General features: G+C 36.1%; 8 protein-coding genes and 1 long non-coding RNA gene across 12 annotated transcripts; 6 read left to right on the top strand and 3 right to left on the bottom strand.

Annotated features, from left to right (window-relative positions):
• Window positions 1-4175: 4175 nt before the first annotated feature.
• LOC135696505 (transforming acidic coiled-coil-containing protein 3) lies at window positions 4176-32076 on the top strand. 2 transcript variants are annotated; one of them, XM_065215912.2, is made up of 15 exons: window positions 4176-4460; window positions 14081-14256; window positions 15395-15934; window positions 18022-18083; window positions 18683-18764; window positions 19180-19219; window positions 19832-19949; window positions 20552-20623; window positions 26796-26873; window positions 27828-27916; window positions 28598-28641; window positions 29126-29193; window positions 29630-29829; window positions 30759-30879; window positions 31771-32074. In XM_065215912.2, the coding sequence occupies exons 2-15, from the start codon at window positions 14106-14108 to the stop codon at window positions 31837-31839; spliced, it is 1734 nt and encodes a 577-aa protein (XP_065071984.2). In that variant the 5' UTR covers window positions 4176-4460; window positions 14081-14105; the 3' UTR covers window positions 31840-32074. The 2 variants fall into 2 exon arrangements, with proteins under 2 accessions (XP_065071984.2, XP_065071983.2); XM_065215911.2 differs by lacking the exon at window positions 4176-4460 and adding an exon at window positions 8782-9775 and having other exon boundaries at window positions 31771-32076.
• A 4492-nt stretch (window positions 32077-36568) lies between these two features.
• On the bottom strand, window positions 36569-46171 carry LOC135696504 (uncharacterized). Of its 2 annotated transcripts, none has more exons than XM_065215910.2 (9): window positions 46003-46171; window positions 44069-44312; window positions 41352-41868; window positions 40733-40966; window positions 40204-40259; window positions 39404-39598; window positions 38612-38998; window positions 38411-38471; window positions 36569-37997 (listed from the first exon to the last, which is right to left on the bottom strand). In XM_065215910.2, exons 1-9 carry the CDS (start codon window positions 46042-46044, stop codon window positions 37739-37741), a joined length of 1995 nt encoding a protein of 664 aa, XP_065071982.2. In that variant the 5' UTR covers window positions 46045-46171; the 3' UTR covers window positions 36569-37738. The 2 variants fall into 2 exon arrangements, with proteins under 2 accessions (XP_065071982.2, XP_065071981.2); XM_065215909.2 differs by having other exon boundaries at window positions 38411-38483; window positions 46003-46170.
• LOC148958523 (uncharacterized) lies at window positions 44686-46007 on the top strand (the record flags this gene model as incomplete). The annotated part of the gene is made up of 2 exons (XM_089112450.1): window positions 44686-44889; window positions 45077-46007. Coding segments are annotated over 2 exons (402 nt in total), but the record flags the coding sequence as incomplete, so codon positions are not given.
• An 881-nt stretch (window positions 46172-47052) lies between the features above and the next one.
• Window positions 47053-58347, bottom strand: LOC135696510 (alpha-centractin). The gene is made up of 16 exons (XM_065215917.2): window positions 58190-58347; window positions 57848-57912; window positions 56133-56208; window positions 55854-55892; window positions 55257-55301; window positions 54990-55031; window positions 54804-54866; window positions 54335-54396; window positions 54005-54127; window positions 53300-53393; window positions 53006-53098; window positions 51675-51755; window positions 49948-50041; window positions 49536-49597; window positions 49056-49096; window positions 47053-48285 (listed from the first exon to the last, which is right to left on the bottom strand). The coding sequence occupies exons 1-16, from the start codon at window positions 58235-58237 to the stop codon at window positions 48183-48185; spliced, it is 1131 nt and encodes a 376-aa protein (XP_065071989.1). The 5' UTR covers window positions 58238-58347; the 3' UTR covers window positions 47053-48182.
• A 4839-nt stretch (window positions 58348-63186) lies between these two features.
• LOC135696511 (gelsolin-like protein 1) lies at window positions 63187-73766 on the top strand. Of its 2 annotated transcripts, none has more exons than XM_065215919.2 (15): window positions 63187-63345; window positions 63463-63552; window positions 66270-66359; window positions 67033-67128; window positions 67400-67494; window positions 67821-67896; window positions 69224-69316; window positions 69434-69499; window positions 70839-70878; window positions 71273-71337; window positions 71700-71737; window positions 71891-71976; window positions 72398-72489; window positions 73015-73105; window positions 73617-73766. In XM_065215919.2, the coding sequence occupies exons 1-14, from the start codon at window positions 63274-63276 to the stop codon at window positions 73102-73104; spliced, it is 1089 nt and encodes a 362-aa protein (XP_065071991.2). In that variant the 5' UTR covers window positions 63187-63273; the 3' UTR covers window position 73105; window positions 73617-73766. The 2 variants fall into 2 exon arrangements, with proteins under 2 accessions (XP_065071991.2, XP_065071990.2); XM_065215918.2 differs by having other exon boundaries at window positions 73015-73118.
• Window positions 73767-77986: 4220 nt separating this feature from the next.
• On the top strand, window positions 77987-82673 carry LOC135696509 (uncharacterized). The gene is made up of 5 exons (XM_065215916.2): window positions 77987-78301; window positions 78715-78832; window positions 79561-79689; window positions 80262-80390; window positions 81212-82673. The coding sequence occupies exons 1-5, from the start codon at window positions 77987-77989 to the stop codon at window positions 81757-81759; spliced, it is 1239 nt and encodes a 412-aa protein (XP_065071988.2). The 3' UTR covers window positions 81760-82673.
• Window positions 82674-84435: 1762 nt separating this feature from the next.
• LOC135696507 (uncharacterized) lies at window positions 84436-98778 on the top strand. Its single transcript, XM_065215914.2, has 5 exons — window positions 84436-85333; window positions 85879-85996; window positions 86850-86978; window positions 90189-90317; window positions 97430-98778. The coding sequence occupies exons 1-5, from the start codon at window positions 84983-84985 to the stop codon at window positions 97978-97980; spliced, it is 1278 nt and encodes a 425-aa protein (XP_065071986.2). The 5' UTR covers window positions 84436-84982; the 3' UTR covers window positions 97981-98778.
• Window positions 98779-98785: 7 nt separating this feature from the next.
• LOC135696351 (prostasin) lies at window positions 98786-109200 on the bottom strand. Its single transcript, XM_089112403.1, has 8 exons — window positions 109049-109200; window positions 106535-106672; window positions 105082-105222; window positions 103968-104081; window positions 102674-103027; window positions 101462-101703; window positions 100490-100600; window positions 98786-99524 (listed from the first exon to the last, which is right to left on the bottom strand). The coding sequence occupies exons 1-8, from the start codon at window positions 109107-109109 to the stop codon at window positions 99360-99362; spliced, it is 1326 nt and encodes a 441-aa protein (XP_088968529.1). The 5' UTR covers window positions 109110-109200; the 3' UTR covers window positions 98786-99359.
• A 4667-nt stretch (window positions 109201-113867) lies between these two features.
• LOC135696515 (uncharacterized) lies at window positions 113868-126706 on the top strand. The gene is made up of 3 exons (XR_016144584.1): window positions 113868-114284; window positions 117181-117234; window positions 126655-126706. It is a non-coding gene; the product is annotated as an uncharacterized LOC135696515 (long non-coding RNA).
• Window positions 126707-141338: the final 14632 nt, after the last annotated feature.

The raw sequence follows: 141338 nt of genomic DNA, 5'->3' as shown, positions 1-141338 counted from the left end.
GCGTTCAGACAAAGTCCGAGAAAATTGTTAAAGCACATTAGGCCAATATAGTTATAATAATTCTTTGTTTGAAATAACACGTCACAGAAATGGCAAACAAAGTAGGGAAAGTTGAAAAGGACGCCAATCTCACGTGGACTGACGAAGAGACAGCACTTTTGATACAAGTAGTTATCGACTATAAGGCGACAAAGGTGGCAAAAGGTCTTGATTTGGAGACCGTGAAAACAAAATATAAAGAAATAGCAACTCGTTTTCAAGCAAGATATCCGAAAGCTGATTCTGGAGTTAATCGTGATGAATCTCCCAATTCTGAAAGTCATGATACAATAAACAAAGCAACACGATTCTGTTTACGAGAAATGAGATTTGGCGCCACCTTCTTTCTCTTTATTGAAAGAGCCTCGCTGTAAATCAAAATCAGCCTCGCAGCGGATGTGGATAAAATTTATCCGGATAAAACCGTTTACACTGTACCACATAGCTATCTGAACTAATTTAATCCACTTTCCTAAGTGAACTTGTAGTGATTTTAATATTGTAAAATAGGCCATATTTGCACTCATTCATCGATCATGCCAGCACCACGATATCCCCTTACGTCATTCACGGCATCACATACCAAAGGACATTCCCTTCACCATTGTACACACGTTCACACATCTAAGTCATGCTGATTTCTTCCCAAGTCTAGATCTTTCCTTCTCCATTGCATCATCATTACATCATCACAATACATCATTACTCAGCACATTTATTTTGTATATAAGTATGTTAATTTGTATGTAATTCAGTCAGTCAAGTTCAGTTCAGTTCACATCAGAGTTACACAGGCAACACACTGTCTCTCTCACTGGCTCCGTGTTCTCTGCACGTTAAATAAGATTCGTCGAAGTAACACAAACGATGAAAAGTCACAGGATATGATAGGAACCATTGCATTCACTCAACCTTTGTTTAGTGAAAAGTTTAGTGGAAAGTTTAGTCATTTTGCCACCCTGTTTAGTGTTCTTTAGTCGTGTTGAGTGTTGTTGAGCGAAGTTTGATTCTGGCCAAAAAAAGGTTAGCGTTGTTCAGTCGTTTAGTGTTGTTTAGCAAATGTTTAGTCGTTTTGCCATCAATCAAACATTTGTTGAGCTAGCGAAGGCGCCGTAGATGTGGGAATCTAAAGGTTTTCCAGGTGTTTTCTCTGTTTTCCTGTCTCTACGTGACCCAAAATCTCTAGAATGCCTTCGTGAGACATTTGCTTCATATCCTTGTACGCTACTGTGTCTTCTTCAACAGTCAACTTTGTTATCGATGTGCTAAAGGTCTTCTCTTTCCTTTTCTTTTATCAAATTCTTTTTTTTTACCCACTTCTTGCGCTTGAAGTCTTTTATGCTAACATACAACAAAACAAACAGACAGCAAATTCCTTTGCAAGATTCCCTACAACCCCATAGCGCCCTACACAGGACGCAGTTAAAAAATGTTGAGCAAAGTTTAGTGAAAAGTTTAGTCACGTTTTGCCACCCTCGCTAAACTTCACTCAACTTCAATAAACAGATCTTGAGTGAAAAGTTTATTAAAATGTTTAGTCGTTTTGCCAGGGTTTATGAGCTATCATGTCATTAGATATTGCTTGCATTGCAATGTCCATAACATTAAGTATGGAAATACCAGTTTGTTATTCAAAAGTTGTTTCTTGAATAAGTTGTTTCTTAGATAATGGCATTAAAAGCTTGCTATATTCTTAAAGTGCATTCTTGGGGCTATCAGAAAATGTTTAAGATTACAATTGCACTTGAAGTATTTTGAGTTAATTGCACCTTACAAAATGGGTATAATTTCGCAAGAATCGTGAGCAAAAACAAATTTTTATTTAAGGTAATATTTCATGAAATAAAAAGAGCTGCTATAAACATTGAATAAATCATGATTTCACATTCAGAGACAACAACGAGTAGTTAAAAATGACCCTTAGCCATGGGAAAGTTGAGATACTGCTTTCGCACAAAGATAAGAAGTCTGTCCTACTTCCTAGGAAGTAAGTTGATGCATGTGCAAACAATTCATGTAATGAAAGCAGAGATTCATAGTTTAACAAATGACTCTGTTGATGTTGATGTTAATAAGTTTTGGGACATTAAACCAGTAGGGTTGAAAGAAAAAGCGTCTGATTCAGAAGTATACCTACGACCAATTTCTCAAGGATGCCCGGTTGAAAAACGGTCGTTACGAAGTTTCTTTGCCGATGAAAATATGTAATCCAGTTATTCCGGACAATTTTTCCCTAGCAAAAAGCCGAATAAATTCTCTGTTTAAAAGGTTGAAATCAAAACTAGCTATTTTTAACGAATACAGTAGTGTCCTGCATATAGGAAACAACTTTTTTGATTTAAGGTCTGATGCGTTTTTATAAAATGAGATAAACACTTAAAATCATGGTAATTCTTTTTATACAAAAAACCATATTATACTATTGATCATCTACTCAGACACCATCTCAATAATTGTGACAAAAAAACCATAATATCTTGAGTTGTATTTGTAAATTTTCACTTGTAGGAAAAGCTACAATTATTCCAGAAAAGTGTTTCTTTTGCTTAGTTTGCATTCAAAATTCTTTTTCATTTGACCCGGCTCAGTTTGATTAAACTGGAAAGCTGAAAACAAACAGTTCTTATGGTCAATGATTGTAAACCCTCACTTATCCTTTTATCAAAATAACTGAGAAAATAGTAAGATTGCTGTCAAAATAGTGATTATTTTTTTGTTCTGTTTTTAAATTGATTCAGTTATATGAAAATTTTTGAATAAGAAACAACGTATTCGAACAAGAAACAACTTATTCAAGAAACAACTTATTCAAGAAACAACTTTTGAATATCAAACTGGTATTTCCATACTTAATTCTTGAGTTGTAGGGTTACTAGAGTTTTTTGGAGTTACAAATAGAATGGAACTACTGATTTGCTGTTGTTGTGCAAAGTTTAATTGTATAGAAAATCCTTGACTCAAATAGAGTACAGCACCCATCAATAAGGCTGCGTTCACACTGCAGCAAAAAAGCGAAGCGAAGCAAAGCGAAGCGAACAGAAGCGAACGGAACAACATGCAGCGAGCGAAATATCGCGAATCAGACAGTTGTGCAGGGTGAAGTTTGATACCGGAATGGCTTATTTAAAACGAAAAAGAATGCTTTTATCTGAAAGTTTATTTCTTAAATATTCATTACTTTCCAAACGAAGACTATTCTGGGTTCACGAAATAAAAAGAGGAACGAACTGATTTTTATTAAAAATAGATATTTGCTTTTATCTGGTGAATATCTTTATTTGGTGCCGCAGTTGTGGAATGACAAGGCTATTCCAGATTCAGAATGTATTCATCTATGTTTGACTCGTTCTTTCAGTGTCGTTGGAAATGAATTTATATTGGTGGGGGGATGTCTATTGTTTTGCTTCCCATATAAAGTACAGTTGGCAATTATTGGGGGCCACCCTTTCCCCCAAATATGAGGCCATGTACTTTAGTACTGGTCTGGTTGAAGACCAGTATCGTCAGAATATTCCCAGTAACTAATCGGTTGTATGGCAACGATATAATCAAAGTCCATTGCTGTTTTTCCTTTCCGTTCGCAGCGATCAAATACATGAGAAGTAATCTTGTCGCTCCGTGTCGCTATCACTCTGTCTTGATGTGAAAAGGCGTATTGTTTTCAGTACAAACTATCTGAACGCTAATTCGCTCATTCGCTTCGCTTCGCTATTTCGCTCTCAGTGTGTACGCAGCCTAATTGATTTGGGCTGAGCGAAAAGTAGGAAATTCCCGACTGACTTTAATCCAATTGCAATTTTGTGCTAAAATTGCACTAAGCATTTGCTTACAAAGCCTTGACACTAGCTGGTTCTATCATTTTCATTTTAGTTGAGAGATCTTTTTGCATTGAGAAGGCATTAGCGTTCCACATGTAATATTTTTCCATGACTGATATAAGCATTCGACTTAGGATCAATTTTCCAATTTTTCTCAAATTTTCCAACTAATACAAAGAATTTTGAAGAATGAGGGTGTGACATCCCCACAACCTCTCTGCACCCATCAAGTTAGAAATCCCCCAGCTTTTAAAACACAAGAGGTAGCCCCCGTTTTGCCCTGGAGGAGCAAGAGCGCCAAAATAAGTGAAGTGCTCCTTCGCAGTGAATAGTTAACAGACTGGAAAATTGCATTTCAAAATTCCAATTCTACTCTCTTCTAATGAAAAAATCAATTGCTACAGCAGTGTACAACTGTCGAGCCAAGTAAAGTGAAAGGATTCTAGATTATTTGCTAGAGTGGCACCTGGGAGACACGCCGAGAAGCCTCCTTGTACTTCCCTGCTTCGCAGATTTTGGACCAAGACACCGGAAGGCCTAAATAACTGGCCTAATTCTGTTGGCCACTTCACAGCCAACTGGAAACAGAATTATTCTCTTTTGGTGAGCTATTTTGCTAGTAAATAAACTGCATATTATTTTCAAGAATGAAGAAATTCTTAAGGAAGTTATTTTTGAAAATTATAAGAAGTTTTACTCGCAGCCAATGCTGATCCAAAATGTGACGCGCAAAGAGTTTGTTTCTTTCTATTTTTTATCCCACTATGAACAAATTTAGCTCAGAGTTACGATGTAATTTTAATATATCAAGTAGCCAAAAGAGACTCTCAAAGATAAACACGAATTTGCTCCTTTATTAGGGCAATGTTGTAGCTTTGTGAATGCCTAAAAAATGAAAAGTCGACAGCTTTAATCTTAGCTTTTTGCAACAAATGTTGATGATGATGGTGATTTTAGAAAATCTGGCATATAAACCTATTTTTTTCTCGACTCTTTGAATTCACCTCCTCATCACTCAAACACTAAAAAGGTCTAAAATTTTCTGAAATTTTCAACCACCTACCTTCCCATTCTACCTTTTATAGGTACTGCCATCAAAATTGAAAGCTGTGTCTAGGGACCCCAGGTTTTCTATGCAAACTCAGTGGCGGCTCTTTTTGTGTCGGGGCTGGTGACAAAATATTTGAAATTTAAAGCAATAATCAGGAAACACCAAGAATAATATAATGTTCCCTTTTTCAGAGATCTACTTTCAGCAAGGCTATTATCATTTTTAAACTTCTGAATGAAACAGAGGATGTAACCTTTCCATTTTGAGTTGCGTTTAAAGATCTGCAAAACAGGTTCTGATTTAGATTGAACTTAGTATGCTTTACTTCAATGTATCAAAGCTGAAAATTAGTGTCATCACCCTGGTGACTTCCACTGCAAGACCTACAGAGCCTCTCACAGCAAAATAAACTTTAGCTATGGTCGAATTGAATTGCCTGGAATTTCAGTTTTGACTAGCCCCAAAGGAAATCAGATTTGTGCAGATTTAGCCAATCAGAGGGTAGTTTTTATTTGAAAAGTTGAGCCATAAGTAGCACTTGATTGATGCATTCTCATCTAGCCTTGGGCTAGTCCCAAAAGGCCAGCAGTTAGTTTATGATACTTGTTTTTGTCTAGTTTTCAAAAGAAACACAGGCAGTTGGGCCTAAATGAACTAGAGAATGGGCTTATTAAGAAAATTGAAGCCACAAAATTAGTAAACATTGCTAAAATTATAATGGAAATTTGCTTTATTGTAGTAAATAAATCTTAAAACTTATTTTTGAAAATCTTTGGTGGGGCTGGAACCCCTCTAGCCCCAATGCACGAGCCTCCACTGTGCAAGCTATATAATATCAGAAGGGGCTCTATGTAGACGTATATAAGGTACAAGTAGAGAGGAGCTCCTCAATGAACTGGGGGTAGAAAATTCTTTACCATATAAGATTGTTTAGGCATCTATGCCGCTTCTTCACCTCACGTGAAAACCGTCAGCATTCATTTATGTTTGACAAATTCCCTGCTCTTTATGAAATTTCATTTTCTCTTAGCAATTCCTTTCAATATGATCTAGCTGTTTCCATAGCAACAAGTTTTCCAAGTTCCTATTTCCTGCTGTTTTTCAAATGAATTTCTTGAATCAAATTCTTTGGAGGAAGGTGTTCAGCAATAAAAATTGCTTGGCAAATTTATATACAAACTACTTGCAAAAATAAGATCAGATCATAAATAAACATTTTGCAGTCAGTGACTCACATGGTGTAAAATGCTTCACAGAACTCCAAGCTAGATTTAGTCCATTAAATTTACATAGGGCTCTTCACAGTTTTGAAGCTGTAGTTCCATCTACTCTTGCAATAAAGTCATCAAAGATAATCAACATTCTCTCATGTGTTGCCACTTCTTGAGCAGCTAACGTAATAGACACTTTCACCATCTTTCAGAAATTGTTGGACTAGAGCTTGATACTCTTAGCTCTAAGGCTACACATGAACTGGTCCTCTATGGTAATCCACAATGAAATGGCCACAATTTCATTCATTTTGGTAACTGAAAGGCTGTTAGGAATCTGAACAAATCTATCAGCAGCACTCTTATTGTTTTCCTTTGATTCGTTGGGTTAAACCTTTAACCTTGGAAGCCTATATCACATTGTTTGTGGTAGTTATATTGCGAATTGGAGTAATGATCTAGCAACCATTCTTTTTTGTCTATGTCTTTTGCATGTCAACTAATTGCGAGACAGTCTTCCATTCCAAAGTTTACTTCTGTTTGAAATGTTGAATTGTTTTTTATAACATAAATACCATATGTAGTTGGGACCCAGTGACTTCATGTTTTTCCTTACGTCGAAGAGTATGGATAAAATAATTTGCTGTTGTTTTACTCAAGATTTGATTTTATGTGATAATATTAAATTATATTACAGCTTCCTGGTAATCATTCTGCTGGATGCTTTGTTGAGAGAGCTGTAGTTGATGAGTTTTGTAGAACAACAACTTTAAGTAAATACTCTCAGTTTTAATACTTAATGTGATTATAAGGTGACAGGTTCATTAACCATTATTATTCTGAAGCAAAATTTTAGTATGCTCCTTTTTAATGTGTTCAAGCCTATTCATAGTCTGTAACCTTTGATCACTACTTATTTAGTCATATATTGGGCCACTGACTTAATCAAAAACTTCACAAATCTTCACAAAAAGCATGCTCATAATTGCCAAGTCTCCTGCAGTGAGCCGGAGTCTCCAGAATTTGGGAATGCAGGAAAAGCTGCAGGGCAAACCGACCCCAGTTTGATTGAAAAGAGGATAATGTTTTTGAAGTTGTCATGGCCCGAGTTTGAACATGTCAAGAGTGAAATGAAGCTTAACCTTATTGATGTTTTTGGATGCATTCATTTAACCTTAAATTTGAATAAGCAAAACGACACTTTTTTTAACCCCTACTTGATTTTGGCATAGTTGATCAGTTTGAAGACTGTAAATTGAGTAAGTTCTTGGAACTTCTTGATCATAAAGATTTTGAAGAATTTAGACAATCCATTGCACAATATATTGTACTAGAAATCTTTCAAGATAGCACAAAATAATGGCACATAGCAAGCTTAAGCACTTTTCCTCTGACACTACAGTGCTTCAGCCCCAATGACACTTCAAATTTTGTAGTATCAAAAACCTTTCTGAAAATCTTTCTGAAGATAATCTGCTACCTATGATATGTGTAAATAGTCAGAAATTATTGGAAATAGCAGAAGCAGATCTTCAAAAAAAAGTTTGGAAATACTTGAAAGGTCAGATAGATTTTGTGAGAATAATACATTATTGCTCTTATTTCTTTTGCTAAAAAGTTTTTACTTCATTCAATTACTTCATCCTTCGTATTAGTTGGGTAGGCCATTGTCACCCGCTTGCCTGTACAGTTAACTCCCACCAACTCCTGAATTTACAATTGCTATGAATACTCGTAAATATTAATTTGGTAGTTTTCTTGAGTTGAGTTTTCTAATTATTGTGCCAAACCATTTCCAAAAAGGGGCACCAAACTTGGTTCAACTCAGCAAGGGGGGCAACTGCGCCTAGTTGCCCCCCTTAAATCCAGAGAGTCCAAAAGTGACAAGGCAACCGTACTTGTCTAATGACTTAAACATTTTAATCACTTTATGTCTCGGCACTGTCTTGATTCACAAGAAATATTGACCTATTGTTCAATTAAATTTTTATTAAGGGCAGTTTGATTTTTAAACATGATGTAGCCCATTCCCCAGTCCACAAATGCTGCCACATTTATGGACTGTGCAAGATTCATAGATACCCTGTCTGTATCATTATGATTTTATTTGGTTTTGTATATTTATATCATTTAATAATGGCTGGATAGTTCAGCATAATTTTTTGTTGTTCTAAACGGATTTGACATCTAATTTCTTTTAGTGCTTCTGATTAATTCAGCACATCTTTTTCTGACCTTTTTGTACTTCTCTTAAAAAATCACATCTTTTGTACTTCTTCTTTTTGTACTGAAAACTGGAATGTTTTCATTCCCATAAAATAGTAATCCTCCAGCTCCAATTTTTCTGTCGCGTCTAAACGTCTTCCTAGACCCCTCGGTAGAAAACTGAGATGTCGGGAAAAAAGATTCGTCTATCATTGTTTCTGGGATTAGAAAAATATCTAATTTTCCTTTTATGTTTTCCATAATACTAGAAAGTTAATTAGGAAAAAAATTTTTGTTAATGTGTCACCTAATCAACTTTTTAGGATTTTTTAATCTTATTGAACTGAAATTAGTTCCTTCATTTGAAGCGCTATCTATTAATTAATTTAAAGCGCGACAGTAGTTGATAAAAATCGTTTCTTTTGTATTCTAATCATATTTATAATGTATTATTAATTGGCATTTCGCAAAATTGTCTATGTGAAACGATTTTTATTTTCAGATCATTATATTTTCTGATCAAAATTCTTCATATCATTATATTTTCAGAATACCGTTGTTTGAGTTGTAAAATTATCTGACCACATGCCTGCGAAGGCGCGGGGATGGACATGGTGGTAGATTGCCCCATACCCCCTTTGGCTAAGGTATAAAACACTCTTATCTTTCAAGAAGCTGAATTTGAATTGTACTTAACATTTCTTAGGAAGCCAAAACGACAGGTGGTATCAAAAACTAAAATGACGTCATCAGGTTTCCTCTCGTCGCTATCTGCCGCGATGAAGACGGCTAACAGTGCAGCGTTGGGCTCGTAAGACCATAACTAGTACGATTGTTTTAGGGGGCGGGGTTGTCGTTGAAAATTTGCTACAACTGCGTTTTCATGACCTTCGGCGGTGAAAGTCCATTCGTCTTTAGCAATCCCTAGATTGTAGATATCTGTTATTAAAGAAAGCTAAGAGGATGTATGATGTGAAGCAGTGATAAACTTTGAGATTTTCTTGAAAGTTCCATAGCTTTAGCCACTAACAACGGCGAGTAAAACCTATTTTCTTGTTTACTTATTCACAAGCTTCCTTTCAAATCCATTCATTTAATAGACTGTTGATTTCGGTTTGATTCCAGCTTTCTTAATAAATGGAATTCATCTTGAGTGGCCTGAAGAGTTATTCAAATTTCTTAATCGCCGTTAATAATTAATAGGCCTGTTAGGGAAAACCGCCGTCCTGCACATCTACGAACATGATGGAATCGTGTTCAAAGCTTAGTTTTAGTTTTGAATCAACATAGGCCCGTTATTGGTGTTTTTGTTGTTGTAAGAAATGGCACTTGGAAGTCGCGCAGTGATTTAGGCCTAGCGGCAGAGTAAACAATTTGTCATTATGGAAACATCGTATTCTGCTTGACATGGGCAATATCATCTGTTGCGTTACCTGTCGCAATTTTCTACGGTTGGTTGGTTTTTGATAACATATTTTACAGTAAGGAGTAGTTACAGTCTTAAACTGCTTTCTTTATCAATTATTGTTTATTGGTACAAAAACTTCGGAAACGTTTTCCAATTCAAATTGAATGAAGCTATGTTTATTTTTTGTATTTGCGGTTTTTTTATAAAATATTTTCAGCATGTAAACTGCCTTCATGTGTATTGTACACAATTCTCTGCTTTTGTGCAACTTTTGTACAATCACTTAGTCGATTTTCAGTTCTGGACTTAGCCTTTTTGTCATAACAACGGAAAGCAGAAGTATTAAGTCTCTTGTCCCCTGTGTTTGTTTTGTTCCCTACCTGTATTGGAATCATCGTTACTATGAGAGATAGGCTTCTGCTTATCATATCCCATGAGATGGGCTGTTATAATTTTTTGCATAATTCGTCTTTCTTTAGTCAGTATACTGAAGATTTCTATTGACCATTTCTATTGCAGAGTGTTTGATACCGTCTAAATAGAGCTGTACAGGTTTTTTTGCTTAGAACAGGACGGTCCAAAGTCGCCACTCATTAGCAATTGTTCTCTAGCCTTAGTGACTTAGAATCGTCTTGTACAGTTAATGCGACTTAGAACCGTCCTGTACATGCCACAGCATACTGCTATATTCAAGCCATTAACCTGCTACTCAATGTAGAAAAACAGCGACATTAAATTTTGTAAGGCTGTTTAGGCAATTTTGCTAAGCTAGGGGCTTCTGCATTTCACTCAAAGAGTTCCAACGTCGACGAGGTACACCATTGCGTCCAGTGTGACCAGATCTCAATTTTGGAATTATGCCAAATTTGTCATAAAATAATGCTAGATTTGCAAAAATTATGCTAAATTTCAAATCAAGGCACCCCTGCTTGTAAAAGAGGCCAGAGGATGCTCAGAATATCAAAAGTGACCAAAGTTTCCATTTGGCCTTTTTGACCCCCAATCTAAAACACAGTGTACTCAAAATTGCCATCTTTTCTACACAAAAAAGCAATTTAAATCAATGGTTTTGACATCCAAATTTCTCAACCCCTTGGCCGTCATAAATTGATTTGGCCGAAGAAGCAAAAGTTGGCAGAATTCTGGCAGCATTTTGCAAAAAATCACAAAAAATGCAAAGGAAAATAAATTTTTTACATAGATGATATTCAAGTTTGTTTTAGAATGATTTCAAAATTGCAAATAAAGAAACATGAAACAACATAAAAGATAACAGACAATGTAAGATAAAAGTAAATGAAAGCTTTGTAACCTACAAAGCAAATTTTGATTACACTATCACTCCCCGCAATTGTCAAAAATTTAGCTTTTTTGTGTACTGAATTTAGCTGGCTGAATTTGGCTGCCAACTATAAAATATTTGGCTGCCAACCGTTCCAAACAACTGGCTAAACATTGAAAGTGGAAAGTCACACATTCTTGTGTAAAGTGTTTCCATTTGGTGGTGATAGACAACAGATCAATGGAAACAGTGATTTTTTAAAAACTATCAAAATTATGCCAGAGTTATGCTAGATTCCAAATTATGCTAGATTTTATGCTAAATGACAATTTTTGGTCAATATTATGCTGAAAGCATTCTATTATGCTAGATCTGGTCACACTTATTGCGTCTTACATCTCGTCTTGCGTCTAGCCTCTCGTCTTGCGTCCTACATCATGTCTTACGTCACGTCATACGCAATACATGGACCACGTTTCACTTCAGCGTAAAAGCTCGAATGCTTTCGTCCCATTTGTGAAGATTTTCCATCTTCTGGTATTTTTTTCCAATTAAGATGTTTCCGTTGTTTTCTAAACTCAAAATGACAATTATTTGTTTTGCTTATGTTTCAACATTAATTTGTTTTGCTTACTCGTTTATTAAACGTTCATTGTCGTTAGAATTGTTTATCGAAGGCATGAGGATTTTTCGCACGAATCTCACAATCCAACCAAAGTGTTTCTATTAAGGAACTTCTTATCATATTCTGAATATTAAGCCAGTAGATCTAATGGCTGATAAATAATAAATGAGAAGCCAGGAGTAATTCGGGTTATAGTACTACAGCCTCTTAACAGTGGTTTGGTGGTACAACTTTCAATACTGTTTTTCTTTAGAAAGCGACGTTAGATGGTTTTACTGTTGGGGGATGTGATTGATGATGTTTGTTAACATAATATCTTTTGATGCAAAGGGTAAACGAAATCGTTGAGTTATGGTTTATCATGTTGCAACCCCGGAGTTGTTGCCTAAGTTATTTCCCTAGCATTTCATCAATCAGGATATAGTATTTTGCACAGTAAAAAGACGATTTTGTGTGAGCTGTAAAGAAAGCGTTTAGACAAGACCAGGGAGAGGGGTGCGCATAAGATCAGGGCTTCACCAACGTCTTCTTACAAAGGCACTTGATAACTACACTCAGAAACTTATGTTTTAGCTGCCATAATAGGAGAGATTTCGGCTGCATTGATTAAGTGACCCAGTAGAAAGCCAGATGTCTACTGAATTGGTAAAGGATTTCAGCAAGACGATATGTTTAGGAACCTGCTCAGTCACCACTGCGCTTAAAACTGCATTAAAGCTACCAGAAAACCCAAGAAGGCTTAAACTCAGTTTGTGTCAAAAAACGTGTGCTAAAACCCTTTTCATAGGTCTTTTGTTTTTGATTGAATGAATATTTATGTCGAAGTCGCCAAGCTTAAATTTTGTGTTACCAAATTAATGTTTGTGGTAACTGCCAAATCCGCACACAGCACTGAGTTGGTAGGTTTATTTTCTTATTTTTTATTTGTTATGTTTCTTATCTCACCAAATGGTAGCAGGATTGTTTATATTGTAAACCATCCCAATAATTCGCCCGAACGTCTTGTATATGTAGTATATGGAGGCTTGTCGCGCCTCCCTACAGCGGTCTATTGATGCAATCGCTTAGTTGGCCTCTCTATGGAGCGTTTCGCTGCAAGGCCCTTTTTATGATTAAGGCTGATGATACCCCAGTTTTCAAATTGGGGTTTTAAGTGCAGTAAAGCACATTCCATTCAATGGCGGCGCCAGCGAAAGGCTTTGGGAGGAGGAGGGACCAAGTTTAAAAATCTAGGCCACCCCCTTTGTTCTGTCAAGAAAGTGCCTTTTACCAATTGGGAACGCTAATTTCAACCAATTGCCAATAACCATGAAACTGCCTTTATGTAACCAAACATTTGGTTACGTAAAGGAAGTTTCAAAATCATAGAGCCATGTCAAATATACTTTTCCAAAAAATGTTCTCTCCCTCAACATCTTATCTTCGAATTCAGACGAAATACAAGATCGTTCCGTCAGAGAAGTTGGGGGTGTATCCTCTCCATCAACTCCCCCCCCCCCCCTCGTGGCCGACTACCGATTCCATTTTATACAATTTGCAAATATATCTATAAAGTGTTGCATTTCAGAAATTAGTATCTGCTTCACAATTTTTTGGCTGTGGGCTTTATTGAATTTCGTGGCTTATTTGACAAGAGGTGCGGCCCATATTTTCATATTTACACTAGGCCAAAGAAGAAAAAATAGTTTGGAAAATGGTTTGGTTTTAGTGCTTTGACTTCATCTGTTGGGTGTCACAAGTTCAAAATACAGTAGTGTCCCGCATATAAGAAACACAGACCCTGGTTTTAAAAAGATAACCCCTTTGATAAAAAAAATGGTTAAGGTCTGAAAAAAAGGTTGTTTCTTATTCAAAAGTTTTCATATAACTTGATTTTGTGAAAAACTGAACAAAACATTAATCATTCCACGCTTACTTTTTTGTCAGTTTTTTAGATAAAAAGATAAGTGAGGGTTTACACGAGTTTTCATTCATTGACCATAAGAACTTTTTGTTTTCAGCTTTCCAGTTTGATCAAACTGAGCCTGGTCAAATGAAAATGAATTTTGAATGCAAACTAAGCAAAAAAACACTTTTCTGGAATAATTGTAGCTTTTCGTACAAGTGAAAAATTACAAATACAACTCAAAATATTATGGTTTTTTTATCACAATCATTGAGCTTGTGTCTGAGTAGATGATCAATAGTATAATATGGTTTTTCGTATAAGAAACATTATCATGATTTTAAGTGTATATCTTATTTTATAAAAACGCATCAGACCTTAAATCAAAAAAGTTGTTTCCTATATGCAGGACACTACTGTACTATTGGAAGAGTGCTGTCGATGTATGTACCGGTTTTTTTGTAAAGGAGAGATTCTATTTAGATTTTCTGAAATTAGGTTACAGTTTGACAGTTTGATATCATCATAAATGCAATTCTATCACTGTTTTTTTTAGAAAGAAGAAAAAGAATGAAAAACTTATGATGGACGACTTCATCGTGGATGATTTTGATAGTTTACCAATAAAACCGCGCGGCAAAAAAGCGTCACCCGTCAAATCGCCCATAAAATTGCCGCCAACGGAAGTTCCCACTGACGAGGTTGGTGCCTCAGATTCCCTTTTAATCAAAGGTATGTTGACTATTTTACTTTGCGGGTTCTGCATATTTCGGCTATGCTTTGGATGACACTTCCATACTACACCTTTCTTTAGACGTTCAAATTTGGCATTTTGAACTGAACGTAAAAGTGGTTAACCTCTCCTTAAATCTGTTTTTCGTAAAGTATCCCCGTCCCTTTCTTTACTTTCAGCTCTTTCTCGTTCTTTCTTAATTATTACCGATGTGTGCCACTTTTGAGGCCCGTAAACCAAAAACCAGTCACTGATAAAAGGGTACGAGAAGAACTAAAAACTGACCAACTGGTGACCATGCATTAACTACTCGACATTTGTCCCAATAAAAGGGGATTCTTTGTCTTTACGCTGAAAAACTTGTCCACCTCTCTGCTTCAGATAGCAGGTATGAATATAAACACGGGAAAAAGCATTTGATCGGATGTTGCATGTCCATTAACAAATACATGATGATTACCTTTAGGGCCGAAAGTGGGTTTGATTGGTTTGCATCTACAGCAGGCTCTTAAGAACAAACAAGGCCTAAAAATCATCTTGGATCAAACAGAAGCTCATCAACATATATGAAGAGCACCCTTTAACTTCAGCAAATAGGCTGCACAGTCCCTATGTTCCTTTTCACGCTCGTAGGCGTGGGTACGTTGATACAGAGGATAGGGGTAGTCACCCGCAAAGCGTAAGAGCCTGTGCAGAGCGGGGTGGGTTGAGAAAAATGGACGTATGGGCTTGCCCCCTCTTGCACCCTCTATAGGAGCCTCAGTGAATGAACCAGAAACGATAAGAGTGGAAAACGGAAGTGAAGGCCTATATAGAGACCCGGTATTTTCGATACGTAGTCAAAAGCAGGTCTTAAAGGCTTAGGAACAGTCTCGTAGCATTCTTTCAAATTCGGAATCAAATCATAAGCAGATTAAATTAATTCACGCCTTAAACCATCGCCATTTGTTTAATTTGCTGGATGATTCAAGTACATATAAGATTTCATATACATATTCGGGAAAAATTTCATGATTCCTCTGATTTTGGTGGATTCCCTGGCCCCTGTTTGCTCATTCATCAACCAATTTTTGTCTCTTGTTTCTTGTTTAGGATCTATCAATAATTTTAGTGATGTTTGTGATTTAATTCTCATAGAATCAAATCAATCAAAGAGTGATTTTGATTCGGAAATCAGCTTCAAGATCAAGGATGAAGTTCCTGATGATGACGACGATGATTTTATAGCTGATGGTCCGGTTAAACGTCGCGACCAAAATTCATCAAATTACCAGCTACATTTTGATGATCAAGTTGAGGATATTGGCGGGATTGAGCCCCAAGTTACCGAAGCCACTGATCTCGATACAAATACTTCGACAAATGCGCCTGTACTTAACACAACGGTTGATTTGTCCGTTGATAAGACCGAACTAGACCCGGTTCCTGATAACAACAATTCCCTCCCAAATGAGAAACCGGATTCGAGTTTGAACATCGGACCACAGGAAGACCCACCTTTGAATGGTAGTGACGAACCGGCCAGCACTAAAGTTCGGCAAAAAGGGGTAACTTTTGATACTGACTTTACTGTAAGGGATTCAGATATCCGGAACGATTCTAGCAACAACCAAACACTGGATTCATTTGATAAAACAGGGTTACTAGGTGATGATGAATTCAAAGCTATGAGCACGAGTAAGTAAAATTTTTGTTTGTTCTGTGTTCACAATCCGTTCATCTAAGTTCCCCATTTCCCTTCAGCATTGAAAGGAAATGCTAGTATCAGTATTATAAGAAGAGCTCAAGATATTAGTTTTCCACTATGATTTGAAAAGCTTTCCTTCCAAGGGATCTTTTATCTTCCTGAGAGATCCTGAGAAATCTCCCTGACTAACAACTTTTCTTGTTGAATACTTAACCCAAGGCAATGAACTATGCGCATTTTTGTGCTTACATCTGATTCGCGTTTGATTCTGTCACTGCTAGCAGCAGGGATTCTTTTAGAATAAAAACAGATAAATAATTTGGGCATAATTTGCAAGAATGAATACTTAGGCAAAAAGAAAAGCTGATATCACCTTATTATGTCTAATGTTCAACGAGGTTGAAAATGCTGAATAAGTATGTACCAAAGGGAAATTTGTTTTTATATTCAAGGGCATCCTTTTATCCCGCTTAAGCTTGCTGTAGCTTATAGGGAAAATTAAATATTATTCAAAAAAGGAAAAGATGTGGACAATGAGAGGAAACGGACAGATGCACAAATTCACTTGGAGCTTTTTCCGATAGCAACTGAAATACTTAAGGGAAAATGTTTTGGGAAAGATGTTGATTATGGAGAAATAGCATTTGTAATTTATAGTGATAATGATATAGTTTCATAACCATGTAGGTAAGCAAATATAACGCATAACATCCACTTCTTACAATAGAAACCTCTTGCAAGGGACATCCCTAGCATCCAAGTATTAAAAGAATACAAGAGAACTTAAATCATTCTCAGATTTTTGAATTGACACCCTTTTCAGTAGTGGATGTAAACAATCAATCCTTTAGAGAGTGTCCCAGGTAAAGTCTGAAACAAGACTCAGATATCTTTCTACCTTACCTGACAGATACTTTAAATTTGTGCCTATCAGAAAAATATTTTCCTAACAAGCTAAAAGATGGAGATATTTCTTCACTTTTGAAAAAGGATGATTCTTTCTGTAAAAAGAATTACAGGCCAATTGCTGTGTTGCCAGCGAGTTCAAAAATCTTTGAACGACTATTATACGACCAGGTAATGCCCTTCGCTGGGAATTTTCTGTCATCTTTGCTTTGTGGCTTCAGGAAAGGCTACAATACACAGCACGCTCTACTAAGATTTTTGGAAACCTGTAAAATGACCCTAGACAAGGGAGGCATTGCAGGTGCTTTATTAATGGATCTATCCAAAGCCTTCGACTGCATAGACCATGAATTATTGAAAGCAAAATTGGATGCCTATGGTTTTGGTAGAGGTGCCCTGCTCATGATTCACAGCTATTTGTCACAAAGGAGACAACGAGTTAAAATTAATGGGTCGTTTAGCACTTGGAAAGTAGTTCATAAAGGAGTCCCACAAGGATCAGTGCTAGGGCCTTTTTTATTTAACGTGTATATTAATAATAGAGCCGAAATATGCAACTATGCAGACGATACCACTATCTACATATGCGACTCTGAGGTCAAAAATGTCATTGGCGGACTAGAACAAGATGCCATCCAACTATCAACCTGGAATCCTGAAAACTATATGAAATTAAATGCGGACAAATATCATTTTATGATTTTTGGCGAAAAAAAAAGAAAAGATGAAATTAAATGTAAGAATGGCGGTTATAGAAGAAAGTGGGGAGTTACACTAGATACAAAACTTAACTTCAAAACTCATGTGCAGACTCTTTGTAAAAAGGCCAGCCAAAACTGCATGCTTTATCACGCATTTCGATTTTCATGGAATCCAAAAAAATAAAATTGATGATGAACACTTTTATAATGTCACAATTCAGAAGCCCCCAAACCAATGTTAATATAGTCTGTTGTTATCCAATGGGTTTAATTTTATCTAAAATATGAAACTTAATACTGTATATGTACATAGCTAAAATTGATTTCGCAAAGTCTATATGTTGCTCTCGTTAGTTTATTTCCGTACAGGGCTTTGTTCGTGCATTCCTGAATTTTTTATTTCAAATACTTTCCATTGCAATCCCCTCCAAAAAATGCAACCCTCAAATATTTTATTTGTTTATATCCAGGTGAATTCATAGACAATTTGGATTTTCTGGAACAGTTTGGAGAAAGTGACAAAGATAAGATGGTAACTCCTTAGTTTTTAAATGAGAGACAGATGTTATATGGTTAAAGCGAAAATACTTATACAATATATGATCTAAGTCTAAGATGAATCACCTATTCAACGAAGAACGAAGACCAAAAATGATTTAAGCATTTTCACAACGTTTTTTTATCAAAATTGATTTTCAGATTGTTTCGTTTTTCAAATTAAATTTAGAAATGTGAAAAAGCTCTTAAACTAGCTTAATAACTTTCAGATAACCATTATGCGTCCCATTATGCCCAACAATCAAGTTAGTCCCATTCAAATTATCCTTATTTAAAGGCCCCTCGGGAAGTGGGGGGGGGGGGAAGGGGAGGTGCTAAACTGAGAATTTGTGGCATTGCTTTTATTTTCGTGATGATAGATAATGCTACGTAATCCCTGATTGCTGTGCTTCGTATACTTGAAACTTGACATTTCCACGTTGAACCGGAGGGAGCCCTGTATTTTGTTTGTTGGAACACCCATGCTTAATACTTGGCAGCTTTTTACGAGATAATCAAAAGGACTTTCAGATAAAGTGAAACTTTTGCCAGTTTCTGAATATTTGTTGTTTGACTTGATTCTTTGATTGATAGGCACGCCAGGCAGCCTTAGCAAGACAGTCACTGTACCAGCGATTTGATCCCCTTATTAAAGATGGAACACCTATCAAGCAAGGTTTGCATTTCCCTTGTATGTGCTCATGCTTAGGTTCACTGTTTCGATCATCATCACTTTCCTTACATTTATCCATTGACAGTTTAGGTGAGGTTTTCTTGGCTATTTACAAAATTCTAGAACTGTAACTTTGGAAATGCCAGCAAATATGAATATTGTAAGTTGAAGTGAAAAAGAATCCTATTCTCCATGATAAGTAAGAGAGTGCAAAACATATAATTTTTGTGAAATGGTTTTGAGTATTATGTTCTATGCTGCTATAATTTTTATGTGAACAACTATGAGCAAGTGACCTTCTTGTATCAACTCTAAAGGTCGCTTTTTATATATATCCTGATATTCTTTAGGCTCAATTTATGACATATGACATCTTTTTCATTGTAACACCTCCTAGCTTTCCTTTCAAAATTTCCAGGCCGCTCAAAGTCCAATGGTTTATCGGCACTCAAAGAGCAGTAAGTTCTATTCTTAAATTAGCATTGCATAGGGTCATTTAGGTTTCCACTTCAATCTGAACATCTTCAACTCAATAAAATACAAAGCTGAATCGATTTTGATACAATTAAAAAATTCATTCAAGGTACAAGAAAGTTTTTTTGATAATGAGAAAGCTCGGCAGGACAGATAGCCTAACCCAAGGCAAGCTATTGCTTACGTCAGGGTAAAACTTTGACCATTTATTTTTTCGTCAAAATATATCTTCAAATTTAAAAGTTTTAAGGCAAATTCCGACCATTTTTGATAAAAAACTGGTACTAGCATAACTTATATCAACAAAATTTTTTCGTATAGATGTGAGGCTGCGAGGCAGGCTGCCACGAGGGTGCTGACATCGAGGGCGTCCCAACAGAGCCCTAAAATCCTATCAAAATATTTAGTCGAAAGTTTAGGGCAGTGCTTAAATTTTTGCTTGCCAAGAAGGCTATTTTTGAAATTTTGGATGTAAAATGGAAGTAGAGGGTGGCCGGGATGGATAGTATTTGATTGAAAGTCTATATGCACACCAGTTTTTAGATTTCCTATATTTGCGTGAATTTTCGATTCTTTTAATGCTGATTTTATACCAGAGCTGATAAAATACTGGGAATGGATTCAACAATGGAGGGAGGTTATGAGATATCGAAATTGACGTTTGATGATACAGAACAATCTATGATCCAAAAATCACCTGAAAGAATAGAGAAGGTCAGTGTAAAAGCGATGAAAATTTACACGTTATCATTCTAATCATCATAAATACGATCGTCTTCATCATCATAAGTGATCACATCAATCATAATTAATCATTACCAATCACAATTAATCATATGTAATATTTAGATGTTGATATATGTTTATTTTGTTATTTCGTTCACTACTATACAGAGGAAACGGTTTTGTTGTTTGGAGTGAGAATCTCGTTGTAGAATTAAAGCCTCTTTTTTCATAGTTCTTAAAAAAGCTCAAATATTTACATCATCCATCATTATCATCGTATTTCGTCTTTCTCTATCTTTGTAGTCTCTAACATATATACTTAAGAAATCTGCCCAATAATTACATCTTGATATTTAGTGTCATTTGAAGGGTAATATAAAAGGACTGTAATTTTCTGCCAAAATATAAAGCAGAATGTAGCATCCCATCGCACGTATTACAGACTGAATTTGGAAACTGTCATATTGCAAATCAAAAAGCAAAAGATTAGAAAGCCAGTTTTAGAAGAACACTGTACACATGTCAAATTGTTAATGACACAAACCATAGTGATGTCGTTTACAATGCTATGCCTTCATTTTAATTTTCAGCAACCCTTTGCTGTGGAAACTCCTGGGCTACCAGTGAATCCAAGGAGAGTTACCAATATTGGCCTTGTTGATGTAAGTGCTTACATCCCAGTTTTTTCTTGACTTTAGTTTATTTATGATGCCCTTGTTACGTGTCTCGGTAGCCTTAAAGGCGTGTGTACAAAAATTATCTGCCGCAACTCAACGAAATTCTTCTCTTCGATAAAGAAGAAATGTTTAGAAATTGGCTGTGTAACAGCGTTTTATTTCCTGCATACAATTTTTAGTCAAAGCTTGATATTTTAGTAGATTCGGTAGTTTTACGAGTAGATTAATTTCCTCGTAAAATAGGCTATTTTGCTCATTTATAGCTTATATAAAGTATGCAAATAAAAGCTTTTAAGTCAGTTGAAAACGATGTTTTCATGGAATACATGTTTTCATGGAACGATGTTTTAGTGCGACAACGGCAGTTGTGTAAATGTAAGTGTTAGTTTCACATTCAGCTGCATCCTCGATTGAGGTAAATTTATTGACTCCGGTACCATTAGAGCTGGGTTTTCCCGGTCAAAGTCATTGAATAGGCAAAATCGAATGCCTAAGATCATATCAGATTTCGCGTTCGTTTTTTGAAAAAGTCGAATCTGTTCTACTTTGTTCGATTTGTGCAGTGGAAAAAGAATAAAGATTCTGTTTCCCCATCATCTCGCGTCTGGCTTGAATTGAGATACTTTGGAAATTACGGCAGGTTATGTATTCTAATTCAAAAAAATCCTTCTGTGTAGGCGCTCGTTTTCGATTTAATGAATCTGAATAAAAAACTAATGCTTTAATTTAAATTTGGTGAAGGGTAGCCGTTTAAACCTGGCTTAAGGCTTTCAAATTCAATAAGACCCATAAACAACAATAATCCGGTGCAAATTTATCAAAGGAGCCTCATTCTGCAGTTTTGAAACCATGTACAGAAGAGACAGTCCTAGTCCAGGGCATACCGTAAAAACCAGACCCTAAGACCCTGAGACCTAGGACCCTAAAGTACTAAAATGAAAAAGGACCCTTAACACCACAAGGGTCCTCACCCCGATAAGACAATAGTTGATCAAGGTTGACTGTCATCATCACACCACGAGGACACATCAACTGTCAAATGCGCTTTTGCTCCTACTACGGCGTTCTTCCGCATATTATCCACATCAGCTGCTGACTTCAAATGAGTCTGTCATGGACATCAGCTGCTGACTTCAAATGAGTCTGTTATGGAGTCAGACAGCGACAAGGAAGTTTACGGCAGCCATTTGGGCTTCTTCTAGTTACCTCTTCTTTTGTTCCCTTTTAGAGTGGTTGCCACAGAACTGTCGATATTTTCCTGCAAACTTTGCACAAATCTTTATGTTAAAAATGTATCCTGAAAACCTCTGCCATTGGATTTTAGAAAAATAATTATCAAATAATTCATTGAATTTATTTTTATGCGGGGAATTTTTGAAGCTGACTTCTGTTAGTAGATATCAGTTCCAGAATCATTTCGTCTATTTTTTCTAATTTCGGGTCTATTTTCGATGGCATCTAGTATATTTTTGATTACTGATTTCCTGAAAGTTCAGCCAAAAAACAATAAGCTTTAACATTTGCTTTAAGACATTTGTCGATTAAAAACACTTTCTTGTGTATAAGAAACCAAATTGTCTTATTAAAAAGTTTCAAGTTTCTTATATGCGGCTACATCTCTTCGATATGCCAAAATATAAAATTACACACCAAACCAAATTTACAATAGCTTTTTTATAGAAAACTTCTGTTTACACCCCCCACGATTTGCAAATAATGCAATTTTTTCAGAATAGGGAGGGCAGAATCCAAAATAATCACGCAAAAGCGACAAGCAGCAACCAAAGGAAGTGCAAAGAAAGTGCCTGCATCTTCATCTCTGACACAGGCCTTGATCTTGATCTGTGTCTCTTCTTTATGGTTGACTCTAAGAGGTTAAACTACTTTGAAAGATCTTCAAATTCCTTGTCACTTTCTGACTTTTTGTAGTCAGCAGCTGATGTGGATAATATGCGGAAGAACGCCGTAGCTGGCACAAAAGCGCATTTGACAGTTGATATGTCCTTATGGTGCGATGATGACAGTCAACTGCGATCAACTATTGTCTTATCGGGGTGAAGACCCTTCTGGTGTTAAGGGTCCTTTTTGATGTTAGTACTTAACGGTCCTGGGTCTTAGGGTCTTAAGCCTGGTTCAAAGTTCTGAACTTATTAGCTTACGCTAAATTCTGCACAAGGGTAAGCTTTGAAGCATACGCCATTTCATCTTGCATTTCCAAAAAGCGTAAGCACGTACGTTTTCCGCATGTCCATGCGGGAAGCTTGAAACGATACGCCATAAGCTTTTTCGGTTCATAGTTTCCAGACATGCCGTCGAGGAATGTTCCTCTTGCCCTTCTCCTTGTACGGAGAAAAAATAAAAAGAACAGCAAACATGCTGGTATATTCTACCTACAAATACTTTACGAACCGTTTGCGGGGATTGTGCCGTTACTGTCAACGATTCGCGTTTGATGTCAATGATTCCGGTATAAATAGCCATTTTTCTCGCTCCTGTCCAATAATTTAATATTTGTCCCGATTTCTTACCCTGGGTTCCAGACCGACAGTTCTCTAGCAAGGAATCATACATGTGGGCGTATTTGTGTATCTCTTCACAAAGTTTTCCTTCAAAATCGGCCATTGCTAAGAAATTTTCCGTACGGGAGGCAAAAAAGTTGAAGATTTCTCAACTCGATAAGTTCAAGGCATACGGGTTTGCGGAAAACAGAATAAACGTCCGTACGCAAGACCTATGCCTCTGATATGGGGCGAAATTTAGCGTACGCTAGCTCTTTGGCAAGCCGATACCAGACAAGCTGGCGCCTCCCTCAGAGAATTAAGGCGTACGGGTAAAAGTTTTGATGTAATGCATCGACTATGAACTGGGCTTAAGGGTCTGGTTTTTACGGTATGCCCTAGTCCAGGTGTCGCGTATTGTATCTTGAACACTAAATATTTGTCCTTGATAAACAAAGTCGGTCGTAATCAGACTATGTTATCAGCTGACCAGCCCACCTGTTTACTGATGTATTATGATCCGCCCACTGGCAAGAGGTAACTTAGTAACGTTAAGCAAGCATTTTTGCAAGAGGGGATGGAAGAAGGAGAGGACAGGGAAGCCTACGTCAAAGCGGGCAAAGGGGGTAAAGGGGGCAAAGCGCCAATAAAAGGGCAAAACAATAGCAAAACGCGGAAAAATGCTCAATTTCGCGAGGACAAGAGGAGCCACTGCAACCGCTGCCCCCCCCCTCTAATGGCGCCGGCGGCCTTGGGAGAGGGTATGTAAAAAGGAGGGTCAGGAGAAATGTCAAAATGGCACGAAATGGCGGAAACATGTAATACTGAAGTAATCATTTTTGTCCAACACTCTTTGCAGCATGAAAACTTGAGACCGCCTCAAAGTTGTGTTAGACGAAAAGAAGTATTATGCGCAATGAAACCGCTTTATCATGTCATTTCGAAAAAAGGAGAAAGAAAACGAAGGGAAATCTGACTACGGGAAGGTGTGTTAGGAAAGAGAGAGGAGAAGAATTATTGTTGAGTGGCATACGAGGATCGATATTAAGGGCCATGCTGCTTTTTCCGTGCGCTCTTGTGAGCTTTTATATTTTCATCTAGACAAGTTTTTTTCATTATTTTATGATTTTTTGCTTATTTTCATAGCCATTTTATGAAAATTCTCATTTGATCTGCGGTCAGTTATTTTTGCCAAATAAAGTATACAAATTTGGTCCGTACCATATTATTTGCGTTGATTTTAATTTTGAAAACTATTATATAACGTTTAATTGATAGGGTCTGTTTTACCATTTGTCGCATAGATTTGAAGAGATATTTTGTGATAGATGCATAACCATCGCAAAAAACGTTAAACTAGAAGTTCCAATATAACGCCTTGTTCAGGATAAAATTGTCTTAAAAAAGGCAATGATATTTCTCTTAACACAAAGGGTTGTGTTCTCTTCATCATGCTGAAGATCGGCATTGTGTAATCCAGCAAGCTACAGTTTCGCGATTGGACCGCCATCTTTTCTCTGCGTCCGAGCCCTCTTCACTGTGCTTGCAATTTTTGAATAATTAATCGTAATAACATTTCGTAGGGCTTAAAAGACCACGTAACCAGTAAGAGATATCGTCCCGCGGTTCATACTCACTGATTCTATGTCACCTGCCCATGAGATCAATAAATTAGGCCACCATGATTTGCATGATAATGGATCACAATCAAAGTTTTCTTTTCGGATCAAAATAAAAAGGTTAATAAACTTAGTAAAGAATACTACAGCTGCTCTGCATGTTCTGTGTACAGAGGTGTTTGCTAAGTAATGAGCGAGAAACAATCCTGTGCAAAGCCAGGTCATATCAGTTCAGCCAATTGCTGTGAAGCCTGCAAAAAGAATATTGCCGGCTGTTTTGCACTATTCAAAATTCTGTTAGGCCTACGCGCCAAGGACCATACCAATAGTAGTGACGGTGTCGGAAAGGAGAACGAGAGTCGTAACCAGAATAGCGACTCAAATCTAAAGGTTTCGCGTTCTTCAGATAAGGACACCGTTGTTTCGAGAGAAAGCCCCGACGGGCGGGAAGTTCTGCGGCAGTCGCGAAGCGTTGGTGTCGTAACGGACGAGGTCGAGACGGAGTTCGATTTAAACGGCTGGCTCAACATGAACCGTACAGAGGTGAATTTATTTTAATGGAATGGTTATTTTTTTGGAAAGTATGCTCATAGTTAAGCCATTGGATTCTACAATTGCTTGTGGCGGTTTTTTCTTTGCTCTCGTCAATATCTTTGAGGTGTTAAGCGAAGTGACACTCCCTCTTTTGTCTCATAACTACCGTCAATGTAAGTGCATTAGTAACGAGAAACGCATATGAATAGATGCATTTCTGCCACTTCAATTTCTATCTTTCGCCTAACCTGCTGTCAAAGTATTAAGTCCCACATCATGTTTTAGTGAAAACATAGTCAAAATAATCTCAATATTAGGCTTAATTACTTCTATATGTTTGCATTGACGTATTTTCATTCCTGTTCCGGGCAAGCCAATGTAAAAATATTTATTTAAAGGGTTTTCGCTTTTCAAGGCTCGTGTTTGCGCGGGCATTAGAACAAAATTAATAGTATCCAGATATTTTCAACAAGACAGAACACATTTCATTCCATAGTTTAAGTATCCCTTCACCTGTTCGTCTGTTAGATGTCCAGTCATAAATCAATAACAATGAACTGCGGTGTATAGAATCGCCCCGTGTTATCAATACAGAATGATATGTTTTATTGATGTCGTGTTGCTTAGAGTTTCGTGCATACATTATTTAATTGAAATACCCAGGCCTTTCAGAAGGGGAGGTAAAAATGTAATTGCTTTGGGGTAAATCAGAGATGAGGGAGGGAACATTAGTATTGAAAGGAACGAAATCAAAGATAGCATTAGTTAGGTGAATAAAGAGACGATGACATAAAAGGAATGAAAGAGTCGAGTAAGAGATGAACAAGAAATGATGGAAAACAAGAGAAAGGAAAAGACAGTATTGAGAACTGATATTCAGATAGATATAGCAATGGCTTGCAATCAGCTGCTACACGAATCTTCTTAGTGCGAGTAAAAAGCCTTTACTTGCTATCAGGAAAACGACTTTTTGTTCTGCTTTGGATATTATCGCGATCTAGCGTTTGGAGTGAAACATGATCCAAAGGCAAGCTGAGAAGTCATTGGTTTGCAGGAGTTATATTTATTAAGCATACATCTTTTTTCTGCAAGTTTCTTGAGCTGTTTATTAACCAATAAGCTTATGAAAACAAAGTTCCGCTTATGATTTCTGTCACAGATGACAACGTAGTGATTCTTCGACGAACGAACATAGCGATATTTCCACGTAACAACTATGCTTACGATGCTTCTTGCTCTGCGAATAACAAATTTGAGATGTTTAAAGTATGAATACCTATCGACTGTAAAAGGGACGATCGTTGAATTCGAGCGGTAATTTGCCAAGATGCTTACTGCTTTGAAAGATGAACTTGTTTCAGTAGCTAATTTTATCTGACTATTTTTACAGGTCCTAATGCCTCATCACAACTGCCCCCACTACGAGGATATTCTTCAGCATATGTTAGCTTGTCTTAAATAATCAGTTCGATTATTGATACAGGATTTATCTTCTTTTTTTTACAGCCCTTGCTGTACACAGAAAAAGATATGGTTGCAAGAGAGGCGACGTGGAGAAAAAAAGTGAACCAAACGGAGGCTCAGGTTAGTTCTATCTTTACTACATTAAGAAAGCATGCAAGATTGGCGTCTTTTTCACATCAGAAAGTGACTATAAAAATCAGCTGGTTTTGTGAATAGTGAATCTTCTTGATTGTGTTTCCAAGTATGATAATAAGAGAGTAGTCTGGTCACAATATTCCTTGCCATTTTAGTGTTTTGTGCTATCGGACAGAACTTTTTCCTATTAAGAGAGTCACCGGGCATGTACAATGCCTGCCAAAAGTCTTGGAACACTGACGTCAGTTTCCAAGGTCAAAATGAATCATCCCCCTCTCCCCAACGGAACAATGTTGGTTTACTATGAAACGGGTTAGGATTTTAGAAAGCACTTTCTTTTGCGCTTCTTTTATGAATGATTTCCGAATTATCAACTTTGTTCTAGGGGGAAGGAGGCGGAACTGGTGTTTTTTTTTCGGAAAAGGAATGAAAGATATAATATGCAATGTAAATTGCTGGGTGTTTCAAGTACTTTTGCAGGCATTGTTGCCTTTATGCAGTTTGTGGGTATCTTGCAAATCTGGACCACAGATTTTTTCAAATCTTCAAAGGATACTTCGAATATGAACCACTGCAGCTTCTCGTATCATCAACACTGACTTCTATTTTCTAGAATGTGCCTATTATGTAGCTCACCCAATAGCTCTTTGCTAGTGATTTGCAAAGCCTTGTGTCAAATCAACCAATTCCCATCTCAAGGCACTTTTTTCTATTTAATTTTCTAATCCTTTTGTTGCAACCTGATTAAGGTGTCCTTGTCATTCATTTTCGTTTCCTGTGTCTGTTGACATGAATGTTTACCCTATTGCTATCTGGTTGCTTTGAGAAGGTATCTTCCATTCGGGAGGCTACCCAGATGATCGGTCAACTTGGTACCAAATTTTGAATATTCTTTTACTGTTAAATGTTGTTAGTATAGAATATTCTGTCTCATCATAGCTGAAAGAGGAAATTGCAATGCGCGAACTGATAGAACAAGATGCAAGGGAAAAGCAAGAAAGTTTACGCGCAGAGGTTGATGCTATGAGGTTTGTTTTCTTCCCTTTGTTTATTTTTCAATGATATTTTTTCTTGGAATATAGATTTGAAGTTTATTTCCCTAGATCAACTCCCCTCGCTTTCAGACATCATCTTCATCATAGGTTAAGTAGCAATACCGAGATTGGTCTCGCAAAGTATGCTAAAAATGCCCTTAGAGTTGGTAGTACAAAATGGATCAAGCGGAGGGGGCTTATATGAAGTATGCCCCTCCAATGAGTCCGGTCCCTCCTCTCCCGCGGTACATGTGTATACGCTTTACAATTGACTACTCCTTCCCCCATGTACAAGGGTTTCCAATGTATCTCGTCTATCAATATACTAAAATGCGTGCGGTACAATATGATGAATAAATAACGATCAAAGACATAGACAATGGAGGCTGAGTGAACCTTTAGCTAGAGTTTGACCAATGACTTTTGCATGTGTTTGTGATTTGTAGATTAATTATAATTTTGGTTCATTTAATATGAATTTGCCATAACATTTTTTTTAAATTTCCACTAGCATTTCGTGGAACTTTACTTCCCTCTCTCATTAGCTTTGTTTTAGCCTAATTCTCCCCCCCCCCCAACCCAGTAAATGTACGAATTTTAGGGATGCCCCCATATTCTGAATTGAAGATGTCACAAAATAGCAGAGACTATCAAAATTTTGGCATTTTTTTGCAGGAAGGTTGTGGATGAATACGAAAAAACTTTGATTCAATTATCTGGTAAATTTTTTCGTGTACTTCATTATTTTCAATGCTATTTCCCCCTTCTTCTATTCTTATTTAGATGTAAATATAAAACTTTATGATGTTTTAACTGTAAAATTTTCCTGTCTGTACCTTGCTATGCCTCCTAGAGGGCTTTTATCAATTTGCAAATATATGAAAGCCTCTTCCTGGAGCTATTTACTAAGAGAATTTTAACCACCTATTGATTAGGGTACCTCTGTTGGCAAGCTGAACCAGAAATTTTTCGAGAACTTAGAAACTCTATCAAAAACTTTAAATCTCCGCGGATAAATTGATGTAAAAACAGAATGTAAGGTGCCTATTTTTAGGCTGGATCGGCTCGTGCATTTTGAGATTGTATCTTGCTGAGTAATGGAAAAACTTAGTTTATCGTGTTTTTATGTTTTACGATTTCAATGAATTGTTTTTGGTCTTTGACGATGTGAAATAAAAATTACGAAATGCTCTCCGTTTATAGAAACAACCCAAAAAGATACCCTATTAAAGCAAGACACGGTGTCAGAGCTGATAAAAGAGAAAGAACAAGTACGTATTTTTTGTAATCATTTGGTTAAAAAAAAATTAGCTCATTTATCATACTGAACAAACTTGTATTTTGTTGTGTCAGGCAAAACTTGCCATGAGGCTCCACAAACTTTTGCCTGGTTCATCTTCATGGGATTGTGTTTTTATAAAGCTATGGACGTTGTTTGGCACTCTTCATTGATTCAGGATCTTACCAACAAATCATTACCATGATTTCAAGAAACCTGGATGTCATACAGCCGTCGATCTTAAACCCACTTACTTTAAACATGCACTTTGGGTGTATATAGAAGTTTTTTAACCAGTTTATTGTGAATCTTGCTTTCTTCACGAACAACATAGAACAATTGTGTGCTCTCTTTATATGCAAATCGATTACTTCAAAAATTTATCTTTTTGACAACAAAATCAAAAGTAATTTCCTTTTCTTTTACAGCTTCAGGCAGATTTGAATGCAGCTGAAAGCTCCATGTTTGATGCTTATAAGCGAATGGAGAAGATGAAAAGTGTGATTGACACCTATAGGCAGAATGAAGCATCGCTAAAAGAAACGTTTGAAGATTACGAGAGAAAGCTGAAAGCATCAGAAGAGAGGTACCAAAGCTTGAGAAAACAGGCAGAATCAAAGATGGAACAGTAAGTTCAGCTTTCTTGCAATGAGATCCCAAAATGTCGTAGTTGATCCAGGGGGCAGTGTTCAAAGCTGGCCCTTTTCTTTTATCGAAAAATTTACAGGTGCCATTTCCACTAAATAAAATTGTTTTTCTGAAAATTTAGCTACACGAAATAGGAATGATCCAATATCGCGATGCTAGGGGTATTTAACTAATATCATTTTTTAATAATATCCTTTTAATTGATATTCGTTTATACTTTTTATCAAGAACCCGTAGCGCTTCGGCAGTTGGTTTTAAGAAATATGAATGCTTGTTAACTAGACAATATAAACAGAAACGGCAAAGTAGCGAATCGAAGTCAAAGCAAATCGATATTAAGGGTCCATTGACTTGGTCTACGTGGATTATATGTTAGAGCACCGTAAGCCATTGTCAATCATTCGCCCCTCCAATATCAAATTTCCCAGTTTCGTGACCCAACAGCCATATCTGTTCTTACTCAAACTAGGTTCGGTCTGACGAAATTTAATTTTTTTTATAAATTCAAACACAATATTTGAAGAGTACGGTAAACCCAACATGCCGCACGAGTTTTAGCACTGATGGTACGGAAGAATTTTTATTGATCGGCTCTCCTTTTGATGCTCAACAAGAAAATCTTCTCCCTGCAGTTACGACAATTGGATGTGAAGATTTTTCACGCAAGTTTCTTCCATAACTCTCTGGTATTGAAAATGACCTGCTTGAAATTTAGAAAATTGAGCATTCAAGATTGACGAAAAATACCCTTGCCATCCCGAAGAATATTTTTTGCTCTTCCTCCCAATGAGCAATGATAGAAGTGAAAAAGATGTCTTAATGTAGAAGGGAAAGTGTATTTTCTATTTGCGATTGTAGGTCACGTGACCACCCTTTCAAACTCTTTTTAATATCAAAATTTGTTTGCAGAGCGAATTTCGAAATCGACAAGGTGAGGAAATCAAAAGAAGTGGATTTAGCAGGCCTGCAAGCAGCGCTGAAGAAGTTACAATCGAGAAACAACTACCTCGAGAATTCATTAGAGCAGAAGGTCAGTCAATTCAAATTACTATTTTAATTTTTTTATATTAGCTGTTAAAGCAGGGCATCATTACAATTAGATTCTAAAAGGTTTGGGTCGTGGATGCAGGACAAAAATTCCAAAAAATTGTTCGATCTTTCTCAGTACTATAGTAGCATTTAGCAGAAAACACATGAGATATATGGAATTGTCGGTAACAGCATCAATTTCAAACAGGAGAAGTATCGCCCCACCGACCTCTACAATCACTGCCAAAATTACTTGGAACACCTAAGACTTTGATCTGTGCTTTTCTATTTTTCATTTGTTTTCTTGAATACTACCACTTCCGTCCCCCTTTTCCCCCCAAAACAATGTTGAAAGTATAGAAAAATATCAAACAATCCACAAGAAAAAGCGTACTCCATAACCCCTTTCTTTTTTCTATAGTAAATCAACATTGTTCCTAGGGGGAGAAGGGGATGGCTGAATTTGCCTTTGAAAATCTACGTTAGTGTTCCAAGACTTTTGGCAGTGATTGTAGGTCACCATTCCACTGGTGTAAGATGATTTCGATCTTTGAAACTTGTATCGCATGTTCTGTTTCAGCTGGCCGTACGAAATAGTTTTGAGATTAAGTAAATTTTTGTTGGAATTTTCACCACCTGTAGAATATAATGCCTGAAAGAAAGAAATTCCTACAGGGATGGTTAGAAGTATAGGTGTAGCGAGAGATCCTTGTGGAACCTCTAAGTCTTTGATTTTGTCGCATTTAATCAGTTCTCTGACTGTTTTTATTGTGCTGCGATGTCATATCATATTTAAAAGCAATTGCTCTTCTCTCCAAGCAGTACCAAACAGGTAAACATTGATTTATACTTTTGTAACATGAAGTTATGAACATGAAATATCGTTTTGCAGGTAAAAGAAAACGAAGAGCTCACTAAGATATGCGATGATTTGATCAGCCAGATCCAGCCAGACAGTTAAAGGCTTTACGAGGAATTCAATAAATCACTTTGTTATTGTAATAGACAGCATGATCAGTAAGAAGCAAAGGCATCGGATTGGACATTCTGAAATATTCTCCCAATGCTATTACTTCCCTTTGTTTGACCCCCCCCCCCAAACTCGATGTCATTCACCATGAACTCTTTTAAAGGTAATGTGTCCATATGAAAGGACTGCGTATACCCAACTTGTCAAGCCACCCATCAAAATAACGGTTTGCGATTGGTTAGTATTCTTGCGATGCAAAACTGCTCACATAAAAAGCTAACCTCGCAGTAGTATAGATAAACAAAACGACTGTAATGGCTGGGGCGATGACATGAAAAATCACGTTTCTAAAAAACCCCGCAGAGTCGCTTGCTCTAACTGGACACATTACCTTTAAGTGTGCGTAATTAGATCGGCCGGCAGTGCCAGTTTTATATTTGAATATACTATCTCTTAGTCCTGGCCACTGCAGTTTACGTTGCTCTAATATATCAATTGCTTCAGTGCATAATATATAACTAATGTCACGATATTTCCAATGAAGGTAAGCTAACAGTTCAGATAGTTTCCCATACCATTTTACCCAATGTCGTTGACAACGTGTTGGAATTTTCAACAGACCGTAGTTGGTTGCTATCCAAGCCTCCTTCATTTGTCATCTTCATTACCATCGCATCTAAATATCGAGTTTATACTTTCTCCTTCCTGTGGTGTTTATTAACTGTCTTACAAAACAATTCCTAGCAAGTTGTCGATATTACAGGCAATCTACAGACACTGAAGGGGTTTAAGCCATCTTTAAGTTAAGAATTGACCAATCAGTGAGTGTGATTCCACTCATAACCTTTTGATTGGCTGATATTGATTGACGGGTGGCTTAAGTCACTTTATATCTGTCGATTGCCTTAAAGCGGAAAAAGAGATATGCAGTAAGGGTGCATTTTAAAAACGGTAAATCAAATAGAAAAACAACTATTCCCCTTTTGAATCCACACTGCTGTTGCACTCCTACAAAAGATGGACACAATAATTGCTTAATAGAAAGGATCAATGCACAGGAAAAACAAGGTTTACACCCCATTTTAACCGATGATGTAACAAGGGGCCTCGTAGCATCATCCAAATTTTGAATGTAATTTTTATCAAGTTTTGTATTTATGGGCTTCAAAATTTTGTTAAGTTTGTTTTCAGGGTTTCCTGTTAATTTTTGCCAGCTCGAAAATCGTTAGCTTGAACAGTAAGTTTTGAATTGACAGAGTAAGGCTATGTTTGAAACCGTAGCAGCTTGTAAAAATTCGATCTTCTGCAAAGGGCTAGTAAAGCCAGTCTGCTCCACTGTATTAAATTGGTTCAATGTCCTTTTATCTCAATGTAAAATGAGTTGACCTAGACTGAAGTACTTTATGTAAGTCTGTTTTCGTGTATTTTGCAATTTTGTACCAATGTTGATGCGGTTTTTTGATGCGTACGTTCTTTAATGATACAATTACATTTTTGTGCATCTGACCTGTTCCATGTGCTCATAGAATATTTTTTCAAAGTTAAGTGTCATTGTTGGAATGAGAAAGGTCTCCACAAAATGTTGCCGATTTTTTTATGTAAACTCTGCCATCACTATCATCACCTCTCCAACTATACAGTCTGAAAAGATTTTCGACGAACGGTTGGTAAAGCGTGAAACGTTGGATTACAACCGAAATTGATATACTTGGATACGAATCAAAATGAAAAAATAGATTAGGATACATGCCGTGAAAATTTATATGTCTTGTCGTGATAAAAAGAATCTGTCTGTTTTTTTTTGTAATCTCTAATTTTCGTTTTGAAAACTCAAAATTTTTCTTATGTAATCTCAAAAATTTTTTGAAATCTCCAAATTTGGTTTTGCAATGTCAAAATTGTTTTTGTTAGCTAAGATTTGCAGTTTTGTTGCCTTATCAGTTATGATTTACGATTACAGAAATTGGGAGGACTTCTGCACTGTGTTATATGGTTAAGGACTTGTCTCTCCTTAACCATGCGCTCTGTTATTCAATGTATAAGGCTCAAGGGACGCTGTAGGTATAGTTGCTCTCTCAAGAGATTGCAGATACATAAACGTCAGAATTCCCAACAGAATTCTTAATTTACGTCTTGCAGTGACTTGTTGGCCTAAATTATAATTCATTTCTTGCCACGTTGCAGAGGGCCTCGTTCAGTCTGGCAGCAAAACAAGCAGTGTAAATAAAAAAGGCCTGCATCTGTGGACGATTGAAGATACTTTTTGGAATTCTCTGTTTTGAAAGACTACAATGGGTAATTATGGTTATTTCGTATGAATTTGTTGCCCTGTACCTTATCACTTTTGCACTGTGTTATATGGTTAGGTTAGCCTAGGATTTTTTCGTGTTTATCATCTCCAGTCTACAGCCAACCGTACTTTTATTAGAATGACAAGAATAGCAAGGAGCTACAGCTGCTGGTCCTTGCGATACCAGTTTACATATTACGGGTAATTCCACTTTATATTGGCCATGAGTATAATTAGTGCCAACGGAGAAGCTGAAACTGTTTGTCAATGCTTAATTTGTGTGAACAGATCGCTAAGTTTGAAGACATGTGGCTACATATCTAAGTTAAACTTTGGGTTACTATTAACGGGGACGCCGTGGCGCCCCCTTCCCCTAGCGCATGCTTCTGTATGCTCGATATAATGGTTTCTGTACATTTAAGACATCTCTGTGGCTTTAATGGAAAGTGGGGGTGGGGGTGAAGGTGTTGGGGCTACGAGCACTACAATCTATGGCATCCTGCCATAATTCTTGTTATTTTTTTCCGTTTCAACTTTGTCGTCATTGGTTGTTTTTTGTACTTCGATTCTTTGTCAATTATTTCATTTATTTTTTCATACCCAATCTTAGGTGTTTCTCCCCTTATTTGTTTTACATAGCCGTTGTTTTCTTCTGATTTATTGCCAATCAATCTTTTTTTGTTTCCTTGCTTTGTTTCTTGAGTCGCCTCTAAAGACCTTCCTCATTCTCTGAAAATAGTCAATATTGCTTGCAGACTTCACAGGGCCTACGCCACGATTTTAAAAGTGGGGGCAAGGCTAGCAAAAGTAGGGGGCCAAGGCTTTTTCCCCTTTTTCTGCAACTTTAAAACTACTTGCTCGCCTGGGGCATTGCCTCTCTTTTCCTCAAGGATATAGATACAGAGAACTAAATTGCAGATTACTCGCTAATTCTTTTTAAGTAAATTGGAGTGATGATTTCAATGCATACTGAATAAGGACCAAATGCCAGCGAAATACCTCTACCTTCAATATATTAGTTTACCGTGAGCCTTTTGTATAAACTTAGTCACCTTCCTTCCCTTTTGTTCCACCACCTTCTGTTCTGTTGTCTGAATGACCTTGTTTTGACTAATCGGACCGAATCTATGCCCTTAAATAAGGAAACTTGGTAAGCGTAACTGTGTACCTGCGATGCTTGCGTGAGTTAAAGATGGATTCTTGTCGAATTACTAGCAAGATACAAGTTTGCCTTTACAAATCATAGACATTATGCACTTCAGTTTCTATTGCCATCAAATTATTAATGAGAACAAGAATCTACAAACATTTAACATTGATAAAAAAGTTTTCTGAAAAATTCAAGTTGATTTGGAAATTAAATGGTACCTTGAAAACAGACTGCAGCTAAAACTGGTAAGATGCACTGACTGAACAGAAAAAAACCGTATATAAGAAACCAGCTCAAGTTAAAACCTACAGCCTGAAATCTAAAAAATATAAGCTCCTCTTTTTAAAGGCTTTTTTACAATGATTATGTAACAGATTCTCACTTATCGTTTAGTCTACAACGTTTAGACTAAACAAAAAAATCGTTTAGTCTAAAAAGATTGTTGTTGACGCCAAAGTAGGCTGATACGGTTGTGCATAATAAAATATTTAATAAATGAATTTGTCATCTAATTGGCCTTAACAAATTTTTTGTACATCACTGTCTGTATGTTCCACTACCTCTTGCAATGTTTTATCGGCTCCTTAAAGGGCCTCTCCAGCCAAAAAATTTTTTTTTATTGACTAAAAAATAGCATTTGGTGCGTGTATTTAGACAAAGTCGTTGTTTTTGCGAAATTCCAATTAGTTTAGAAGTTATAAGGCTTTAAAGTTGCACCTTTCCAAGAAAAAAACGACAAATACCGAATCGGTTTGGTGACATTGTGACGTCACAAAGTGCGGCTCTCGTTCGCCATGAATTTCGTATATCTTTCACCGAATCGTGAAGAAGTCATGGTCACGCAACTTTTTGGATAGTGGCAAAAAGGAACATGCTCCATACCGAGCCTTTATAAATTTGGTAAAAGTAAGGATTGATTTCGTTCACTTCTCTTTCGAATATCGATGTGAAATTCGGTTAGTGGCCTTATATTGCACTTAAATGTATGAATTGATGTTAATATTGGAAAAAAAAGCCGTCGTTCGCAAATTCCAAGTATTTACAGTCGCGGTGCTTGCTGTGGTTTTCTCTGTCTCGTCGAAATTCCAGAAAATATTGATTGATCTGTTTCAAAACGGATCCAGCAACAATGTTTAGCCACTCAATGCATAAATTTCTTAATACATTTGTACATTTGTACAAATCAAGATGTGATTTAGTTACTTTTTCTTTGTTTGTTTACAGAAACTGCTATGAAATATCTAGGCCAAACTCTAGAAAAAGCCGAAAATAGGTCATAATTCAATGCTTGGATATCAATAACAGAATCTAAATATGGTAACCAATTGTTGATTTTATATAATCATTGATATTTTTAAACTATTTCAAAACCACACTCAGGGGCGGTCTGGCGTCAAAATCGCAGGGTGGCTAGAAAACTCAAGGACCCGGTTTAGGGAGCGGCGGGAAAAATTGAGTCACACCCACTAAAAATGTGGCTTAGAATACGATTGATTCAATAAAAATTGATAATAAAGCAATACGCTAAACAGCAGCTGTATATTGACTTTAATTCGTAAATTCGGACCCAATTGGATCCATACGTTTCCTCTCGTGAAAACAGGCTTTAAAATCCCATGTAGAGTTGAGAATCAAAATCAAAACTTATTTAAATTCTCAGAGTTTCAACTCTTTTCGAAGAAGTGCAAATGGATCAGCAAACTGGCCAATGACTTGCTCGTAATCAAGTGGAAAGCTCTATCTTCTTTTGAAATTATCAGTAGCGCTGAATAATCTTTCAAAGGAAACTTGGGTGCAGCTAAGTGTCATCAAGCATTTATACGCGTTATAGAGGGAAGGGTATGCTGCTAGGTGCATGTTGTATCCACTAATTTTTTCGGGCCGAGTATTCGGGCCGAGTATAACCCCTCATCATTATTTCACAAATGTTTATTTTTAATGCAAGAACGAAAAAGGGCTGGTTTTAAAAAAGTAGGTTCATATATGCGGCTTTCGTCTTTATATAGGAACGTTACATTCCATACAAAATAATCTGAAACAATATGCCATCCACAACATGGTCAATAGGGCAATATGAATGCTACTAGGAAATAAGGAAAACTTTCCATAAGACTTTTCTAAAATTTGATCGATGGGTAAATTCATATCTCAATTTTTAAAATTTGCGTAAGGAGACCATGCCGGGTATAATGCGATAAAATGAGGAGAAATGGGGCGTGGCCTCATGGGTCACGCCTCTTACCCTCCCTTTGCAGACACCGCCATGATATCCAGTCATAGAAAGGTAAGATTTATCGGCCTCTCGGCAAGCAAAATCTCTAGGAACTTCGATTTCTTGGTCTTATGGTAGATCAGATAATAGACAAATGAACTACTAAAGTACTGTTCGTAAATAAAGGGAATATTTATTAGTTATTGATGTCCAAGCTTCAAAAATCAACGATCGCAAGTTATCGGTTTCCGTTCTTAAAAGCGACATTTCTTGACAATTTCACTCTTCTTTTTGGCATGTTGTTCTTAAACTGGTTATCAAAGTTGAACAAACTGGTCTCCCCAACTGGCTTGAAAGATTTGATAGGAGAGTCGTCTTCATTTTCATGTTTTTCATTATCTTCCTCGATGTCAACAAAATCTTGTTGGTTGCTTTCTCCCCGATCTACTTTGTCATACTGTGCCCAAGATGTTCGATTACCTAATTGCCGCTTCAGCCTTAAAGAAAATGAAACCAAGAACTGTTAAAAATATCTTGCATTTTGTCCTTTCTTCACATAAAACATCTAAACACAATGCCAAGTGTAACGCACTAACATAAAAAGCCCTAACAAAAACACTAAAAGTGTTTTTAAGACTTAAACATTTCAAGGCAAATCGAAAAAATCGAAGTATGCAAAGAGATAAAGAGTCAATACTGTTGAATGAAAGGCACGATACAAATTCGATTAAAAAATGACTCTCTGCTATCAGTAAATCTAAAATGGACACATGTTCTTTATATGCAAATTTAAATCGCTGAATTCATCAGTGCAGACTTTCAGACCCAGTAATTTGACACAGAGTGCTACTGGGGACATAAATGTCCTGCTGGTACAAAATGATGAAAATGTTATAATCCTGGCACTTACCTATTTTTCCCACCATTCATTTCGTCATTCTGTGGTTCTTGAGAATGGCCTGTCGCATTATCTGAAGGTGCCCCTAAATAGGAGGGGTTGGCAACTTAAGATATGACAAACAATATCATCTACAAATAAACAACATAATGTAAGATCAAACACTAAAAAAGATCATAGCAGATATGAAGAAGTAAGAAATGTCGGAATTACCTGCTTTTCTTGCGACATTTTCCCCCCTTTCAGCCGCAGCAATGCACTTCATTACATGGCTTGGATACTTTGCTTTTACGACAATAGTCGAGCAAAGAAAACATTTTTCGCAGTTTTCACTTTCATCGAGACTATCTTCCTCATCAAGGCGTGGTTTTGCGCGTCTCCTTTTAGCCCCTCTTGGACCCCTGCCTCCGTTCCTTGACTTGTCCGTCTTTTTTACACCCAAGTACTGGTTCAACAATTCGCTTTTGTCACCGGAATCCTCAGAGTCGTCAGACATCCAATTAGAATCCACATTTCTTTGCTTCATTCGACCAGCACGAGATTCATATTGTACATCATTGTGGCTTGCAGGCTTCTGTAGCTTCATCTGTCTCCTTGGTTCTTAAATGTAAACAATATTTTTCAAAACAAGGGATACCAAAGCTGTACCTTTCATGTTTAGAAGTGGTCTTCCGAAGCAGATCTTTCAGCAAAAAGCTAAAAATTGTGAACATAAGTCCCAAAGTTTTGTGTTTTCATACAGAGGACAATTTCATGATACAGGAACTACTTTTTATCGTGGCAAAACCGTAAAGAGAGTTGGTGAAAGAAAAGTAGCTAGAGACCGTACTAAAACATGAAAGAAGTGTAAGAGCGACGGCTCATTCGCCTCCCCAAGGCTTGCTCTTGTCAAAAGTGGTATTGTTTTGGACAACAGAGCCGGTTCAACCGAGAATCGGGATGCAAAAAGGGAGGTAAATGGAGGGGTAACGACTATTGTAATAAAAGCGTGTATCAAAATCTTACTTTTCTTTGTCTCAAAAGCTTGTATGTCATTCTTTTCTATTTGCTCAGATTCTTGTGCTATCGACTCGAATAACTTTTCATGACTGATTTCAAACGATTCAACATGGCGTCCACTTTCGCTGACAACAACCCTCTTGCAAGCATTTTTCCATTCACTAAATCCATCACTGTTTTCGATTGGTTTGCGTGAATTTCCTAATCAAAATAAATGTAGGTAGTTCAATGATGAAATCTGTTTCATATATGCATAAATAAATTGTCTCTCCAAATGCTTAAGACATAAACTTGGTCAGCCTGTCACGATCAGCAGTGATGATCACGTCTACATCTAGAAGCCTTTGCTTCCCTAATTTTTCTCCTGTAGCCTCTTCTATTTACTGCCAGTCTAAGACCGAGGACCATCTTAGAACGTGCACAATAAAGGACGTGGGGACGGTGTGAATATCGCCCTCACCCTCCTGGTAAAATTTGCAGTAAACCTACAAAATTACCTTCATTCAAGTTCTTCATGGGGTCACACTGCCAAAATATTTATTAATCATATTTATTTTGACCTCATTTTATTCTCTCTAACTTAATTATACTAACATACTAACCATTGTACGTAATACCTATTGATAGGTTAATGTACAGTAGATAGATAGATAGATAGATGGATGGATGGATGGATGGATGGATGGATGGATGGATGGATGGATGGATGGATGGATGGATGGATGGATGGATGGATGGATGGATGGATGGATGGATGGATGGATGGATGGATGGACGTGACACAGCAAAAGACAATAAATAATCACCGGAATCTGGCCGCTCTTCCGGTTGCAGTGGAATGTAGTCGAGACTTTGATCCAACCTTAAAACCAACAGCATAGTTAGTACAGTTCTACGATAGGATGTTTCATAGAACGAGTGTCTCCTGGCATTCCTTTTATGCCAGCATAAATGCTGGTTGCTACTCGAGAACACTGGGATGTATATGTCATCCGGGACTGTACATAGAGTATTTAAATAATCTTTAGTTCATAAACCTATTGTCACTATAGAACCTTCTGATAGATAGTCAGATACGAAGACAGTATGTTAATTGAATATTTCCTTGACAGTCCTTGTATATGAAAACAGTAGAATCCTTATTGACGGACACGTGTTTTGTTCAGCTTAAAGGAAATTCAAGGGAAATATGGCATCTTAAAATAGCAGACAATTTCTTGGGGCCGGCAGCAAAATTGCATTCGAAACCCGGAACAATAAGCGATACAAAGGCAAGTTTCTAACTTTTGAAGAAGAATTACAAAATAAGGATGAAGAAATATACAGATATCTTACAGTGGATCACGTGGAACAGTTGATCTGGCTGCTTCTGGAGGTTCCCCATTGCAAGTAAATGCATGATCGTTTATCTCACTCTCCACAAACATTCCATCACACATAGGACAGCTCACCAATTTTTGCTCTCTCTTTCTTTTTTTTCTTGTTGGAGCAGCCGGCAGCCCTTCATCTTCTCCCTTTTCAGTATTGGCCTCCTCTGGTTTACCAGGACACTCAGCCATCGTCGCTTCGCTAAATCAAGTTGGGCAGTTTTTGTGTAATAAGGAATTAAAACGGTGCGTATCTTAGATGGTTATGACCAAGCTTATGTTTCCCAAGTAAGAATGCAAGCAAACCTAGAGAAATGTCCCCTTTCTACAGTTCAATTTATCTAAATATGGAATTTAATCTCCTGCATTGACCTTTTTTCTTCTGCATTTAATCTCCTGCATTAACTTTGGAATTTAACCTCCTGCATTAACCAGATGTAGACCTATTTTGCGAATTTCTATTCTTAAAATTTAAAGAGTACCACAAACGTTATTCAAATCTTGGCTATGAGTGTTAGTATGAGCCAACAGACAATATTTTCTGTTGACGCAGACAAAAATGTTGGTAGTAATTAATGTAAACATACCTTTCATTATCTCTTTTATGTTTTCTTTTAATCATAGGAATTTTAAAGCTTTTCAGATAATTTGTGAATTTTGACGCAGCTGATTTTTCTCTATTCTCTTTCTCTATCGTGGTATCTTGTGGTTCGTTTTCTTCTGCGTTGGCACCAAATTCTGGTGTGTTTACTTCTAGACGATTGGTTACTTCTTCTTCATCATCATCTATTTTGATAAATTGCTTATTTTCCCTCTTTGACAAACCATCATCATTTGCTTTTTTTGTTAGAACCTCATCCTTTCCATGTGTAAATTTTCTTCCCAACCAGCCTTTCAATGACTTTTTCTTTGATTTGACCTGATAATCAGCATCACCATCATCATCATTACTAGATTCTGAATCATCAAAAAGACTGCCATCATATGTTTTATTGTCCTTGTTTCTAGAAGACCTTGTCTGGTAGCAACTTTCTTTGTATTCATTCTCAGTAGTTTCATTATTGTCAGCCCTTCCAACTTCTGTACTCTTTTTTAACACATTGCCTATGAAATAAAAAAACCATAAAGATTAAGTTGAAAAAAAGTCGCATGGGTAACAAAACAAATGACTTGTGTGTGTCGGTTCAGTGTACCAAGAGCTGGTGATGGATGATTGGTGGCCAATTTTCTTCTCATCTTTGCCAAAGTTTGGTGATAAAATATTGGCCTACCACTGATATGTTATCTAATACTTATACTGGTATAGTATAAGTAAAGTATAAGTTTATACTAAGTTTTGCAATACGTTTGTAAATATAGGTTCAACCTGACCTATGTAAAATGATACACTCTGAACAAAAGCAATTTTCACCTAAATTAGCATGTGTTGATAAGGAATGAAAATTGGAGAACTAAGGATTGACTGCATTGAAACATTTTCAGGTCTTTCATTTGATATCATCAATGAGCTTGCAGAATCATTTATGTAGACAAGCAATTGATCTCACAAAATGTATCTTGCCAAAGTCAACTCTCCATAAACTGTAAGAACTTTGACCATGAACTGCTTGATTTAAAGCAGTTGTTCTAAACTGGCCTAGGAAGCCTGCTTATCCACACACTGGGGTCGATCTGTACAAATCTTTTTGTGCTTGGGATGGACTCTTCATAATACTTAACTACATCATTATGCCAGTCAGAAAAACGAAGGTAGACGTTTGGGTGCATGGGAGGTTTCCTGGAAATCATGTTGAAAGATGGACCCCTTTTGGTCATTTTTTTCGTTAAAAACCTATCATTATAGGCTTTGAGGGAAATTATCCTGGCCTTCAGATGCCCACTTCCAAAGAAAAAGGTCAGATAACCTAGCACAAAACCTATTCTGATAGGTTTCGTTACTGAAAAAGTGACCAAAAGGGGTCCATCTTTTGACTTGATTAATCTTAATCCTTGTTACTTTTGAACTGACAATAATTGCACAGTTACAAACACCAAAATGAGGACATTGTAGTTCCATTTATACACTAACATCTTGCCTAGTACCTTGAAGGCTAGTACTTATTTATTTTCAGCACCTTTGTGATCACATACCAAAGGCTGGGAAAGTATGAAACCCAAGATATGACAAAATTGTTTTTCATTGCTTACAAAATACTTAAATATGTGATTACGGGTTTTACTAGGAAACGTTTTCCTATCTAGCTAATGGTCCTATTGTCAGATGTTGGCATTCAAAAATAAGTTTGGACCTTTTGTCTGAGATGGAATTCTTGTTAGAAAATACATGGCAAGGTTTTTCCTTGAACATACTGTAAATCCTCAAATTGGCAACCCTTGAAAAAGCACCACTTAAAAAGCCCCCACCCTATAACTACAAATTGTCAAAAAGCCCCCTCTACAAATAAGTCCCCATTGCTACAGTAAATCCTCGAATTGACCCCTCAAGTTGACGTTTTGGTAGAAAAAATCTCCTGTGGTTTTCTTTCTCTAATCCACTACTTAATAGATTTAAAACAGTAGGAGCAATACTGTTAAAAAGTATTTTCAATAAGATCAGGTTGTAAGACTTACGAACATTACTTCAACTATTGTGTACATCAGCATTGTATCTTGTGCTGTTTGTCTGGCAGACTAGCAAGTTTATAAAGACATATGATTACTGATGACAATTAATGCACATATACATGAACATAATTATCGGCATCTGCAAACTAATGGTAATGGCCTATCCTGGGGAAATCAGTCTTTGCAATATGATTGCATGCGCATGCCTCCACATACACACAAATTCTCCAAGGTGTGCAAATAATCACACATGCAAAACAAAGAATTTGCCACAAAACTTCTTAAAAATTGCAAAGTGGTCAAGACATGCGAAACGCCCCATGAGGGCTTTTTTCATATTACAAAGACTGGCAAATATCATTTTGAGATCTTGAACAAAATTGTAATATTTCAAATAATTTGAGAATGTCTTCCTTCTCAAACCATGGTCATTCTATATGCAAATGATGGCATTGGGGAGTTAATTATGCTTATAGCCTTATAAGACAAAGAATTGCCAAGCTTCAAAGAATAAAAACAACAACCAAGGTCCCAATGAATCTGAGACAGTTTGCGATAGTTTGAGTCTCAGACAGACAGGACCACCACTGTGTATATGAATGTGGACGGACAAGACCTTGTATTATGCATAAATATCGCAAAATAGAATTCTTGAGAAGCCAATTAGTTCTGTTTACAAAACAAACTGTTCATAGCTTACCCATGTTTACACTTAAAATTCTCTGCAATAGGCCTAGCTCCCTTCTCATATCTTTTACAAAAAGAGTTCCATCTTTTTGCTCCAGATCCTTTGATACTTTCACTGGTGGTCCCCACTGAGCAATCAAATTCTGCTTTGATTGAGCTCTCTCCAACATTTTATGATATGAGTTAAGAATCTGAACAACAGCAGCCACTGATAAATGTTTTTTTCTGCAGTTGTGATGACGTTCTATTCTGATCATCTAACAAAGTGAAGGTAAGAGATTACTGATCATATTACTTTAATATATACATTTTTTTAAAGAAAACAGCCCAAATTAAATCTAAATGTCATGTTGAAAATCATGGGTCTTTCATTAAGTGCTTGATGCTGTATAGGCAGAGCTGTTCACCCTTCCAGTGTATAGAACAGGATGGTTCTGAGTTGCTTTGCTGAGTTGCATGCTCAATGTGAGCATCAGGCAACTCTGGTGCTTTATAGAATAGGTGCAATTTTGAAACAGATACATATTTTTATAATAAATTAAAATCACATGAGAATGAGACAGGAGAGGAGATGGCCTTATATAACAAGAACATCCTAATCAACATTTGCACAAGATTTTCTGAAAAAAACATGAACTGCTGTATGCAGATGATCTCGTTCTGATGTATGAGACAATGGAAGAGTTGGAAGCACAATTTAACAGTTGGAAGTCAGCTTTCGAAGGGAAAAGATTGAAGGTGAATCTTGGCAAAACAAAGATTCTGGAGTGTGGAGCTGGAAAAGGGGTGATAGTAGAGGCGAAAGTTGATCCATGTGGTGTATGCGGTAAAAGAGCTAAGATTAATTGTTTTCTGTAAATAAGACTTGTCAGAAATGGATTCATGCACGTTGTGCAAATGCCAAGAGAGTGACTGACAGGATGTCTGGCCAATTTGAATGCAGAGTTTGCAGCAGTGGAGGAAATGAAGAACAGGACTTAGCAGCAGATGGCTTCCTGAGTGAGTTAGAGAAGATGGATAGTTGTTGCTACTTGGTGACAGTATAAATGGTGGTAGGGGGAGTGAACTGGTTGCAAAAAGAAGAGTAGGTCTGGGTTGGAAGGCATTTAACACTATGTCTTCTATGTTGTGTAGGATATGGTACATTTGGAACCTCAAAGGAAGAATCTACAGGACATGCGTGAGACCTGTAATGACATATGGATCGGAAACATGGTAAGATCAGTTGAAGAAGATATTTTGAGAAGAACAGAAAGACGTATGGTTCGAAAGTTGTGTGGTGTTAAACTGGCTGATAGAATAAACACAACAGAGTTGATGGAAAGATTAAGACTGAAGGATACCATTGTAGAAACTGTTAGACAAGGAAGTTTAAGATGGTTGGGCCATGTTTTGAGAATGAGTGATGATGAGTGTGTGAAACAGGCATGGAATTTTGAGGTTGAGGGCGATAGAGGAAGAGGGCAATAGAGGAAGAAGGCGACCCAAGATGAGTTGGAAAAGAATGATGGAAAAGCAGTGCCGTAAAGTTGTTGTGAACTTTGAGGATGCGAATGACTGAGTAAAGTGGAGAAGTTGTACCAAGTCATGGAAGGAAAGTCAGTAGCCCCTTGAAAAAGGGGAAAACCCTGACTTAAATAAAGTGAAAATGATGATGGTGATGTCACTATCTACTATGTCACGAAGCAAAGAACCACAAATAACTTTCTTTAAAAAGACACGATTCGGAGAATTGACGAAAAAAATTGAAAGTTGCTGTATAAAAAACGATAAAGCATTTTGCAGAGCAATTAAGAACTGGAACAATAAGAGTTGCATATTTAAATTTTTATGGCTTGCCTAGTTTGTTTATGTGGCATGATAATAGGCTGACTAGGTTGTCCTGCCTAGGCCATAAAAGCAACTGAAGACAGTGACAATGGGCTTTGCAAGATATCATCTACCTACCGTTGTTTTCCGTTTTAGAACATTTATCTTATTTTCACTCATGTCTGCAATATCTGAAAGGCACAGCAAACCACGGACAGCTAGAATTAATATCCTTGACCAAGGACCGAAAATCGCGCCATTAGACGATTAGTGATACTGCGGGGGCGCCCTTGAGGAAAGGAAGCGTTTCAAATTAACATCAGATACCAAAGAGACTTTCAGGACTTTCGGGAGGAGAAGGGTATAACCCAAAATAACGTGAATTTATGTATTAGTTTAAAAGAGATATTATTTATGGGTGTTAATAGCTTTTACTTCAGTTTGCAATGACAGTGACAGAAATGGTGTTTTCTGAGGGGGGTGCATGGGTGCGGACACATCCACAGAAAACTTGGTAATTTGATGGTTCTGAAAGTGGTACATTACTCTCCTATCTTCCTGTTTAACTTTTGTCAATAAAATTAAGCCATCGAAAACAATTCATGAAAAAATGCCTTACTCATACCGGAAAGCAGTGCATGTCTCGTCCAATACAGAACACTTCAATTTTGCAATCCTTGAAAATATCCCAGGCCCAGTCCTAACATGGCTATACTGTCGATTCAAAATGCATAGAACTTTCTTCATTGACTTTACAATTACATTTCCAACGCATTGCTAAACTTTCCCAGTACAGATATGATTTGTGACAACCATGTTATTAAGGGTCATATTCTGAATAAAAGCAGTTGAATTACCAGCGAACCCCTCTTTGCTTACGGGCCCAGGGACAATTGCCCCTTGCTCACACACTCGATAAGCGTGTAAATGAGCTATTAGCAGCAAAATTCGCTTTTTAAACAGAGAACCTTTCAGACTTTTTTAGAATTCCTTAAGGGACATCTATTCAAAGTCTACTTGGTTCGAATCTCAATTTCCGCCGACACCTCTGTGTATTTCTAGCGAGCCACTGCGTTATGATACACTCCAGCCAGAATTACTCGATATTGAGATTTACATCTGTGAAGATAAATTGAATGCCATCTCATTGACCGTTAGCAGTAAATACAAGAGTGAATACTAATCAGATAACGAGCATCATATAAAAATAAAGTACAATAAATAATGAAGGTAGCCTTTAGATCAGATTACGGAGGCACGTAAACGTTAGTTAATAACATGAGGTCTGTGACTTAAGTTTGTTTTCTATTGAAGGCAAAACTTTTGTATAGAAGGTGAATGTGTTATTTTTGTGGACACACAAGTTCTTGCCTTGGTGCTTTTAGGGAAAATTGCCAGGGTTTTGTACTAGAAATATACTAGAATTGTTGAACAAGAGATCTCCTTTTTAAGAAATTTTTAGTCTGGTTACGGTCCAGTTTCCAAAACAATCAGCCGTAAATCTCCACGAAAGTGAATTGAAGTGCTTATGATCGGCGATCTACTGATCTGGTACCCATACTCTCAAATCAAAGGGCAATAAAATACTCCCAGATGTAAGATTTGCGTCACAGGTGTAATATAGAAGATGAAATGTTTTAACTAACATGCAGCTAGGGACATACACTGATACATAATATTTCCCTTGCTGGGGCAAAATCAGCGATTTCCTTTGAGACTATAAGACGCCTTCAACAATTCTATTTATAATTACAGACACTCAAATATTCGACGATAGCTGCACAAAATCAATTTAACCATAGCATGGGTGGGAAGAAACTGTATTACTTAAATACAGAAAGAGGGTTAACTGGGTCTAAATTTAATAGTTTGCTTTTCAGTACCAGTGTTAATACAATACTAAGGACCAGGGTTAACCAAAAGACTGCTTCTAGAAGAGCACTTATAAATTTCTGGAACATTTGAAACTGATTTTCAACGCTGCAAATTTTGCCAAAACTTAATTCTGCTAAATATGAGGATGCAACATACAACATATCTAAATTAAAAATAAGAATAAGAAACTCAGAAGAGGAACATTAGTTTAAAAATCGAATTTTGCAAGTGGTAACCTTAAACGTCCTCCTGAGATACGCGATTCACCTAAGTTCAGTGCATTTCTATGCAGGATTTATAACGACATCGAAGTATATATGATTGACATTTTGACAGTTTCATCTTGGGGTTCACTTCCTTATGGCAATGCTAAGTCCGTATAAGGCTCTTCTTCTGTTAGACATATGAAAGCGAATCTAATAGCTAGAATAGATAGTCAAGTCCTAGAATGTCTTCCTGTGAATTGCACGAACTCCTTCTTCATCGTATTCTTTCTTGGATACCCACATCTTCTTAAAAGTGTCTAGAGAGGCTAGAATGGAGCCACTGCAAAAAAAATTAAAGATTGTAATACCTGAAAGCAAAGTATTCAATTCTTGGGCGTTGCTTAAAAGCACAGACTACAAGTGAAAGTCGTTGAAACGTTCAAATCAAGTGATCGCAGTATCATTTACACAAGATCAGGAATACTATTTTCTCTACGCTTCCCATTTTAAACCCTTCCATCTTCCCTTCAGAACTGTGAGTTCCTCCCTCCCATCCACCAATTACATTATTTTTCGAATCAGCGTGCCTGCATTGTATAATATTATTGTATTTATCCCTGGATAGTCCTGTGCACAAGAATGGAAAACAGGCAAAAAGCACCAATAACAATACAGGAAAATACTGGCAAATAACATCCCCTGTCGCTTTTAATTTCATCTCCCAAACATTACAACTTAAAGATGTCTCAAAATGAATTTTGCCTCTCTCCAGACATCATTTTCTCCGGACAAAATTGCAACATAGCTGTATATTGTAGCACAGCAGGCGAAATAGTTCCTATGAAAATGTTGGGCCTTAATATACGATTAAACCATCAGTAAAAATACAATTGGCTTCAGTTCATGAATTATAATGAAGGATCGCCTCTAAATGAAATTAAGTCATGTTCTGCAACTCAATAAGGTAAGAAATTGTTGGCAACATTAACATAAAAATCAACAACAAAATTCATGCTACAGTTTAAGTCGCATAATCGAACAGCCTGACAATATTTTCTATTGGTGTTTGCTGAATTCTGTGTTTAGCCAGTAAATGTCGATCAGACTTACCCTATCCAAGTTGAATACAGTCTTTCTTGTGGTGCTGATATCTGAAAAATAAGAAATAAATGAAATAATAACAGTAATTGTACACAATTATTCATAAATAATACATAATTATTCCTATGAAAGAAATATGACTGAAACTAGTAAGGTGCGGACAGCAAGTTCTTTCAAAATCAAGAAGTTCTGGGAATGTATAGACGTAAATACACTAAAATTCCCATTTCAGAATAATAAAATTGATGATCCTTTTAAATTGCTTGATGGTGCCATGGAGCGTGAAACTCAGAGTAGCAACAAATAGCCGCCCTGTTATATACGCCAAAAAAGTGTTCTGTTGATTTGCTTTGACAGCTCTACTTATACGGAATCGCGCACTTCATGACTGACCGGTAAACAGTAATTTTCATGTTTGACAATCTAGATAAATGTTCAAAAATCGCATTCTTAAGTAGCATAAAAAATAGCATAAATCAGAATACATACTCTTATTTTGATGTCTTTTGGAGCAAGCTTCTTGATCTCATGCAGCAGGCGGTCACCAAAACCTTTAGATTACAGAGGTTATGAAGTGAATAAATTGATTGAATGAGAACTACAATTAATTAGGATTTTCATAACACGCGCTGAGACAAGGTAAAGAAATTTCATATGCATTAGAGAAATAAGCAGAAGCGTTGGAGGGCGGTAGGTGCGGCAAGGGCCCAAACAGGCTATGTATAATACGTGAATCGGGGTATGTTCTAAAGTTGAACCGCAGTACCCAAAATTGATTGACAAGGATAGGAAGCAGACATCAAATGTTCTTTTTAAACTGGAAAATCAAAAATTGTTAACATAGTTTTTAACATTATATTTGGAAGCAAACTATGACAGCAGAATAAAAGACAAAGTTTACCTTTGAACAGTGTTGATCCCCCAGAAAGGACAATATTTGAGTAGAGGGTTTTCCTCAGATCCATGTCAGATTTTCGTATGGAGTAATGAAGCACCTGAAAATTAACAAAAATGCAAATTGTACCACTTAAAAAAACACAATTAGCAGTTTATACCATTACACATCACATAGCAAAACCCGTTACAGTAGCAGGGCCTTAGAACAAAATATTTTTTCTCGCATTTCTGGGTCTGAACACATCCTTTTTAGCATAAAAATCTTATCATACTTCCTAAAAGCTCTTTGAGTTCTAAGAAGAAAAGTCAATAGGCAAGCGGCTGACGTAAAATTTGGTCCTCAAAAGTGCCCGGTCTATCTAAAACTACCCTGGATCGGTGACAGTTCCCTACGTTTTGAAAGTCAAATAAAACAGGCCATTGCAAATTGTTTCTTTGCAGTCAACCCACGTGTTGTTTATAGTACGAAAAGGCCCTTCCGTCCATTCAAAAGGACTGCGTTCCTGCCACACAAACAAGTTCCGTTGTATATATGAATTTACGTGCCAGTGTGATTCTGGCTACGTAGGATGCACCACCCAAAGATTGGAGGATAGAATAAAACAACATGTTCCGTCTAGTATTAGAAACAAAACTCGTCCCCAAAGCGAACAGCCACCTCGGTCTTGCAGATCTAAAAGTACAACTAAAACCTGCGATTCTGCTATCGTGCAGCATTTACTGGAAAACCCAGATTGTGCAAAAAACTATAATGGCGACATGTTTCGGATTATTGGTAAAGCCTGATCGTCGTTCCACCTAGCAGTTTTGGAATCTATCTACATAAGCACGATAAAACCGCTACTGTGTAGACAAAAGGAGTTCGTTTTCACCTTAGGACTCCACTGGTAACATTCTAATAGGCAAGCGGCACTGATTGGTCAACCTCAACAGTTATGTGCTCGCGCTTCTGATTGGCCTATTTCGATCCACAAATGGGTAGATATATTCCTAGCGTAGAGTTTTCACCTATGTTCTAACGTTTAAAACTCTGAAGAGTGTCAGAGGAAAAACTTTAGTTTATTCAAATGTTTGCTTTTTTCAAAGCCATTTTCAAGAGGAAAAGTCAGAATTGGTATTGTTTCTGAAGGACCAAAGGCTTGGTAAAAGATGAAGTGTTAATTATCACTGTAATATTTGAACTTGAGCAGACCTTGAAGACCTTGAACAGACCAGCAAGAGTAACCATAGAAACAACAGTTTGTATAAATGAAGCAGGTCACTGGGGTAAATAATTCTGTCGCTCCCTCATCGACTAACACAAAGATGCAATTTGCAGTTAACATCTACTCAAGATAGCAGTAAATCATCGCCATATTCAAAGTATTTTGAAGTATTCCAAAACAACATTCCTTAGAGCAGAATGACTCCATTTTCTTATCTCAAAACTTTTCAAACTTGCTTGATTTATCGAAATAGTAAATCACGATTGAGTTTGATTGATTAAATGATTCTTCTTTCTTATAGCACACAATTTCTTGGGAGATGACAACAAATTAAATACAATTCTACAATGATCTCTGAGATACAGAATTGGTAAGTTAAAAAAACTTTGAACTAATTTTAACAGCACTGAAACTACGCCATGGAGACATGTCTTCTTCATAGCAATGGCATCTGAGACGCAAAAAACATTACAATATTTGCTGAAAGATAACACAATAATAACGAATATTTGAAGTCATTCGTTACCTGATGCAGGCCTTCGAATTCTTCGCCGATGAGATCTGGACGGAACAATAGTTCTGGTGCTCTGTATCGTGCAGGCCCAACCTGTCGAATGATAGTTTATAAGAATAAAAACTGAGGTTTATATTTAGGGGGTAAACAATATTAAATTCTACTGAAATATTGTCTTAACTAAGTTGAGCAGGAATAGCTATCATTTGCCAGTGGTTTAAGCCTAGTTAAATTGAAATAAATTCGTGGCAAAGTTCTACATACATTAGAGAGGGAACTCTCAATTTCTCTAAACAAAGATACCTAATTATGATAATTTAATCTTATCATGATTTTTGCACTGCTTATGATTACCTACGTGTCTTAACTTATTCACTAAATAAAGTTAGACATGACTGGGTGACTTGAAGCTGTATTCCAAAATCATTTAAAAAGGGTGGCTATTTCCAAAAGCATAGACAGATATGAAAGAATTAACAGAAGTCAATTTCTGATAGCCTACTTCTTCTACTTTACGGTCTTGCTGGCTCAAATTCTCGTCAAATATGGAAGGGCAAAACCGAATAACTGAATTTTGAGACGTTCCGTGGAATTTTTCATTCCGGATGGATACTTAGAGGTTTTTGTACGCGCGAGGGCTATACACAACTTAATTGCGCAGGAACAACAAACTGGCGTTAGAGAAGCGATCGAATTGTTTTTGATGGGATAAATTTACGAATGGGGCTTTGTAGCAAGATCGTGTGCCTCTTTTATGACGTAGTTTATCACAGATTTATATTCAGAAGTTTAAAATGAGTGGTTTGTGTTTAAACATTAACCTTGTAATTGTCAGTTAACTGACTGGAACCTCATACTTGATAACGGGCTATGCTCGAAACGCTTTGAATAAATTCGTTAATTTTTCGTGGTACAGTTTACTTAAATTCACAGTTTTATTCTATTACATACAGCACGCCAGCTAGTATATGACTGGAACCTCGTTCACATTATCCAATTCCTTGCCTTGAGATCAAGTTCTCATGACTTAAGGAAAATTTGGAGATTTTAAATACTCGTTTCATAAATCCAAACAGGGAACATGCAATCTTTTAAGCTCAATTCTTGAATAGCCACATTTAAAACTTGCATGGGAATAGTGTACAATGGGTTACAAAGATTGACTCAAAAACCGAATTTGTAACTCATCATATAGTTTGTCACCTGTCATATCTACCTATGTCGTTTAAACTGATCAAAACCAAATATGGCTTTAAGAAAACATAAGACTTAGAGCCTGTAAACATGTTTGCGCAAGCAAAATGCGAAATAATTAAAAATAACAATGAAAGAAAACGACGAACCTCCAGTATATTTCCATCTGGCAAAACATATGCAGATTTTTCAGCCTCTATCGAATCTTCTTTTTGTGGATTTAGTGACAAGAAACAGACTCTCTAAATAAGCAATAGTTCAAAAATGTTATCATTATAATAAGGGGGAACTTTGTAATTTTAATACGAGTATCCACAAAGAAAATTGCCTACAGAATTGGATGCTGGATATAGAAATGCTCACCCAAAAAGACAAGCAGGAGTCTACATTATGCTTCTTGCTTAAATAAAGTTAATTGGGAAACCAAAAACTCCTTTTCATACCTCTTTTACTGTTTTGACTATTTCCTGTTCAGCTGTGGTGTGAAAGTTCCAGCCTTCTCTTCTTAGCAGAAGTTTCAAGTACCTGGTAACATCTCTGTAAAAAATAAATAAGGTAACATAGTTGATTATTTGCTTTTGTAAGATACAAAAAAGCAGAAAGCCTAGTTTAAAAATACACTAAATAAGATGTTAAACAAGCCTGCTTGTCATGAAATTGATCTTATTAAAACTAACCACTCTGCTTATAAGGTTATGCAGCCAATAGTTAATCCCATGCAGAATATTACCTAAATTAGGGGTCATTAGAAAGCAAAACTTCAAAGGTAGTTTGTAGATAACTGAGAGGGTAGAACCTGCTCCATCAACTAGATATGGTCACACATCAAGATTCATATGCTGGAATTACAGGGCACTGACAACTCTCCCAACTTTAAATGAAATTTTGGTTGAGTCTGTGACTCAAACCACAGACGATTAGATCTGTTGTCTGTGTCCCTAACCAACCAGCCACCACCATCACACCTATCATCATATGTGTATAAAATCTTCTTATGTTCTGGGACAAAGAAGCTAATGCCATGGCTTTGAATGACTGTATGCAAAGAAAGCTAGGAAAAAGGCATAATTGCTTGTGCTTGCATAGTCCTCTTGGTCTGCAACTGACCCTAGATTAAAGATAAAGCTACTAGGTACATATCTTATTACCTTCCTGCTAAATCTACCCTCATGATTGAATGGGGCATTGCAAATCCTTCAAATATGGGGACTGCATGTGTAACACCATCACCAGAATCTAATACAACTCCAGTTGTCCTACCAGTAGCATACCTGAAAAAAAAACATATGCTAGCTACAAAAACTAAAACTAACAAACAAGCCCTACAAATGATAAAGACACAATAAAAGGTTGATACATTAATAAGATAAATCTGATAATAGCATCTTTAAATCTTAAATTTAAGTCACTTTTTAAAACTTAAATATGGCTGTACGACAAATAAGGCCAGCAAAAAAAATTTAATCTCAGGTACTTACAAACTAAGGACTGCTTGTATTGACACAAAGAGAGCTGGAACATTGAATGTTTCAAAAAAGATCTAGAAATAAGCACAAAAACAATCACATATAGTTCATGTAAAGTGATATTTTGTGAATATGAGCCTAATAACTTTAGATCATATAAAATTTTCATAATCAATTCACAGGAAAAAATTTGCTAGTATGAAATTTTTCATATAATTAAAACACAGATCTACCAACCTTTTTTGAAAGCATTATTTACATTACATGCTCTAAACTGTAATATTTTTCAACTCATATTAATCACAAATATTAATTTTAACTTAATATTCTTTGAGGAACCTTTTTTAAGAACAGTTCTTCATACGGCTACCCCTTTGAAAATTACATAATATGCAATGAAAAAGGTCACATCAGTTATAAAGCATTACATCTTTATCAGTCTGTAAACATCCAAGAAATACAACAATAACATTTAAAACACCTCTGTAGCTTTTTCTCTGTTTCTTCTTGGATTCAGAGGGGCCTCTGTTAACAGTACTGGATGCTGAAAAATGAAATAAACCATCAAAACTGGTAACAGGTATAAAAGATGTTATGGTTTGCAAAAAGGTAAATAAAAAAACTAAGAAAATGTGAGTTAAGCAGCATACTGTTAGAAAATGGTTACCTCTTCAGAAAATGTTTGCAGCTGGTCTTTTGAGTAAATATACTAGAACAGAGAAATAACGTTGGATCAATGAGAATGCAAGTCAAAAACGTGTAATGCTATTATGAGAAACAGAATAACCAATCATTGGAGAAGAATCAGCAAAATGTCGTGATATTTAAAACTTGAAAAGGAAGACAGCTGCATGTTTAGCCTTTCAAAACAGAAATTACATAGCAAATCTTTAAAGAAAAATAGTTGATGAATGGCTATTGCAGAACTCAATACCTGCCATATTCTCTCCATATCATTCCAGTCTTCTATTATTCCATGCTTGAAAAGATTGAAGAAAAAGATAAGCAGAAATGACAAATTCTTATACACAAAAGTTTTTAAATCATTTATACACAAAACTGAAAAATCTGTAATAATCCTCAGGAATGAAGAGATGAGCATTACTATAGAAATCAGTATTGTACATCTAAGTAAAAGACTTTAGTATTTAATGTCCTTTGAAATACTTTGTCCTAAAAACACACAACATGAAAAAGTGACTTGGTAGGGGCCTGGAAAGTCTGAAAATTGACAACCAATAAAGACAAACAAAAGATTAGTCATGATTTTGCCTGTGATGGCTTTTGCATTCTTTGTGCTGTTCTTCTGAGTCAAACAACACACATATTACCCCATGAAAATAGGTAACCATTGGATGATGGATATATTTGTGGCTTGATTGACATCATTCTAACATGGCATAAAGATCACAGAATAACTGGAAGTGTTACATTGTTTGGCAAATTTTGTGTGTTTGATGTGTCAGAATGAGCTATTTCTAAACAATTTGAATCTGCATTTGTAATATGTCTTTAAATTATTTCAATTTACCTCCATGGGATACCGAATGTTAAGCAGTCCTCTGTATTCCTGGAAATAAAAACAAAAAAATAACTCCTATTTACTTACTTCACAAAAATGTTTCATTGAAAACTTTGTAAAAAAAGTCCAAAAAAGTATAAATGGTATCTTAATCTTAATATTTATACTTTCATTGTCTTTGACAGTTTTTTTGTCAATGCAATATTTATTTTAGCTTTTTTATTCTCTACTGAAAGGGTTTATTATAGCAATTTGTCAATAGAATTGAAATCAAAACTACATATCTACCTCTGCTTTTTTTCCAATAAATATATCACCTTCTAATGCACCAGCCATTACTCTCACATGTTTTGGTCTCCCAATGCTATTAGGAAGGGAAATCAATTATCAATCTAAAATATTGACAAGTGCTCACAATATGTAATTTGTATTTAATTGTATCTGTTTCTACCCAGCATCTGAAGGTAGTTTTAGGACTCTGAAAAGCTTTTGCTTATCGAGCACAAGCAGTGTCCTGGTCCTTCCTCTCAATGTGACCACACCTCATGATTCCCTATGCCTGGAATTACAGAGAGCTGGTGACTCTCCATACTCTGGGTGAAAGTTTGGTAATTTCAGGGACTAGAACCACAGACCCTTGTGTCTGTAGTCAGCGCCTCTAACAACTGAGCCATCCTCAAAACTTATAGGTATAAGGCACTTATATCATATATTGAATTATATAAAAATATAAATAGAAATATTAAATCAATTCAGGTTAGATGAACTGAAGAGTACTGATTTAGTATTTTCTTGGTGTTAAGCCCTACAGTGTAAGCGAGTGCTTATTAATATTGATCAGTGTGTTTCTCTGTAAACATGTAATGAGAGGTATAATACTGTTGGTAAGTTTTTGGCTCCTTAATGTCTTTGATAAAGCCTTAGTTAACTCTTTCTGTTGGAACTGTAGCAAAACCATATCAATCAAGGGTTAGTGTGGGTCATTTTTTTCAGGACTTAGACCCACTGGCATTGTCATACATTAAATACCTAAAATTTGGTGCCAAAAACTTCAGTCATATTTTTTATATTTATATTTCTGTGAAAACTCAAAAAATTTTGGTGGAGATAAAAACAGTTGACAGTGAGTTTGCAATGATTTGGATCACAAAACCTAACAGTAGGGTTAGAAATAATCGAGAGAAATTATGAACAGCCATTAGAATCATCAGTTTAGCCCATAAATTCTAATTTCTTGAATGTAGAGGGTAAGAAGAAGAAAGTGAATATCTCATTTTTTGATGACAAAGGAGATCAAAACTGAACATGATATGTTGTGGATGTATAGTAATGCTCAAACAATATCAAGGATTTGTTATCTTTTTTGTTATCTTGAAAGTCCATCAGTGTAAAATAAAATTTTTCTAGCATTTGAAAATTTGGGTTTTAAAAACATTTGGTGGCATTAATTTTCAGTTGCCCTGCTTCACCGGTACTTAATGTAGCACAAATCTATATGGTACCAATGCATAGCAATACAATGGAAGTTCTCATGTTTTAAAAATATTGATGCCCAGTGGCATTCTATAAAATATTTTTCAAAATGGCTTTGAAAAAAGCAAACATTTTACGACATACTAAAAGCTTTCTCGTCAGACACTCCTCAGAGCATAAAACGTCAAAATAAGGTTCCGAAAGAACACGATGATAAATATTTTTCATTAAAAACTTACATTCTTAAATCAGATATTGATTTGAGGAAATAAACAACAGTCAAGAAAGCTGTCATTCAAACATTTTTCATGCTTTACCCTGTCTCTATTGTATCAGTCCAGTTTATAGAGAAAATTTATAGAGAATTAGAAATGTAAGTGATAATATTAGAAAATGGTAGTTACTCAACTACTATTGAATAACAATAGAATAAACAAAAAATATCCTGCTAATAATGAAACATTTTTTGGTTGAAATATAGGAATTCAGACTCAAATTTGCAATATATGGCATAATATAGAGCTACTCACAAACTGGGGAAATTGCATTTTGGAACTTGATCACCGGCGAATCCAGCTTTAATAACACCAGAGCCCTGCACGATTTAAAACACTGTCAAAATTAATTTGATCACCTCAATACTACACAATTGAAGGCTCTTACCAATTGAATTAATTCTAAATTTGACATTGAATATCATAATGGTTGCTTTACTGTGTTTGATGTAGAGAATCCATACAATTTTATAACGTTTATGAGGATTTTTGAGCCTTTTTAATTTGAATCCTCGAGGCCCTTGTCAGCATCACAACAATGATAAATGGACTTCATCATCTTGCCAACCTCCAAGAAATAAAATTACTTATACATACATTATCGATGACGACTGGTTGGTTTGCAATGACACCGTAGCTGTCCATTTTATTTGAAACGCAGAATATACTATTTTATATATTTGTAAATCATTAGGACAAGACCCTGCCCAGCATAAAAGTGATGAACAGTCTCGTTTTCGTATTTACCCGAAGAAAAGTCCCAGTTGAGTTGAATTTTCGATATGGTGGAATCTTGCGAGGATTATCGCAAAGCATGCAAAAATACCAGGAAAAGCAAAACATTTCAATTCATTCTAGGCACGATAAATAACAGCGAAACGAAGTATCATACAATACTTTCGACGGAAAACTTTCTGAAAATATCTAATTTTAAGTCTTTCGTTTGCTCTTGCCCTCCCCATTTTTCCAGCTCGCATCGAAACCCCTGAATTTTATATAACTTACAATCATTTTCTAACACTCAAGTCTAGTTCGCCTTCACCACATAATCACATTCCAGACATATCCCATACACATTTTGGTAATTACCTAGGTGGCATGCGCAAGCGACCATTCAGTGCCGAAAATCGAGCTTTTTTAAAGTTGTTTGCCCAGCATTGTCTCTTATAACGCAAAACCATAGAGTTGTCAAGTGATGACGTCACAAAAGTATATTTTTAGGATTTGTGAAATTTATTGCTATATCCTGAAAAAGTATCACGAAATACCTCTAAATCTGCAAAATCAGTTAAAGGTATCAAGAATTGGTTGAGCTATGACCAGATGAGCACAAGCTCTGGCCCCATCAAACCTCTGTAATTTGGTCTCAGTTCATAAATTTATGAACTGAGCCAAAATAACAGTAATCCGTTAGCAAATTTCTAATCTTCTATTTACCATAGCTCAGCCGATTTTTGATAAATTTAACTGATTTTGCACATATGGGAGTATTTCGTTGTGTTCTTTTATGTCATGTGGTCAAAATTCTAAAATTCTAAATGTAGTTTTTTCGTGACGTCACACTTGAGAACTCTATTCGATTTTCGCGGTATATGTTCTGAGTCGTCGAAGTTACGGGTGGGCAGCTGTTGGCATCCTCTGGGGTATCAACATTTTTTCCCTAAAATCAACATTCAACGTGAAAAGTACTTGAAGAAAAATTAATGGGAAAAAGGAGTAAAAGCAGAGAAAATCGCTTTTAAATATCAGAAGTTATGTGTAATAGAATTTGATTTAATGTTGTTTGAAGCAAATATGGCGGGTGTGGTGGTAAAGCATTCTGGGAAGTAGCCCTGAGCCACTTTTCTTGGATTGTTATACTTGATTAGCAGATTGATGTGTATTGCGTAAAAGACAACCCCTCCTTGTCCTGATATATTTCTTCTTTTCTGTACTTAGGATAATCAGTTTGCTCTTCAGGCCTAAGGCACAGCCAAAAAAGAGCGCTAGGAGAATAACGAGTTCATATTGAAACTGGCCACGTGGCTTTATGAAGGACTTGACGAATGAAAAAGTTAGCTTCAATTTCAGTAACATCGGAATAGGGATGCATTATCGCTTCCGAAATCTGCTAAATAATATACAAGATCTCAAGTTTGTTAGAAATATTTGATTTTCTAGGATAAAACTCTCTAACTCTCCCATACAAATCATTGCAAGATTCTGATTTCACTAATTCAAGGCCAGGCTCTTGCTCTAAAACGAGCTGTAGGGACTTTACATGGCTCTGTCGCCTCTTTGAACAGATGAGACAAACTAAAGAGAAGCCCAAGTTTCAAACTTTGAGCTTTTATTCCCGGTGGACATTTTTAAGCTTTCAACAACTTTCGTAGTTTATATATATATTAGCTTTGTTCTGATACTTAATCCTAATTTTTCATATTGTTTGAAATGTTATCGGTTCAAGTCATATAAATAATATAATTAACTTGATTTTTGCTTAGACAAAATTATTTGCTGCTTTTTATTCTGCCTGTTTCACAGTTTTCTAACTTATTTGTTGATGTTATAGTCTTTAATTTATTGTTAATTCTATTCAGTTCAAAATAAATTTCTAAACTTCTCTTAAAAGTAAAGGAAAACAAAATATAATTGTAATGTTATAGTTCATATTAATCTTTATACAGATAATTATATTTTAAACTTTTGTAGCTTATGATTGCTACTCTCAGTTTCGCGTTTTTATATTAAAATTTGCGTTTCTATTTTTATCGTGCTCATTTCTGTCTTTTCTATTTCTCCATAAATGTCATCCTTTTTTTCTTTTCTTTTTATAAATGGTCACTCTATATACCGTCAGATTTCCTTTTTTAGTCTGATAAAATGCAAGGTCAAATCACATCATCTTTACTTATTTCATGTCAATCGCATTTACGTGCTGTTCATTTCAGATCTTGTTCAACAATTTACTTCGATTAGTTGACATACTTAAAGAGCTCCTACTTAAGAAATTCCTCTCCCTATACAAAATTGTGCTTCCATTATTAATTTTCTCATCATTTCTTTGTCATCTGTTGCTTTTCTTTCTTATGGTTAATTGTATAAATTATCAAATGTTCCTTTGTTTCTAGAGAAAATTGGGAATCAAACTAAAAATAAACTGAACTAGTAAAACATAGCTTTGATAATGATCCATGGTCATGATAAGGAGTGTGTGGGGCATATCAACACTCTGTGGACATGCTGCATAACAAGTAAGGTGTTATAAAAGACGATAATACAGTGAACGAATAAAATGAGTACCAAAGTGAAATAAATAAGTTTGATAGCTAAATATATAAGCAGGGATTTATAAAACTTAACGTGTAAAATTTCAATATTTATACATATATAAAAGTCTACGTGTAGAATTTACTGTATGTACTTATGAACATATAAAACTATACGTGTTAAATTTATATACTTATAAATATATAAAATTTTACGTATGAAACTTTGAATCTATCACTCCTTACTTCTCCTGAAAGAACATCTTTTAAAACTTTGAGCAGGGCCCTTTTAACATACTAACTAAGGGGCAATTGCCCCTCCAGCCCTAGTGACTTTCCATTGTTTTAAACAAAAGGCTGTTGTCATCCCTTACCCTTAATATAAACAAAGGCTTGCCTTTGCAGTTAACTTCCCTTTCACGGGGGCCTCGTGCCCCCAGCTCTTACGTCTCTGGCAAAGATGCCAGGCAATGTTCACACACACGGATCGATCATCATTCAGGAAAATGTTGTACCATAGTTACGTCATAAGCGAAAAATGTTGTGTTGGTGAGCGATGAATAAAAATCCCAACCAAAATTTGTCAATATTACACCGTTATCAAAATATAGAACTTGATATTCTGCTTTTCACTTGCACATAAAAATCATTTCTAGCATTGTTGAGGATTCGAGGCATTGCAAGCACAAAATGCCGTAGAGGTCTCACTGGAATTTATTTTTTGTTGGAAAAGCCTCCTTATTTGGAAAAAATAAACAGAATCATTGAACAAAGGCCTATTGTTTAAGAAACAATGGTGTCTTGGCTCTTTTGAGACAGGGGGCTGCTTCACTGCCAAGCTCTTGCGGTCTAATACTTGATATTCCTGTAACGTAGCATTTCCATAGAAACATAAATTGGTTTTGATCATAGAGATCTTTGTTTCTGTTTGCTTGATACAAACTTTTGGAACCTTATGACTTCATAGCGCTTTTCACAATTCAGTAAATGCCAGGGTGCTTGAAAACCAAATAACTACATTTATTCGACTACAAAAGTAATTCTATCATTACTGTCATTTTCTCAACCTGAATGATATAGAAACTTTTCCAGAGTTTGGCATTCATTCGACCCGTATTTTGACGTTTCAGCAAATTCCGACAAAGTCATTGGAGAACATTTTTTCTTTAATCATTTTTAATCAATGACGATTTGCGTTGCCCCTGAGAAACAAGGACTGTGTTTGTACTTTTACATAATATTTTAAGACGCAAATAACAATAAATAGCGATGAAACATTACTATATTTCAAATATGCTCTTATTTCAACGAATCTTTGGCAGTTTCATATTATGAAGAAGGAGTATGCGCAGAGCAAGGTCGTGAAACGGCTTGGCTCAGGACTTGGAGGCAATACCTTTTAAGAAAACTTTCTGACGTCACGCTCTTCAGATTCCTGGTGAATTAGGGAAACGCCCCTTCATGAAATAAGTATGACGTCATGGAAAATTCCTAACACATTTAGCTGTTTTGCATTAATTCATGATGCTTTACTAAAAAATTGTGAAAATAGACGAGGGCACCCGTTTCATTGCACTTTAAACAAACAAACATTATCTTTAAACAGGTATTTAAACAAGGCAACATTTTTAATATGGTGTCGTATTTATACGGGCTCGTCAGGGTCCCGGCCGGGCCTTTGACCCTATTTCCTCCCGCTCTCAGCGCCTGAGAACGAACCCGTCAATGAGGGTCTCCCAGGGGTTTTCGGGGACAAGGGAAAATGGCAACAAATAGTACAGGAACACAGGAACAACTTAAATTTCCCTCTTAGAGCATGGGAACACTATTACTAGTTTAAGGGAAGAAGAGAGCATTTTTGTTCTATTTTGCAACGGAAAAACGGGAATATTGGTTGTTTTTCTCCAAGGGAAGACGGGAACAAGTACCCTCCCCCCTGGGAGACCCTCGTTAATGAAAATCACAAATGAACAAATACCGGAGAAGTCCTCTTTGGGCAAAACTGTATTTGATGCTTCAAATAAACAGAGCACGAGTGTTAAATTGCCAGAGACTTCTCCAAAAATGTTCAATCAAATGTCACCTTGTTCTGGTTTCGATTTGCGTTGCCCCTCGTTAGCTTTTTTCACAAAATTAATGGGTCGAGGCACAATATATGAAAAAGCCAACTTGCAAGAAAAGACAATAGCAATCCATCTCCCAGCAGGCTTTGCATGTTTATGACAAGTGTTTCTTGCAAAACGGAATTTTTTTATCTTGGGACTTCTCAAATGGAAAATACGAAATTTTCAGTATCGTGTTTACCCCCTGGTTTTTGATATCTTATTTGTTCCGAGGACTGGGTGTGTTCTTCTCTTTGGATCTTCCGTCTAGAGAGGTTCTGCAAAATTTCTGCTGCAAAGTTTTGCCTGCATCTCATAAAAAGACACGAAAATGCTGAAGCAAAAGAAGTATGACTGGAAGGACTCTAACCTTGCCTTGTTTGGCTCAGATACCGAAAAGAAGGTAGGCCTTTTCTCATTTTGTCCCTGATTACCAAAATGGAGGACATCGTCAGATTATCACTCTTTTGAAACCTGCTCTACTCTTTCCGAATGTCTAATGGTTTCTATTTCTTTGAAGGTAAAGAAAGATTCAGCTGAATCAGAGCCAGCGTGGCAAGGAGCTGGGCAAGAAGTTGGAATCAAAATTTGGAGGATTGTAAAATTCAAGGTAAGGGTTGTAGGCCTTTTTATCGGAAATGCAAGCTAGCAAAGGATCGTTCCTTTGAAAATCTTATGTATCCTATTAAGGGCGAAGAAAATTAATTATGTGCAAGAAAGTAATCGATTGGGCTGTTTTTCTACAATCGATGGGACAATGTTGAAATTAACATTGCTACGGTGGGCGTATGAACTCACCTGCTGTTCATTCTCAAAATGGCCCCTTAGTATTTTTTTTGCTTAAGCTTCCTTTAAATGTCAATTTTTCAAAGGCAAGGGGTTTTCTCAACTATGGATGAGATATGAAGTGGTCAGGTATTATTTTACTAGGTGTATTGCGAAACAGACTTTAATGCATTATGTGCTGACGTCCGTTTTGAGAAAATCTATTTTCAAACAGAGTGCTCCGATGTCCGCCTTTTGAGGGTAGGGCTATAGTTAATCCATAACTAAATAAAAATGAAAAAGTACGCTGCATATATACCCTGCAAAATATCAAAGAGATATTTACGTGGGCAGATAATCGAGACAAGCCCTGCATCACACAGCCAATACCTGCTTTCAGAGGAAGCAACCGTGATAAGCTTTTCCTATTAACTTGACTCTGCAGACTCTGTTGCCAGGAGATTTAGGTGTGCCAGTGGTAATGACTCATTTTCCAAGAACGTCGTTTATTCTTTTAATCACAAAATACAATGGGCAGCATTTGATTTGAATGAGTTTGATTGCAAAGTTTTGCCTGTGAAAGTTTGTTTAATTAGTTTTGAAGCAGTTGAATTCATCTTGAAATTCAAACTTTTATGTATGTAAAATTTTTGTTGCTAAGCTTTTGGTTTAATCTCTGTTCACAAATAATTTCTGCAACCTGCAATTTAACACGTTTCTTGATGAATTTTTTCTACTTTGACACCAGTTATTTTAACAAACCTAAGATAGTGAGAACATGCAAGCAGGTTATTTACTTACTGGGAATGGTGCAAATCTGGTGGTGGGGGGTTTGGCAGTACCAATACACAGGTAGATTATAATATGACACATGTTGTTCATAATATGCATATTTTTGGTCGAATATAAATTGTAAAACCTGAAAGCCCCAGGTGCACTCATTGAATAATGGTGCACTCATTGAATAATAGTGCACTCATTTGAGGAATGGTGCACTCATTTGGGGAATGACGCACTCGTTTGAGGAATGGTGCACTCATTTGAAAAATAGTGTGCTTTTTTGAGGAATGACTCATTTAAAAAACGATGCACTCTTTTAAGAATGATGCACTCATGAAAAATGGTGTACTTATTGGAGGAATGACTCATTTAAAAATCATTTAAAGAATGTTGCACTTACCAGTGGCGGATCCAGCCAAAAATCTGACTACCGCCGAAATTAGATAGAGGGTTGACCACACCCTTTAGACCACACCCATTTATTGGTCACACCCGGTTTTCTAAAATGATTATTGCTTTCTATAATTACTTATGTAGACCATTTTCAAGAGACAAACGGTGCTTTACTGAAATTTCATATATCCTTACAACAAGCTTGAGAAGAAATAAATAATCTTATTCAATATTCTGAGGATGGATATTCTAAAAAAATTTTACGGCATTTAGCCGAGGAACACCATAGAATTAGAAAAAAAGATACATTTGGCAGAATTTCGAAGTGTCGCCTAAAACTCGCATTTAGTCGGACAATTACTTATGAAAATCAGACCTGTTGAAAATTACTAAGTTTAAAAAGCTAGATAAAATTTGCAATTATTGAAAGCAACTTTTGTTAAACAAAGAATCATACTTTTGGCGAATATTGTGGGCCTGACTTTTAATTTAATATTATTTTAAAATATATTCCTACGAATAGTTGTTTATTGTACAGAATAATGGGTCACATCGGCTTTGAAGTTACAGTTTGCCCACTTGCAGAATATGTAGGCATCCCCCCATCTTTCTGTAACGTTTGAGCCGCGTTGAGCGGCAGTACTACTTCAACCCCCCATCTGAGCGGTAGTCAACTCGGTTGTTCATTGGTTGTCAACAAAATTTGTATGCATCCCCCCAGGTTGGCAGTGATTTCTGACGATTTGATTGGTTTAGGCAAGCTGACTACCGCTCAGTGCAGCTCGAATCCGCTCTACACCGACTCAACCCCCCTAGCTAGCAAGCCATGATTTCATCATCCCCCATGCTAGCCTTCTATTTGCAAACATGTGGCTCGGCAATTGGCACGCAATTTCCATAGCGATAAGGATTAAACAATATTTTTGTCTCTGTGGAAATTTCAGGCATGTTCCTAGGAAAAAGCCTTGGTTTGCAGCGCGATCAAATATTTTCAATAATTAATTATGGTTTAATTAAAGTAGTAGGATGAACATGAAAATGATCCTTGTTTCTATAATTTTTTGAATAATCTGACTACCGCTCGAGCGGTAATGGCGGTAGTCTGGATCCGCCACTGCTTACTGAGTATATAACTCTTTTGAGAATTAGGATACTCATTCTTTGTTAGTGCTTATTAAATTATTAACTGTTTTAAAAAGGTGATCTTTCACAGAGGGGCTCTAATTAAAGATGTTAGAAGTATTAATATTGTAAATATATATATTTATAGAGTCAAAGAAAACACTATCATAAGACATTTTGCTTTTGTTTCCTCAGTTATTTTTCAAAATAGTTTATGTATGTATATATTATATCTGTTTGTGAGTTATATACCTTTTCTGTCTTAAGGTCACAGACTGGCCTAAGGAGGATTATGGTGAATTCTATGATGGTGACTCTTACATCATTTTAAACACATACAAGAAGCCTGACTCTGATGTAAGTACCATTGAACACAACCTTTGTGCAAATTTCGTTTAATAAATGATAGATTTAGTTTTCCATTTAATGAATGCATGGCATCTATAATGATTGTAAATGCCCTTCAGATTTTATATATATTTAAGATACAGTTTGTTTTGCCTCTGGCTTTGAGAAGCACTTCATCAATTTTTTTAGAAAAGGATGGTAGCAAATTGATATTAAAGTATATAATGGTTACAGTTTTACTTGTATTTGTTTCTACCTAGCATATAAATAAGTTTTTTAGAAAGTGAGAGACTATGCTTAATATTTAACAGTTTATTGGTCCATACTTTTGATGGAACCACACCTCATGGTTCATAGGACAAAGGTGCAGAGCACTGGCAACCCACTTGCTTGAGGTGAAAGTTTAGTCATGTCAAAGACTCAAACCCCAGACCCTTGGATCTGTAGTCTGGGACCCTAAGCACTGAGCCATCCTCACAACCGTTTAAAGGCTTTAGAGAAGCTTTAGAGCTGTATATAACCACTAGGCCTATCATCTTCCACCCTCTTTATGTGTTATTTTTCATGACTGAAACTTAAAAGATTCTAATTTATTCATTATGTCTCCCTCTGATTTATGATGTCATAAAAGTGTCTCCTCCTTTCACTGAGAAAAATGTTTCCTTCTACCATATTTATACAGGAACTGCTCTATGATGTCCACTTTTGGATTGGCAAATCATCCACACAAGATGAGTATGGAACAGCAGCATATAAAACTGTTGAGCTGGATACTTTCGTGAGTTTTTTACTCTAAATGATAAGAAAAGATATCAATTGGATAAAGACTAATTTGCTAGAAGTATTCTGAAAGCTTATCATTGACAGGGCTGTCTAGAACTGAAGGAGGTTAACTGGATAGTCAATATTAAACATCTAATATATTATTTAGGGTGCATTTACATTACTGTAACAGTAACATTTATAGGGTGAAGATGTATTATACACCAGCAGGTAAATGAGTATGCAATTCCAATCAAAGCTTGATATGATAATATATTTTTTATCAGCTGGATGACAAACCAGTGCAGCACCGTGAAGTGATGAACCATGAATCAGCTCTTTTCAAGACTTACTTTGATCAAATCCAAATCCTCAAGGGAGGGTAAGTCAACTCATTATAGATTTCATAAATAACTCATTGTAGCTATGATATACATATATATATCATAGATTGAAGAAAGTAAAACTACATGGTTTATCTCTACAAGCCATGGTTTATCTCTTCAGGAGATGTTCTTCAAGATGTTCTTTATAACCACATAAAGAAAACATGATATGTTCTTGATATGATACGTTCAAAGAGGCTAATTTTAGTTTCGAAAATTTACTTCTGAATAAAGATTACAACATGTTAAAAGACTTTTCTTTATTTTTTAATTGAGCGATACAAATATATATATATTTCCTTTCAAATTTTGCAATTTGTAGTGCAGACAGTGGTTTCAGAAGAGTAGTTCCAGACTCTCCAAAGACAAGACTTCTTCACTTCAAGGGAACAACCCTGGTTAGTTTTACTTGATTAAGGAATTAGAGTTGTTTTGAATGGTCTTTATCTTAATGTTTTATTTACTGGCCTTACTGAGAATCGTATGCAATCACTTTTCTAGCCTAAAATTTCTACCAAATTTTAGCACCCATAGGTTTCATAAAAGACTTCAAAAGTATGGGCAAGGGAGTGTCAAGCCCCTTCTTAGATTCCATAAAAGTTTGAGGGTAAGATAGTTAGTGAAATCCACAAATTCCCAAATTTGCTACTTTTTATCACATAATTAGCAAATCCGCTACTTTGACTAAATTAGCAATTGAAAATGAAAATCTTAATGTTCCTCTTTAAATTCAGAGACAAGAATGTCTGTTCTCCATTTTCAGCATCATAAAAGGTGCATGTTTGCCAATTAATATATATTTTGCCGATGGCAATAGTGATATATATACACCGGGAATACGTACACCAAAATAAATAAGAAATTTTTTAGAAAAGTTTGTCATATGAAGGAAAATAATGATGAAGGGACCTACAATTAAGTTTGTAACAGATTTTGTTAGGAGAGTTTGTTAAATGCGGGATTTGAATCGGAATTCAAGGAGGCAAAATTTTTTCGTCATACTTGAAAGCTAGTTATACTCATATCCGGTTTCATAATTTGGAGATTCCACTGTAGATTAGTGGAATGATTATTTTCAAAAACTTTGAAGCGGCATGACCAAGGAAGTCTAAACATTTTAACTTGACTCAAAAGCCCACAAAACCAATAGTTATGAATTTTCCTCACGTTATAAAAGAAGGCATGTGATATTTTGCATTCCTTGAAAGCAGTAGGCATGCCCCCAGGGCGGGTAAATGCAATTGCAAGTCTTTCCGATGGAAGCCTGTATTATCTGGCAACTTGTAATCTTGCTTGAGCAGTGTTTTCAGGACATTTCAACAATTGTACTTTATAACTTCAAGTTGGCTTTATAACCATCTTTGTCTTTGATAATTTTTGTCAACAATGCATGGTTTTTATTTCTGTTTCTTCCTTAGATGCCCTATGCTCTTGCCACTCTTAAAATATCATAAGAAGCTTGAACAGATAAATTGCTAAGATGTAAATAAAGTTTTTTGGTAAAAGGTTCATGTAATGTTTTGTCATGTATATAATTGATGTGCATTAGCTAATCAACATATCTCTAGCATATCTTAAAATGGGGAATGTGCCTCATTGCATACCTTCAGATATTTTCCCAGTTGGATTTATAGATAGCCAATAGCTAGTTTCAGGTGTTTCAAAACACTAAGCACATAAAGTTATTCCAGTTATATCTAAATATGTATGCTTTTTTATTGTCAGAAAAACATAGTGATCAAGGAAATTGCAGCCAAGAGGGGAAATTTGAACTCTGAAGATGTTTTCATTATTGATGGTTTCTTTGAGTTGTATCAGGTATGTATGTGTTTTTTTATGCATTTTTTACATAGCTTTTGTAGATATCTTTCTTACATTACAATTTACTGTTTTCCAACGGAGCCCAATTAGTGAAGAATCATTTTTTCCCTGTAGTTCAATGGAAAGGATGCAGATAAAGACGAGAAGTTCAGGGCTGCCCAGTATGTGCAACAATTGAAGGTAGCAATTCTTAAGCTTAGCATGTTATTTTCCAATTACCAAGTAGTCAAATATTACAGGTCTCTCATTTAAATGAACCTGACCCAAGCTTTCTGCCTGGTCATTGATCATTTAAGACCTATTATGGCTCAAGAATCTTTTTGGAAATACAGTCATTTGTGGCTGCTCTCTTTGCTTAATTTTGTGATGAAGTTATGTGTAAGCAATAGGAAATGGGGCGTCAACATGTAGTTAGTTGTCATTGCTATGTTAAATGTTAGACACTGTTCAGACTACTCTATTTCTAATGAAAACGGATAAACAGGTATCTGCTTTGGCCTTCTCATTACTTTATTCTGCAACATACACAAAATGGAAAGGCTTTTTAAGAGCAGAGGAAAAAGAAGACCAATCAATGATAAAATTCAAATACATAGATGTGAAAACAGAAAATAGAAAAAAACTCAGTCAGGTTGTCTTATTTCATAGCCTTTTAAAACACCCAAGTCAAAAGACAAAATAAATGTATTAATTTCATATTTAGGCCTCTCCTTAGGCACAAATGCTTGATATTTCATCTGGAAACGTCTGATTTTTGATTGGATAGTTTTTTTCAATATTCCACTTTGAAAAATTGCAATTTCTTTCGTTCTTCTTAACCCTATTCAAGGGATTTTTATGGGCTGGGAAAATCAAGTTTAGGCCCTGTGCCCCCCTCTGACACCACCACTACTGATGTTACAAATGATAAAAGCTTAAAAGGAAGACAAAAGAGGTCTACATGAAAAGTTTTAAGAGTTCTACCGGGTAATTTCCCAAGTATTGACGGGCCAACACGCCCCTGACCCTATTGCATATGCCAACCTTTTGTGCCAAACAATGAATATGGTTCCCTGCACACAGCATAATGTCTTTTCGTGTTATCAACTTTCTCAATGTTTGTGTGTGTGGCCCAAAAGATAATTGTGATTTGTGTAAGTTTTTAAAATATGTGTTTGATCTCTCCATTGTCAGATCATTGTTTTGTTTCTTTTGTAAAAGCAGGATCTTTGTCTTTCCTTACCCGCAACAAAGTAAAATTTTAGAAAATCATCTTCAAAAACAAAAATCCTAAGTGTAATAGCCTTGTACAAAAGCTATTTTGGCTGCTGGGGAGAAAAATCTTGGTCTTTAGCAACAAAAATCTGCTCTGTGTAAAAGGCCTTAGGGTTAGTCTCAACAATAGTTACACAATGTAATGGTGTTATGGTTCATTTACTATCAGCTATCTATTTATTTATCCCTTCCATCAGAATTATGTTTTGTATGTGTGTATTGGTGCAACTGTTAATCTAATTTGTCAATGTTCTAACATTTTCAGTCAGATAGATGTGGAAAAGTGAAGACTGCAGTTGTGTTGGGTATGCCATTTTGAAAGTTGCTAGTTCATTCATTTCATTTTGAAATTCCAATACATAAACATCATTAAATATGCAACAAGTGACTAAGATTTTATAGCAAGAAAACAAAAGATAGAAAACAGAAAATTATAAATGAATACATAAAATTGATATTTGTATGGAGGGTACTTTCTTAAGGAGGGGCTCTCACAATAGATAAACTAGTCAAGGAGAGTGCACTCCCTTTTCTAATTCTTGGTATCATATCAGAGTAAAAACACACAATAAGGTCATTAGGTTTGTTTGTTGGTTTCAAATTCAATTGTTTTGAGCATAGCTTTTTCAAGCTAATTGAAGAATCTTACAATTCAAGATAACAATGTCACTTAATTGATGTCATGTTTTCAATTTATAGAAGAGGAAAGGACATCTTCAGATCACAAGGCATTGAAGATGCTCAGAGATGGTTCAAGTGCAAAAGTATGTGGAAAATTTGTTTAATATTATTTGTTCACATAACTTTGAAGTGAAGGTTACTTACAGTGATCCTAAAGACAGTAAACGTATTGTGCACACAGTGTAAATGAGAACATACAATAACCAGAAAGTGTAAATGATTTTCCTTTAGTATTAGGAATGATTCTGTTAAGCGTCATGAACATCATTTCCTTTTAATAAAAACCATCACTTGTGTTTGCTATTCATTTTAAACTTTTATTTTCTTGGTATAATTTCATTTTACATCAAATTTTATATTATATTTTATGTATTGATGTAGATTTAATTGGTATATGCATGAATAATTTGATTTCATTGACTTTTATCTCAATAAAAATTTTCAGAGGCAAGCTCCCAAGCCATCAGATAGGAAATTGTTCCAGTAAGTGTACATTTTGTATATTTTGGCATAACAGAAAATGAATTTCAATATTGTCGTCAGCATTTAACTTTGAAGTATAATTGTAAATACAAATTAAAAATCCAAACATCATTATTCAGGTTCGTCATTCTTTAACCGCTGTTTTGTCTACAGGCTTTCGGATGCAGCAGGGAATATGGAATTCAAAGAAATTGCAGCTGGAAAGGATATCAACAAATCTCTTTTCAGCTCAGATGATGGTGAGTCTTCTTACAATCTCTTTTTTCTGTGTGTGCTTATACACTTCTGACATTTCATTCTTGCCTTTCAAAAAAAGCAAGCAGTTTTTATAAGCATCTCTCCTATGCAAGAAAGAGTTATCTTTGTCATTTTTGTTCAATTATAACTTTTTGTTGGGATTTTTGCACCTACTTTTTGCAAATAACAGTAGCTTTCCTCTGAAAGTCATTCTGATGATTTTAGATTTAGAGCTTAAGTTTGTGGCAAATCTTTGTAGTTTATTTTTATGTAATTTTGTTTCATTTGTTTTAAAGTGACCCTTCCTGGTCAACAAATCTATAATAAACTTCAAGTATAATTAAGCATAATTATCATTATCAAGTACAAGTACAATTATAAAGTATAATAAACTTCTTGGTTAATATAAATCTCTTCTTCTAGTGTTCATCTTTGATCGTGCTGATCATTGCTTCGTCTGGATTGGAAAGAATGCAAGTGTCGATGAGCGAAGAAATGCTATGGCATATGGCCATGTATGTTTTTTGAGGATTTAGAGCTAAAATATATCACCTCTTGATTAATACAGGATCTTTAGTTTATTTAACAATATAAAATTGGTCAGTTTAGAGTATGGGTTTGATTTGATCTATAGATTCGTCACATATAAACTAGGCCTATAGTTGTACTTCGTGTATAAAAGCTTCTACTCAAATTGTAACAGGATTATGCAAATCAACCTCCAAATCTCTATTAGGGGAATTGTGTAGAAGTTAGTTTTGTGAACTTGGCTTTAAAATAGGCGCTACAAATAATATATAAAAAAGATATTTGCAAATAATTTAATTTAGTAAATGTTCCTAAGTGATGATCTTTGTATGTAAAAAGGCAAAGCTTCTTAATGAACACAAATTAAAACCTGCACCAATCTGCATGGATTGATGTTCTGCCACCCTTAAAGTAACAGAAAATGTATTGCAAATTGTACATTGTTGACTTTTAACCCAAACATTAACATTAGTCATACCAGCTAAATGAGAATAATTCTTTTTTCTCCTTAGAACCACATCTCCGGCACTGATCATGCTTTCATTCCGATCTCAGTTGTTTGCGAGGGCAAAGAGAGTGCTGCATTCAACGAATCATTCTAAGGTACACTTTAGATGTGAGTTTACAATGCTCTATTTTATATTTATCTTAATTTTCAACATGCAAATAAAAATCGACCTGGACACACCGATTTCAATACAAGATGTTTTTTCCGATGTTTGATAAATGTAGTTAAGCATAATGTACATATTGAATAATGACCAAAAATTTATATGATTAAAGATCGACTTCATCCTGTGGAGAGTTATGCTCGAATCGTTGCAATTATATTCAACTTCTCAATGTACAAAGTCTTTTTTATTTATATTAATTTTTGGTCATGTTTTTCCGACCTTTGGGCTCGAGAGCAAGTGAAACAAGTGATTTTGAGATCTTATTCAACTCTGTAAAACATTGTATTCATCTTGTACACCATACAGATTAATGGAAAATGCATATTAAAGATACATTACCGCAAGAAAGTTTTTGTCTCTGTAGTTAAATTCAGGCTCTTCGTTTTTTATCGGTCCTAGTCATAATCAAATTTTAATTTCCTACTCCTTTTTTTAAATAGGTTCCAACTCAAACAGTGAAATGTTGCACACCATGGACTTTTTTCATTCATAATTAATTATCTTGCACTCCGTTGTTAACAATTTTGAAATTTTGAATTTTGTAAACATTTAAATGATTTACTGTGGGCATTCCAATCTTGTCGTTGGTATGCATGTATTTTTTTGCGTTTATCTACTCCTGAGTATATTCACCCAAAATTATTTTTAATTTTGACCATATAACCTAAAAAAGCATCGTGAAATACCTTTAATAGTTCAAAATCAGTTAAATATTTGTCATGGTTCATGATGTGTGGACCAAGATCAAATGCAGTGATCTTTTGGGGAAAGAACCCGTGCTCATTTGGCCATATCACAGCAAATTGGTAACATATCAATTAGAGCCTCCAGTCAGTTTGTCAGTTTGTGCCTGGTGTAACAATCTTTTGACAATAAATTTGCACCCAATGATTTCATGACCTTCACTGTTCTTCGACCATGATGACGATGAAGAATAATTGTTTGATTCTGCTCAACCTTCCTGCTCATTTCTTTAAACTCCAGTTGATATTTCCGCTTTGTCTAGGCAATGCTTCGTGGAAAATAGCCATCCTCATACCAATACGCTCTCATAACAAGCTTGACATGATGTTTTGATAGAGAGCCCCCTATGAATAGAAATATTTGTCGAAAATTGCTACATCTGATGTTGAAATGTACAATAAAGGGTTGGTAAAATGGATGGAATGAATCCTTCTCGTGCTATTTCTGCATAACTTCTAAATTAAGACAGTTCAAGGTAGCATGCCTAAGAAATCGAAGAAGGCCGAAATATGTAGCACTCTAACTCGGCGTTAACCTTCCTAGCACAAACTTGCACGCTCGTGAGTATCCCCACCGTAATGCCTACGTACAGTAAACAGGTTTTCTCTATCGTAAAACAGGTTTTCTCTATCGTATGAGGAGTCTCTGCTACTGTCGCTACTGCCGACGACTGTCTATTCATGCTCGAACTGACTGTAGGATACGAAACAAATTTAGATATCAGTTTCCACATGTTGAATTAGTATATGAGAAGGCAAGTAACATATCTGAATAGCAATCACTTTACAATCCACATGCGATACATGACCCTCTGGACTTGAATCAAGTATAAAATTCTCACCCTGCCCTATTGTTTCCAGTGCATGCTCAACTTCTCCTTACAATATGTTTGTTTTCTCTGGGTATCTTGGATCCCCTGCATCTTTTTCAATGGCAGGCTGCACGCTCTGGGTACCAGTTAAAATTCACAAGGTTGCACGACCTTAAAACTGAAGAATATAAATTTCTGCTCAACTCATTGCATCTTCCACATTCTGATTTAAACTAAGTTCTTTATTTCTTCTTTATTGGTTCGTTTTTTGTTTGAAATACTTTTAGTTCTGCCTAGCCAATTTCGAATCGCCTGTGTAAAGGCAGGGTTCATAATTGCTGATGAAGCTTGATCGATAATCACAATTTAACTCTAAGGTCATGAGATATTTACAAGAAATGAATGAAAAAATCAGAATATCATAGCTCCATTCATAGAAAAAGAGCAAGTAGGTCATATTCCGGTTCCCGGAGACTTCGTTAGGTTTCTTCGGACACATCTTTATCCCGGTTGTACCTATCTTTTGCGTGTCAGGGTGTAGTGACCTCATCGAAGCATGTTTTGAAAGTTGAGCGCATTTTGTCTCGTGCTTTTTTGCACGTTTTTTATATCATCTTGCCCTGCAGATGATTTATGTTTAACCAAACTGGACTTTGGCACAGAATTGAAAGTTTTGAGATGAGTCACTGTTGTTTAGGAAATTTTGAAAACTGGTGGATTTTGACCTGAAATTTTGCTTGAATTTCTTTGTTTTATGTCAATTATTTGTCCGTTTAAAATCAAAAGCGGACAATAAAGTGCTAATTTTTTCGCCATTCTTATCTCCTTGCAACTGCGTTTCCTGCAAGTAATTTATCTTGACAGCAGACTTCGGGTATTTTCAAACACTGCATGGTTTTCCTTTGTTTTTCCACGTCTGAAATTCATTCTTCCAAGGAGGAGAACTCAATCGTTTGAACTAACTTTCAAAGCACGTTGATCGAAGTTAGCTTGATTGTTCAACTGAGAATGAAAATTTTCTACTCGGTGGTTCTAATTCTGTTTGTTGTAACATCCTCTGACGCAGAAATGATTCTTACCCATTCGATAAAAAAGAGTTGGCAGCAAAACTTGTACGCTAAATATCTTGAGAGAATGTTATCTACCGCCAAAGCATTCAGCGAAGTTCACTGCAATATGATTTGCGCGGAGGCAGATTTGTGCACTGCAACAATCTACAATATTTACCATCAGCTCTGCCATTTATTGTTCAATGCTCGTTATGCTGATTTTGCAGAAGGCTTAACAAGAGACCTTGCTGAAGACAGCGAAGACACGATATCAATCTTAGTAAATTGATTTGTTATTCTAGTGAAATTCTAGTGAAATTATAGTATATTACGAAATATTAAAGGTTGAATCTCTTTCTTCTTTGGTGTCAGTTCTACTGCTGCTGTGCTGTACTGTACTGTACAGTGCTACGCTCTTTTGAAAAAGCAGGCCGTGGGGCAGATGTAATGAATGGCTTTGCTACTCCAAGGCATAATCGTCAAAATAGAAGAATACCAGTTACATGGGGTGTAATTGGTAACAAACGAAACGTAAAAAGTTTAAGAAATCAAGTCAATTTTGTATTTGATTTAAGATAAGACAGATTCTATAATAACTTTGTAACCCGCTCTTGTAGTGATAAATAGGTTTTCTGCAAATTAAAAATTGATACATTTTGTATGAGCCTTTCAGTGGAGAAGAAATCTAGAGTTTCACAAACTGACGTTTGCGTTTGCAGTCATGTTTTAAATTGTTTGAAATATTTGAAAAGATGTCAATAGCATTTGCAATACCCATAAAATGTAATTAGCCAAAGTATGGGGCTGTTTTTACCTCCCCAGTTCTTACTTCCTTTGATTAATCTTATACCCAGGGTAGTGCAACGATTTGCCAGAAACAACTGTAAATGTGGAATTTGTGGTGTTGCAGTATTCAACAAATGAAATGAAGATTACGCGTATTGTCTTAGAAGAAAAATGCTTTTTTGAATAATACGTTTAAAACAACACTCAAGCTTTCGGTAACTGCCTATTCCCTCAAACCGCCATTTTGGCCTATCTACATTTAAATCATCTTGCAAATTGAACATTTACCATATCCATAAGTCATCCACAATAAATAATGAGCAGCTCATACGTACAACTGATCGGATCCCTTTATGTGTCGGGACAAAATGTAAGCACACAGATTTAAGCCGGTGTTTTTGTTTTTGTCCCGGCGAACTATCAGTTTGGAGTTTGCATAAGCAAATGCTATCCTTCACGTATAATTACCCAGTCTCTAGTTTTGAGTTAGCACGCACCTTCATTTTTTGCAACTGAAACAACTCTGCAACAATTTTTTAGCGTAACAAATTAAAAGCTTTTTTAAAGAGCGGTTATTGTTTTCAAGGCTATATATTGCTTTGACTTTAACATCCTGTCAAAGCCAACATATAAGTTGTGTGAAAATAAGTCAGATTTACCTTAGGAAAGCACTCTGCGTTTTGAGATGGGAAAGGAATCCACGTGGGCACTCTAGTGTTGAATCAACATTTGTTCGATGTGTTAAATATTACAGTGAAATTAAGCAACTTATCTTTGCAAACAAATTTTGCAATTGTTTTGATAATGTCTTGAAGGTCAAAAGCTAGAAGGAATCATTACATGGCTAGATAGTGCATAGTCATGACATGTAATTATTTTCTCTAGTTTCTATTCGAATAAATTGAAAAAGGGAAAAGGCATTGCATAGGTGAAAAACATTTTGCAGTTGTTTTGATAAAGTTTTAAAATCACGAAAGTCAGAAGTTTGAAAGAATCATTAAAGGTCAAGATAGTGCAATATGGTGTCATCATTCTAGTTTCTTTACAGTATTGCTAAAATGAAGGTCATCAATGCTTTGTGAACGGTCAGAGCTCAATGCATTCTAACAGCGTCCAGCAGCAATGAGAATCATTAAAAGCAAACTGACTTTTTCTTCGCATTGTTTATGTAAAAAAACTCAGATGCCTTGTTTGGTATTCCATGTCATGCATCAGGTATGTTTGCATCTATTGTTTCATGAAATGAAAAAACGCAATAGTTATAAAATGAAATCTAGTGCAAAATGTTGCACAACGCTGTCTGCTATTTTGCCAATACTCATTAAATGCAAAGGACAGGACATGCTCATTTTCAAGCAACAAGTACCTCTTCTTGAAATATAGATACCGATGTAAGACCGTTCCCTCAAGTTTCGTGAAGATGCCTGTACAGTCACATGCTGCTTTGATTCTGATATCTGTGATCAATTTGGTCAGCTCTGAATTGTTTCAAATGTCATATTTCCCTTATTGGCTGTCAATGGATACAAATTCTCCAGCAGGGCTTGAAAGCCACACGTCAGTGTCCGTAATGCAATGTGCTTTTATATGTTTAAAGAGAGAAAGGTGCATAGTTACAATGTTTAACAAGACAAACAACAAGTGCTCTCTGCTGTGGAAATATCCATCTGGATTGCAGCATAAGGACCTGGAGGAAAGCAATGGCCCAACAAATGTCGTCATTTCACTTTTATTGGTAATGAAAACAACAGCAAAGATTTCCATTGACAGCGCGTTGATCGTCAGTTAACTTTGATATGTTATTGAGTTGTATGGTCACGTTCAAAAACAAGGAAAATGTAATATAATGTAGTAATATTCTCTTTTATCGCTCAAAATAACTTTCAAGTATCAATAACATCCTTGACTTGATTTCATTTGGCTTTGAAATACTTCTTGACTCTCAGGACTGCTTTTGTTGGGTCAGGTCCATGAATTTTGTATCCATTATCAGTAAGTATTTACTTTCACATTGACCTGAAATTAAGAAGGAAGCGCATTACGAACCTGGTCGAGAAGTGTTCTACTGCACCTCTAGATTTTGTATGTGACCCGATTGTGACAAGCGATAAAAATTTAGTTAGTTCAATGACAATGCTTCTTTTTCAGAATCCATGCTCTGCGAAGCCATGCTTGGGGGAAGGAGAGTGCATCGGAAAAGAACATTCTCTGGAATTCAAGTGCAAATGCAGGTACAATCTGACAGGGCAATTTTGTGAAAATGAAGGTAAGTGGTGACATCTTACTTTTGCAAGATATTAGACGAACCAAGGTGTTCTAAACGGTAAATTCTTTTGCCTTGAAGTCTCTTCTAAATTACTACCCTGGGTACCAGAGCCGCAAAAATTAAAATTAAAAAATAATCTCATTATTACACTTTGGATTAATATAAGGCTGTACAGAATGATGAAAGGGTAGTAGCCTCCTGGGGGGGGGGTACTCCCATTAAGGCCTGACAGGGGGGTCCAGTCTGTTTGAGGGTCTTACCAAACGGCCCATTTTCGATAATAACTGAACTGCTCAGTTTAGCTTGCGATTTGTTATAGATAATGAACAAGATTTATCTTTCCCGAAACAACAACAATCATTTATGAAGAAATTTGTCAAATAAGGACCATGAAACGCAAAGAAATGGATGCTTCCAAGGAAATAATTTCGGTTTTTATGCTACCGTTTGAGGGGTTTTGTCAAAATGTACTACCATTTGAGAGTAATTTTCCAAAATTTCAGCATTGGCCTTCTTTGACCCTGACCGGACCCCTTGTCAGGCCATAATGGGAGTACCCCCCCCCCGGGAGTATCCTGAAATCTAGTTGACTTTTTCTAACTGAACCGGTGCGATCGACCTATTCGGCACTGTGCTCTGTAACCTCACACTTTAGGTCTATAAATTTTTTGTTTGCTTCTTTCTATACTAAATTCATTCCCCCTTTTCTGCTTGCTATATTCGTCTAGTGACTGGAGACAGCTGTTTGCACATCCACGCAGTGTATAATACAAACTTCTCAGGCACCTACAAGCTTCAGGCTGCTGAAGGAAATGGCGAGCTGACCGAAGCCTACTGTGACATGAACAAAATCGACTGCAAGTTTTTAAATCTTTCTCTTCATTTTATTGTTAAAGCAAGATTAAAAGTCAGAGCACATTGTTTGTTATAAGGTCAATGTATGAAGTGGAAACTGTAAATGCTAATAGAATAGATTGGGCTCTCGTGGCCAATGTACATACGTATTACAAAGATTGCTACATTCGTTATCAAACAGTTGTGGTATAAATGTAATTTCCATCCATCCATTATGGGCTGTTTTCTGAATTTTCACTTCCAAAGATTTCAAAATAAACTAAACTTCTTTTTTACAATGTCAATTATAAATTAAATAAAACAAACACAGAATAAACGGTAAGGGATTTTGACCAACCGTTTCTCGCTTACTAGAATAATTGTAAGGGGTATAGTGCGAGTGGGGGTAGGTGGGTCCTCCTTTGATGTTGCCGTAAGTAACTGATTTCTACATCTCAAAAGTTATTCTATCATAGCTCCATTCTTTGTAATACATTCCTAATGATTAAACTCGTTGTAATTTACCCCTAAATTTGTCTCAGGTTTCGAGACAAATCAGAGCTAATCTTTGACAAAATGATATTGCATTTTGTAGCATCAGAGCGGAGCTGTTATGCGATAAAGATGAAATATCCGACTGCAAAATCTGGTTTATATAAGATTTACTCCTCTACCATGATGACTGCTAAAATGACGGTTTATTGTGATATGGATACGGACAAAGGTAAGGTATTACGTATTGAGAACATACAGTATAAGAAGATAATTTTGGGTAAATCCTCTGACAGCCGTTAAGTCAAGGTCTATCTTAAACAGTAGCTTGAGCATTTTCTAAAAGTCCTTTACCGATGACAAAGTACCGTAGCTCTTTTACAAAATTTGAGCCTTGTCGACCCGATGCACAACAAGCTAAGCATCAAAATTAATCGGTGAAAAATTCTATTGAGTTATTGAGCTATGAAGTTATTTTTTCCTATGCAACTGTAACGACACAGGGTTCCATTACAGACAGTATCACGTGACAATTGCACCATTGCGCTGTGATTGCATCAGCGTCTGTAAATATGTTTTTTGTATTACGTAATTATTATTTTGAGGTTTGCTTAGGTTATATAAAGGGTTGTTTCATAAGTTAGGAGTAGTCTTGTCGAAAGTTTTGCCGTACTGCTTGGAGCTCTGCCGCTACTTTTGTCGTGCCTGTTGAAGCCGTGTCGTTATTTGTCGAACTTGTTGTTAACCGTTAGTCGTATCATTGCCACAAAAAGAAGAATTTTAATCTTATCTGCCGTTGCCGTATTTTTGAGAATTTCTGCCTACAAAGAACTCACGTTTGTAAAACCCCCACATTAAGAGGTTTTACATTAATATGATTTGTGATTAATATAAAATTTTTGTGATTAATATGAAATTTATGCGATTAATATGATTTTTTGTGATTAATGTAATTAATTTGTGATTAAAGTGTGATTATTTTCGAGAGCATACGTGATTTTAAGCAGTGATTTGCCCCTCGGGCCGTGCTGTCATCTGCAATCTACTTTCTAGGTGGCTGGACTCAGGTTATGCGAATCAAATCCAATACGAGTGATTTTAGCTCTTTTGAGAGCAGTGCACCGCGCACTGTTGGAGGGATTTCAAGCAGCTGCCTGGATGGTTTCGAGCCAGCTGGCAACTACTACCTCAACCACTTTGGCATGTATTATATCCACAGTGTCACTGATAGCCAAGAAATAAGGTTCTATTGCAGATCTAAGCAATTAAACACATCTTTCCACATCAAAACACTTCGAGGATCCAAAAATGGAACAATTATCGCCCAAAGATATTCGATGGTTAACAATCCGTTGGTCGATGTGTGTGGGGCATTCACATCACTTTCTGGTGACTCATCCAATTTTATTGAAAAATGCACAGAACTCATCACTGCCACAACCATTTATTCTCCATTTTACTTCAACGGATATGCTGCCTTCTGGAATACGGCCTACCCAAAGTTTGCTTGTTTTGACAAAGTGGGTTTATCTGATTCTGTAATGTTTATGCCTAAAAATGTCATATTTGATGGAGATTTATGGGAAGTTTATATTCGTTGAAATGTAAAAAGAAAGATTGTGATTCAATTCTTAGACTCCGTGCTTGATGTAACTGGGTGATCGAGAAGAGGTTTCTTGTTTATGTTATCTCTTTAGTTATTCAACAATTTCCAACTGTTAAACACAACAACGCTAGTTTTGGTTGAGAACACACTAGAGGAAGAATAATGATTTGGCACTTTTACTGAATGTTGGTACTGTATGCACTCAGGGACGCCTGCACAAGATTAGGGCAGGAGGGGCAGTGTTGGTGCCAAAGGCAAATCGTTGAATTTTTCTATTAATATAATCGAGCATTCCTAGGTGGGAGGGGGGCGAGGGTAGGGTAACAAAATGAAATATTAACTTGAATATGTGCCACCCATACAGCTGGGTTTTTTACCATCAAAGATTCTAAACATAAAGAAAATGTTGACGAAATTGTCAATATATGAAAATGGTTATTAAATGGCCTTGTCACTCACTATTCACAATACTTGGTTTTATAAAAATCGTGGCTGTTATAAATGGGCTGGTTGTAAAATTTTAATTGCCCGCCAAGTTTTTATACCGATTTATCCTCCTTAGGTTCCTGGAGTACTTCTGAGGGTACACATCTTTTGTTTATCATTTATTATCTTTGCCGCTCGAGGGTACACATCTTTTGTTCATCATTTATTATCTTTGCCGCTCTCTCTCTTGTGGCCGACCTTGTCACAGACAATCTTTTCATTCTCTGCTTTTTTGTGCTGGTATCATCATATTTCTGGTATTTTCTAATAGATATTAACATAACGAGAGTAGTCAAAGTGGTCATCATATTCCAGGGCACTTCTTGCCCCCTCTGCCCCTCTTCGAAGAGGGCAAGAGGGGCAGCTGCCCCTCCAGCCCCCCTTGTGTAGGCGCCCCTGTATGCACTTACGTGTTGGATACGTTGTAGAAACTGAGGTGGATGCATTGTCCAATGTTTCTACACCCCGTCTTTTCAAAGAAAGTAAGTTGAATGTTCACTGTCGTAGTCCTCTTTTGTGCATGCTTAGAAAAGCAAAATCTATGGATAATTGAAACTGTCTAATTAATTTAAAACGCCTTTTATTTGCTGTAGCTACAGACTTAGTACTTGCGTACCCGCTATTTTCAATGAAAAGAGTGTGCAGTTTTTGTTTATTTTTCGTTGTTGGTGATCATGCTTCTTCAACTGTTCTTTATGTTCTTTATAATTTAGTCGATGAAGCTGCTGACGTTTGTGTTTGGTCTTACACACCCAGGGCCCCCAACCCAGGGCCCCCAACCCAGGGCCCCCAACCCAGGGCCCCCAACCCAGGCCCTCAACCCAACCAGCAATACCCATCAATTCGAATGGATTTTTTCTCTGCAGAGACTGACTAATCCAACTGTGGCACTAGAATATCTGCCTAATTCAAGGTTTAAGAATAAGTTTGATTTTTGATATTCTAATGGGAAGCCAATTTACTCTAAAGAGGGATTCCCTAACCCTTTTCTTACACACCTTCTGCTTTGTTTATTGAGATATAGCAGCAATGGGAGATACTAAATCCTTATAACGTACATAAATGACACTTACCACAGGGGCATCAACTTTTTCATATTTATAGCCATTACCCCCGCTTAAAGGCACATCTCATTTAAGGGCGCAGGCGCTTATATCCGGATATAGGCACAGTTTGCTTATAAGTTGATCTTCATTTTACGGTTTTTGCGAGAAAGATAAAGAAACTAAAACAGCAATATGGCTATCTATTTTCCCTTTGAAAAATTGTCCTATGAGTAAAAATTGACATGATGACAAAGACAACCTTGATGAAGAACAGCTGAATGGAGAATTAATGATCATTGAAAACGATTTGGATCCTAAGGGAGTTGACGTTGAATAGCTGTTAAAATATCCGAGAATGTACTGTTGGAACATTACTCATGTAGTTTCATTGTTAAAAATTTTCATTTTTAAAGGCGCATGCGCTTGTATCTGAATCGTATCTATGTTATTGAAATGTTTCGCTGCAAATTAAATAAAGTTGACAAATCTTTCTGTAAACAAAAGCCTAAATTTGTATGATTCATTTTCTGATATGAATTTAGCTACTAAAATACCTTGATTTCTAACAAGCAAAAGGATCTGAACAATAGACTGGATGATTTTACCTGCTGGCGGCATGAGATTAGTTTCCTTTTTTTACGCTTTTTCCTTGCTGCTTTTACAGATTTCCCTATTTGGCCCCAATGGTGTTTTCCCTATTTGACCCCAAGCGCGTCGATTACTCAGCTGATTCGTTTTGAGAAATCTTGCAGCCTCGGTGCGGGAGGTTTAAAATTGGGATAGATATGAAGAAAATCTGTATTTCTCTTTGTGATTTCTACTTTCTTCTATTCATTTTGGGTTAAATCGATCCTTTTTAACGAGTTTTGTCTATTTGCTCCCGTAGCTACGTAGAATGGAAACATTGCGATTCGTTCTGCTAAAATTACCGTAGCTGAGTTAAAATATCATCAAAAAAGTAGATTGAAGCATGCCGAAGCTGAGGTCTGGTTTAAGATATCATTCCATTTTTTGAGTTATTAACGATTTTCCTACACGACCCCGATTTTCATATTTGACCTGGATTCACCTGTTTGACCCTGTTCCCTATTTGACCCCTAGCGTTGCCAACACTGCTCTGCAAATTCTTCTCTGTTCAATTAAATTGGAATACAATAAAAGACATTCAAGTAGAATTTCGGTAAAGTCGTATAAAAAAATTTTCAACATGTCAAATTTAACTGTTAATCTAGCATCGCATCGGTAAAAGCAATTGCAATTGCATTGAAATCATGAAGGTCAGAAATAGGAAGAAAGATGGTGCAATAACATAGCATGCTGTATTCCTTCTAGTTTTCTTACGAAGTTGCTTCAAATGAAAGTCGTCAATGCTCTGTGAATGGCTATATCTCTATGCATTCTAACAGCGCCCAGCAGCAGTGAGATATTTCAATCGAACTGTTCGTAGAATTATTCATTTTTAAAACTCACGTAGCTTGTTTGATATTCCATGTCATGCAGCATGTATGTATGCAACTAGTGTTTCACGAAGCGAAGAAATGAAACTGTTCTATTGAATGCGCCACCCTCGATTTTATACCCCAAAGCTTGCCCTCAACAGTATAATACTCTTGCACGTGCTCTTTGACTGCAGCAGACAGAGGTAGCTCGTTCTTTAGTAACAAGTGCCTTTCTATGAGAATATAGATGCTGACTAACACCTTGCTCTCAAGTGCCGAGAAGATGCCTCTACAATCAAGGGATATTTTAATTTTGATATGTGTCATCGGTGTGGTCAGCTCTACAATGTTTCAAACGTTCTTTTCTCCTTATTGGCTGTCAATGGATACAATTTTTTCAGCACGGCTTGAAAGCCACATGTCAGTGTCTGTAACAAAGTGTGTTTTCATATGTCTAAGGAGAGAAAGATGCATAGCTACAATGTTTTACAAGACAAACAGCAAGTGCTCTCTGCTATGGAAATACCCATCTGGACTGTCGCATAAGGACCTGGAGGAAAGCAATGGTCAGACGGATGTCGTCATTTCACTTTTAATGGTAATGAAAACAGCGGTTTAATTTTTTCCATTGACAATGAAGAGTTGCCTAGAGCTACCAACAGTAGTCTTTAACTGGTTGTTGAGTTCTATGCTAAGATGAGTTGCATGGTTGCTTTAAAAACAAGGGAAAGGCATTAAACGTACTTATTAGAATTTTCTTTGTAATTTACAGAATCAGCTTCTGAGACTTGTTTTTATTTGGTTTTGAAATGCTACTTCAGGCACCGCGGAGCAGGATGGGGGCTTAGGGGGCTTTAGCCTCCCCCCACTTTTTGCACAAAATGCCAAATATTAAGTAATAAACTTCCAGTAAAGCCTCTTTTATACGGTTTATCTCTACCTGAAATAAAGTTTGAAGCTGATATTGAATCCGTGCTCGATCACAGGTCGAGCAGTGTTTGATCATAGTTCAGCAGTGATCAAGCGATCATGACTCATGGCAATTTTGTGTTTGTGCTATAGTAACTGCTCCGAAACGGAGATTTGGCGAGATCTATTATTACCATTATTATAATTATTAACATAACATTACTTCTTTTTTAGAATCCATGCTCTGCGAAGCCATGCTTAGGAGGAGGAGTGTGTATTGGCAGCAAACATTCGCTGGACTTCAAATGCCAATGCAGTTATAATGTGACAGGGGAGTTTTGTGAAAGTGAAGGTAAGCAGTGACATCACAGTGTTGTTCGAGATGAGACGGGCAATTGGTGTTCTCACATTGTAGATAAAGGTAGACTATCTTACAGAAAAATATAAGATTCTACAGATTGATGAAGGGCAGTAGCCTAAAATCTAGTGTAAAGCAAAAGCAAGTAAAAAAATTGGGCAGATCTCGCAGAAACGATGCAATCGACCTGTTCAGCAATGCGTTTCGTACCCTCACACTATATTTTGTTAATGTTCTGTTCGCTTCTTTTTACACCAAATTATCTTGCTTGAAGAGTAGTTAACTTTAGAAGAAAAAATTTATTCGCGCTGTACTGTTCTAGTGACTGGATGGCTGCGTATAATATGTCCAGGCACCTACAAGCTTCAGTTTGCTGAAAGAATGTCGAGCTGATAGAAGAATATTAAGACATCATAGTGACATGGATAAAATGTTTGGGGTGGGGTGAAGAAAAGATGGGGCTTTCGTGGCTCAATGTGGATCTATAGTGCTAGATTGGCTATAATTGGTATAGAACGTTCGTGGTATAAGTCTCACCGGCATTACTTTATATATAGCTATCAAATGACTGACGTATTCACTGTTACCTAAAACTACTTGGTACAAGAGTCGAATGTCGCCCTTGCTTTAAAAAGAGCAACATAATTTTCAATGATGAACTGGTTTTCAGTTTCTTTTTAACTTATGATGTTTTAGAATGTCCTTACCTTCTTTGCTAGAATGTCAAAAAAATAATAGAACATAACCAAAGAATTAATGGCTTTGGTTTCTGTAAGGTTTAATGCAAAAAGGGGCTAGCACCCTGCCGTTAAGCTCGAAACGATATATTAGCGTTGTACTATTCTAGTGACTGGAGACAGCTGTTTGCACATCCACGCAGTGTATAATACAAACATCTCAGGCACCTACAAGCTTCAGGCTGCTGAAGGAAATGGCGAGCTGACCGAAGCCTACTGTGACATGAACAAAATCGATTGCAAGTTTTTTAATCTTTCTTTCATTTTATTGCTACTCTACTGCAACATGCTTCTTTTACTTAAATCTTGGGCTTCCTTGTGATGTGCTACATATCTCTAGCAAATGGTTTGCAATAGAGAGTAATGATAATAAAGTAACTGTTACTGCTTAATGATTAGGGCTAAGGGTAAGAAATGATGGGGTTCTCGTGGCTGTTTTTCAGACTCTTAACTTCAAGGGTTTTAAATGAGTCGCTGAATAGAAATTTAGAAAGATTGCGTTTGTGGTACAGATGCTTATGATACTATTATAACTTGAAAAAATCTGCATCTCCAGCATGTTTATTTGAATTAAATCCTTCTGAGCAAGTAGTAACATACAGTCTTAGGTTTCCACTCACTTATCAACAATATTCCGGACAGACAACTTGCTTTCCTAACTCAAACGAGAAAACGTACACAGTTTTTTCGGCAGGCACGCAACTACGGATAGGGGAAAAGGTTGTCCTGGGGTCCATACCCCCGTCCTTTTTCTCTAAAGGGGAAAATTGCCCTTTTCTTGGTAAATTGCTTAAGCTTCCGTTTTAGAAATGAATACTTGAATATTATTTTGATATCAACCTAAGAAGGATGATCATAAATGATACACTCCGGCGAAATGAAAGGCCTCACAGAAAAACAGAAAACCGATATATTCAAACTTGCACGCAGTCGTTGGGATGAGCGTCATCCTGCGCAGGGGCGTCATTTGAGGGGAATAGATTCCTAAATTGATTCTGATTTCCTTTCACTCCGGATCTGAGTGTCGTCGAAGTTAGTGTCTTTCTGAAAACCACACAATGAGGCAAGCACAGCTTGTCAAAAACTAAGAAAAAATGGTATAATACCAATTATATCATCGATAAATCTTTCGAAAATATTGAACTCATCCCATCGGGCATTGCTCAAGATATGTTGTTCTTTTGTTGTCATGAATATGTTGGTATGTTTGGGGCAAACGGTCTCCCCATTGCGGTGCATTTAATAAAATAAAATTTACCACCACACTCTTTTTTATAAGAGCCAGTAAATTGAAGTTCAGGCTGGTTGTTTTTAATTTTTTCGAAATTGCGAGACTGGATTGTTCTTAAATTTTTAGGGTGTTAGCAATCATTTTCTAGATAATGCGCTGTAAGCAGGTGTTCAAGCCTCGTTTCTAGATATGTGGAAGCTGAGAAACAGACTTGCAGGTTTTCTGCCAGTGCCAAGAATTCATAACTTAAGAGGCAGCATCCTTCTGCTGTATTACCAATCAAATCGAGCGAATTCGCGGCACTTGCGGCGTAGGGTGAACATTTGTTAGTTCTTGCCTGCATCCCCGAAAATTTTCAGGACAAAAGCAGCATTGTCATATAGTCAACCTGGAGCGAAGAAGAAATGTGATAACGTGGAAAGTTTCATTCCTCGGTAGCTGTTCCATTCTTTGGCAGTATAACAAGCAAGCTTAAGTCAAATTTCGCAGGCAGAAATCAGGTGGAACTGTTCAATCTACTACCATCTGTAAGTCTAAGCAAAGAACTCCATGTTGTTAAGGGTTGCATTTCAAAAGTAAGCTCCTAAGATGAAAAAGGCACTGGAAAAAGAAGATGGCGGACAGAGAAGAAAAGTCCGCAAAGAAGAAAGACCGAAAGACGATACGAAGAGCAAAGAAAAGCGTTGCAATGTATACACGAGAAGAAAGAAGAAATCCAGGGAAATCACGGTTGAGATAAGACGGCGAACAGGCTGATCTTGTTAACGAGCAACCAGACAGTCTTTTGGACGGTCTTCATGTTGCTGACCAGGAAATTTTCCCTTAAATATGAAGATTGCTTGTGATGGGCTGCATTTCACCTATAGGTTCTTGCGAAGCAGAGATAGCAGCTTCTGAAGTAAGACGGTTGAAGACAGCCTATCGCAGTACAATGACGTCACAACGTGAAAGAGACTGGAATCTTATACAAATGCGGCCCTATTTGCTGCCAACATGTAGTGCTGTTGTAGACGCATTCTTAAAGTAGCAGCTCAGGAAAATGTTTTCACAATCCTCTTTGAATTTTATTGAGCATTAACAATCATCTGATATACATAATTATGTAGCTTCAGTTTCATTTTGGTTGCATTTTGATCAGTTAGAATAGAAGTAATCCCTGTAGTACTGTCAATCTGCATTGAATTGCAATGAGGCTGTTTATTCTATTTCTTCTAGTAGAAATGTTTACTATCTTTAGACTTGGAGGTAGTGAACAAAATTGGAAAATTCTTATAATAACTCTTATTTTTCTAAACATGAACATATGAACAAAGCTATAAATGAATAAAATTTCTTTTGTGTCCTTTCTGTGTCTTTGACTCCTGCCCTCTGAAATTTCTGGTTGCGCACCTGTTCGGAGTTCAAACGTAAACTACTTGCCATTATTAGTCCACCAGAATATTTGACTTATAATATTGATGACATTCTTGGTGTAAGGAATTTAACAAAGCTACTGGTAAGATTTTGTGCATTATATTAACATAGATTTATTTTGACTGCCTGGGTCCAATTTGAAGAGATAATTGAGCATTTTCTCCCGCACTGCTCTCTTCGACCAGCTTGCTGAAATTCCTGGGTTGAATGAATCAAATCTTTATTCCGATTTTCTTTCTTCAACACTGCTTGAAATAAGGATAATGTGCGACGATTTCTTTCACAAATAAGACTGGACGACTTTAGGATACTTTTATTTGTTCCATGTGAAGTCAATGATTCACAGAACTGATTGAAATTTCTAATTTGGATCTTAAATGGTACAGTTGTTAATACCTATCGCAGTGGGAACCTGCACCATTCGCACCATAGTGCAGGTAAAACTATTACTGTGGTATTAATTAAATAGAAAGAATGAGCCAAGCTTCTTTCCCACAATTTAAAAAACATAGAGAAACCCAAAATGATTGATCTTCGTTCTTATGAGATTTATTGTTGTTACCCTGACGATTTTCACAAATCATGATTGATTAAGGATATAGTGCAGTGAGGGGTAGTGGGGGCCCTTCATTATGCCATAAGTAACTGATTTCCACATCTTGCTCAAGTTATTTTAACCATAGCCGTTTCTTTCATTGTAATATACCCCTAATTATTATATCCCTTGTAATAAACCCCTTAATATACCTCAGGTCTTAAGAAAAATCGGAGCTAATCTTTGACAAAATGATATTGCATTTTGTAGCATCAGAGCGGAGCTGTTATGCGATAAAGATGAAATATCCGACTACAAAATCTGGTTTATATAAGATTTACTCCTCTACCATGATGACTGCTAAAATGACAGTTTATTGCGATATGGATACGGACAAAGGTAAGGTATTACATATTATCTAGAGAAGAGACTTCTTTACTGTACTGATATATTGTCTTTCAACTTTGATATTGGAGTTGATCTTGAACGATAGCTTGAGTATTTCTGAAAAATTCCTTTACAAATGCCACAGTACCGTAGTTCTTGACTTTTTACAATAACATTATAGACAGGGCATATACTCTAACAATCTTACAAACATGCTAACTTTCGTTTTCTCAATAGATCCCATTAGACTAAGATTTAAAGATGAAAATTTCGATTTGCACCGATTAGTGGATCCTTCGTTCTTAAAGGAGAACTGACACGCAAAAATAACTTTAGCTTATTCTATGCAAAATTTGTCGCTGACTTCAAATCTGGAAAAAGTTTTCTTCTTAGATTCACCGTTTTTCTGATATTTGCACTTTTATCTGCCAATTACGTCACAGCGAGGACTCGGGAATTTCCCGAATAGACCAGGCGGAGAATGGGGGTAGGGTCCCCCCTCGGGGAAGTAATTCTAATTAGGTGGGTTTGAGTAATTTTGGGGTGCTGATTCCGAAAATTGATGTTATACGGGCAAGTTGGGGGGCCTTCAGCCTCTATTTCATACCAAAGTCTCGTTTTCAATCAAAATAGAGCAAGTTGCTTTTTAAATGTCCACCCTTCGGGGAAGTATCTAAAATTCATTGGATCTAGATAATTTTAGAATGCTGAATCCAAAATTCGATATTATAAGTACGTATAAGGAGGCGTTTGGCCTCAATTCCTTGTTTAAATCTCGTTTTCACGCAAAAGGACAGAAGCGGCTTGATAAGATTCCTCCCAGTTAAGAAATGTTTCCAAATTTAGCGCAATAGGGTTATTGTGGTGTACTGATTCTAAAAAATAATGTTTTGAGGCCTTTTGGGGGTCTTTTTGGCTCCACTTCTAACAAAGTATCGTACATTGCATCACATTACAGTACACCAAATTGTAACACCTAATCTGAAAGCAAATGAAACTGCAATGCCTGTGATTCATGTTTGTTGTTGGTATGTCTCAAGATCCTCAGATGGTTTTGTGAAATGGTGATTGCGATCAATATTTCAGCTAAATGACATCTAAAAGAACTTGTATCGTTTACTATGAATCAATAAGCAAGTCCGAAAATCTCGTTAAAGGAAGCTTTTTAATCTTAATCATTGATTGGGTAAAGCGTAATTCACCAAAACCTTAGTGAAGAGAATTATCACAGAGAACAATGCGAGAACCTTGCACAACATTTTGAACATGATGAGTTATTCTACGATCAAGGATGCTATCAGAGATTCACTTATGCAAAAGCATTGATGAGGAGAAAGTTAATGGAAGGCAAAGTGACTGAAACAAGAAGCGACGTTTACACGTGGAGAAGACCGGGTCAAGGAGGCTTTTTCCAGACATTTGTATGATATGTAAGAAGAAGGTTTCAAAAGTGAATGCTATTCCACAGTCGCTATCTAAGATTGTGACAGAAGCTGGTGAGAGTAATTTGAAATAATCTGCAAAGGTTAGAGACGACTATGACATGATTATTGCAGTTTCAGAAACCAATAAAAAAATGCTATTTAGATTACACCAAGATTATTCGATAAAAAGCCTCTACAGTAACATCTACTGACGACGACGATGAAACATTTGGTAACTTTGATGCAGTACCGTCGTTGATTGAAAATGATATTCTTGAAGGTCAGCAGTGCTTGTCAATGGAGACCATCATTGTAGAGTACAATGAAACAATTGGAAAGCAAACAGACCCGATATAAGCTAAAAGAGCTTTCGAAGCTATATGGAGATAATAAGTTTTTGTCCAGGTGCAGCTCCAAATACCGCAAGTTGTTATAAGTAAGGTATGTCTTCATGCTCCAATACTATCCAAAAAATCCGGCTTCCTTCAAGAGTTCATGGTAAAAAGAGCTGCTTTTATCTTGAGAGAACTGATATTTATATTCGTCGATGATACATTGTCTCTTTCTTGGCCTCCAACTGTTGAAAGCTTTGGATCTAGAGAAGCATCACCAAGTTCCAAATTGTTGGAAGTGTTTTTTAAAGCGTTACTATCATTAAAAGAAAGCCATCACAATTCTAGTGAAAGAGTTAATCGTTTTGCTGGTTCACTTAACCAAGATGTTGTGCATACGGTATCAAAGGGAAAGTTCTTGACTCCAAAGCATGTTTCACATTCTTACTGGTCAAAAGCAGCCAATCACAGTTTTGGCCAGATTGAGCCATTGCATAACGTTGCAGTCCAGACATGATAGTTCCTCGCAATTTTATTAATTTTCTACAGAATGGAGAAAACAGAACCATGCACATTAATTCAAAGAGCGATAAAAGAAGCCAAAAGTTAGTTACAAGGAAAGACCGTCCTCTTTTCCAACGAAAAAAATTGCACTAAAGTGACGGAAGATGAAGTTGTCATAGATGAAAGAATGAAGAGCAATCACGAAGAAGCATATACAAAGCTGATTGCTTTAGTGAAAGCAGCAAACCTAAGGAATGGGGATTCTGTCAGATCACCTTCCTTCCGGGGATATCAATGTCCTATCCCTCTTTGTTGACCTTGATTTTGCGGGAATTCAAGTATTGATTGATAACGGAACAGGTCTTAATAGGAAAATTGTAATTATAGCGTCTTCAACACTGTGACATTAAGAAACGAGGAGAGCACTAATCGGTCTTCTTGCTTTTTCAGGAAAAGACTATGTTCCTATTTTTTTGAAAAGGGAAAATAGCTTTTTAGAGACAAATGGCAAAAAGATAGATTACCTAAATATATTTACGAATCTGGGGACCACGCTTCAAGTACCCGAACTTGAAGATATCATTGATTTGTACAATGCATCATCATAATAAATTCACAAAATATACATTTTCTATACATAGATTGGAGGAAACTGGTTTGATAGATTGATAGATGATTTATAGTGTAGTTGAATTTTATAGCGGCTAATGCTCAAAAGTGTTTTTTGAATACGAGAATTGGAGCCAAAAAGACCCCCAAAAGACCTTAAAACATTATTTTTAGAATCAGTACACCGTAATTACCCTATTGCGCTAAATTTGGAAAACTTTCTTTATTGGGAGGAATCTTATCAAGCCGCTTCTGTCCTTTTGCGTGAAAACGAGATTTAAACAAGGAATTGAGGCCAAACGCCTCCTTATACGTACTTAAAATATCGAATTTTGGAATCAGCATTCTAAAATTATCTAGATCCAATGAATTTTAGATACTTCACCGAAGGGTTGACCCTTAAAAAGCAACTTTCTCTATTTTGATTGAAAACGAGACTTTGGTATGAAATAGAGGCTGAAGGCCCCCCAACTTGCCCGTATAACATCGATTTTCGTAATCAGCACCCCAAAATTACTCAAACCCACCTAATTAGAATTACTTCCCCGAGGGGGGACCCTACCCCCGTTCTCCGCCTGGTCTAGAAGCGGAAACAAGATTATCGCCAGGAGTTGTTAAAATTCTCGGTTGACGTCACAAGTGACATGTTAACAATGCCGTTGTAAAGGCTTTTACCGCAACTTTGAAAGTACAAATGAAGTTTCGTGTTTTATTGAAAATAGTCCGCGGTGAAAAGACAAAAAATTGTCAGGCATTTCATTTATAAGTATAAAAAAGCTAGAAAATCTTAGCTACATGTCTGCTAGGACGCTAATATCTACATAAAATTTATTTTTATGCCATGATATCTTCGATGCTTTGAAACATTGAAAGAACCTCTAAGCTTATCAAAAAAGGAGTCGACTTTGATTAAAAACTGATGATACCGTTTCTTCAAAGTTTTTACTTGTATATGGGGGAGGGGGGGGGGTTGAAGCAATAGCCAAAAGACAAACGAAATCTAGTGGAGACGGCGGTAAAAGCGATCCTGCAACCTGCTTTGGGTGCAGAAATATGAATTCAAGAAAAAACCTTGGTTGACGGGAGCTGCGAGTGTGACTGAACTTGATTATCGTCTTGAAAAAGACCATCCCCTACCCAAGTCAAAATTGTTTGCAAAAGAAGATAATGCGCCAGTTGATATTCCTATGACAACTAAAAAGCATTTTCTTCGACTAAGAAATCAAGTTCTGTGACTAAGAGCTAAGAGCCTATTTCGTAGATCCAGATTTTTCAACAGCCTTAAAGGTAATTCCCGAAACCCTTCACACCCGGTGAAAATGGCATATTATCCGCACAAGTGCGACTTTCAACCCGCCTTTACTATTTAATATCACTATACAGTTAACGCGTTTGAAACATGGAAAAACAATCATAGAATGCTATATTGATAATGAATAACTTGCAGTTCCGTTTAGAGCATCATAGGCATTTCAGCGAATTAGGCCATACAGACAAAACAGTCTGGACAAAGACCCCTCAATCTGTAATGAAATTCTAGTTTTACGATACCTGATCCCATTTAGATTGTAACAATAGCAATGTTTTTAATAGAAACTCCATATCAGTTTGTACTTCCAGTTTGTTCTTTGTTCATAATATCGTCACTGTTGAGCCATGGAACGACTGTCTGCCCAAGCGGCAGCGCTGGTTGGTAGCAAAAACTCAGACAGCTGAAATTTTCCATTTGTTTCGAAATCAGTGTAATAAAACTCGGATTCAGAGTCCCAAACCATTGAAAAAGTTAATTATGTGTCAAAAATGCAAAATTAGCTTCTTTCAGATGCACAAAAAAAACATTTGTCCGCAGCATTTTCTTAAAGGTTTCTATAGAGAAACACAACACGTGCTGAGAACATGTCACTTGTGACGTCAAAGATGATCGCCTACTCGTGACGATTTTCGCCTCGAGTCTCAAGTTGTCGGAACAATTGTCGTTTCTCAACTTAAAACGCCCGTATTTCAAAAACGGTAACTGTGATTTAAAAAATTTTTTCGATCCCGGAATTTGCTTGTCACAAACTACCGTTTTAGCCAAACTTATTTTTGCGTGTCAGTTCTCCTTTAAGTTATCGGTGACGTCATTTATGGTGTAATTTCAGTGTTCAAATAGTCATAACTTGATTGTTATTCGATATATGATGGTAAAACTTGCTTGACATGCAGTGTCTCAAAGTGCTCTTTCCATTGGTATATACAAATTTAGCATTTGCTGATTTGCTTTCACACGTGATTTAGCAATACATTGACATCTGGAAGTAGCTTCTGTACACCGCATGCTGATTTTAAGTGCCCAGCAAAATTATTTCTTGCTAGAATTGTCAAATCTCGGATATTCCCTCATGAGCTTAAGTTTTCTTTTCGATGTTTGATTTTCAACTTTCAGATTTTTCGTAAGAATATGAAAATTCTTAAAACACCCGTATCTATGAGTTTATCTAAACAAAATCGATCATTTTCCACAAAAGAGACCAGCGACCATTATCCAAAGACATTGCATATTTTCATGTTAAGAATAAAACCCACGATTATAACAGAAACTGTAAATTATGTCAGCAAAATGTAGAAAACTAAGTTAGCAAATTAAGAGTCTATTTAGTTTTATCTTATTTTTGCTAGCTACATTTTATCGAATTATAAACATGTTTTTTGATTGTGGTTGGCGTTAATAAAGATTAGCTGCAAAATAAACCAACCCTAAGGGCCTGTTTATATGAAGACGGCTAGCCTTCTTAGGGCTGAATTTCACCATGCGTTTACATGAGATTTCTTTAAGGTTTACATTAAGGTCCTGCCCAGCGTTTGTCAAAGAGTTGCAATTTCGCGCCTTTTTGTTGGTTTCATCAACATGGCTGACCGAAAATGTTTTCTGTTGATGTTATCTCAAACGATAGCCATTTTAAAGTGCAAATGACTCAGTTGCGCGTGCGCACGTCGTTACTTTGCATCTCGCCTAGGAGAGCCAGCCCTCCTAATTTTGTTTATATGGGAAATTTCCAGCCCTCCTGGGGAGATCTCGGGTTCTCAACACCGAGATCTCGGCTAGGAGGGCCAGCCCTCCCGTCATATAAAACAAAACGATTTTTATAAGGTGATATCTCGGCAAAGAAGGCAAGCTCTCTAGGAGGGTTATCCCTCTTCCATATAAACAGGCCCTAAGTAAAGAAATAATAAATATAGCCTACTCGGACTATTCATCTTCGTATAGAGACCCACTTGCTAACATGAAAGAATTTTCTGTACATGTCCAACCAGTTAGAATTTTTAGCTCTTGAGGTTTATAAAACTCAATCCTATTTTGCAAAAGACTGATTCGTTCCTAAAACAACAGCTCACAATCTTCGACCCAATACCCTATTCAAAAAGTCAGAACTACCAACAATGGCATCAAAACATTAAGTTTTCAAGGTCCTAAAATCTGGACTTTAATCCCAGAATCAATAAAGAGAGCCCAGAGTACTACACACTTCTAGAATTTGTTTAATACTTTGTTCCTTAAAAACGAATGCGCATGTTCTTTTTGCAGTAAGCAATCTGTCTTTGGCAATTCTTGATGCTTTATGCTAGTCTGAATATGTGTGCGCTCACTATTATAAAAACTAACACAAAATAATTTACATAACACAAAAAAATGCAATGCTCCAGGCTGCTCAAGAACCCCGGGTTGGTTTGAGGGACTCTTAGTTGTCTCTGTTCCTTGGATATCCTCGAGAGACTACTGGTTGCCACCAACCCTTTAATATGTTCCAGGTACTCTTTTCTGCCGAAGAACCCCGGACTCGTTCGAAAGACTCCTGCTTGCCTCCGTTTTTTGAATTCCTAAATCTCTTTTAATTCAAGAAACGAATTGAAAATCACTATCTCTCAGCCGGGGTAAAAAACCCAAACATAATCCAATTTTGTCGAAAACTCCCACCCTTTTTACCTCTTTTGCCTCATGAAAGTTCTTAATTTTCAACACAAATTTTATGTAGAGAATAATGAAATTTTATTGGAGCTCGAGTCTGGACACCGTAGCTTCAAAAATTTAGAAGCAAGAATGATTTAATGAATGAATGAGATGGATAGTCGTGATTTATCTTGAACCCATGTTCTCTGTTTTATGCGTTCTCTTCTTTGTTGAGCACAGATTTCTTAACAAAGACCCAGCCCATCGATCCCAGACCCATCGATTCAATATTACAGGTCTTGCTGTTATTCGTATTCTTATTTCTAGGTGGTTGGACGCAAGTTATGCGAGCTAGATCCAATGCGAATGATATTGGCGCATTTGAGAGGTTCCCGGTTGTTGGAAGCAGTTCAAGCAGCAGCCTGGATGATTTCGAGCCAACTGGCAATTACTATTTTAACGACTTTGGAATGGCGCACTTCAAAAGAGTCTCTGACTACCGAGAAATAAGGTTCTATTGCAGATCTCCCCATTTTAATACATCTTTTCACATCAAAACACTTCGAGGATCCAAAAATGGAACAATTATCGCTCAAAGATATGCGATGATTAATCATCCGTTGGTCGAGTTGTGTGGGGCATTCGCATCCCTTCCAGGTGATTCATCAAATTTTATTGAAAAATGCTCAGAACTTCTCCCTAGCACTACCATTATTGTTCCATTTTTCTTTAAAGAAAACACTGGAATTGCTGCCTTTTGGAATATTGCCTACTCACAGTTTGCTTGTTTAGACAAAGTTGGTTTATCTGATTCTACATTGGACTGGCCTGATAATGCCGTATTTCAAGGAGATTTATGGAAAGTTTATGTTCGTTGAAATGTAAAGGAAGCTATTGTGATTTAAATAATACATAATGTGTCTAGAATATTAAAAGAGGTATCTTAAATATGATTATTTCTCAGTTTTTCAACAATTTTAAATTGTAAAACCCAAAAGACAACGATTTTAAGGATTGAGAACACACTGGCGTTCTTTGCTCCACTGCTCGGCATCCTGTTTACGTGTTCGAGATTTTGTTGCTTTGGTACCCAGGGTACTAACACAGATGCATTGAAAAGAAATTCCAAAATTGGTCTTTGTCAGACTTTTTCTAATCTTTTGTGAATATAAGAAGCTTTATTGCACCAGTCCAATGCGGGCTTGTAACATAGACAGGCAACATAAATGATATAAGGTCAAAGAGTTTGACAGTTACTGTTTAGATATCGCACTTTATGTTTTTAACCTTATGATAAATTCCTTTAAGCTCTTTTGGCATCGTCGGCAATTCCTGCAACACATTCATCAAAATTTGTGACTCTCTTTCCATTGATCAACATCAAAAATGGTATCTCATTTCTAAACTTTTCAAATTGTCATTTGTACTCATGCTACATATTTTGTTGCAAACATAAACCATTGAAAAACCCGGAATTACATCCTTTTTAATTTTGGTTGCTTTCTTTTTTTCTCAGTTTTCCCTTTTTGCAGCTACAATTGTAATAGTCTTATAATGTTAACTCAGGCTAGCCAGTTGCAAACTACCTATGTAATAGAGAAGTTTGTCATTGTAGTTTAATTGATTTGAAATGAAAAGTTTTCATTATTACTATCAATACTTAAGTAATTGTCAAATTTGCAAGATAAAGAATGCAACTATGATCAAGTTACCTGACTATTCGATTAGCAAGTGAAAGTTTGGGAACAACAATTGACAGAGTTTAAGTCGCTAGAGGACTTGCAGCGGAGATATCGTATGGAGAATAGTAGAAAGTATTAATTAAATTACTGGCCATCCTTCAGAGACATCAAGGGCCCACGCCACTGATCCAAAACTGAACGATCCCTCAATGTAAAAAAAAGTTTCCTGTTACCTTTTACCCTGTCAATTCCCATTGTGGCAAACATTTTGCTTACGCAGTTTTACTTGTGGATATCATTGCAATAGATTTGTTGTAATCCAAACGTTTGTCTCTATAAATACTTCAGGCTTATTTTAGTCTTTCATTTATTGAAAAAGTGGGAAGGCCATGGCCCCTAGGCTCCTAGGTCCCCTTGCCCTCTAATGCGTGGACCCTGATGGCAGAGCATTGAATGCCAAAATAAGGTCGTGGAGGCTCTTTGTGTTAAAGCAAATCCTGTATCATTTGTTATATTTTTAAACTTAACACTTATGCATCTGCTATGCTCAGTTAAAAACAGTGTACTTTTATGCTTCATCGATTGTTCTTGATGTTCCTTATAATCCAGTCGATGTAATTGCTGACTTTTGTGTAGGCTCCATATGCGTTTGGTCTTCCACATCCAGTACCCCAACTTACAATACCCGTCAATTCGAATCGATGATTTTCTCGGCAAAGCAAGGGTCCACCACTGTCTCCCTGTATATCATCAAGATAAAGACAGTTAAACATGTGACTAGGTAAATACTAAGAAATTGGTTTTACGATTCTTCGTCGAGCCGCTCGAAGCAAAGAGGAAGCAAAGATAATGTCGTCCTCCAGGCACATAAAAGACTTGGAGGTAGGCGTGTCTTTGAAATCCTTTGAAATCCAATCTTTGAGGGCAATATGAAAATGATCGGAAAATATAAGTCGTAATTTCCAATGCTTATTTACGTTAGAGAATTGTAAAACATAAAGGTAATTCCGAGCATTTTCTCAATTCAGAAAGGAAACGGCCACACATTATAAAGTTAAGGTTTTGTAAGTAAACTCTTATTACAAATTTAGTATAAAATTACCGTCATTCGGAAATTTTGTAACCTTTACCCTCCCAAAAATATCTATAAATTTACGTCCCAGGTTTTCTCATTCTAAACTTAGATTTCTGCTCAGGAGGTATTCCAATTAAAGCCTGACAGGGTGGTCCAGTCTATTTGATGGTCTTATAAATGGCTACCAAATGGCCTAGAATCGATAATAACACAACGGCTTAGTTTAGCTTACGTTTTATTATAGATAATTAACATAATTTTATTTTTCCCGACAACAACAGTCAATGGCGAAGAAATTTGTCAAAGAAGGACCAGACGTGCACAAAGAAATGGATGCAACCAAAGACATAATTTCCGTCCTTATGCTACCATTTGAAGGTTATTTTAAAAGAGACTACATTTTGAGGGTAATTTTTTGACATTTTAGTTTTGGCCATCTTTGACCTTGACTGGACCCCCATGATAGGCCATAATGGGAGCACCCCCCCCCCAAGGGATTTTGTCAATCTTCTGTTTAGGAGCTAACAGAGCTATAGTTATCCTAGGCCTTCTCTAGCATCACGGCTGCTAATTTTATAGCATGGAGTTAAAGAACACCGTTAACCCTAATAGTGTGTCAATGAAACATACCGAACAGGCATCCACTTTGCCATCTTTATACCCAGCGCACAGCATATTGTCAGTGAAAAATCCATGTTTCTGAAGCGTTTCCTTGCATTTTTTTCTCTGTACGATTGGAATCTAATGAAAGAACTTCAAATAGAATTTCGATAAAAAGTCGTATTATCTATACGAATTTGTCGAGAAGAGTTCATAATGGTAGGAGAAAATTTCAAACATCGTCATACTTTACTTGCAGTGATATTGAATACCTTGTCTCTGATAATATAGAACATCAGAACAATTCTAACTAGTCAAGAAGCGCGAAGATAATTTATTTACCAATATATGCTAGAAAGTAGATAGATTGTATACAGAAACTTTGATTTTTTCGTGAATCGAAAGAAAGGCCTATGGCATCAAGAATTGTAAGCAAGACCCATTAGAATCATTACCAGATTACTCTGTGCCAGATTGCATCCTAGAAAATGACATTATTTTCATATAAAGTTTACCGGGTGCCACAATTGCAACAGGAATTCTTTTCTGATATTAAAATTTGACTTTGGAAATTGGCAAATGACAGCACAAAGCTTTACATCCCCTATCTTAAATTTGAAAAGGTCTTCAACCTCTTCTTGGCTTTATTGGGTGGGAACAGAAAGCTACTTATTACTTAAATGCTATACTTAGAGTCGAAAGTTGCACCTAACTTGGCACTTCTGTGCGAATAGATCAATTTTCTGTTCAAGGTACAAACAATCAAGAAAATGCCAAAAACAATTTTGAAGCTGAATTCAAAGAAATATAAAAGCGAGGCTACTTATTGTAAACCGAGGTGTCCACTATAGACAGGGACGCAATGGGAGTTAAATATTTGGGGGCTAAAGGCAATTTTTTGCAAAGATTCCAACTGAGTAGTAAAATTTTCCAGATTTTCCGACAACCTGGCTTTCTTTAGGGCCTCCTGCTCTTAGCAATTTGTAAGCACATGCAATTTACCTGAGCTTTTTTGAGTATTTTTGAAGTAGGACCAAATTCCTGTACTCTCCCCCAGCCGATGACAGTACAACTCTGCCCTGCCCTTTCTTTCTTGTTTGCTTCTGGAAGACACACAGGCTTGATCAATTGAGTGTATTTGATACTCTTAGCAAGCTTCAGAAGGGCGATGTCATTATCATATGATCCAATCTTGTATCCATTATGCTTGATAATCTTTGTTACGTTCATTTCCATTTCCACGCCTATTTATGAAAAAAATGATCTTTTAGGGAAATGCAAGACCTGCATATGGATACCTGTATTAGTACATCTACCTAAGGGGTAAGTATCATGAAAATTGGCTAACTTTTTACATAAGGGGTTTTCTCAAAAGTTTGAGAAATGTCGTCATGCATAAAGCAGTGCAGTCAGAACTTTCTATGAATCTTTTGATAATTTTAAACAGCCGATGTTAAGGGCACTGCTATGAAAAAGGCACTTTGGCCCCCATGTACCTCCTACCACAAGACAACAGGGGCGGTTAACCTACCGCTCCTCCTCTCCGGCGTCCCTGTTCGGTATTTAAAGACTTTACAAAATATTAAAGTAAACGTTCATTATCGTACTTTAAAGATATTTCAGTTAAACGCTTATTACCTATCTAATCTCATATTCTATTCAAATGCTTTTAATCGAAAAAACAATTATACGAATAGTTGTTAATCGCCTAGAGGCTCTAAAGATATTTTTTTCAAATATTTAAGGCGTTTATGTTTTGATTTTGCTCCTTGCTTAACTAGTCAGTGGCTTCAAAAGTTTCCTTTGCGCAAAGAAATAGAAACAAGTTTTAAAATGCCTCCACTTCTTTGCTATTTTACCCTTTTACAAAGTTTAGGATTCACTAATCAAAACCCCATTTATTGGCTTTTTATTAATTTTATTATGGAGGGACACTGTTAAAAAAGAACATAGATAAGAAAGGTCATTGACTTTATTTATGTGAGTCAAAAAGAGACGTACATTTAAAAGATGTTGCGGTGTAATAAGGTACGTAGTTCATTTACATGTCTTCAGAGAAACTTGGTTACCTCTGAGAAGCGTACTGTTTATAAATGAAAAACACATTTTCTGAATTTGTGGCCACCCTACATCGAGACAAGGCCATTGCTTTATCAGAAGATGCCCATGAGATTGAGCAGATTGAAATTAAAGTATGAATTTTGAACCATTTACCTTCATCAGTTTTCAAGTCGTGCTCAGCAATCCTCACAATGAAATCATTCTGTAGTGGAGTACTTCTGGGTCTCCCAAAGCAATGAGCGGCCGTGAGAACCCACTGGTTATTGATCAAACTTCCCCCACATATAACATATCTGCGGTCTCCTCCAAATTTCTTCTGGTTGACAATCCCGACTTGCCAAGGCCATTCGCCGTACTTTGCATGGGTGCCTCCAACAACACGACTTCTGGCTCTGATTCCGCAAACTTGTTCATTAATTACTTTACTCACAACTTTCTTGACTACTGTTTTTGGTTTTTGCTTTTTCGACTTGATAGGACGGGCTTTAATCTTGCTGCTGGCGATTCCTTTAAAGTGAAGTGAGCCATCAAAAGGACCACCGAGATGTGTTTATTCCAACTTATGAAATCAATACCAAGAATAAGTCAACTCTGCAATGTTGGACAAAATTTGAAATTCGATGCACTTCTGAATTAAAATTCCTGCTTTTTCTTAGATTCGTGCTGATTTTATCGACAAGGAATCAATTTAGAAAATCAGCATCGAATTTTGTCTGAAACTGGAGACGTGTTCGACGGTTCTGCACAAAGCACAGCCAATTTGAAAAATTTCCTCCAAATTAATAAGTACATTATTCTATATTTTAATTCAAAGAGATATTGTAATTGGTCATCCTGCCACTGTTAGATAAAAAGCATGGATTGTCCTCAAGTGTCCCCTTTGAAAACACGTTGATATTGTCTGTTGCTATATAACTGGGGCTGTACGAATAACTGCAAAAAACTCTGTTCTGGATTAATACTTCTTGAGCAAAAGAGGAATATTGTGGCTGAAGGGTTATATGTATCGACAGGCACCTTTTGCGTCCCCGAGTAAGTGGAAATATTTGAGATGGGTAGGCAAATTAGCAATTTAGCTTTACAGTGGGGGCTTCACCTCCACCGACCTGTCTCTAATTACGCCATATGCTTTACCCTGCAGTGTTCCTATCAAATTTGCATCCAATAACATCCTACTTCATTTGCCTACCCTATTTATTTCATTTCAGACGAAGCGTGTTGGGTCAGTCATTAACCGAACAGAGCTTTTTTGTACAGAACTCAAAAATAGGCTTTTTGGTCGGAGCCTACCATGAACTTAGAAGCTTAAAGATGTTCGTGTTTTGGACGTTCCATGTTTTAGTTGTACATGCAGATGCATCTAAGGAAGTTGGGGAAAAAAGTCACTTTCATAAAAAAGACCATTCTTCTATCGGTCCCATGGGAATTTCAAATGTAAAATACTCACGTGGGCATAGTTTGCAGCTTTTCTTGCAATTTAATTGCATGTAGGCAGGGTTTTTAGAACATTGACCAGTTTTTGCCCAATATCCACACAACTGATTATTGTCTTTGCATGTAACTAGAAATAGACCATATCATTGTTTCATTATAAAGAATTGTACATTACAAACATTTGGATGGACAACAGAGAGAGACAGACTGAAGCGAATACACAGATATTGTGTACAAGCAAAGCAAGCTGTATCGAAGATTAGTAGATTATGACGCCTTCTTTTCTCATATAAATATAGGCTATCAACTTAATGAGTGACGAAACAAATGTGAGTGCTCGAAATTAACTATAAACTATAGTATCATCGCCACTATTTACATTTTTGGATCCTTTGTTTTCACTGTTAAATAGGGCCTAGGCATTCTTGCCGCCATACACAACAGAACCATCTAAACCACTAAAAGCGACACAAATGAAGCGTTATAAAGCATCAGCCTTTGCTAACTCCTTTTTCTTGAAAGCATATATATTTCAGAATAGTAAATTATTTTGTGAATAGAAGATACATTTGTCGGGGACCGCGGGGAGGGGTTGGGTGGGGGTAAACATGATAGAAACCGAAGAGCAGGGCGATTTTTGGTATGATTTTAAGTACATTTTGGAAGGCTAAAGCCCCTGTAGCCCTTCCCTCCCCCCCTTGCCTCCGCGGTCCCTGACATTGTATCTTCTCTGGAAGGCTGTGTGGTAGTTGTCTCGATTTCATCGCTGAATTTCACAGTAATCACTATCGCTTTTTCTTTTATGAACGGTGCATGCTTAGTTCTGTTTGCAACAAAGCTCTCTTTTTATGATATTTATAAAATAGCAAATAAAGGGGGCTTGCATCCTTAGACGTATTTGTTTTGTGGCTATAAGGTGCCCTTCCTTCCTAAGTGCTTGCAAGAGTCTAAGTGGAAACTGAGACCCTCAAAGCTAAAAGCAGGTTAAGAAACGTGGGCAAGATTTGAACATAAACAGGGACGTAGAAATAATTTGAAGTATGTCCCTACATCCTAGTTGTAGTCATGGATAACGATTGTGTTTAAATAATACAGCCAATCAATTAGAAAATAGAAGAAAATCTCACTTTTGGCAGACGAACCACACAATTGACAACTTTTCCTGCAATTCATCTGCATGTAGGCTCTGTTCAATGTGCACTGGCGCGTAGACGCCCAATAGGAGCAATGGTAGTGCCTGTCATTGCATGCTTGTGGTGCAGCAGCAGCTGTGGTAGAAATATAAACACTGCTATATAGCGAACGGCTTAAGAATCAAATATAAATTCGCATTTGCAACATTTAATTGAAATGGGATAGAAAATTTAAAGAAAATTTTATAACGTTGAGATTTATCATATTTTTGGATATGAAAGATTGATGGAAGTGGCCCATCAATTTGTATCGAAAGTCAATCTTTTAATTTTAACAAAAAATTGCCCCGTGATACAGGGAATCGTGAACGATAAAAGTCCCACTTTTTCATACTACTTCGCTGGTTGACGTTGTCTCCTCTCACTGCCTATCTCATTTTTTATCAAGTTTTCCGCGAATCTAGCAAATGGCCTACCGAAATTTGTTTTCTTCAGTCAAGAAATCTAAACACAGTTTTGTAAGCATTTTAGCTATCTATACGACCAGCTAAAAAAATCAAATGACTTAAGTTGATATAATGTTTACTCTACTTTGTTTGAATACATGAGTACGTGAGTATATGTTAGAAGGCGGGTAGAGGAAAACAGAGCGATGCAAAACTGTAACCTGTGGAACAGAGCCCCAGAGAGTCAACGAAAGGAATTATTTGGAAAAGAAGGTTGTCAACAAGAAATGGATAGGCAAATACTTTTACTTTCTTAAACCTGCTGAGACTCTGTTACCAAAGGTACCAACAACTTTTCGGTGCTGCCTCTTGATTTATAAACTAATAACCCAAATTTTACGATAAACTTTCAAATTTAACACACTACATGCACTTTTTATAAGAAACAGGTTATAAGAAACGGTAGGCTTAATTTTTCGAAAGTTTAAAAACAACTCTACCCAAATTGAAGAAAGCTAAGAAACTTTTATAGTTTGCAGTTTTAATTTTCCAAGTTGATACTCGAAACAGTCTTGACATTGAACATATTTGCCCGTTTGAGGTATTTTTATGCAAGTGGAGTAGGGAAACATTGTTTGCAAGTTGTTGAGGGACTCAATACACAATCGTTAATCATTCTTCGAATGAGCACATTACATTAGTTTATCTCTGAATGTGAGTAAACTATTTACTTCATCTAGGAAGCACATTTAAAAATTTCATTGCCTAGGAAATCTAAGAAACATATAAAAAACTTTTGATAACAAAGTGGCCAGAATATTTAAGAAACTGCCTACCAGCACCGGACACCTTAGTTTCTTATAAATGAAATACGTGTATCCTGGAGGCTGTGGTCATCAATAAAATAAAATGTAGCTATAAATATACAACAAGTCCATTTGAAATATAACACTAAACTCGCTTTCCTCTTATTAAGCTCCCTGTAAAGTATCAAAACTCACCAACAACTTTAGTTGGACATATTCTACAGCTCTTTTTGCAGTTTAGCATCATGTATGCTCTGGTTCTTACACATTCTCCCCTTCCTGCCCATGTCGGACACATTACATTCAAATCTGCACATATCGATGCGGTTGTACCTTTAAAAAAGAATAGTAATGCCAAGTTATATAGCGAGTTTGATCTTTCTTTCGGTCTAGGGACGGATGCCAGCGGGAAAGAGGGGAGAGGGGGGCGGGGGGAGGAGGGTGGTGTTAGGTACAGTGGTGGAATTTCAAGCTTTTATTTGGGGGTACCTAGGCCTACGATTTTCCGACAAGATTATATCTTTGATTATGAAATGTTTTAAGGAAACTGTACATTTTGATGAAAATTTGTGAGTTTTTGGCAGCGCCTTTTAGAAATCTTTATTGACCACGCCATAATTAAGTAGCAAGAAGAACAATCCATTTATGATTTTTGATGTCAAGATCGATATCGCACCTAAGGCAATCGATGATACGCGAGGTCAACCAGTTACACTATTCATGGTAACAACATGATTGTAATTGCAGTGCTCATTTTCTGAATTTTATCTTTTTTTCTTCAGTGGGAAAGACGTTTGAAAATAACTTTTATTTGGAAGAATCCGATGGCTAATCTTTACGGAATTGAAATTAACAGCTCACAAGCAGTTTTGATTTTGATCATATATTATTTGATTGATTATTTAGTACTGGCTAATATTTCATCAGCTATGCTATGTTCAAATTTTGCAAAAAGGGCACAGAGGCAAAAAGGGCACTGGGGCAAAAAGGGCACTGGGGCAAAAAGGGCACTGGGGCAAATAAGGGAAATGCAGATCAAGGCAAATAGGGGAAATTTGGCAAACATGCTCTTAAGATTAGCTTGAAATACATTTCAGAACAATTTTTTGCAGTAATTTCAGTTAAAAATTTTCGACGAGATCACTGATTGGACGGGCCCGAGCCCCCCATACCCCAATAATTTCCGCCACTGGTTAGGTAATGAGTGGATTTTCTGCAATACCCTTCAGGTGAATGAAAAATAACGGAAACGCCAAATTTTAAAAGTCAGTCAGAAATAAAGAAAAGCACCACTTTGCATCCATAGCCTAATCTGAGGGGGATTAGCTACGGGGGCAACCCTTTGTTTATATGAAGAGGAGGACAATAGCCTATTGTTTTAGAACAAAGGAGAATCACTTGGGCTTGAGAGGCAATTGCCCCCCCTAGTTAGTATGTTAAAAAAGGCCCTTATCATCACTTGTTAAGACTGACTTTTTAACGAACCAAAAAGCACTTTTGAATGAACCAAAGTAAAATTTACAAAACGCATTGTTCGTCAATGTCCTTCCTCACTGCCTGTTACCGCCATGTTTTGTAGGCTCTGGTTTAGCTCGTTGGCCTGAGCTTACATAAAAACATCGAAAGAAAAAAGATTATGGATTCTGATTTAAACAATCTTTTGGCGGTACAAAAATTAAAATAGCTTTGAAATATAAAAACATTTGATTATGCTAAAGCTTTTCGTCTGGCACTCTTCAAAGTCTAAAACGTCAGAAATTAGGTCCACTGTTGAGGTTGCCTTATCAGTGCCGCTTGCCTATTGAGAATGTTACCAATGTTATAGGTGAAAAAGAACTGTCTACACAATAGCGGTTTTTTGTGCTTATATGAATAGATTCCAAAACTGCTAGATTGGAGGATAGAGTAAAACAGCATGTTCCTTCTAGTATTAGAAACAAAACTCATCCCCAAAGAGAACAGCCATCTAGGTCTTGCAGATCTAGAACTACAACTAAAATATGCGATTCTGCTATCGGGCAGAAAGTGAAACTAGCATTATTGGCACCGTCAAATAAATGATGCTGTCTTTTAAATGAAAAAATTATCATGCTAGGAGAAATATGGCTGGAAAAACACGAGCTTTTTACAAAGATACATCTACGTGTCTGCTAAAAGTTGGTTTAGAATTTTTTAGGTCGGGTTTCTTTTAGAAAGCGACTGTGTACTCAAAGACTGTTGTATGTCAAAGTCACCTGACAAGGCTGTTCTTGTTTGGGATTTTGTGGTTCGGCATTTTAAGCATCCTGATCGAGTTTTGTTACTTTCTTACATACCCATTTTTCTAGTACCATAAGATAAAGCAATGTAATAATAAGCTAACAAATAATATGGCCTAGTTATATAAAGCTGACTTCAATGAAAGATTGGACGTCCAACAAGGGATGAGGGTTACGCCCTAGAATAAACAAGATTCATATTTTATTTTCTAACGTAGTCAAAGACTTGAAGAGTTCCACGCACTAAGTCCGAAGGTCAGACATTATATAGAAGATTTGAAATCTTGTAATAAAAGATTGGCAGGTACTAACTTTTAATGAATTGTACTTTTTACACTATGGCCTTCTCTTTTTGGAAAGATACGAATTGTTATAGATGAAACCAGGTGTAAATAAAATTGTAAACCAAAAAGGGAAAAATAAAGCATAAAAAAGCTCCATATCTACTTGCCTACAATAAGAGAATTGCAAACAGCGTATATGCTTGCTATGAGAAGCATATACCCAGCCATCTCTCATTCGAAAATGAAGTTGACCTTTCTATGTAGAGCGTTATCTGTATTATTGACGTATGGAAGTTTGACCACAAAAGTCCCGTATTTAGAGAGATCATTCTTTTCAATTGTTCCAGTCTCTATTCGAAACTCTTAAGCGATACTTCCGTTTGCGACATTCTGCGACTTGTACCATGTTAACATAATCCAAAGAAACACAAGGAGAAAATTGAGAACAAGGAGGGTAAATATGTCTTAACTAAAACAAACCATAGAGAAAGAAACGTCCCTGAAATACTTTTTTAAATGTTTATATGTCCCTATACAAAACGTTTGTGTCAACGAACAAAGCTCAGATCTCAATATTTGTCATCTTCAATGTATCTCTGTCGCTACATGTTTTTTAATAAAAAAGTTTTTCATTCAGCCCAGCCTTCAGATTTTCTTAGCTATTTCCTAATTTCAGCACTAATACTGTCTTAATTGCAAAGTTTTGCGTTACTGAGCATGCCCGTTGATCGGGAAGATGAAATGTTATCAATATTTCTGTATTTCTCTAAAAAAACCCTCAACGTCATAGCCTCTACTATCGTCATAGTCTGTATAGAAATCAATTTCTTCTACGTAGAATTATCGAAGAAATCAATTCTATACTGATACTTCTTTGCATCATAAGAATTTATTCTCAGCACATTATTGTCACAAAACGAAATATTGCACACTTTACACGGCAATTTCCTTTGAAATTTTGAATTTCTAAATTTTCAACTTTCTTAGGATTCAGAGATCCAGCCCTGAACTTTTTTAACTTTTAGAATAGTCGAGCGCAACTTCATTTAAAGTACTTTCTTATAAGAAAACATGTATATTTGTATTCAGTGCTTTCTAAGAGTTCTAAGCTATTTTCGCACATTTTGCCATAAAGCTGCTATTTATAAGATTTGTTAATTTAATCTAAGCTGGATTTTTTTATGTTTCGAATAAACAACGAAGAAACGCTTTCCTTGATCACTGTCAAATAAGTAGTGGGTCAGTACTTCCACCATCCCTAACGCCCTTTTTAGCCTGGTGCTTATTGAGTTTTCTCTGCTTTTAAGTCAAGGCAGTGCCGAATTGAAATAAAGCCTATATTTTATCAACAAAGAGCAGTGTTCGCTTATATAGATAGAGGCGGACATAATCTTCATTAAAAAATTCTATAAAAGAGGTTTCATAACTTTTTTCAAAAGATACATAACAGAAATAAAGGTATACAAGCTCACTAAAAACCACAATCAGTTTTTATAAGTATGGTATTCTCTTTTCAAAATATAACACGGTCAAAACATGGCTTCAAAGCATGCCATTTAGGAAATGGTTGATGCTGGGGGATTGTATCGATGCTTTACATTTTGGGCTAAAAACAATCATTGTAGCTCGATATGATCATGAAAGTGCTACCCCTTCATTGTGTTTGTCAGACCTGTCAAGGGACTCCCCAGGATTGGTTATGTTCATTTGAACCTTTCCTGTCTTTGCAAGCAAATGAAAATACACAATGAAAGATGTAATTTCAAAGGTCATTCTCCTTGAGGTTCAACATAGAAAAAAATTCCAGTCTAGAAGGCTATAATTGTTCTGTTTTTTTTCTCAAAGCGAACTTGAAGACACATCTTTACTTATAAATTGACCTTACTGCAGGGACAAGATGCAACCAGTGGCGATTCTATGGGGGGCCAAGGGGGGCCATTGCCCCCCCAAATTTCTTAGCCCCTTGATTTGCCCCTCCCCAGTTTTTTCAAAAGTTTCGATTAAAAATTCAATGTTTTCTGCCGAAGCTGCTCAATCGTTGTTTCCCTTTGTTAGGGTTGCTCTCTTTATTTTCCTCAATGCTATCTTTATTGCATTTATTTAACAAACTAGGGGCCCCGATAAGCGTTTTGGTTTGTAACTGAGATGGAAAGGATGCAGACCTAGACACCACTAGCTCGGGCCATCTGAAAATCTGCATATGAATAGTTGATACTTATGTAATCGTTATGGCTCTATCAGTATTCTACAAACTATTTTATTTTTATGCACAGCAAAAGACTGCGCGCAGGCTAACCCAGATGGAACAAATGTCTTCTTGAGGTATTTTCTATTGAGCATGTCTAAATATTCTTCACGGTTCTGCAACATTCGATTGGTGAAAGATTAGCTTTACCGAGTTCTAATGAATTAGCTTTACTGGAAGATTAGCTTTACCCGTGGATAAACTTAGTTGAGGCTTTACAAGCATGCTACGACCTTTTAAAATGCAGCCTTAAGAGGTATTGCTCTTCAAGATGCAAATGGAAATAATGTACTAGTCTTGAATGTACTGAGCAGGGGCATCGTGGATAGCGATTTTCAGGTTTGGCACAGATTACAAATTTGCCAACAATAGGTTTACATTACAATCAACGTGGTCATCATGGACATGCGAAGTTACTTCAAATGCTGAAAGACAAAAATGTATCTTTTGCAACGCTGATTTTACTCGCATTTTCTCCAAATTGTTGGTTTCAGTAAGTCATTCAGAGAAAATGCAACATCCGTATTCAAACTTTGTTTGATTATCAGAAATTATCAGTAAACGGTAATTGTAATTAGCAGTAAGACAGACTATTAATATCGTAAAAATCTAAAGAAATAAACTGGATGATTTTCAGTGCACGAGTAGTCTCCTTAGCAATGTTATGTCAGCTAAATTGTCGATTAATGTATCATAACTAATGGTAACAGCCGAGACACGCTTAACATTCATTATCATTTGAAGATGGCACGAAATAGCGAAAACATGGCATACTAAAGTTTATCATCATTAGAGAACTTAGCCTATTTTGGTTCTATGTTGATCGCAGTCTGTTTTTTACATACTTGAGCCGTTTTAAGGTGCGTTCACATTTGGTAGAGCCAACTTGCAAGATTCTGATTATCTTTTACCGCGAGTTTGACTGTAATCACAGTACAGCTTTCGGGGCCTGGGACCTAGCACAGCAGTCTATAAATAGCATTTTGGGCATTTATCAGTTGGGGCCTGCATGTTATCCTTTTGAGCATATCAAACTGATCATCTCTACCAATCTTCATGCTGGTATCGCAACTAGCAGCTGCTAGTTGTAGTAGAAAAACAGCTTTTGGGGCCTGGGACATATTACAGCAGTCTAAAAATAGCACTTGGGGGCATTTTTCAGCTAGAGTCTGCATTCTATCTTTTTGACCATATCAAACTGCCCATCTCTACCAATCTTCATGTAGTAGAAAAACTGCTAGCTGCTAGTTGTAGTAGGAAAACTGCTTTTGGGGCCATTTCCTAGTTGGAGTCTGCATCTTATCTTGTTCAGCGTCCAAAAACGTTAGTGGAATGGTGAAGGAAACAAACAGTTGTAGAATATGGCCAGCCACAAAACGCTACATATGACATTGTATAAAGGGAAATTGTCACGTAAAAATTTCATAGCTTTTCCATACGCATTTACAAGACGGGTCTTTTCCTAAATTCTTAGGGGTCTGGTCAGCGAAAATTTTATCCTCTTTGCCTCACCAATCTTCCAACCCTAGCTACGCCACTGCTTTTTATTGTCTTTACCGGAAAATTAAAAACAAAATTTTAAAAATGGGCGTTTCTATTATTTACAAGTGACCTGAAGGGTGTGGCACCAAAATTGGTGTCTAGCCCCCCAATCATTGTTGCTTAGCAAAATTTTGCTAAGCAAACCCTGTCACAGCATCCCTTGACAGATAAGCAAAAAATGGATGATATAATGTTTTGTTGGTTTTGTTGTTTTGTTAAATAATGATATCTGGATGTTTGTTAACCAGATTTTAGTTAAAAGAGAGGATATAGAATTTGGTGAAGATGAATGCAAAAGGTTCCTATTATGTTCCTCTTAGCAAGAACATCTATCCGTAACATGTCCTTTATTTTACTCGACTTGGTATGCTGAATATTTAAGAAAATTAAATGCCGGCTTTGTCATAACAGAGCTGAAAGAAAGACTATGAACGGTCAACAATCTACAATCCTTGCCAAAAGTCTTGGTACACCAAGCTAAAATTTCGCATAACTTCAGTAGCATCCCCCTCTCCCCCTTGAAATAATGTTGAATAACAACAGTTTCAAAGCTTGAAATTCGTCCAATGTCAGTTTATTAGCTAGGGTAAGTAATAGGCTTTTCAGCCAACATTGTTTTTGGGGGGAGAGGGGATATTTCTGTATCTTACAGCCGGAAACCTTTATTTCTTCAAAATCTTTCATTGGTCGCAGGGTGTTCCAAGGACTTTTGTCAAGGACTGTAGGTTCAAAAACTGTCTTGAAACCAATCGACTACGATTCGAATTTTTACTTGGTTAGATAGATAAAACCTGTCACATAAGAAAACAGATAACTGTTTCAGCTAGAACACTTTTATGCAGTTATACCTGGAAGTTTCTGCTTCTTATATGTGATCAATTGTTTGATCAATTGGTAACACATCTTTTAGGACAGTTTGATTACTCGCAGCCAGAGGGCTTCTCTAGCAGGGGGTGTATGGGGTTGGTGAAGCTTCATTTGGTCCGCCAAAACTTTAATTGATCAGTAAAATCACCTTGTCTTTGTCGGTAAGTTTTACTATGGATGAATTGATTCTCCATCACCCCCACCCTTAGTCTGGAATGCCAAGCTATGCCACTGCGTACAATGTGTGGGGGCGCACGAGGCAAGTTGAACATGTTGAAATGAAGCCTCGATTCCAATTTCAATTGCCCACTCATCACGAGCATCACGTCAAATCAAACTGGCGGGAAACAGCACACTAGGTTGGGGCTGCGGTTAGTTTGCAAATAACAGAAGATGACAAAGGTGAAAGACAACATTTAATAGCAATTTAATTGATATAGAGCTGAAGGCCCGTTTTTTGCTAAAAGGAGGGCCTACTATAGGTTTGCGGCTACATGGCCTCAATATCACGGCTTCGTAGCCCAATTTATAGTTGCAGCCTACGGACTTGGCAATGGACTTTTCGCGGATTGCGTCTTTCGGTGTAGATTGGCAACGGTTAACAGATTTAAGGATGTGGAAACGTTGTCACAAAATATGGCATCAATCCAGTATGGAAAGTATGGCAGCTACACACCCAAGATATTTCTTAGAAATCACCACTGCACGCTTGATATATTGGGTGTGTCTCAAACAGACTGGAGGCGGTTGTAAGTATAATTCGAGGACAATCGAAATCAATAGTAGTAAATTTAGAAAAATACACACTGTTTCACGAATAAACACTGGGGGCAGTTGTCCCACTTGCCAAAATAAAGTAAGTCTGGTGCCCCTTTTTTTAAATTATGCACCACTTTCTGGGTCCCAAGTTTCTGGGACCTATAAGTATAAGTTAATTAACTTCAAGGATCACCTCAAAGTTAACTCATTTATTCTAAAGATGAACTGTGCTTTGCTGGACTTGAAGCCACTCTTTGGAAGACAGCCAGAGCTAACCATCAAGTTGTGTGTGTTCTTTAATTCCTGCCTTCATTCAAACTGTGCTCAACTTCAAACTGTGCTCAACTTCTTAGGCTTTCAATTAAAGCTTTTTTATCTTAATGTCATAATCAAACCAAATAGAGCTGTGGGGCATAATTATGATGAAATGTTTGTCTGTTGTGCCTAGGATCCTTGGCCCCCATATGATGTTGTAAATATTCCAGCCCCATTTTCTGGCTATCGATAGAATGTCATAGAAGCAAAATTTTTTGTACTGCCAACAATGATAGCTTATAGCAGCAGTAGCTACTTTGGATTCTAGCTTTTTTGTCTGTCAAATGCATATACATTGAGTGAAGAAATTCTGTGGAAATTTTGAAATCCCATCAATCAGATTTAAGGAAATGTAAGAAAATTCTGGTTTTGTAGTAAGGAAATTCAGCAAACACAGGCAGTTACAAACGATTAACTATAGGGCTTCCATAGGTTCGTAGTGTGCATATGAAGAGCAAAGTTATTGAACTAGAGTCCAAAATCCTGACCTAGAGTCTATAATGAAGTGTGCACCTGACTTCTCTGCTTCTGCATACCCTGATGTTGTATTGGAGAACAAGAAATTACCATAGAAAATATTGACATCTTAAGGATGTGTACACTTGAAGTGCACACTTGCTTGCTAATGTACACTGCACAATTAAATTTTTGTTTGAGCACACCCAAGATCTCATTGAAAACTGTTGTACTTTTCCATACTGGGCATCAATTTTTGTTGAATAAGGTCAGGACCATAAGAAAGGATGTAATAACTATAAGAACTTGTCATTTAGTAACCTCTAGCCATTTTTTCCTTTTCTTGTAAGCAAGAAGTTGACTTTTGTGTCAGTGTACATTTTGACATTGCTGCCATGTCTATCCATTTCATTTAATTGCAAATTTGGCTGATTTCTGCATGGTTTTGCAGCTTCTGGACCTCTATAATGGGCCCGAAAGGTAATACTTGATTTGTGGTGTTTTAGATGTTGGAGTTTGATAGACACAAAGAAGCTAAAAGATCTACCTTTGATAACTATTTGAGGAATTATTTTATTTTTGTTGGCAATTGAAACTGATAACCAAACAAAACCGTGTAATGTTCAGAGGAATGATATTAAAATTTTAGCACCAGTTTATCTAATCACTTGAATTGTGTCACAAAGTTTCACATTTATGAGCCTGCCCTGTACCATGTTGATGTGCGTCTGACAAAATTTCATTTATGAACCTGCCCTGGACCATGTTGATGAGCATCTGACAAAATTTCACAAAAAATATGTTTCAAGGATATCTCCTTTAAACAGATTTAAAGAAAAATGGCTTATTTTAGTGAGTTACCTTCATTTTTTTGCATTTAGAGTTAAACAGTATTTGTCACCATCTTTATCACCTGGATTCTGTAACTTTTGTGTTCTATGCATTAGTGCTCAGTAAGAATTTGTCTTTACCATTGTTCTTAAGGCTTTGTCTACACATATCCAAAGATATTTCAGAATGCAGATTTCTTCATCTGTTCTTCAAGAACTGGTCCACCCTTCAACCGCTTTTAGACATTGTAAACAAAAACAAGATTGTCCCATACCAAATTTTCTTGATCTTCCCTGAGACTAGGTATGAGCAGTGCTGTGCGCTCACTTTGATCAAACTAGTGAATGTATCATGTCTTTACTTCTATTTTGAAAGAATACACAATACACACAAAACCACAAAATAAGTAGCTAGATGAAACACAATATCATCAAGGACACACAAATGCAATTATATGTTTGTTTACATTGTATATACACAATGTGGAATTTTCATGCAAAATTGAAAAGATGCTTGTACATTTCATTTTTCCACAAGCATCCTCAAAAATCCACTGTGAATGATATCTTTTAGAAATATCTACTGAGTTATAGTTCAAGCTTTGAGTTTCATCCTTGAACGAAAAACAGGGCTAGCTCTGCTATTAGATAAGAATTTCTATAATTACTTTGCAATAATTACTTTGTAATTATTTGAAAGCCTTTCGGTATGAGCTATATCTTGAGGTTTCTGTCCTTGCTTTTAAGAAACAAATCATAAGGATACCTAATTGTTTAAATGTCTTTCGTGATGTAACAAATTGCAAAAGAGAAATCGCCTTAAAATAATTGAATTATTCTGGATGAAAACAAGGATGGTTCCATCAGAAGGACATAGGAGGCAAGAGCCCTTCCTGCAATTTTATTTATTAGCGTTTCTATATGCACTTATATTTTTAAATTTACAGAATTTGTTGCATTGATATTTCAGCGAATTAGTTAACTTCTCCTGAAATACAATGACTTTATGAATTTAGATACAAGCATCAAAATTTTTAACTGTTAATTTCTAAAATGTATAATGTTGCTTGCATGATGCATTTTGTTTTCAGTTTCAAACTTATTTTTGTGTTTTTATTGAAATTGAAGCAAATCTGAAAAGGGTGTTGTCCATAAAACTTTTCTTTTTTTCCTCAACATTTGCCCCCCTCAGCACTTCTTCTCTTGTGCCATCTTTGGATGCAAGAAAATCAACAATTTTCATTATCAAATCCACATAATTGATACAGATTTGTACTTGTTTTAGGCTCTGGTTAATGTGATAGATTTTGTGTCCAGAAGAACGAGAAGAGTCCACCAGGTAACCAATTTGTTTGACATTCACTGTAAGTTTGATATGTTATGGTTATGTAATTTATTTACATTTTCATGGTTTAGCAAGTTTGTAAATGTGGTTTAACATGGTGTCTTAATAATTGGAAGGATAGAATTTGGATTGAATTTTCATTTTCATAAAATGTTAAAAAGAAATTGATGCTGGCCTTCTCCTAACCATTAATACTGTCATGCTGATATGAAACTTTCACGATCAACAAACGTGTATTTTTAAGACTTTACATCATCAACGAAGAACTTTCTAATATAGGCATTTTTCCTGACAAAATGGTGTTTGGCAACGATTTGGAAGTCTCTTGCCATACACCCCGACAGTAATTGTGCCTCTTTAGCAGACCTCGCTCCTCCAAAGACAAACTGTTTTGCAAAAGGTGCCTGCCAGGGGCGGACTGGCTGGTCGGGCTATTCGGGCGATCGCCCGAAGGGCCGGTCGGTTTGAGGGCCGGTTGATAAAAGTGCAAAAAAATAAATTAGCTTAAAAAGTGAATGTGAGGCAAAAAGTATACCCACGCGTTGATCTGTTTGCCTTGAATTTTCAGAGACTTTGTTGGAAAGAATAAATATACACGCGGGTACTCCAAAACCATGGAAATTATGAATTCATTATTGTCACCGCAGCCCAAACACACTTCTTCAGGGAACATGTTATTGACATTTTGTTATATTTTCTCTTGACGGTATTTCCTTTTTGGCGACTCACTATACTGTAACATCCCTGTTTCAATGCGATAAATAAAGCCCCGGCAAAACGACTGGACATTTGCACTGGTCACACACTGGACATTGCTCACTTGTTCAGAGTATGGACATCAAGAAAATATTGGTGGTGGCAAAACGACTGAACATTGTCCAGTGAACTTTTTCCCTGTTGAAGAATGCGGGTGGGAAAACTGGCAACAGGGCATCTCTTTACCTTTGAAAATACACTTTTCATAGCCCTAACCGTGTTATCGTATGAATACATCAATTCGACCTACGGCCTCATTTTGAAAAATTCTTCAAATTCTTTTGTACAAAATTTTTACCTCAGATTCGGATTGACAGCAATGATTTTAGTCTACTTGTGAGTTTTCATTATGAAATTGCTCACGATATTGATTTTATGACGACATAAAGATAAAAACTTTATAAGGGATTTGACCGTGATTGGCGACTAGGGGGGTAAAGTTTCCCCCGGAACGATTTTTGCGGTCAAATCCCTTATAAGTTTCCAAACTTCATTTCTCGGTTAAATCTAAAATACAAGCTCAAACAATATGAAAAATGGTATCCCGCCTAAAATTATGACGATAAAACCAAATCTGAGCTTAAGAAAGTCGTATAATTAAGTTTGGAGAAATTTCCAAAACGAGGTCGTAAGTCGAATTGGTGTATTAGAGTGTATTATTGAAAAGTGGCTAGGACTGCTAGGTTCATCAAAATCACCGTCCTCGTGCTCTCTGACATCGCTTTCCTAATCGGAACTAAAGCTAATCTGATCAGAAGACTCGTCGTTACTAATGCAATGCCTTTTTCTGCTATTGGTCGAATTGAATTTTCACGTTGTTTCCATTTCGTTCGCGGTGTTGACTAGGAAAGTTTGTTGAAGATGTGAAAATGGGAAATAATTGCGCGTGCGCGAACTGGACAATGTTATGGTAAATTTATTAGGCATATACTATCATAAGTCAAATGGAACCCCCGCCCAACAGGGGTATGGTGCTACACGATATCATTTCAACAGGGTTGCCCATGTTTTCTTTTTGGGGTCAGAAATTGACAAATCGATATTTTTGGGCTGCTGAAAATCATTGTGGTTTTCCGGAGGATTAGAAAATTATTTGTCACAAGTTGAGTGTGATAGAAGCTTATCCACTTTAAATATATAATGAACATATTACGTGGTAATTTTTCGCAGCCAAACCTGGAGTCCTTCATGTTAATGTTCTTAAAAAAACACCTTTCAGATGACATCTAGAACGATCACATTATCAACATATAAGTTACTGTATTTAGAAAGAAAGTCAAACCAATGAGTTATAATTTTTGTTCATTTACCATTTAGTCAGAAAATGACATATTTAACATGTTCTGTTAACCAGCATTTACCCATGCACAAAACTACTGAATTCAAAAACTTGTTTCCCTTACAGACTAACATTTACTTGCATTTTCCGAGGAGTTTTTTAATTGCTGTTTTTGTGGGCCGGTTTGATCAAAATTTGCCCGGGCCAAAAAAATTAGCCAGTCCGCCCCTGGCTGTCTGCAAGACTTTTTCATATTTAATGCGTAGAACATAAAATTGTTTAATATAAAAGACATAAATGAAGGTTTAATGACGCATCGTACACGAATGTAAAAAACAGATCCTGTAGGCAAACTGATTTCTGTTTGGAATTTCTTTTTCATGAGTCACTTTTATTGTTGAAAGATCAGTAAATTTTCAACGAACTACTTTAACAGAAAAATACTTTAGAGTGACGATAGTTTTTTCAACAAAAATGGCAGGAAAGATTTTAAACAAACTTTAGCTCACAAAAAAAAAAGATCTTGGCATTTTTTCATCTGTTCCAAAACATTTGAAGGGATTGAATCCTTAATTTTATTCAAGCAACGAACGAAGTGGCAGTCGGTTTTATTGCTTGATATTTGTTGATACTATAGTTAACGATACTTTCAGCATTTTTAATATTTGGGCCATTAACAGCAATCACAATTTCCATCTCTTGCACGCTCCACCCAGATTGGTAGATTGTTCTGAATTTTTTTACACGGAAGCCTTCAATAAATGACCGATTCAACCGATAGCTTGCCGCAGCAACGCAAACAGAAGAAATGATCATATCAAGATCTTTGGACATCTTGTTCTTGCTGTTAGGAAAATATATGCTTCTCTCTTTGCTACATAAATCAACTTCACAAAGGGGTAAAGCTTACTTTTGCAGAGGTCTTAATATTCTCTGAATTTGAAGCAAGATACATTACCAGATACATTTGACATAATCAACGCAATTTGTTTAAAATCTTAGACAATTGAATATCCTTTAAGGGCTGCAACTGCAACATGGGAAGCATTGCTTTCCTTTACTTTCAGTGAACCTGATTGGAAATTGACTAAAGGCATCATGATCTTCAAAGTTTTCTTGTTCTTCTCATTGTACACAATGTATGATAAATCATCTCTGGGTCTTTTCACAAATTTTGTCAAAACTGCATGGTTTTCGAAATTTACTGTGTCCTTGTGTTCATAAGTCGGATTCATTTCAACCTCTCTTTACCTTGTCGCATTTCAGAAACCTTAAGGTTTGACTGGTTTTACAGATGATGCCATGGTATGTGCTTCTGGGCTTCTCAATCATTTTATTCCAAGGAAAAATAAATTTAATAATACTACCATGGTGAAACTTGTAGCTTAGTTGTTTCTCTAAATTCTTAAACGATTGGAAACTTTGAAAAATACCGCCCTTTCAGATGTGCCTGCAGACGTAATTTGATTGGCATGGTTTGCCTGCGAGCGCCGCTCTAGCGTTCACACACTTTAGCGAGGCCTTCCCTTTAGATGGAAGATAAATGGTAGATCATAACTTATTAACGATGTGTCTGGCTTTTTGATGCCCCTGCTATTAATAGTAGATGAGCTTTTTGAAATTTTGACGCGATTTAATTCACTCATTTTTAAAAGCGGCTGCAGGGTCTGTTGAAAAAGCCTGGTTTCAATTTTATTGCCAAAATTGCTGATGACGCAAGGATCGCAAATATTTGTGACCAGCAACGTTACGTCGCAATAGAAGTTGTCTATTCAATTTTAATAGCAACCAGTGTGTTGCCAGTGATCCCTGTGTTTGGTATAGAAAATATTCTATCTCGGCGATCATGGAATTGAAAGATTATTTATGGAAAGCAGATAGACAAGAATGCCAGCGATCACGGCCTCCTTCCTAAGTAAAATTGCTTTTTGAACATCTGAAAACGTGGTTTTTATGATGGAAGTGCAGGAATATGATTGCGTTCAGAAAAAAGTACAGTAGAGATTTTAGAATAAACTGAAGAATATAACTGTTGGCGAAGAGTGCTTCAAAATTTCAGTTGACCCAGGAATATGCAGAGAAGTTGTTTCGCAATATCAAAGTTGCGTATGGACGTCATCCATTACCCGCACAGAAAACTATTTGTTCCATGTCCCCCCTTCAATTTTAGGACGTGCTCCCCTCCTCCCCAAAATCCCTTGATGAGCCTCATTTTACTTAACCACCAACAGGAGTGGTGGCATGGGGGGGGGGGCAAGGGGGGCTTTAGCCCCCCCTAGATATTTGTTAGCCTCCCCGTCGGCAGCCAATCAATTTTTGCTTTCTCAATACCGTCGGCACTTGATGGATGTCACATGTTGTTTGAATGACATAAATAATCGAGGAGAAAACTGCACTGGATGGTTTATGGTTTTCTCAATGGCTTTCCTTCGGCAATTCTATTATCATAGTGGCATTACATCCTGTCGCTTCCGTGAAAGCTGTGACTTAATTTCATGGTGCTCCCTTGCATGACCCACAATACCATGGTGCTCCTCTCGGTTGAAATCCCTGTTGCTGCTTGGAATTCATGCGAAACGTGCAGAGATGCTTGATTTGGATCATGTTTTGGACCGTTTCAAGGAAATTTACCCTGACGACAGCAAAATCACGCTATCACAAATAAAGTCTTTAATGAATTTTCTTCCTAAGGGATTCTCTTTCCGTTTCAAGACATTATTATTGCCAATGAAAACATTTCGATCATGAGCACATTTTGCGTAATAAATCTTTCAAAAAGCACTTCTTGTCCTTTTTCATCAACTATTTTTCAATAGCATTGTTCACCGCATAGCTTGCGACAAACAAATGGATTAGAGAAAACCGTCGATTAACTTCTTCCACCATAGATAGGAAGAAATATTCAACAATAGGCAATATTTGCACATTGAGTTTCTTACAAGGCACAAATTGCCGAGAAAATCTCGTGGACTCCGACACAGGTTGGAAAGTTTGGGGCGGCGAGGGGGCAAGGGAGAATTTTGCAACCACAACAAAAGATTTTGGAAAAATGCTCTATTGCTTTGTAAAAAAGTGGGGGCCATGACCCCTCGGTGCCCTTCATTGGAGGTGCTGCTCAGGGGCGTCGCGACTGGGGGGTTGTCACACCCACCCCAATAGTATCTCAATAGGAAATTTCAGGTAAAATCCGCTCGGTGGAAGAAACGCTTTAGGCAGGGGCGGATCCAGGTTTTTTGGTGACTATAGCTCAAATCTTTTGGGATCGGGACCACCCCCTCCTTGCTTGTGGGACACACCCACTATATGGGCAAATGACATAAAGATGTGTGTTTATAGTTGCTTCGTATTCATAAATATTCCTTCGAGAATCCTTCTTCTATTTCCAGGGACGCCAGAGAAGGGGGTGTGGGGGTACAACCGCCCCTGTTGCCCTTTGGCAGAAGGGGCAAGGGTTGTTTTTAATAAAGTTCCCTTGAAACTGGCCAATTGTAATAATCAGAGAGATTCGTATGAAATTGTGAACTTCTCAAAACATGTAAAATAATTCCTTGTGCCGAAAGTTAGCCAATGTTGAAGATACCTACAGATAATAAAATTGCAGTTACTTATGAATTTGTAGAAGCTGAGAATTATCTTTCAAAAGCCTTACTACTCAAGCCTGCCCCCCCCCTCTTGCCGCTTGGTCGCTCCGCCGTCCCTGTCTATACCCTAGTAGGTCCTTGCCTTTGAAGCTACATTACAGAGGACCCAGGATGTGAAGACGAGCAATAGTCTACTGTTGCTTTACAGGGGAAAGAGAGCGGAGAAATACCGTGAATACTCATATTCTATTGGTTAAAAGGCCATTTTCAAACCTGACTATAGCTTGACTATAGCTCGCGCCAAAAATTTTAGTACGGGTTTTATTGTCTTCGATGCCTTTTCCAGAGCAAATCCCCAGACCGACTATAGCTCGGAATATCCACTGTAGCTCAATTCTGGTTGGTTACTGTCAACAAAGAACGAAACTTCTGATTCGTCTTAGTTTTAACATTAGACCATTCTGCGCTCAGTGTTTTATATCTTATCTGGAGAGGCATTGTGATGACACATTGCCAGCAGTGCATGTTTGTTAATCGCATTTGATAACCTATACCGCTGCTTTCAAATGTGAATTCCGAAAATCAAACACTGAGATTTTGACTATAGCTCGAGCTACAGTTGCTATAGTCTGGATCCGCTCCTGCTTTAGGTATGTCAGAGACCTTCCTGTCATAAAATCAATAAAGGATCAAGCAATCTTAGGTAAAATTGTGCCTCGTGTACATTTCTCCTGAAGTTTCTCAGTAGAAGCGTGCAACTGCAATTCAATATGAGCTCCAGATTTTCCTTATCATTCAAAAGGCATGCTAAGATAAAGAGGGGGATCTAAATTTAGAAGTAACTGACAACCTGGTATTTTTCAAGACCACGGCGAAATTGTTGTTTTTATCTGCTGTAAAAAGTTTTTGCAAAAAGACAATAATTTTCAATAGGATAAGGAGGATTGCTTTAGTGAAATCTGCTTAAAAGAGTGCATTTTCCAGGGAACTAGAAGCATCACAATTCGAAAATTTCCTGTCCCTTCGGCGGCAACCCGTCCCGATATAGAGATTTGACAAGACTATTAGGAAAGTCGGTTATTATCATACAGAGTTTGATTGACAAAATGTATTACAGAGGTTTGTGACACCAGCTAAAAAGTTTCAGGCAAGAATTTTTTAATCAGGTAAATTTGCATTCCACCCCCCCCCCCCAACGAGGCTTGCCTCGTGACGGCCCTGCCTGCTATATAGGGCAAATCGAATTTTTTTTCTGTCGGCAATTTGACACATCCAGCGTCGGCAGTTACGGAGAATATAGACTTCGGCACTTTGAAGGTTTGTCTCTAGCGCCACCCCTGACCACCAATCCACTGTAACTAAGCTGCAACATGAGGTGATGCGTCTTTGAAATGAATCTGCTCCTTTGGTTTAATGGCATCGTGTTAAACCGTTGAAAAGTTCTCTGAGAATCCATGTGTTCTAAAAATAAAGCCAACTTAACTGTTAGAGCCCTGTCCGATATGGAAAAACATTTAATTTCTTTGAAAATTCTATTTACAAGACAGTGGATTCTTGTCTTAGTTTTGCTTTGTTTAAGGCGATTACTTTTTAAGGGCCTGTTTATATGTGTAAAATAACATCTCTGCAATCGCACTTGCAGTAAAGAAGAAATTTTCTCTTCTTTCAATTTATATTCTACCCAATCTTCTAGATTATTCATTTGCTTCTCTTAAAACGTTCCTGATATAACCAGAAGAGAGAAGTTTTAAGATAAATGCTTTGTGTTGGGAGGTCGGGTCTTACACCCTACGTTTCACTTTTAAGTTTGACCTGAGAATCACCGAAAACCCCTAAAATTGTACTTTTGGCCGTTTTTAGATTAGCATTTTTAATAAAGATTGGTGGTTTTGTAGGTCAAAGTCGCTTTTTGTTTTTTGTTGGTGATGTTAGAGAAAGGCTCATGAGCCAACAGCTAGGCCGTAGCATTTGGAAGCGAAAGAAGAAAGATCAAGTGTTTTCTTGGAAAGCTGACAAATAAAATTTACCAACGGGATTCTTGGAGAAATGTATTTAAATACTGTGGGAAAGATATATTGAAGAGTTTTAGGTAGTTTCTAAAATAGTTTATTTCAAATATCCAGGCTTTTGATTTGTTTGACATTTTAGGGTCAATCTTCTTTAAAAATTAGCTACGCACTCATGAAAACAGCTTCAAATGGTGTTATATGTGTTTAAAGGCAAGCTAAACAATTTTTGATGGTGCAGAATTTAAGAATGGTTTTAAAAAAATAAATATTTTGAAACGTACTTCTAAAGCTTTTTGCCTGATACTCATCATCAGTATTTTATATATGAGTATTTTATGTGAGAACATTATATATACCCAAATGTGGATAGAAATAAGCCAATCGGAAATGCGGGCACACGACTTTAAAGGTTACCCAGTCAGTGCTGTTGGCCTATTGACAATATTCTGTCAAAGGCATTCTGTGTATATTATGACAAGTTTTTAATTTCTATTTATATGGATTCTAAAACTGTTAGTTGAAGCAGCGACCGGTCTCCACCAATAATTGGAAACAGGCAATTGTTATATTTGGCACCAAACATGGCTACAGCTCAAACCCACCTCTGAGTCTCACCAGGTAAAAAAACGAAGGTAATTTTATAGAGCATAGAATGTGATTTGTTACAAAGAAATTAAACACAAACTAACAATAGGTGAGGCAAAAGAAGAAATACACAGATAAATTCAAGCAGAAAATGTCTTATAAAAATGAAAGCTAGTATAATTAAGAACAAAAAATTGCTAACAGGGTCCCGGATCAAAGATTTTTTAAATAGCTCCGAGCAATTATTTTGAAAATATTAGCTAAAACTTTGTGAAAAAGAACTCAAATTGTTTGCTACCTAGCCTCTCAAGGTAGTTTTAGGATACTGAAAACTATTGCTTATGAAGTCCTTCCACTTGATGTGAATAAACCTCCTGTATTTTCAAACATTCGCGGTCGTCCAATGAAAAAATATTTTTACAAAGTTTTTACTCTTTCAACTTTTTGTAAATGTTCTACAGAAAAAAAGGAACTTGGTCCTTTTTTACCATCTATGACCTCCATGTTGATCAAAAACACTCTAAATGGAGTTCCGAGCATAATTTCAAGCATTTCAGGTTGTTTTGATGGAAAAAATGTTTTTGCAAAATTTTTATATTTTTCTTCAAGTTTTTTTACAGGTCCGGGGTCACAGATTTCGTGAAAAATGACTGAGTTCTTTTTTATCACGAATGACCTCAATATTGATTGAAAACGCTCCGAATGGTATGCGGAACGTAATTTCAAGCATTTCAGGTTGTTTCGAGCGCAAAAACTATTTTGCAAAATTTTAAGATTTTTCAAGTTTTTTTACAGGTCTGGGGTCAAAGATTTTGTGAAAAATGACTTAGTTCTTTTTAATCACGTATGACCTCGATATTGATTGAAAACGCTGCGAATGGTGTTCCGATGGTAATTTCAAGCATTTCAGGTTGTTTCGAGCAAAAAAACTTTTTTGCAAAATTCTAAGATTTTTCAAGTTTTTTTACAGGTCTGGGGTCACAAATTTTCTGAAAAATGACTTAGTTCTTTTTAATCACGTATGACCTCGATATTGATTGAAAACGCTGCGAATGGTGTTCCGATGGTAATTTCAAGCATTTCAGGTTGTTTCGAGCGCAAAAACTTTTTTGCAAAATTTTAAGATTTTTCAAGTTTTTTTACAGGTCCGGGGTCACAGATTCTGTCAAGAATGATTTTTTAATGCTCACGAATTTTCTTCCAGATGTTACTTGGAAAGTCACAGAATTTTCTTCAAATTACTACATAAAGGTATTTGACGTTTTTTATATTCTTTCAAACCATGTTCTTTATTCGCAAAAGTTTTATACTTTTGAAGTTTTTTCATAGGACCTTCTTTAATCAGAATAAAGGCCAGTATTCTTTTTACGACATATCATCTAAAATTTCATTGGAAACGCTCTGAAAGGTGTTCTAAACGTAATTTCAAGCATTTCAGCCTGTTTTGAGCGAAACAAGTTTTTTGCAAAATTTTGAGATTTTTCAAGTTTTTTTTACAGGTCCGGGGTCACAGATTTTGTGAAAAATGACATAGTTCTTTTTTTCCTAATTTGACCTCGAAATTGATCGAAAACACTCCGAATGGTGTTCGGAACGTAATTTCAAGCATTTCAGGTTGTTTCGAGCGAAAAAAGTTTTTTGCAAAATTTTAAGATTTTTCAAGTTTTTTTACAGGTCCGGGGTCACAAATTTTGTGAAAAATGACTTAGTTCTTTTTTTCCTAATTTGACCTCATAATTGATGGAAAACACTCTGAATGGTGTTCGCAACGTAATTTCAAGCATTTCAGGTTGTTTCGAGCGAAAAAACTTTTTTGCAAAATTTTAAGATTTTTCAAGTTTTTTTACAGGTCCGGGGTCACAAATTTTGTGAAAAATGACTTAGTTCTTTTTTTCCTAGTTTGACCTCAGAATTGATCGAAAACACTCTGAATGGTGTTCCGAACGTAATTTCAAGCATTTCAGGTTGTTTCGAACGAAAATAGTTTTTTGCAATATTTTAAGATTTTTCAAGTTTTTTTACAGGTCGGGGGTCACAAATTTTGTGAAAAATGACTTAGTTCTTTTTTTCCTAGTTTGAACTCAGAATTGATCGAAAACACTCCGAATGGTGTTCCGAACGTAATTTCAAGCATTTCAGGTTGATTCGAGCGAAAAAACTTTTTTGCAACATTTTAAGATTTTTCAAGTTTTTTTACAGGTCCGGGGTCACAAATTTTGTGAAAAATGACTGAGTTCTTTTTTTCCTAATTTGACCTCGAAATTGATCGAAAACACTCCGAATGGTGTTCGGAATGTAATTTCAAGCATTTCAGGTTGTTTCGAGCGAAAAAACTTTTTTGCAAAATTTTAAGATTTTTCAAGTTTTTTTACAGGTCTGGGGTCACAAATTTTCTGAAAAATGACTTAGTTCTTTTTAATCACGTATGACCTCGATATTGATTGAAAACGCTGCGAATGGTGTTCCGATGGTAATTTCAAGCATTTCAGGTTGTTTCGAGCGCAAAAACTTTTTTGCAAAATTTTAAGATTTTTCAAGTTTTTTTACAGGTCCGGGGTCACAGATTCTGTCAAGAATGATTTTTTAATGCTCACGAATTTTCTTCCAGATGTTACTTGGAAAGTCACAGAATTTTCTTCAAATTACTACATAAAGGTATTTGACGTTTTTTATATTCTTTCAAACCATGTTCTTTATTCGCAAAAGTTTTATACTTTTGAAGTTTTTTCATAGGACCTTCTTTAATCAGAATAAAGGCCAGTATTCTTTTTACGACATATCATCTAAAATTTCATTGGAAACGCTCTGAAAGGTGTTCTAAACGTAATTTCAAGCATTTCAGCCTGTTTTGAGCGAAACAAGTTTTTTGCAAAATTTTGAGATTTTTCAAGTTTTTTTTACAGGTCCGGGGTCACAGATTTTGTGAAAAATGACATAGTTCTTTTTTTCCTAATTTGACCTCGAAATTGATCGAAAACACTCCGAATGGTGTTCGGAACGTAATTTCAAGCATTTCAGGTTGTTTCGAGCGAAAAAAGTTTTTTGCAAAATTTTAAGATTTTTCAAGTTTTTTTACAGGTCCGGGGTCACAAATTTTGTGAAAAATGACTTAGTTCTTTTTTTCCTAATTTGACCTCATAATTGATCGAAAACACTCTGAATGGTGTTCCGAACGTAATTTCAAGCATTTCAGGTTGTTTCGAGCGAAAAAAGTTTTTTGCAAAATTTTAAGATTTTTCAAGTTTTTTTACAGGTCCGGGGTCACAAATTTTGTGAAAAATGACTTAGTTCTTTTTTCCTAATTTGACCTCGAAATTGATCGAAAACACTCCGAATGGTGTTCGGAACGTAATTTCAAGCATTTCAGGTTGTTTCGAGCGAAAAAACTTTTTTGCAAAATTTTAAGATTTTTCAAGTTTTTTTACAGGTCCAGGGTCACAAATTTTGTGAAAAATGACTTAGTTCTTTTTTTCCTAGTTTGACCTCAAAATTGATGGAAAACACTCTGAATGGTGTTCGCAACGTAATTTCAAGCATTTCAGGTTGATTTGAGCGAAAAAACTTTTTTGCAAAATTTTAAGATTTTCCAAGTTTTTTTACAGGTCCGGGGTCACAAATTTTGTGAAAAATGACTAAGTTCTTTTTTTCCTAATTTGACCTCGAAATTGATCGAAAACACTCCGAATGGTGTTCGGAACGTAATTTTAAGCATTTCAGGTTGTTTCGAGCGAAAAAACTTTTTTGCAAAATTTTAAGATTTTTCAAGTTTTTTTACAGGTCCGGGGTCACAAATTTTGTGAAAAATGACTTAGTTCTTTTTTTCCTAGTTTGACCTCAGAATTGATCGAAAACACTCTGAATGGTGTTCCGAACGTAATTTCAAGCATTTCAGGTTGTTTCGAACGAAAATAGTTTTTTGCAATATTTTAAGATTTTTCAAGTTTTTTTACAGGTCGGGGGTCACAAATTTTGTGAAAAATGACTTAGTTCTTTTTTTCCTAGTTTGAACTCAGAATTGATCGAAAACACTCCGAATGGTGTTCCGAACGTAATTTCAAGCATTTCAGGTTGATTCGAGCGAAAAAACTTTTTTGCAACATTTTAAGATTTTTCAAGTTTTTTTACAGGTCCGGGGTCACAAATTTTGTGAAAAATGACTGAGTTCTTTTTTTCCTAATTTGACCTCGAAATTGATCGAAAACACTCCGAATGGTGTTCGGAATGTAATTTCAAGCATTTCAGGTTGTTTCGAGCGAAAAAACTTTTTTGCAAAATTTTAAGATTTTTCAAGTTTCTTTACAGGTCCGGGGTCACAAATTTTGTGAAAAATGACTTAGTTCTTTTTTCCTAATTTGACCTCGAAATTGATCGAAAACACTCCCAATGGTGTTCTGAACGTAATTTCAAGCATTTCAGGTTGTTTCGAGCGAAAAAAGTTTTTTGCAAAATTTTAAGATTTTTCAAGTTTTTTTACAGGTCCTGTCAGATTCTGTCAAGAATGATTTTTTAATGCTCACGAATTTTCTTCCAGATGTTACTTGGAAAGTCACAGAATTTTCTTCAAATTACTACATAAAGGTATTTGACGTTTTTTATATTCTTTCAAACCATGTTCTTTATTCGCAAAAGTTTTATACTTTTGAAGTTTTTTCATAGGACCTTCTTTAATCATAATAAAGGCCAGTATTCTTTTTACGACATATCATCTAAAATTTCATTGGAAACGCTCCGAATGGTGTTTTGAACGTAATTTCGAGCATTTCAGGTTGTTTCGAGCGAAAAAAGATTTTGCAAAATTTTAAGATTTTTCAAGTTTTTTTACAGGTCCGGGGTCACAGATTTTGTGAAAAATGACTTAGTTCTTTTTTTCCTAATTTGACCTCATAATTGATCGAAAACACTCCGAATGGTGTTTTGAACGTAATTTCAAGCATTTCAGGTTGTTTTGAGCGAAAAAAGATTTTGCAAAATTTTAAGATTTTTCAAGTTTTTTTACAGGTCCGGGGTCACAGATTTTGTGAAAAATGACATAGTTTTTTTTTTCCTAATTTGACCTCGAAATTGATCGAAAACACTCCGAATGGTATTCGGAACGTAATTTCAAGCATTTCAGGTTGTTTCTAGCGAAAAAAGTTTTTTGCAAAATTTTAAGATTTTTCAAGTTTTTTTACAGGTCCGGGGTCACAAATTTTGTGAAAAATGACTGAGTTCTTTTTTTCCTAATTTGACCTCATAATTGATCGAAAACACTCCGAATGGTGTTCCGAACGTAATTTCAAGCATTGCAGGTTGTTTTGAGGGAAAAATTTTTTTTGCAAAATTTTAAGATTTTTCAAGTTTTTTTACAGGTCCGGGGTCACAAATTTTGTGAAAAATGACTTAGTTCTTTTTTTCCTAATTTGACCTCATAATTGATCGAAAACACTCCGAATGGTGTTCCGAACGTAATTTCAAGCATTTCAGGTTGTTTCGAGCGAAAAAAGATTTTGCAAAATTTTAAGATTTTTCAAGTTTTTTTACAGGTCCGGGGTCACAGATTTTGTGAAAAATGACTTCGTTCTTCTTTTCCTAGTTTGACCTCAGAATTGATCGAAAACACTCCGAATGGTGTTCCGAAGGTAATTTCAAGCATTTCAGGTTGTTTCGAGGGAAAAATTTTTTTTGCAAAATTTTAAGATTTTTCAAGTTTTTTTACAGGTCCGGGGTCACAAATTTTGTGAAAAATGACTTCGTTCTTTTTTTCCTAGTTTGACCTCAGAATTGATCGAAAACACTCCGAATAGTGTTCCAAACGTAATTTCAAGCATTTCAGGTTGATTCGAGCGAAAAAACTTTTTTGCAACATTTTAAGATTTTTCAAGTTTTTCTACAGGTCCGGGGTCAGAAATTTTGTGAAAAATGACTAAGTTCTTTTTTTCCTAATTTGACCTCGAAATTGATCGAAAACACTCCGAATGGTGTTCGGAACGTAATTTCAAGCATTTCAGGTTGTTTCGAGCGAAAAAACTTTTTTGCAAAATTTTAAGATTTTCCAAGTTTTTTTACAGGTCCGGGGTCACAGATTTTGTGAAAAATGACTTCGTTCTTCTTTTCCTAGTTTGACCTCAGAATTGATCGAAAACACTCTGAATGGTGTTCCGAACATAATTTCAAGCATTTCAAGTTGTTTCGAGCCAAAAAAATTTTTTGCAAAATTTTAAGATTTTTGAACTTTTTTTACAGGTCCGGGGTCACAAATTTTGTGAAAAATGACTTCGTTCTTTTTTTCCTAGTTTGACCTCAGAATTGATCGAAAACACTCCGAATAGTGTTCCAAACGTAATTTCAAGCATTTCAGGTTGATTCGAGCGAAAAAACTTTTTTGCAACATTTTAAGATTTTTCAAGTTTTTCTACAGGTCCGGGGTCAGAAATTTTGTGAAAAATGACTAAGTTCTTTTTTTCCTAATTTGACCTCGAAATTGATCGAAAACACTCCGAATGGTGTTCGGAACGTAATTTCAAGCATTTCAGGTTGTTTTGATGGAAAAAATGTTTTTGCAAAATTTTTATATTTTTCTTCAAGTTTTTTTACAGGTCCGGGGTCACAGATTTCGTGAAAAATGACTGAGTTCTTTTTTATCACGAATGACCTCAATATTGATTGAAAACGCTCCGAATGGTATGCGGAACGTAATTTCAAGCATTTCAGGTTGTTTCGAGCGCAAAAACTATTTTGCAAAATTTTAAGATTTTTCAAGTTTTTTTACAGGTCTGGGGTCAAAGATTTTGTGAAAAATGACTTAGTTCTTTTTAATCACGTATGACCTCGATATTGATTGAAAACGCTGCGAATGGTGTTCCGATGGTAATTTCAAGCATTTCAGGTTGTTTCGAGCAAAAAAACTTTTTTGCAAAATTCTAAGATTTTTCAAGTTTTTTTACAGGTCTGGGGTCACAAATTTTCTGAAAAATGACTTAGTTCTTTTTAATCACGTATGACCTCGATATTGATTGAAAACGCTGCGAATGGTGTTCCGATGGTAATTTCAAGCATTTCAGGTTGTTTCGAGCGCAAAAACTTTTTTGCAAAATTTTAAGATTTTTCAAGTTTTTTTACAGGTCCGGGGTCACAGATTCTGTCAAGAATGATTTTTTAATGCTCACGAATTTTCTTCCAGATGTTACTTGGAAAGTCACAGAATTTTCTTCAAATTACTACATAAAGGTATTTGACGTTTTTTATATTCTTTCAAACCATGTTCTTTATTCGCAAAAGTTTTATACTTTTGAAGTTTTTTCATAGGACCTTCTTTAATCAGAATAAAGGCCAGTATTCTTTTTACGACATATCATCTAAAATTTCATTGGAAACGCTCTGAAAGGTGTTCTAAACGTAATTTCAAGCATTTCAGCCTGTTTTGAGCGAAACAAGTTTTTTGCAAAATTTTGAGATTTTTCAAGTTTTTTTTACAGGTCCGGGGTCACAGATTTTGTGAAAAATGACATAGTTCTTTTTTTCCTAATTTGACCTCGAAATTGATCGAAAACACTCCGAATGGTGTTCGGAACGTAATTTCAAGCATTTCAGGTTGTTTCGAGCGAAAAAAGTTTTTTGCAAAATTTTAAGATTTTTCAAGTTTTTTTACAGGTCCGGGGTCACAAATTTTGTGAAAAATGACTTAGTTCTTTTTTTCCTAATTTGACCTCATAATTGATGGAAAACACTCTGAATGGTGTTCGCAACGTAATTTCAAGCATTTCAGGTTGTTTCGAGCGAAAAAACTTTTTTGCAAAATTTTAAGATTTTTCAAGTTTTTTTACAGGTCCGGGGTCACAAATTTTGTGAAAAATGACTTAGTTCTTTTTTTCCTAGTTTGACCTCAGAATTGATCGAAAACACTCTGAATGGTGTTCCGAACGTAATTTCAAGCATTTCAGGTTGTTTCGAACGAAAATAGTTTTTTGCAATATTTTAAGATTTTTCAAGTTTTTTTACAGGTCGGGGGTCACAAATTTTGTGAAAAATGACTTAGTTCTTTTTTTCCTAGTTTGAACTCAGAATTGATCGAAAACACTCCGAATGGTGTTCCGAACGTAATTTCAAGCATTTCAGGTTGATTCGAGCGAAAAAACTTTTTTGCAACATTTTAAGATTTTTCAAGTTTTTTTACAGGTCCGGGGTCACAAATTTTGTGAAAAATGACTGAGTTCTTTTTTTCCTAATTTGACCTCGAAATTGATCGAAAACACTCCGAATGGTGTTCGGAATGTAATTTCAAGCATTTCAGGTTGTTTCGAGCGAAAAAACTTTTTTGCAAAATTTTAAGATTTTTCAAGTTTTTTTACAGGTCTGGGGTCACAAATTTTCTGAAAAATGACTTAGTTCTTTTTAATCACGTATGACCTCGATATTGATTGAAAACGCTGCGAATGGTGTTCCGATGGTAATTTCAAGCATTTCAGGTTGTTTCGAGCGCAAAAACTTTTTTGCAAAATTTTAAGATTTTTCAAGTTTTTTTACAGGTCCGGGGTCACAGATTCTGTCAAGAATGATTTTTTAATGCTCACGAATTTTCTTCCAGATGTTACTTGGAAAGTCACAGAATTTTCTTCAAATTACTACATAAAGGTATTTGACGTTTTTTATATTCTTTCAAACCATGTTCTTTATTCGCAAAAGTTTTATACTTTTGAAGTTTTTTCATAGGACCTTCTTTAATCAGAATAAAGGCCAGTATTCTTTTTACGACATATCATCTAAAATTTCATTGGAAACGCTCTGAAAGGTGTTCTAAACGTAATTTCAAGCATTTCAGCCTGTTTTGAGCGAAACAAGTTTTTTGCAAAATTTTGAGATTTTTCAAGTTTTTTTTACAGGTCCGGGGTCACAGATTTTGTGAAAAATGACATAGTTCTTTTTTTCCTAATTTGACCTCGAAATTGATCGAAAACACTCCGAATGGTGTTCGGAACGTAATTTCAAGCATTTCAGGTTGTTTCGAGCGAAAAAAGTTTTTTGCAAAATTTTAAGATTTTTCAAGTTTTTTTACAGGTCCGGGGTCACAAATTTTGTGAAAAATGACTTAGTTCTTTTTTTCCTAATTTGACCTCATAATTGATCGAAAACACTCTGAATGGTGTTCCGAACGTAATTTCAAGCATTTCAGGTTGTTTCGAGCGAAAAAAGTTTTTTGCAAAATTTTAAGATTTTTCAAGTTTTTTTACAGGTCCGGGGTCACAAATTTTGTGAAAAATGACTTAGTTCTTTTTTCCTAATTTGACCTCGAAATTGATCGAAAACACTCCGAATGGTGTTCGGAACGTAATTTCAAGCATTTCAGGTTGTTTCGAGCGAAAAAACTTTTTTGCAAAATTTTAAGATTTTTCAAGTTTTTTTACAGGTCCAGGGTCACAAATTTTGTGAAAAATGACTTAGTTCTTTTTTTCCTAGTTTGACCTCAAAATTGATGGAAAACACTCTGAATGGTGTTCGCAACGTAATTTCAAGCATTTCAGGTTGATTTGAGCGAAAAAACTTTTTTGCAAAATTTTAAGATTTTCCAAGTTTTTTTACAGGTCCGGGGTCACAAATTTTGTGAAAAATGACTAAGTTCTTTTTTTCCTAATTTGACCTCGAAATTGATCGAAAACACTCCGAATGGTGTTCGGAACGTAATTTTAAGCATTTCAGGTTGTTTCGAGCGAAAAAACTTTTTTGCAAAATTTTAAGATTTTTCAAGTTTTTTTACAGGTCCGGGGTCACAAATTTTGTGAAAAATGACTTAGTTCTTTTTTTCCTAGTTTGACCTCAGAATTGATCGAAAACACTCTGAATGGTGTTCCGAACGTAATTTCAAGCATTTCAGGTTGTTTCGAACGAAAATAGTTTTTTGCAATATTTTAAGATTTTTCAAGTTTTTTTACAGGTCGGGGGTCACAAATTTTGTGAAAAATGACTTAGTTCTTTTTTTCCTAGTTTGAACTCAGAATTGATCGAAAACACTCCGAATGGTGTTCCGAACGTAATTTCAAGCATTTCAGGTTGATTCGAGCGAAAAAACTTTTTTGCAACATTTTAAGATTTTTCAAGTTTTTTTACAGGTCCGGGGTCACAAATTTTGTGAAAAATGACTGAGTTCTTTTTTTCCTAATTTGACCTCGAAATTGATCGAAAACACTCCGAATGGTGTTCGGAATGTAATTTCAAGCATTTCAGGTTGTTTCGAGCGAAAAAACTTTTTTGCAAAATTTTAAGATTTTTCAAGTTTCTTTACAGGTCCGGGGTCACAAATTTTGTGAAAAATGACTTAGTTCTTTTTTCCTAATTTGACCTCGAAATTGATCGAAAACACTCCCAATGGTGTTCTGAACGTAATTTCAAGCATTTCAGGTTGTTTCGAGCGAAAAAAGTTTTTTGCAAAATTTTAAGATTTTTCAAGTTTTTTTACAGGTCCTGTCAGATTCTGTCAAGAATGATTTTTTAATGCTCACGAATTTTCTTCCAGATGTTACTTGGAAAGTCACAGAATTTTCTTCAAATTACTACATAAAGGTATTTGACGTTTTTTATATTCTTTCAAACCATGTTCTTTATTCGCAAAAGTTTTATACTTTTGAAGTTTTTTCATAGGACCTTCTTTAATCATAATAAAGGCCAGTATTCTTTTTACGACATATCATCTAAAATTTCATTGGAAACGCTCCGAATGGTGTTTTGAACGTAATTTCGAGCATTTCAGGTTGTTTCGAGCGAAAAAAGATTTTGCAAAATTTTAAGATTTTTCAAGTTTTTTTACAGGTCCGGGGTCACAGATTTTGTGAAAAATGACTTAGTTCTTTTTTTCCTAATTTGACCTCATAATTGATCGAAAACACTCCGAATGGTGTTTTGAACGTAATTTCAAGCATTTCAGGTTGTTTTGAGCGAAAAAAGATTTTGCAAAATTTTAAGATTTTTCAAGTTTTTTTACAGGTCCGGGGTCACAGATTTTGTGAAAAATGACATAGTTTTTTTTTTCCTAATTTGACCTCGAAATTGATCGAAAACACTCCGAATGGTATTCGGAACGTAATTTCAAGCATTTCAGGTTGTTTCTAGCGAAAAAAGTTTTTTGCAAAATTTTAAGATTTTTCAAGTTTTTTTACAGGTCCGGGGTCACAAATTTTGTGAAAAATGACTGAGTTCTTTTTTTCCTAATTTGACCTCATAATTGATCGAAAACACTCCGAATGGTGTTCCGAACGTAATTTCAAGCATTGCAGGTTGTTTTGAGGGAAAAATTTTTTTTGCAAAATTTTAAGATTTTTCAAGTTTTTTTACAGGTCCGGGGTCACAAATTTTGTGAAAAATGACTTAGTTCTTTTTTTCCTAATTTGACCTCATAATTGATCGAAAACACTCCGAATGGTGTTCCGAACGTAATTTCAAGCATTTCAGGTTGTTTCGAGCGAAAAAAGATTTTGCAAAATTTTAAGATTTTTCAAGTTTTTTTACAGGTCCGGGGTCACAGATTTTGTGAAAAATGACTTCGTTCTTCTTTTCCTAGTTTGACCTCAGAATTGATCGAAAACACTCCGAATGGTGTTCCGAAGGTAATTTCAAGCATTTCAGGTTGTTTCGAGGGAAAAATTTTTTTTGCAAAATTTTAAGATTTTTCAAGTTTTTTTACAGGTCCGGGGTCACAAATTTTGTGAAAAATGACTTCGTTCTTTTTTTCCTAGTTTGACCTCAGAATTGATCGAAAACACTCCGAATAGTGTTCCAAACGTAATTTCAAGCATTTCAGGTTGATTCGAGCGAAAAAACTTTTTTGCAACATTTTAAGATTTTTCAAGTTTTTCTACAGGTCCGGGGTCAGAAATTTTGTGAAAAATGACTAAGTTCTTTTTTTCCTAATTTGACCTCGAAATTGATCGAAAACACTCCGAATGGTGTTCGGAACGTAATTTCAAGCATTTCAGGTTGTTTCGAGCGAAAAAACTTTTTTGCAAAATTTTAAGATTTTCCAAGTTTTTTTACAGGTCCGGGGTCACAGATTTTGTGAAAAATGACTTCGTTCTTCTTTTCCTAGTTTGACCTCAGAATTGATCGAAAACACTCTGAATGGTGTTCCGAACATAATTTCAAGCATTTCAAGTTGTTTCGAGCCAAAAAAATTTTTTGCAAAATTTTAAGATTTTTGAACTTTTTTTACAGGTCCGGGGTCACAAATTTTGTGAAAAATGACTTCGTTCTTTTTTTCCTAGTTTGACCTCAGAATTGATCGAAAACACTCCGAATAGTGTTCCAAACGTAATTTCAAGCATTTCAGGTTGATTCGAGCGAAAAAACTTTTTTGCAACATTTTAAGATTTTTCAAGTTTTTCTACAGGTCCGGGGTCAGAAATTTTGTGAAAAATGACTAAGTTCTTTTTTTCCTAATTTGACCTCGAAATTGATCGAAAACACTCCGAATGGTGTTCGGAACGTAATTTCAAGCATTTCAGGTTGTTTCGAGCGAAAAAACTTTTTTGCAAAATTTTAAGATTTTCCAAGTTTTTTTACAGGTCCGGGGTCACAAATTTTGTGAAAAATGACTTAGTCCTTTTTTTCCTAATTTGACCTCATAATTGATCGAAAACACTCCGAATGGTGTTCCGAACGTAATTTCAAGCATTTCAGGTTGATTCGAGCGAAAAAACTTTTTTGCAAAATTTTAAGATTTTTCAAGTTTTTTTACAGGTCCGGGGTCACAAATTTTGTGAAAAATGACTTAGTTCTTTTTTTCCTAGTTTGAACTCAGAATTGATCAAAAACACTCCGAATGGTGTTCCGAACGTAAATTCAAGCATTTCAGGTTGATTCGAGCGTAAAAACTTTTTTGCAAAATTTTAAGATTTTTCAAGTTTTTTTACAGGTCCGGGGTCACAAATTTTGTGAAAAATGACTTCGTTCTTTTTTCCTAATTTGACCTCGAAATTGATCGAAAACACTCTGAATGGTGTTCCGAACATAATTTCAAGCATTTCAAGTTGTTTCGAGCCAAAAAAATTTTTTGCAAAATTTTAAGATTTTTGAACTTTTTTTACAGGTCCGGGGTCACAAATTTTGTGAAAAATGACTTCGTTCTTTTTTTCCTAGTTTGACCTCAGAATTGATCGAAAACACTCCGAATAGTGTTCCAAACGTAATTTCAAGCATTTCAGGTTGATTCGAGCGAAAAAACTTTTTTGCAACATTTTAAGATTTTTCAAGTTTTTCTACAGGTCCGGGGTCAGAAATTTTGTGAAAAATGACTAAGTTCTTTTTTTCCTAATTTGACCTCGAAATTGATCGAAAACACTCCGAATGGTGTTCGGAACGTAATTTCAAGCATTTCAGGTTGTTTCGAGCGAAAAAACTTTTTTGCAAAATTTTAAGATTTTCCAAGTTTTTTTACAGGTCCGGGGTCACAAATTTTGTGAAAAATGACTTAGTCCTTTTTTTCCTAATTTGACCTCATAATTGATCGAAAACACTCCGAATGGTGTTCCGAACGTAATTTCAAGCATTTCAGGTTGATTCGAGCGAAAAAACTTTTTTGCAAAATTTTAAGATTTTTCAAGTTTTTTTACAGGTCCGGGGTCACAAATTTTGTGAAAAATGACTTCGTTCTTTTTTCCTAATTTGACCTCGAAATTGATCGAAAACACTCTGAATGGTGTTCCGAACGTAATTTCAAGCATTTCAGGTTGTTTCGAGCGAAAAAGTTATTGGCAAAATTTTAAGATTTTTCAAGTTTTTTTACAGGTCCGGGGTCACAAATTTTGTGAAAAATGACTTAGTTCTTTTTTTCCTAGTTTGACCTCAGAATTGTTCGAAAACCCTCCAAATGGTGTTCCGAACGTAATTTCAAGCATTTCAGGTTGATTCGAGCAAAAAAACTTTTTTGCAAAATTTTAAGATTTTTCAAGTTCTTTTACAGGTCGGGGGTCACAAATTTTGTGAAAAATGACTAAGTTCTTTTTTTCCTAATTTGACCTCGAAATTGATCGAAAACACTCCGAATGGTGTTCGGAACGTAATTTCAAGCATTTCAGGTTGTTTCGAGCGAAAAAACTTTTTTGCAAAATTTTAAGATTTTCCAAGTTTTTTTACAGGTCCGGGGTCACAAATTTTGTGAAAAATGACTTAGTCCTTTTTTTCCTAATTTGACCTCATAATTGATCGAAAACACTCCGAATGGTGTTCCGAACGTAATTTCAAGCATTTCAGGTTGTTTCAAGCGAAAAAGTTATTTGCAAAATTTTAAGATTTTTCAAGTTTTTTTACAGGTCCGGGGTCACAAATTTTGTGAAAAATGACTTAGTTAATTTTTTCCTAATTTGAACTCAGAATTGATCGAAAACACTCCGAATGGTGTTCCGAACGTAATTTCAAGCATTTCAGGTTGTTTCGAGCGAAAAAACTTTTTTGCAAAATTTTAAGATTTTTCAAGTTTTTTTACAGGTCCGGGGTCACAAATTTTGTGAAAAATGACTTCGTTCTTTTTTCCTAATTTGACCTCGAAATTGATCGAAAACACTCTGAATGGTGTTCCGAACATAATTTCAAGCATTTCAAATTGTTTCGAGCGAAAAAAATTTTTTGCAAAATTTTAAGATTTTTGAACTTTTTTTACAGGTCCGGGGTCACAAATTTTGTGAAAAATGACTTCGTTCTTTTTTTCCTAGTTTGACCTCAGAATTGATCGAAAACACTCCGAATGGTGTTCCGAACGTAATTTCAAGCATTTCAGGTTGTTTCGAGGGAAAAAATTTTTTTGCAAAATTTTAAGATTTTTCAAGTTTTTTTACAGGTCCGGGGTCACAAATTTTGTGAAAAATGACTTAGTTCTTTTTTTCCTAATTTGACCTCAGAATTGGTCGAAAACACTCCGAATGGTGTTCCGAACGTAATTTCAAGCATTTCAGGTTGTTTCGAACGAAAATAGTTTTTTGCAAAATTTTAAGATTTTTCAAGTTTTTTTACAGCTCCGGGGTCACAAATTTTGTGAAAAATGACTTAGTTCTTTTTTTCCTAGTTTGAACTCAGAATTGATCAAAAACACTCCGAATGGTGTTCCATACGTAAATTCAAGCATTTCAGGTTGATTCGAGCGTAAAAACTTTTTTGCAAAATTTTAAGATTTTTCAAGTTTTTTTACAGGTCTGGGGTCACAAATTTTGTGAAAAATGACTTCGTTCTTTTTTCCTAATTTGACCTCGAAATTGATCGAAAACACTCTGAATGGTGTTCCGAACATAATTTCAAGCATTTCAAGTTGTTTCGAGCGAAAAAAATTTTTTGCAAAATTTTAAGATTTTGGAACTTTTTTTACAGGTCCGGGGTCACAAATTTTGTGAAAAATGACTTAGTTCTTTTTTTCCTAGTTTGACCTCAGAATTGATCGAAAACACTCCAAATGGTGTCCCGAACGTAATTTCAAGCATTTCAGGTTGATTCGAGCGAAAAAACTTTTTTGCAAAATTTTAAGATTTTTCAACTTTTTTTACAGGTCCGGGGTCACAAATTTTGTGAAAAATGACTTAGTTCTTTTTTTCCTAGTTTGACCTCAGAATTGATCGAAAACACTCCCAATTGTGTTCGGAACGTAATTTCAAGCATTTCAGGTTGATTCGAGCGAAAAAACTTTTTTGCAAAATATTAAGATTTTTCAAGTTTTTTTACAGGTCCGGGGTCACAAATTTTGTGAAAAATGACTTAGTTCTTTTTTTCCTAATTTGACCTTATAATTGATCGAAAACACTCCGAATGGTGTTCCGAACGTAATTTCAAGCATTTCAGGTTGTTTCGAGGGAAAAAATTTTTTTGCAAAATTTTAAGATTGTTCAAGTTTTTTTACAGGTCCGGGGTCACAAATTTTGTGATAAATGACTTAGTCCTTTT

The sequence above is a fragment of the Rhopilema esculentum genome, chromosome 14 (genome assembly GCF_057945365.1).
Source record: "Rhopilema esculentum isolate cy_ngs chromosome 14, ASM5794536v1, whole genome shotgun sequence".
Taxonomy (NCBI): domain Eukaryota; kingdom Metazoa; phylum Cnidaria; class Scyphozoa; order Rhizostomeae; family Rhizostomatidae; genus Rhopilema; species Rhopilema esculentum.
This window is presented reverse-complemented; position numbering and strand designations above follow the sequence as displayed.

Excerpts from the sequence above, each read along its gene's own strand:
- LOC135696505 (XM_065215911.2), top strand. The coding sequence starts at position 9,732 with ATGGGCAATATCATCTGTTGCGTTACCTGTCGCAATTTTCTACG. Across the intron at positions 15,935-18,021 it reads ATTCAAAGCTATGAGCACGA|GTGAATTCATAGACAATTTG; the intron begins GTAAGTAAAATT and ends GTTTATATCCAG. Across the intron at positions 19,950-20,551 it reads CACCTGAAAGAATAGAGAAG|CAACCCTTTGCTGTGGAAAC; the intron begins GTCAGTGTAAAA and ends TTTAATTTTCAG.
- LOC135696509 (XM_065215916.2), top strand. The coding sequence starts at position 77,987 with ATGCCTGTACAGTCACATGCTGCTTTGATTCTGATATCTGTGATCAAT. Across the intron at positions 78,302-78,714 it reads TCGTCATTTCACTTTTATTG|AATCCATGCTCTGCGAAGCC; the intron begins GTAATGAAAACA and ends CTTCTTTTTCAG. Across the intron at positions 79,690-80,261 it reads TGACATGAACAAAATCGACT|CATCAGAGCGGAGCTGTTAT; the intron begins GCAAGTTTTTAA and ends TGCATTTTGTAG.
- LOC135696511 (XM_065215919.2), top strand. The coding sequence starts at position 63,274 with ATGCTGAAGCAAAAGAAGTATGACTGGAAGGACTCTAACCTTGCCTTG. Across the intron at positions 66,360-67,032 it reads ACAAGAAGCCTGACTCTGAT|GAACTGCTCTATGATGTCCA; the intron begins GTAAGTACCATT and ends ATATTTATACAG. Across the intron at positions 67,495-67,820 it reads ATCCAAATCCTCAAGGGAGG|TGCAGACAGTGGTTTCAGAA; the intron begins GTAAGTCAACTC and ends TGCAATTTGTAG.
- LOC135696504 (XM_065215909.2), bottom strand. The coding sequence starts at position 46,044 with ATGAGTGAAAATAAGATAAATGTTCTAAAACGGAAAACAACG. Across the intron at positions 38,484-38,611 it reads AAATGTCGCAAGAAAAGCAG|GGGCACCTTCAGATAATGCG; the intron begins GTAATTCCGACA and ends CCTCCTATTTAG. Across the intron at positions 37,998-38,410 it reads ATGAATGGTGGGAAAAATAG|GCTGAAGCGGCAATTAGGTA; the intron begins GTAAGTGCCAGG and ends ATTTTCTTTAAG.
- LOC135696507 (XM_065215914.2), top strand. The coding sequence starts at position 84,983 with ATGCTGACTAACACCTTGCTCTCAAGTGCCGAGAAGATGCCTCTACAA. Across the intron at positions 85,334-85,878 it reads TCGTCATTTCACTTTTAATG|AATCCATGCTCTGCGAAGCC; the intron begins GTAATGAAAACA and ends CTTCTTTTTTAG. Across the intron at positions 90,318-97,429 it reads CGATATGGATACGGACAAAG|GTGGTTGGACGCAAGTTATG; the intron begins GTAAGGTATTAC and ends TCTTATTTCTAG.
- LOC135696510 (XM_065215917.2), bottom strand. The coding sequence starts at position 58,237 with ATGGACAGCTACGGTGTCATTGCAAACCAACCAGTCGTCATCGATAAT. Across the intron at positions 53,099-53,299 it reads TAGTCAAAACAGTAAAAGAG|AGAGTCTGTTTCTTGTCACT; the intron begins GTATGAAAAGGA and ends TTGCTTATTTAG. Across the intron at positions 49,598-49,947 it reads GGGATCAACACTGTTCAAAG|GTTTTGGTGACCGCCTGCTG; the intron begins GTAAACTTTGTC and ends TGTAATCTAAAG.
- LOC135696351 (XM_089112403.1), bottom strand. The coding sequence starts at position 109,109 with ATGGCTGGGTATATGCTTCTCATAGCAAGCATATACGCTGTTTGCAAT. Across the intron at positions 101,704-102,673 it reads CGACTTGAAAACTGATGAAG|GCGTGGAAATGGAAATGAAC; the intron begins GTAAATGGTTCA and ends TTTCATAAATAG. Across the intron at positions 99,525-100,489 it reads GCAAAGTGGATGCCTGTTCG|GGAGACAGTGGTGGACCCTT; the intron begins GTATGTTTCATT and ends GATGATATACAG.